Source organism: Leptosomus discolor, chromosome 12 (genome assembly GCF_034619465.1).
Source record: "Leptosomus discolor isolate bLepDis1 chromosome 12, bLepDis1.hap2, whole genome shotgun sequence".
Classification (NCBI taxonomy): domain Eukaryota; kingdom Metazoa; phylum Chordata; class Aves; order Leptosomiformes; family Leptosomidae; genus Leptosomus; species Leptosomus discolor.
The window spans coordinates 7,813,975-7,958,153 of record NC_141402.1 but is presented as its reverse complement, the minus strand read 5'-3'; the positions used below and the strand labels follow the sequence as shown (position 1 = coordinate 7,958,153).

Below are 144,179 nucleotides of genomic sequence, written 5' to 3'. Positions count from 1 at the left end.
TAGAAAAAAGAGGGTAGCAAGATCACTTGTCTACTGTTGCTTAAACAAGGTTTGTGTTTGAAAATAATGGTGCTCAAAAATGAAGTTCCTGCCTGAAGTCTTAACTGTACTTCACCCTCGAGGCAGAACTCTCGATTATTTCAGTATGACCAGGATTTCAGTGCTTGTGTTCATCTCTGCAAAGGCACAAATAAAAGTCTTTAAATGTAGGGACCTCAGCTCATGAAACTTAGCATTGATAAGTACTGCACTATTTTTCACAGAGCTGTGAAAAATCAAGAAAATAGGAAGTTAACTGGCAAGGGAACATACATCCCAGTGCCAAACCATATGTATACCCCAGAGAACTAGATCTATCTACTATGTATTTATAAAAGAATAATTGTTACGCTATTCCTGGGGAATACAATTCTTAATACTGGCAATATAAATATGTTGGGTTATGTGAGGAAGTGGCGGGGGGAGGAGTTTGCTGCTACTCTGTGGCCAGCCAGCTGTATTGGATGGTTTTAAAAGCAGCTGGTATCACCAGAACTTAAAAAACAAAAACAAAGCAAACAAAAAAAGCTCTGTGAAAAATGTTTCCTGTATGGCACGTGTTACTATGCTGTCTTTGTACAATTTTAACAATCTACTTAAAATAATTACTTTTCAGATGCTAAGAATCCCTCATTTAAAAACTTACTAGCTAGCAAGTTTCACTGCATTTGGGCTGAGGTCATACATGTTAAATAAATCTCTTGACAAAGCACCTGCCAAAGGATTGAGCATGCTATAGGATACAAGCAGTTCCAGGAGCTGAAGAGTGATGGAAGCATCATTTTCCCCTTCTTGTGAGTACCTCCAGGATTCTTCTCTGTCCCTTAAAGACTGCTTAAACAGCAGGGATCATGTTTGTGTGGTGCAAGTGGATGGGCCAAACAAAACGGTACTGAAAACGTCATCATCGGTATCTGCCACAGCACAGGCAGTAGCTTAGAACTCCTTTACAAGCTATTGACTTAATGAAGTTTCTAGGAACTTGAAAATATTTTGAGACCTCTGTTACTTTAACAAATTTTGGCTAAATTTGGCCAGCAGTGGTTATAGGATGCTAGACCAATGAACAACCAGCTTAATCAAAAAGTTTTATTTCCCAGAGGATGGTAGTGCTAAAAGGCAGTAAGCAACTTGTTCTTGCCCAATCTGGGTTCAAAGCAGTCGTTGCTATGAAACGGATTCATGCAGATTTAAGAGAAACATAACTTCTGTTGCAGACAAATGAAACATTTGACACTTGTGGCCTAGAAATTCTGAGAAAATAAAACTGAAAAATGATGAGTTACAGATGCTAGTAAGACTTCTGAGGTTGCAGATAACTGGATGGAAGACTGTAACCATGCTAAGCTACAAGAGAATATTTCAGAACTTGAGTTTTTGGGTAATAAAATAGTAATTCAAGAAGATGAAAGGAGATATGTTAAAATGTCTTGTTAGAGAGCCACTAATGGTGCAAAGGACTGTAAGTGGACAAAGGACATCAAATCATGAAGTGGTTTTTGAAACACCTAAATACTCCTGTTATCTTGGGATCAAGCTTAAATGCTGAAGTTAAAGAATTTTTTCACAACTTTTCTTACTGTGTTGATTTTGGGGGCAAAGAATATCTTAAGTGTAGAATAATAGACTTCCTAATGCAAGCTCAAGCTGATATGGCACAAAGGGGGTGCCCAGCCTCTTATTCCCTTATGTTATAGGGACTGTGCTATGTTGCAATCAGCTCATCTTTGCCCACTTCTCCTAAAGCCATCCTCATGTTTCTGTGCATCACTCCCCTGTGCAGTGTGCTTTCCAAGTCAGATCATCAAATCCTTATTTTCCTTTGTCTGATCTGTTTTTGCCTTGCTGCTCTTATTAGCCTTTATCAAAAGGAAGTTAATTTAGTATCATTGTTTGCTCCATTCTCTTAAAGCAGCCCTAATATGTCCCCTTCAAACTTATTATCTAATAATTTTACATACATTTTGGTGCTGGTTTTTTTGATTTCTCACCCTCAGCTCTCTTGGACTTGTCTTTTTGGATAGGGTTTGGCTTATATTTAAAAACTTTACAGCACCTGGCATAACAGAACTCTTAGGATCTGTGCATATAATTGTAATATAAATAAATAATCTGGATTGGCTAAAGGGCTGGAGTAAAATCTATGTCATTTTCAGAGCTGAGAGCTCTGAAACATGCATGTAATTCTCCTGCAGGTACCTGAATATAGCGTGGTAGATGTTTTGGATTTCTTTTGCCTCTTTGTGCTCCGTTTCTAGCTACATTCTCTCATGAGATACAAGCAACTTCTGTGGACTTCGATGGGAATTATTCATACTCTGCAAGTGGAGAGCAGAGCCCATGACTGGACTGAAGCCAATGTTCTTTAAAAGTTCACATGCCTTGTATTGGTTCTCTAATTTAGACTCCTTCTGGCCAAACTCAGATACGGTGGGGGGTGGTTAGGGAATGAAAAATAGTAGCAGCTGTTTCAGTGAAAAAATTCGATAACATGATGTAAACTATTACATCTGTTCTTCCTACTTGCCCATTTTAATCAGAAATGAGTAAGTAGAGCCTTATATGCAGTGAACTTGAAGAATGCTAATGGGATGTCTGCATCGTGTTGTACTCAGAGTACTTATGCCAGAATAGGAAAGCCTTTTATTCTGTAATTCTCTGAGGCAAGAAAGAGCCTTTCTGAAGAGTTACTTTAAATTTAAACTCTCATTCTAATGTTAGACAGCCTGTTGGATCTCTGAGTTAAAAATTGCTTCAGCTTTAGTTACAAGAGCCAGATGTAACATTGACCTTAAATGGTAAAAGCTCCCAAGAGTGAAAGAGAGGCTGGCCTGAGGGGAAAAAGAGGAATAACTGAAGTTTTAGGTAAGTAATCTCTATAACTGAGAATAAGCTCTTTTTCAGCTGTGAAACAGAAGGGAACGATATTTCCTCCTTAAAGGTACAGTACCTTGTTGTTATGATACTCAGTAGTTGGTTCTTTCCACGTCTTCCCCCCCTACCCCCTTCAAATTCTACCTCTTCAGATTCTAGCTGCTTAAAAAGTGGGTGTAAAGAAACATAGTTCTTACGTACTTTTTGGGAATATACAGGAATGAAAAAGAAAAAGCTGTGTTAATTGTACTGAGACTTGATTAATAAAGGTACGTAGTCAGTAATTCAAGGCAACCTAATTCACAGATACTGTTATCTGTATTGTGCTAACCATTAGGGAGTCTGTTAGCAGCAATACATGTTATAGGGAAACAGATATTTAACAGATTTCTTTTTTCTTTTTTTCTAATTGTATGGTTTCTTCCCACATGCTTGCTTTTAACAGAGCCGGAGTTGTTAATTTTGATGGATTACCTACTTGTGTTTGGAACTTATCTTTTAAAAAGGCATTTCCAGAGCCATTTCTTTATACAGTCTGTGTTTGGTTTTAATCCTATTAGATGTAAATTAATAACATTAATTTGTGTCTAATTGGAATGCTGTACAGAAAAAAAACAAACCAAACACCTTCAAATGTTAGAGCATGTTTGCTTTAGTATGAAAAATCACAACATTTATGTTTCCTGGTATTTCGGGCTTCAGTTTTAGGTATTCAGGACTGGAGTGTATTTTATTTTCTTGGCAAATTAAAACGCCTTTTTTTTTTTTTTTTTTGGGTCTTACTAATGTGTATGTTAAGCTCTTTTGTTCAGACAGCAGTACGTAAACAACATGAAAGAATGAGGTCAGTACAAGGAAATGATAGCTGAAATTAAAGACTCAGGTTTCTGTTGCTAATTCATATTAGTAACAACTTGTGTGAGTTACACGATTTTTGAAATCTTATATAGCATGGTTTCATCTGGTGAAAGATTCTCTGCAATGAGCAGCAAATTTCCATCATTGCAGAGTGATTAGACAGTAGTTTTTAGGTTATGCTATGCAAAGATTGGGTGAATTTAGAGTTCTGATCATGTTCCTGAAAGTGCTAACAGTTACTGCATTTATATTTGGAATGGTAGGTGTTGTGTATACTTTAACGGAAGTTCACTTCATCCAGCTTCAAGAGAATGTGATAAATGAATCTGACTTGTTAAAACATTTCAGATCCGGTTGCAAAAGTTGTAATTAATTTTCCTTTTATTTTGCTCTGGACTATGATTAGTGAATAGCATAGTACTCTCAGGTTAATATCCTTCATGTTTTAAATCAACAATTATATCCCAAATCAGTTACACCGAACTTGAAGCCTAATAATCTAACAATACAACCCATACAACTCTAAGTTTATTAGAACTAACAGCAGAAATTAAGAAACAAGTCAATGTAATAGATGCTGAATATTAGAGAGTCAATGCTCTTCTAATATTTTCTAGCCTGCAGAGCCCTCAGTCTGATTTGCTGGTCTAGCATATGCTAGTTACTTTACTTGTAATGGTTTATGTGCTCCTTCAACTTCTGCAAGGATGTGCAACTTCAGATGGTATTTAGAAGGTGTTTAAATTTAATAAGTTACTTTTAACTTTGTGGATGGACTGGAATAGCTAATGTGTGTCTAACTTCTCCATGTCCGAACTAAGTATTTTTAATATGATACCTGTAGCATTTCAGCAACTGTTGCTCCCATTCCATGCAATCCTTTTATTTTGTGACTTAGAATGCATAATATAGTGCTTATGTGTAACCTTAGCTTCGGTAACAACGTTATGATGACAATAAGTGTAATTTAAGACAAAAAGTACAGGTTGCTCATTTGTATGTAGTGAAAACATCAGCACTATGATAAAGTATCAGGAATTATCTATGTATTTAGCTTCTATAAATCCATCTGCTTTAGATTCCTCTGGATTAAGCTCTAAATTGGCTGCAAACATGAAACCTGTACACCTCCCTACCTCCGATCTTTTTATATGTTTGAGTGGGTTTTAATAACTATAGTCCTGTTTATCTGGGACAAAAGCAGTGGAGGTCAAGTATTATCTAGCAGCCAGATTTATAGTTCCAATCTTTAGCATCAGTTTCTTCCATCGTTCTTTGGATCAGTCTACTTTCTGAAAACTTTTAATGATAGTATAGAGTCAAATCACTTTTTGAAAAGCTGGGTACAACAGAGTATGGCAACTAAGGTATAAGGAGTTGGTACTGAGAAGAGACAGATTTGAAAGCTTCTCATTTCAAAGGTCATATGTTTATGTTCCTTACATGTCATGGAATTCTCTTGCCTCATCTATTTGCTGTTCTTAAAGAAGTGTATAAGTCCAGGAAAAAGAAGCATCAAATGGCTTGTGAGTGGAAGGAGGAAGAAAATCCTTGCTGCTTCAAGGTTTGTGGGCTATTTAAAGATCTGGGGGATTTGTGGGCAGAGAAAGATCTCCTTTCTGTCCTAACTTGCAGCCTGTAAACTAAGCAGAAGAATTTCCTTGTGATGTGTTCTCCACTTGTATTTCCTTTGAAAAGTGGGTCAAAGAGATGTTTTGGATCTCAGTATCACTGACAGAAAGGAAATCTGAGTGGGTGATGGATATTTGTAAGCTTATAAACTAGTGACTGAAGATATGAATTACTGCTTTTGTACACGTATAGTCATATGTTATGGAGAACTATGACTGTGACTGTTATGGTAGCACTTTGAAATAATAACTCAGTTTCTCTCCCTGGAAAGTAGGTCCTAAGAATTCTGGAAAGGAGAGAGGGTTTTGATACTTAGGGTAAGTGGACTTGTAGCCTCAGGTCTTGTTGGAGAGCTTGGACTCTAACAGCATCCCCAAATTTAATCCTTTTCAGCAGGTAGATGTAATAGGGGGGCTTTTTTCCTTTATTTTTCTTTACTTTTGTTTATTTCAATGTGTCTATCATGAATTTTACAATCTTAAAATTAATTTGTGAAACTCGATTTTACTTAAGAATTACCAAATGTATAAGGTATCTGAAAGATTTAAACAACAAAACCAACAACAATGACCACCCCACCCCCCACAACTAATAGCTGAAATCAAGAATACCTCACCGTCTGCTAGACCTTATACCTGCCCTTAAAATATACAAACCCCAAAGTCTTTAGGTATCACAAGTCATCAGGGACCTGTAATATTGTAGATGTGATCACCTGTGGGTTTGGACAAGTAAGGCCTGTAGAATATGATTTTTTTTTTTTTTTTTTTAATGCTAACATGGATTGCTTGGAAGGGAGAAGATGAGAGAGGCAGGGAGGGAATTATGCAAACTTGGCAGCTAATGCACGTCAAGTGTGTATGTAAACCTGAAAGTTTCTTTCCCCAACTAACGCTAAAGCATATTCTGTCATGTTCTGTCATGATTCAAAGTTATACTTTAGAATCACCGTGTTGTCCCCTAATTTATGTGCAAATGAACTTATCTTGGTGATTGTCCAAACAGAGCCACTATCTCATGACTATAAAATGGGTCACTGGGCTAGTTACTGCAATTTCTGCAAAAAGAAAAGGAGTTGAAAAGTTGGTATAACAACCCGGGGGGTGGGGGGGGGTGGGGGAAGCATTTTATGTAGGAGTTGCACACCTTTTTCTTAAGGTTGTAAGATTTTCATCCTGGAAATGGATACAGGGTAGAAATTCTGTGCTGCTGGGTCAAGTACACCAGTTGCTTTGGGCTAGGAGCTTGTCTTCAGAGTAAAATTATTGCTGTTTATCTAATTCTGCAGAATGTTTTGTAACGCTGAAGTTATACATGGGGAATTTGGCTCTGAGCCTTTGCTTTTGAAATCATCAGCAAAGTTTCCATTGACTTCAGTGGTGCCAGATCAGGCTCTTGGTGAATACCACAAAGGTAAAGGCTCTGTCAGTTAGCAGGAAGTTAAACTCTGAAATCTAGGAGAATTTGTGTAGGAGCAATGGGTCTCTTTCCACCCATCTTATTTTAGACTTAGAGGGATGCACTAACAAATGATAGTATCCATAGAATGAGATCTGGTTTTAAAATTTTGGAAAAGAGAAATCCACTATTTAATTTTCAAATGTTCCTCCAGTTTCTCTGAAATGTCTCTGAAAAGGCCTTTTTAGAAGGGAGTGTATTTGTGCAGGTAGTAGAATATAATAAAGTGTGATATGTTGATAAACACTTCCTGTTAAAACTTACAAAGTTGTCCTGAACTATGCTCTAGCTGCTGAATGGAAAAACTAAAAATAAGGTGCCTAACCATAAGTTGAAGGAGAGCTTGTGGAGAGAAAGGGAAATAATTTAACAATGTATAAAAATGCACACATGCTTCACCATTTCAGCCACTGAATTTCACGTATGTTTCTTTTTGAATACTTAGTGTGACTGAGCTCTGGGCTCATGAACAGAGCCCAATACGATTAGGGGCCTAGTCACAATGGAGGGTGGAGTTTGCCCCAGGAGGAGGTGCTAAGTCAAGTTGATGTTCTGCACATCATCTCAGACTGGAAAAAGTCTTGGAAGCAAATCTAAATATTGTGCTTAGTTCCCGATTCAAGTATAGTTGTGCCTATCATCCTGACTTCCCTGAGGGCTTTGCAGTTAAACTTATATTTGATAGGTATAATTATTGTGAGCGTTGCTCTAAAAGCTGGTTTTAGTAAATGCAATAGTCAGTGGAGCAGACTAGAAAACCAAGCAAATGTGTCAGAATTCCCAGTTATCTTACACAGTTAAAGCAAGATTCGGAGACTTGAAAACTGCTCTGTGTTTACTCAGAGTTAAGTGAAAGTATTTGTGAGGGACAGGGAGAAAGAATTTGTGGGGTATATTTACCTCAACATGTAAAACTCAATTTTTATCAGTGTGTTGAACTTTTGGGACCTGTTTGAAATCTCTACTGCATAAAACACAGAATTAAAATGTCCTTTCCAAAACTCATATTTTGTGTCCTAATGGAATAGACTTACTGGAATATTAACAACCTTGTACCCTTACAAAAAGCTCTTGACATTTCCTGTTGGATTCGGTTTTTTAAGTCTTTCATTTCCTGTTTGATAGATTTTTAGATGGTTTTTGTGGGTAAAATGGTGAACATCAACCATCCCACTCTATACAAAGCTGACATATAAGCATAACAGAAAGGTGAATAATACCTAAAGATCCATCAGGAAATCTATCCTGTTGCTGCTTGGTATTTCCACGTCTAGGAATGTGTTCAGAAATTACATTAAACACCAAGTGGTGTTTTTCACTGGTGACCTGTAGAAATGATACAGAACTTAAAGGACACAAAGAAAAGCAGCCTTTCTTATTATGAAAATGATGAATTGTATTTCCTTAAACCACATAGCAGGTCAAACTCTCACTTCTTGTAAATCACTGTTGCCACATGTGGAATGTGCGGAGCTTTGCCCGTGTGTGTGAACTAAGATTCTGTCTTGGTGGATTTTGATCGTTCCAAAGAATCTGAGTTTCTTAATATGAAGACATTTTGCTCTTTTCCGTTGCTTAACGGTAAAGACCAGAGTTGATGCAAAGGTTTTCCCTTCAGAGAAGGACCTTGTAAATTTCTTGCAATCTTTTTACAAAATGGACACAAATCTACAAAGTCTTTTGCCTAATCTTGTTCTCAGGTAGTAGTTAGTGTTATGCTTTCTCAGAACAAAATCCTTTAAACTCACAATATGCCTTACACTTATCTGTTTGCTTGTATGATTTAGAGGTTGTGGAGTTGGGAGGCTTTTTCTTTCTTTTGAAGGTGGGTACTGTACAATCATCTTGTGTACTTATCTTCTGAGCGTCTGCTTAGAAATAAAACAACATGCCATTTTGACATCCAACACAGCTATAAAAAGACTGCTGCTATGTTTAAATGCCTACACTCAGTTGCTATAGCAATAAAAATATCAGAAACCATGTACGAATTGCCATAGTGCATTATCAGCCCTTTCTGGGACAGAGATTGTGGGACTATGACAAAGATGTTTGGTATATTAAAGAGCAGAGTTGCCACATAGTTCCGGGTGCCCTGTCCTGTTATCTGTGAGCAAAATGTGGCCTAACTGTTTAAATCCCAAAGTGTCTGTGTCAAAAGGAACAGCTGGATCCTTACTTAGCTCAGTTGCTTCTTCATGACTTGTGTGATGGAGTTCAATACTTTGAGCAACTCCCCATTTCTCTGCAGGAGAAGTTGCTGAAGAAGTTGACCTTTCTCTAAATTCCTCCAGTCCCATGATATCAAGTGTGAAAATCGGCATACAGAGTGCGTCAGACTGTAGGTTTCCTCTTTGTAACACGACAATAGTCAGTCTGAAATGCCCTTGCTCCTGAGACAGCTATGGGAACCCTGCTATCAAAAAGAGAAGAAATGAAATAGTAGCTAATGGAATCCTTAGCATCTCTCTGGGGCTCAAAGCCTTGAACATTCAGTTGCTTCTTGAAGAAAGCAGGAAATTCAGCTTCCTTCATAAAACACAGCAAATAAAGAAAGGCATGTTATTTTGGTAACTGTCAGTTCAGTTATGGAATTGAATTGTTACTTCAGGCATTTCTATGTCTTGCTTCTCAGCAGAAGAGCGAATAAGTTAGGTGAAAAGACTTGGAAAAATTGGAACCTTTTTTGAAAGCAATATAATTGTTCTGTTCTCTTCATTCCCAATTGCTTGAAGAATCCTCAAGGTTCAAATGAGATTGGCTTGAACTGCATAACAGTGTGCTGTTCAGTTTGAATATCTTAATCGATCACAGTCACGTAATTATTTCAAGCATTTTCCTTAACTTTTTGCTTTGAGGTCCAAGTTGAGAGGTCTGGCATCAAGAATCTATCATTGGTAGAAATACATATTTTTAATTTTTGTTTCAGTTGTTAGATAGTGATGCTCCTGTTCAAGGGTCATTATGCTGGTAAACATATAGATGAAGTGATTCCTAGAGACACTATGGTACTCCATAGTTTGAGGTCGCACCTAAATCCTCTAATGCTTCTAAGTACATTTGGGCTACTTTATTTTTTAAAAAGTCTGAATAAACTACTGCCATCTACATGGCACTTAATTTTTCTCAGAGTTGCAACATTACATAGATAGTAGCGACCCTCTCATTTCTACTACAGAATAGCTTCTCTTTGCAACCTCATTACAATATTTTTCTGTAATGAATTTTGAGCATCTTTGTGCTTTATTTTTATTATTTCAATTTTGTTTTTAACTGTTGAGAAATTTGACATTTTGTAGGTTTATAGCTGCACAAACTTCCATGAGTGTGGAAGCGTGTCTTTTTCAACATCTGTGTGGATTCTTTGTTTACTTTCCTTCTCAGCTCTTCTACATGGGGTACTGGACAACCACCTTCCAAATGGTTTATTCCTAACCAAAAATGTCAACAGGACTGATTGTGGGTTTGGCTTGGGTTTGGTTTTTTTAACAGATGTCATAGAGGAGTCCAAATGTTAGATCCATCAATAGTTATTGATAGCTATTTATTAAATTTTTCTTAGAATTCCAATATTTACCTTTTACATCAAACTTGGGAGACGCTTCTGTGGTTACACATAGTGTGCCTGTAAAATTAGCACATTCATGCTTCATTTACAATATTGTAACTTTTACTGTTGACGATACGCGATTATATGAATAACCTAATTGGGGAGAGGGAGAAGACAACGGAAGGAGGAGATGTGTGAAACTTCTAAACTGTAGCTTTTATGTTTCATGAAGCTGTCAAATACTTGAAGCACAGAAACCTGATTTTCGTTAGAACTGTGTCCTATACGTATAGCATCTTCACTGCAATTGTTATGACAACAGTTTATATTTCAAAGCTATTCTGTATAGTCTCTGTTTTGGTTAGTGTACCTCTGAACTTGCATCTGCCATGGAAATGCAAACTGCCTGATATCTGCCATTCCCTGGGTCAGCTTTGGTTGAAACTGATCACCAGCTCCAAAAGCTACTGCAGAGCAGGTGGGAAGAGGGAGAATTGAGCAGACAACATGGCTACATAAGCTTTCTTCCAAGGAAAAAAATCATTATATGGCTATTGGTTTGAGTCACATTTCTCGTTATATATTGTCCACTAGCCTTCTTTAAGTGTTAGCTATTTATTTATTCTTTCCAAATTCTATTTTTGGTCTTGTTTTCCTTGGAATAAAAATTATGCTGTATATTCTGGTTGTCAGCCAACTATCCTTCCCCTCTTCTTCCCTGCCCTCCCTTTGCTCCCTCCCAGTAGCCTTTGAACTTGTCCAACTAGTTGAATTTGTCAGGAGATGGATCTCAAAAGTACTACATTCCTACAAGTGAAAATCAGTGACATGGTCAGAGAGACACAGCTTAGTGCTGCTGAGGAGGAAAGGCTCCACTGTGAGCTGAAATTACCATTCATTCTGTTTGATCTACCAGCTGGCAACCTGGCATGTGTGAAGCTTAAAACTAGGCACAGCAAATGCTGTGTATTGTCTCTCCAGACTGGCAGGAGACTAGGAGAAAGTGAGCTTGTTATGAGGGAGATAAGATAAAAAATCATCAAAATAAAATACATGAAGAACAGGTTTTGTTAGCTCAGCTGCTTAGAAACAACAACTTTTTTCTTAATGTAGAGAGACATAGCTTACTAAACTGTCTGTGCACTGGTATTTTCACTTTATTTTGGAAAACTTTTGCAAATGAGTGTGAAACAGATCATGATAGCTACATGCTAATAATTCCCCTGTGATTTCACACTAATTTCTAATAGCTGGTGGCAGTCCATATGTTCATCTTTCCAAAGCCATGCAGAGCACTGTTAGATTGTAAAACAGACCCTCATCTATTTTGCAGATTTCTCCATCAAGGCAGCAATGCCTAAAGAGAAAGGTCTGAGGTTTCTGCAGTTATTTGGAACAGGCAATAGACTACTCAATCTGCTCTTCAGACATGTCAGTCAGACTCATGGGAATGTTGTTAGTGGACAGGTTCTTCCCATGGTGAATACATGTCAGCCATCTGGGGAGAGGCATTCTAACTAAACTTTCTTTATGCAACAGATGTTTTGAAGCTCAGCTAGGGAGAATAAAGTAATAACCAGAGACAGTGGCCCTCATCTGCTTTCTGGTCATTTGAAGAAGGCAGCTGAGGCTCAAGAAACTCTTCCCTGAAAATTTCCTTGCATTTGAAGTGGTTTCTCCACTAATGGTTTCCCTTTGTGTGTATATATGAGGTCAGCATGCAAGCTGTAAGGTTGACAAACCTCCAGGAGTTCCACATCACAGACACTGCTCACTTGTACCTGCTCCTTTAGCTACCCTTTTAATCAGCTGTCATAGATTTAGGGGTTTTTTGAAAATGCACAGCAAAAAAAGTACTGGACTCTTTCTCTGAAGACTAAGTATGCAAATATTGGTTTTATGGACCAGATCATGTGTAATTTTTAAAATGTATTTTTTCCCCTCTTGATTTCATAGGTTTTAAATAACACTGGGAAACCAACAACACTAAACAGATGCTTACAAAACCAAAGAAAGATGGTTATCCTGTTAAAGAACTACCCCTCTGGGTTCCTTCAGCTCACTTCAGAAATTTCAAGAGGACCTTTTTGTTAAAGTTAACTTCAGTAAAAATGGCAGAATAAGATCTCATTTGTTCTTAAGCAAACTGACTACATACTTTATTTCTGTTAGCCGCTGATTAGCTATTCTGTGATTATTTGAAAGAATTTAACCTGTGGTAATATCCTGTTTTCTTTCTTTGCTTGATCATCTGTTTGGGAAGATTTTTGTGTTTTGCTTAAACAAAAAAAAACCCTTTTCTATCTAGATAACATTAAATTTGTTTCTTTTTATATTTAGAACAGGAAGCTTCTTCCTACAGCATTCCAACCATCAGCCTGCTGAATTTTCACTATCCTTTCTTCACCTGTGCTTCAGGACACCATGACAGTTCCAGACCTTGAATTCCTCTGATAGGTAATATCTAGCTTTTTGGTTGCATTTTAAATTTTACTTCTGTTACCTGAAACAGTTGGGCTAATTTCTCATTTGTGGGTCTCATCCAGTGAAGTTAATAGGAGTCTTGTGTGTGTGTGTCACACACAAGAGGTCAGCTACTTGTTAGTCTGACAATTTTTTTAATTAGTTACGTCTTTTTTGAGGTTGATTACCATGTATGTTGACCACTGGCTAGTTTTTAAAATAAGTGCTACTTCATAAACCAATTTTAATGAAATTGTTCATAAAAAATCATATAAAAGTTATAAATGAGAAGATATGGAATACTAAGAAAATGTTTTTGTGACACCAATTTCTGTGTTCTTACACTCTTCTATTGAGGACAACAGTGTTAGCTTACTGTCTGTGAAAATGTTAATCCTTTGCCATCCAGATCAGAAACTGAAGTTAATGAACTAGAAAATAAAAATTGTTGGATTGACTAACTAATATCCAAAAGCTATATTTTTGTCCATGACTATCAAAAGTAATTCCCACCTAGTTCAATGCCTCCACCTAGATGTACATTCAGGGATGGAACTTGCGTCATGAAACTCACTATCTAACTGTGCATTCTTGCTAACTGGAAGTGCGTGATGGTTTGGGTATGTGACAAAAGTGAGATTAGTTCAGAAGTGCAGAAGACCAGACAGCTAATATTAGATAACATGATGAGGCTTACTATAGCGAGTTGAATAATTAGGTCCTGTCCTGGAGCAGTATTACACAGTACCAACATCTGATAAACAGTTCAGGTGAAGAGGTAAGGTACAGCGGCCAGTTTCAATTAAGTATGTTTCACAGTGGTAAATCTTAGCTATAATAGCAAGTGTTTCCTTGAAAAAGCTAAACAATTACATTGCTAGTATTTTTAATGTTCTAAGGTTCTTAAATAGACCTTTTGAAAAACAAACAAAACCCAAAAACCCCTCAGCTTTCCCAAAATATTTGCAGGATATAGTGAAAGGTGTGCTGTTATATAGTGAAAATATGCAGTGAAGAACCAGATCTCGACTAGTTCAGATCTGAACTGATGCATCCCTCTCTTAATCACATGGTTCTAGTATTTTCTGCTGCATTTGTGCTATAAAATAATTATTTAAATTGGTGAAATTTCAATGTTGCGCTCAGTTATAAAGATTGAGTAATATAGCGATGTAAAGCATATTCAGCATGTTTTCACTGTGCAGACCTCCCTAAGGAATATTAACCCATCATAGTAAGGGTCTCAGCTGTGTAGCTTTGTGAAAGCCAATTGAGCAAATAACTTCTGCATGCCTTTGCAGAGTAAATTGACTAGAAAAGTTATGTGACTTACTAATGCCTGATTTTTGGGTTGGTATAGTTGCAGAAATACAAATGAAGACAAGAGTATGAACCTGATGAGTAAACTAAATAAAATTCCTTTACCCCACTCTGCTGCAAAAAGAAGAAAATGTAAATTTTGGTACTAAAAGCACTGATATTGTGTAATTGGTTACTCTGTCATTGCATATTCATGAAGCTGTGCAGTACCATGTTCAGTTAAGGTATTGGTCATAATTAAAACAAGCTATGTGATTGAAATTTGCTTTTGCTTCAACTTAGTTCAAAAGTATGTTTAACATGCATTTAGATTTGAAGTGTTTTTTCTTTTCTGTGTATGATTGAAAAGCATGGTGCCATTCATTCAGGTTGGCAAATGAATTGTTATGGAAAGTATTGTAGTTGCCCTGTTTGTTTATATTCTAGATTCTGTTGTTTCTTCAGAAAATAATTTCTGAGTTAACTGGATAATGAGAATTTTGGAAAAAAATCGTAGCTGGCTCTGACTTTAATTTAAATATTTCCTTTAACAAAAACACAAAAAGTAGCATGTTCAGTTAGTAACTTTATCCACTTTGTTCTGTAAAAATATACTGGGTTTTTTTTTGTTCAAGAGGGTTAAAAACAAAACACTTGGAGAGAACACTTAGAAAATGAATTTGTGAGTTGCCATTAAGTGCGATGGAAATCAAAATAAACATTGTTCTCACTAAGAGACATTAACAACAACAAAGTTTGTTGGAAAAAATCTTTACATGCCTTAGAAACATGTTCAACACAATTTGACGTTATTTTATTTACACAGATCAATCAGTATCATTGGTATTTATTTATCTTTAGATAGATTTAATTATTTTTTTTGCATAGATGTAGACATATATATTGTTTGTTAAGCTAGCTTGGCGAGTGTTACTTGTTCGTAGTTGTTACGCATTATAAAGAAGAAATAAAGGAAGGATGTGAAAAAAGATTTGTGGAACATACATTAAATGTTTATAGAAAATCTAGTAACTCTCGTTTTATCTTTCTTATTTCTTTCAATTTGTGAGGCAAAACTATAGGGAAGATGGTTTCCTGATGACTGCAGCCAGGTATTTGGACAGAAGAGCAGACTAATAAAGAGAATTAAGGTTTAAATTCTGAAGAATTTCGTTACTTAGCCAGTAAAATTAAGAATTAAGACAAAGATAGAAGCTACCTCTCCTTAGCCCACTATTCCTTCCCCTGACCCGAGCAATTTATTTGGACAGTTGGACAGTAATCTGAAGTCAGTTACTTCAGGAAAAGGGGTTATATTAAAAAATGTTAATTATAGCCTAATGAAGTTAACCTCCCTGGGCTTCCCCTGTAGTCACTGAGAAGAGAGAGGTTCCTCAAAAGTGCAATGGAGAGAGCCTGAATTAAGTTCCTGATTTTAGGGCAGGAACATAAGTTGATTTAAAAACAAACAAAAAACTGAAACAACCAACCAAACAGAAAAGTTAGGGAGACAAATGGCCTTAGCCTAAAGTGAGTCTCCATGAAATGTCCCCTTTATACATATTCTCATGCCTCTCAATCTGTTGAAGGCACGTGGTATTATAATAAGTCTTTTATTGAAGGTGATGTACAGAATGGAATAGGTCTAAGCTCTTTTTCTTCTCGTGCTCCTTCACCTACGGAGAACATAAAATTTGGTGTTACTGGTTTTAGTAGAAACATTTGAAAGAAATCTTAGATCAGTATTTAGCAACTGTATTCAGCCATATCCAAACTGATGAATCTTTGAATGAAAACACCATTTCTCAGTTGACAAGTAAAACCAAATATCTGCATTGTCTGTAAGGGAAAAAAAAAATCACTTAGCATATCAAGTTTTGCTTTCTTTATATCAACTCTAATAACTATAATAGTAAAACAAGCGTTTACTTTAGTTGAATTGAGTTGATAGAAATACAAGTAAACTGGAGAAAATTTCATAATGGGTGCCAAAACACAGTTTCTAAGGCAAACCTTTGAATGTGAGAGCTTCAAGGGGAGGAGGAATATTAAGATGAGAATTTAACTTTTGGATGTTGCAAAAACTGTTTGTCTTCTGAAAAGTTCTCTAATGCTTTTTTTTAAGTGCCAAAGCAAAAAAAGTTACAAACTCCTCTTCTTTTTCCTTGAAGAAATTGTCATCGTAGTCATAGAATGAACACGTTAGATTTTGCTCCTATTTTGCAGCAGATGTGTGTGGATATATTTTGTTCAAATAGAGGTCTCAATCCCAATGACTTTTAATTGGAAGAAAATATACCATTTTAAATGCTTGATACTAAAGCATTGTGTTTGTATCACAGAACCTTTGAATTTGGAATATGTATGTGATAAAGATGATGACTAACATTTCATAACAATTCCTCCCTGGGCCAAAGACAAGACCTGGAATAAAATCTTTTAAATAAGAAAAGGCATACCTGTAAAACTGACTGTGGAAATAATCACAGAAGGTAGACTGAAATTACATGTATTTCCCTCATAATAAATTTGTTGCTTTAATGATGTATAAAAACTTTTGTAGTTTAAGTAAATCAAATTATTAAGACAGTTTCTCTTTACGGGCAAAACTCTAATGGAAGCAAGTAACTTTTAATATATTAGTGACATAAGGCTATTTTCTACATTAATTTGCAACTTCTATTTTGAGAATGCATGTGCAAAAAAGATCAACAAGCCCAGTCTTAGGTGATTTATCAGGAGTGCTACAGTTTTGTGGGACAGATTCTCACTACTGAGAAATTTATGTTTTGTGTGCCATAAAGGTATCTTTATATGTATCTTTTATATAATTCAATCTGTGTTTGACCCACCTCAGTTGAAGAGGCAGGGAACTGGAAGAGCATATTCCTGTCCAAACCAGTTCTGCATGAATACTAACTGTTACTCTGCTTTTTCTCTCCTCTTCCACGATAAATTTTAAAACCTTTATCCACTAGGATTGAAAAGATTTGTTTGGTTACTTTCTCAAAATAAAGCTCTACTTAGTTTCATGAGCTGTTTCAGGTGTAGCTACCAGTATGCACTGTGATATGTAGCTGAAGATGATGTTCTGCAAGATATGAAGGGCCACACATTGTGATAGAAGCCAAGTATATGGTAAAAGTATGGAAAATTGTATAATTTTCTAGAAAGCATGATGTTTCATGTAATATTATTAGGTTGAAAAGAAGGCAGTATTGCAGCTGCTTACTAGTCTGTTATCAAGAGACGACATTTTTCTTCCGAAATTTTCATACTGGCCATATCCTGAGTAGTTAAGCAAAGTTCTTGTTATGTCAGTGGGTAAGAATTTTGGGTTTTTTATTTTAGAAATTATTAATTACTTTAAGTCCCTTAATGTACAGTTACAGTTCTTATATTAAGAGATAATCTGCATCTCACACCCCAAAAGACAGATGCTTGCGGCTTTCTGAGTAACAGTCTTCTGGGTGACAGTAATCATAGAATAGATATTTAGAGACCGTGAATGAAGCAGCATGAAAATAACAGTTGTTTCCTACTTGGTATCATCTTCCATTCCTTGTCTGTACTTCTAGGATTTCATGTTAGTAAGCTTTCCTTGCTTAGTCCTGTCCTTGCAGGCCTTACAACAGAGAGACAAGATGTGGCCCCCTAAGATTAAAGGCATAATTTTTAACTTAGTGTTGCAGCAGTCCAGCACAGAGAAAACCTGAAAGTTTAGAGGCAAACAAAATGTACAGTCTGTCTCTTCAAAGCCTTTCTGTAGTGAGTGGAAGCTTTGATTGTGCTTTTAATTACTGGAAAATAAAGTAGGTTGCTTGCAAAGTTTGGTAGACAAGAATTAAATATAGTTTGTCTGCTTTGATCTTGTGCAGGGACTGTTATTTGTCTATGTATAGTTAGCCTGTGATGTAGAATCTAACAATAGCACATGAAAAATTACAATGATATATATTATCTCTTCATTGTTAAAGCAATCCCATTGTGAATTTCTCTTATAGATTCAGCTTAGTAGGTATACAAGGGAAACGTTACTTACAGTGTGAAATAACTTTCAAAGTTGTAAAATCATGTGGCTGATATAGTATTTCTAATTTTTCTTTCAAAATTTGAATACCTCAGGTAGGAAGGCCATTCATTGTATCTGAGACCAGTCTTTTTTTTTTACATTTTCTTGCCTACTGAGACCTGTTTTTTATATTGACTGAACTAGAAAGAAATATTAATTAGAGAAAGAGAAGAGATACTTCCAGCCTTGATCTCAGAAAGTTTGATTTATTCCTTTGCACTCTACTGGTATAGATTCTGTGGGAGAAAAACAGTGGGGGTTGCAGGAGCGTCTTAAATCATTCCCTCAGTTTGTACTTCTGATTTGAGAAGAGATTATTTTCATGTTTTTTCTGACTCAGCCACATGTGAGACATTGGGATCAGGCGTGTAGGCAGCACTGTGCAACTGAATATATGTGATAGGTAAGGAGATGGCAAAGGAAGAAACTTGTAGGCTGAGATAATAATAAGAAAAAAACCCAGAGAATGGCAATAATCCTTTGTAGTCAAGGGATGTGTAAACTGTCATGCCAGTCTCAGTTTCTTGATCTGGGGAAAGAAGATTCTATACTGGTTTGCACCTTTGTCTTCTATTGAATAGTATTGTAGTCAAACAGAGTTTTCTTCATACAGCTATAAAATTGGGAATGTCATTTAGCATGTGTGTAAGCAAATGTGTATACGTAAGACAGCAAAGTTTGAAAAGTGCTAGCTCACTGTCTTCTGTGAAATCCAGTACTTCTTGTATCATGAGTCTTAAAGAAGAAAATAATTTCAGTGGCCTGCCACCCAAGCAGCCTCTTAAGAACATCTGAAGTTTGTTCATATGCAAGAATCTAAAATGTGACAAAGCAGGGAGATGCCAGACATTCTTCAGATTGAGGTATGTTTACTTCTTCAAGAAGGCTACTTAGGAATCCAGCACAGCACCGTCCTGTGGCAGCAGAATCTTAGCCCTGGCTGAGGTCTTAGCATGTACTGTCTTGTATTGACCAGAAGAATGTAAAAAAAAAGAAAAGTCTTTTTCTCTTGTTACTTTCTTTTCTCTGTTGTTCTATCCATCCCTTACTTCAGCATTGCTAATTGCTCATAATGGGCATAAAGGTAATCTTCCATTGTTCACTTTCTAAAAATCAGTTTTTTTCAGAAACTGAATGTGGTTCCGCCAGTGAACATTAGAACTGCATATCCAGGTCATGCAAACCATTCACCTAATCCGACATGAAGATCATCTTTATGTTACGCCAAAATCAGGAACATTCTTTAACCCTCCCTCACTGTTTTCAACCATCTGGTTGGTGAGGGATTTCCAGATCCAGAGGCTGTATAACTATCACTGTACCTCTCCTTTGAATGAGTCTAATCACTTTTTGAACTCACTTATATGCTGGAATTCTTTTACAACGTCTTGTGACAACTAATTCAATTATTTAATTATACAGTGTTGTGAAGGAGCTTCTTTTGTACTTAAACTGTATTGCCTAATAGCTGCTTTTGGCATCCTCATCATTGTGTACTGTGAGGAACTGTGAGCAAATAATTAATAGGCCATCCTCTCCAGTCTGTTCATGATTTTTTAAAAATTTCTGGCCAGTTTCTATACAAAAGTGTCCCTTTTTCAAGTTGAGTTACTCTAAGCTTTTCTACGTGGAATCCATTTGCAGTTTTCTGGCCATTCTTTCTTCTATGTACCCTTTGTATTTATGTTGTGTTGGGGCTTTTTTTGAGATGTGACTAGAACTGTTTTGAAGATTTGGGCATAATTGCTCATAATCTACATTGTTCTCAATTCTTTCCTACTAATTCTTAACGTTTTTGCCTTCTTGGCTGCTGCTGAATGCTATTTTCAGAGAACTATCCGAAATTACTCAGATCTTTTTCCTGACTGGTAAAATGTAATGATGGGCTCTGATTTAGGTAAGTATATTTTGTGGTTATTTTTCCCCATGTTTGTTGATTTGCATTTTTCAGCCATGTGTTTCACCTGCCATTTTATCATTCAGGTGCTCTGTATGCCATAAGCTTCCTTGGCTGGCTTTGCATCCGATTATCCCATCTCATCTTTAGTCATCTGTATGCACCCTCTTTTCGAGATTCTGCATAACTATGTTGAACACCACAGTCCCTCTGCAGCAGAAAGTCAAACCTGTAACTCCTACCCTTTATTTTCTTCCTTAACTTACAAGAGGTCTTTCCCTTTTGTCCTATGAGAGCAGTTTCCTTCAGATGTTTCATGGAGAACTCTGTATTTTCAAAGTGAGGTTTTGACATATTCCCTGTATTAAAATGCTTGTTGACTTCTTTGAAGAAATTTAATGAAGTAGCAAAGTTTGAAATGCCGTAAAGCCCTATGTTAATTTATCATTCTCATACCTGCTTCTATTTAGTAATAAAATATTAAATTAATTTCTTATGTAGGACAGTTATTATCTTAAAGTTAGGAACTAGGATGAAAGCCTTAAGTGATAATAAAATTATAAAGTAATCAGTCCTCAAATTTATTTTGGCAGACTAGCAAAGCACCTCATGGGCAACATGGAAATATTGAAGGAGGTGTTTGGAAACAATTCATTGCTTAGGCTATTTGCCTTTATCTCAGTCTCTTTGAGGTTTTTTTATTTGCCCTCCACTGCCTCAGGTAGTTAGTGTGCAGCTTTTTCTCTCTGCATTTGCCAGAATGTTGTTCAGAGGCATTCTAAAACCCCAAAACTTTGATTAATAATAAAACTTTTGAAGCATTGGTTATTTCAGCATTTCTTCTCTTTTTGATTACTCTTATCTGTGTAGTTCTATGGTATTGTTAAAATTACAATTACTTGCTATATCTTCTTTTAAGACACATTTTCTAAATATTTTACCTGGGATTGCATTTTTTATTTCATAATGTGTTAGAGTCATTGAATCTTTTTTCAATCCATAACTTTCTACAAATGTTTTAAATTTCAAAATAAAGTAGCCACATTCCATTATTTTAATATAACTTGGTTTAGTTTATTCAATTTAAGGAAAGAATATAAAATGGTAAGACAATAAATCTTAATCTATACAGACTATATACTTGTATACAAATTATTTATACATAGGCCAATACAGAATACTATTTTGTCTGATTTTTATATATAAAGTTATAAAATGAACATAATTAGATAATATCACTATTTCTTAAGACAATAATAACTAGCAATATTGAATTCTAACCTAGCTGGTAAAGCACTATGAAACAGGGCTAAGAAAGATGAGTTCTGGTAGATTTAGGTCAGTATCAAGATGTGAATGCTGCTTGTCCCCCGCATTGTCACCTTGCTCTTCTGCCAGAAATTATTAATCTTTTAGCCGCTACAGTGGAATAGGATATGTCATACAAACTCAGTCGTTAGCAGCTTGAGCTAAACTGCTGGTTGGAAACTGAGTTGCCTGAAAGGCAAGTATGCATCTTATTCACTTGTGCTTACTGCAGAGATGGTGCACTCTGAGAGACATAGAGAACAACTGGAGTAGGATCTTACTTGCTATTGCAAATCTTGACACATGATACGTCCTGTTTCTCTCTTAAAGTCTCTTCTATGAGTAACCCTGCTCCTTTTAACCCCCTCCTCATCTCCTACATTTTTCATTTTAGGTTTTGAGGCCAAAATTTTAAAACCTACATAGAATGTAAACCCCAAAGTCTGTAATTCTCATTCCCTGAGAACATAATTCTCTGATTTAAGCTCATGCCTTTGCTAGGGGCTCCCTGTGCACAACACTGATAAAACCATAATAAAAGAATGTGGGTTTTTTTAGATGTTGATGAGATGAGATTGTGCATAAAGCTAGTACATTGTTTTTGGATCAACTCCTGGATATAATCAGTGATGGAATGGTGTTGGCTAAGTAATTTTATCAGGGACAAATTTGACATGAGGAACATTTTGCTACATTTGGCTTGTGCTATTCTAGAAGAGCAGAGTTGTTGTTTGCCTCAAAGCTTTGTTCTGAGCTGTCTAATTACCCAGAAAAATGCAGCTTTTTGGTACAGTACATGCCAGTCAATCCATAAAAATTCCTTTCCTGTTCTGATAGCTTTGATCTTTATTATTAACTTTCCCAGTTCTGGGTTTTGGAGAACAATTGTTGAAAACTGCAAAAATAAGGTTAGCAAACCATAAAGACTTAGAGTTTTGTATTTGGTAGTTTCTAAAGAAAATAATGCAAGCAGGCAGATGCAAGCCAATGAGGATAGTTTCCAAATTAGAGTGCAACTTGTAAAGCTCCTGAATCTAGAACTTTAGTCAGTAACCAGAATGGGCCTCACTTTCTTCCATATGAATACCCGTAAATCCTGCTGAGAAGGATTTAAAAGTAAGAGAATTACATACTTAATTCACTTAAATCTGGTTTTAGGAGCTTAGCTTTGGTGTTGCACATTTGAAAATGCTGACTTCAGTGTAGTCCTTGTTCAGTATATATCTGTTTCCTCAAAGCGAGGAAACAGCAGTAGATGGTTAACTTATTTGGGTCCCCAGTGTTAGTATCTTGAAGGTCAAGCAGTATAGAATGATTGAGCTGCTATTGGAGTGGATGGTCTAAGAGAGCTCTTTACTTTAGATATAGTGGAAAGGCAGCTCTGCAATTATTTGTGTGTGTGTGTGTGTACTAGCAATAATCTCTGGTCCTTCATTTTGGATTCCAGTGAAGCCTAAGAGTAGAGCTTTGAGAACACAGGAAATGGGAACTCGCTTTTCTTTTCTCACAAACAACTGCTTTCATTTTCTGACCATGCCTTCTGCAAATCAGCAAATATCTTCTTTCTGATATGATAAAGCATTATGCTTCCTTCTTTTTCAACATACTAAAATAAGGAGCTCAGCTTTATTTTTCTTGAATCTACCTCCTCTGCATGTCAAATAAGGATAAAACAAGGGCAAATTATTTCTCCTGTAATTTTGGCTGCAGGTGCTAGACTACAGTCACTGGGAAGTCTCATTCTGGTAAACTTTCTGTTCCTTGATCGGGCCACATATAGTTAGGGCCAAGTAGCTGATTTTGGCATCTAAGAGCAGGACAGAATCATGACACAACTCCTCAAGCCAGAGATACAGCCAGAGATTGCTTGAGAGAGGTTTGCAAGTACTACCTGAGATTGTCTCCCTACTGAGATACTGTTATTTTCAAACTAGGGACAGTAGGCAGAGCCTTACTTTTAAGTAATCATTTGAAATATCTGTGCAGTTAGTTAGTTTTAATGGTAGTATGATGCACTGCTCTATTAAAAGTTTCACTTGGAACTCAGCTGTCCTCAATCATTTTATTTCAAGTACTTGCTTGCGTTGGGAGTTTGGAACATGCACCAACTCAGATCTGAAAACTGAACAAAACATGGAAAGCCCTAATGCGGGCTGCTTGCAAAAGGGTTCATCTCACAACACTCACCAAATGTTGTTTATGATTGAGATTTAAATCAGTGCTGTGACTGCATTATTAAATACCCTTCTAAAGAAAGCAAATTAATATTTTGTTGTATAGGATACAAGAACAGCTGTGTCATGAACAGGCCTAATGGAACTTTTTCTGTGCTAACATATTATTTCTGCATGAAGTGTGGCATTTGGAGCATTTATTTTACCTCAGTCTTAATTACTATATCATCCTGTCTGATATAATACCTAGGCAGCCCTCAAATTATTAAATACTCTGTTGGTTTCACCTTGAAAAGCATAACTATCTCAATTAGCACAATTAGCAAAAGAGGAAACACAACTCTGACGAATTTGTAGCTGTTTCAGCTAATATATGTACCTCATTGGAGAGTCATCCAATCCATCGCTTACTTGGCCAGTAAAATGCACATTGAATTTCTTTGCTAAATTCAATGGTGGTCTTTCTGTCTCTACATACTGTGTGTCTTGATTTTTAAATCTCAGTTAAAAAAAAAAAAATCTTCGAACTAATGAAAGTCTGTTTTTAGATAGTACATAAGTTGAACTGTCCAGTAATTATGTTGCCTCTTCCCATCACATCTTTTAAAAATTAAATTTAAATTAAAATCAAATCAGTTAAGGAATGCTTACTCTGAGAACTTCATAGTGTGAAAATAATACTGCACGTCTACATCTGTGAGGGTAATTAAACATTGGATCAGATCTACCAGAAATTCTGCAATTTCTGTCCTTGGAAGTTTTCAAGTCCCAACTGGACAAAGTCCAAAGCAACTTAGTCTAGTTGCTTTGGTGCTGACCCAACTTCAAGGAGGAGGTTGATCCAAATGACCTTCCAGCCTGAAGAATTCCTTGATCCTTCAGTCTGGCCATCATACAGTAATATATAAGTTAACCATAGTCAAATAAGTAGTCAGCAGTCAAAGTCCACACAATGGCTGATTGTTTGTGTAAGTTGATACTATAGTTATTCCTTTCCTGTTATACAGCAATATTTTAAAAAAACCTCAGTGGAACTGGATTCATAATTCTTCTCATAAAGAGGAAGTGAGACACATTCATGCTCTTTTGGGTGTGTGGATTTTTGCAATGCAAAAACGTGTACATGTGTCACTAAAGTAAGCAAATAAGAATCTGATTTTGCCCAGCAAGCTTAAAATGAGAATAAAATACTTGTTTTGTTGCTTTGCCATTTATCTATGCAACATAGAGAGCTGAGTATAATCTCCCTGCTTGAAAGACCACAATTGCATTTTAGGATACCAAAGCAAGCTATTTATTGTTCGTTTGTTCAACAAAGTGTGCCCTCTGGGGTAATCCCTTTGTAATTGGGAAAGAAAGAATTTTGTTTTACTTCTTCATTTGGAAAATTTTTTGCTTGACTAAGAACAATACTCCTGGGTCACTAAGCAATAGTCTTCTGCCCTAATTGCCTTCAACTTATTTATGTTTCTAAATTAGGCCTTTGGTAGTAATTTTTTCCAAATTATATAAAGTTGATATCCAGCTGTCCTGGAAACAGAATAGTTTATAGAATGTTTATATGTTAAAATTCCATTTGAAAATATAACTTCATGTAACAACCTTAAGGTTTTTCTTAAACAAGAATGAATCGGCACCAAAGGAAACAAATATTTTTTTCTGCCCTGATCTTATCTGTCTCCCCTCCCCACAAGCAAATTTGTTCTCTTTTTACAATAACTAAGAATATAGTCAAGTGGCAATTTGAGTAATATCATCCCAAGCTCCCAACCCTGCCTACATCATAGACAAAAATAAATTGTGTAACTAGAATGTGATGTATAATACATGCTGTCCAGACAGTAGAAACATATCTAGGTTTCTCCAAATCTGTGAGAAGGAGTAGAAGAAAAAGAAACCTAAATGACTCTGTGTTACTGAGTACATGATGATCATCTAGACAAAAGCATGTTTGGTGGTAATATAATCTCCTGGTGTTCTTAATACTGCTATCATTAGCAATTTTTGTTGGGTAATTACTAATGCACAGGTCCTGCATCTGAAGAGTCTTTCAGGACCACAGATCAAAGTCTGACACTGCCTCCTAAACAAATTTGCAGGTTTCCTTTCAAATAGTACCTTGTTTAGGAGGAGGATGAGTGTGACATTTTTTACTTGCATATAACTTTCAACTTTTTTGTATTTGCTCCTATTTTAAGGTCACTGCCTTTATGTTGTAAGACAATAGATTTTTCTCCAGATACTTCCTAGCTGTAGATGCCTTTTGAACTAACCTCCTGAATGACTCTTAATGTATTGTTCACCCACTCTTATCTTCACACTTTCTTATATGCTGTTCCTTATGCTTAGAAATCCTTATTCTCCATGCCAAATATCCACCTACTCCACGTTCACATTCTTCCTTTAAACTGCATTTCCTTAAAGTCTGTCAAAAATAATCTGCAAGTGAAGAAACATACCAACTTTGCCTTGAGATCCGACAGTCTTCTGATCATCAGATTTCCTACTGCAGGCTGAATTCTTTAACTTGTGCATAATACTGAACAAATCAGGACCTAATTTTTCCTTAATGTGATATATACTATCTTTTTCACTAAATACATGTATGTTTTTTTTAAAGTACCCCAAAGTTCAGCCCAGCAGGTTTCCTAGAGCCATCTGGCTGAGCTCTGCTGCTTGTTGTCTTGTTCGTGTCATTCTAGCTGAAGCCCACTGATGGAAAAAAAATGAGGTCAGTAGGAAGTAAGATGAGGTAAAATTTTTGTATCAGAACTTACAGAAACGTCTATCTATGAATTGTAGAGTGGTGGGGATTTTTTGCATTGTGGGGGTGGGGGTTTTTTGATTGGGGGGTGGGGTTTTTTTAACTCAAAACGAGAGAAAGAATTGTTGAAATGATAAAAGTAAATTTGTTTAGGAATGATTAGTTGACATTTAAAATGCAGAGACATATCTAAAAACTTCTGGATGATAAGATCTGTTAGGCAGTTATGACTATTTCATGACCTAGTCTGGCATCTGGCATGCTTGTGCACTTTGTTCTTTATGTATAGCAAAGGTTTGCGATGTAGCTTTTGAAGACAATTTCCTGTGAGGTAGAGGATCCACCATAATTAAAACTTTAACTGGTTTACTGTTGGAAATTTTATCTGAGGATTTGAGCATAATTCTCAATTTTATTGTAGTAAGCTTAGTGAAATGTGTAGGTGGCTTTCACTGTTATGTTTTGAAAGACTGAACATATGGCTTCATAATCACTTTAATTTCTTTTACTTTCTAAAGAAGCTTCCATGCTTTTGGCTAAGAAATATGCACAAGTGTTGGAGAGCAATAAAAGAACAAAACAGACTGTGTAGATGGCCCACAAGACAAAAAAAAAAAAAAAAGAGGAGAGAGATATATGCATTGATTTCTCTTTTGCTACAGAGTCCTTGGACGTATTAGTTCTCTACTCTGGAGATAATGTCTTAAAAGTGACCCTGGAAACAGCTGCCAGTTAAATTAATGTAACTGTAGTTCGTGCTGGATGCAAGCCATTGAATGAGAGGGAACAGATCGGTAAAAGCTTTCAGGTCTGGAATCCTTGAGGAAGTGCCACCTCCCTTTGGTTCGCCTGCCACAGCTGTCTTGTTGTCTCCAGCATGGGATGTGAGCAGTGCCGGGTTCTTGCAATGGTATGGCTGGGGAGAAGCCTCTGCTCTAAGAACCTTGCCAATCTAGCCTTTCCCATAACTCCCTTTGGCTCCTTTCCATACAAGAGCTGGGTCCAGTATGTTAGGCACATTACATTACTGGAGTTTTGTCTTGAGCCAATTCATTCAAAGAAAACCCCAGAATGAATAAAAACTACAAATGAGCAAGAATAAATTTTTGTGTACTTGTGTATATGCTTGTTAAAACCATTTGCTTCCACGTGGAGGTAATACTACTTATAACCTCATTTCCTTAAATTCGTTTTAGTGCTAAATAAAAACAAAAAGTGAAAACAAATACTTTGCATCCAAACCAGAGTAATTTATAAAAGTTTGATTCATGCAGTATTAACTCCTAATTGCCCCTAAAAAGAGAAGGGGAATCAGGAAATTTTCGGGCTGCCTAAAATACATTTACCTTAAAAGAGAAACCTTTTTTTTTTTTTAACCTGGGTCTAATGGTCTAAAAAGTTAATGAAATACTGCTTCTCAGTATTTCTAAAATATGTACATTCTTCAGATCTTTGCTGATTGTCTGCAGGATAAAATTCAGCCTAGAATTCTTGCAAAAAAAAGATTGTAAGTCAGTCCTCAGATTGCTTTGCTGCAAGAGAAGTAAACCAAAAAACACTGACTGATAACAAAAAAAAAAAATTAATTGTAACTGTTGCTAAAACAAATGAAGCTGGTTTGATAGTATTTCATGGCAAAAAATGCTGTTTTCAGATACAGTTGTGATCTTAAATTTTTATTTAACTATGTTAAAATAAATTGTGAGTGGAATCAGGTCCGGTTGATTTTTCTCTTCGTGTATCAGGGAAAAGTCTAAAGCTCGGACCAGAGAGGATCCTATTGGAGTTATATATCTATTTGCTGGGAAGCAAACATTATCCTTTAAACTCTGTGGGAGTGAGTTAGCAGATTTCTTTAAAATCTGATATAAAATTTTATATACATGACCAAACGCCTTGTTGTAGGTGTTGGTCTTGTTGGTAATGGACCTCTTGCACCCAAACTTTTTGTTTTTCAATCTCAGCAGAGTGTCATAAGAGAGTCTAGCCGTTACTAGGTTTATTCTCCTGAGTGCTCCTGATCAGGTCAGGTTGGACATGCATCAAAAGAACATTTCACTTTCTGCCTGACGTAACTTTTCTGTTCTCTTATTCAAGCAGATTATTGAAAACCCATCAAGTTTTATATGTGCCTGAGCTATGAGGAAAACAGGGAGCAGAAAAGGAGATTCTTTCCAGTCATGCTGCTCTGTAAAGCAAGTCCTAGCTTATAGTCCTGAGGAAGATTGTACCCACTGAGTTAGAGACAGAAGAATTTTAGAAGCTGGGGGATGTTTGCTGTGTTCTTCTTAGGCTTTTGTTAGTTTCTTGCTTTAAAATAATTTTCTGACAGAATTATTCACATCTCTTGTCTCTGAGGTTGCGACCTGGAACTGTTCTGATTGTCAAGAAGTATTTAAGTCACTCAGGAATTAGTATCAATGCTCAGGAATTAATCTCAATATTTCTCAGAAGTATTGAATTCACGTAATAGTTGTATATGCTTTGCATGCCCCAGTGGTATTGTTCTGTATCTTATAAACAGAAAGACCATTTTTTCTTCCAGATTTTATCTTGTGCAGTTGTATGGATATTAATGTGGGTAGAATTCAGATCATTACAGTTATCACAGGGGTGCCTTGTATTAGTCCTGGGGCTATGACTGTGTTTTGGTAAATTGCAGTATCTTAGTATCTTGTAAACTGAGGTATTTAATATAAGAAACACCTCTATTGTCATAAAAATTAGATGCAGCAGAAAACAGTCAATTTTCTTCTGTGTTGCAGACAATAAAGAAAGTGTCTTCCAATTTTCACGTAGTATCTCTTGTCACATAGGGTAAGAATGTAAATGAGTCAGCTTTAGTTGTGGTTTTAGTTGTTTTCTTTTCCAGTGGATGTTTCTATTCAAAAATGTTGAAGTCCTAGTGCAAAATATTAAAGTTTTCTATTAAGAGATTCTGGATCTGGTTTTATAGGTTTGGGGTTTTTTGTTGTTGTTTTAAAATTTTTGAGATAGCTAATGTATGCCAACAAACTTTTGTTTGTATGTCTTAAATAATATAACCATGCTTTGTGTTTGAAAACTTATTCTGTGGCACAAACATAAGAAAAACACCCTGTTTTGCTCATATTTGGTTTGAATGAAATAAGTTTAGTGGTTTTTAAATACTTCAAAGCTGCAAAATCTAATTCAAAATGCTACATTAATTCCATGTATTTTTACAGCTATACAAAAAGAGTGCAAAAAGATACCTTTCTAATGTGGTAATGTGTTACAACCACTTTGCAGGACAACAAAGAAAAAAAGTTACAAAAAGCAGCTCAGAAATGTGCAGTTCAGCTGTGCTCATGTGTATGCAAGTCCCATTGTTGACAATTGAGAGTTTGCTTGACTTGGCTGCAGGCCGTATGAGGTCAAGAAATACTAATAATGCTGTTTATTTCTGCTTCTTTTATATATCCTTGTTGTGATGTGACAGAGCATTTGAGCTCAACTGCCAAGGTATCGGTGAAGATGGAGTAAAGCACCTTTATCTTTCACTAGCAGTACTCAGCTGTGACTGAGACAGGGTAAGTTAACTGATTAGACTTAACTTTCTCTACTATGGTAAAATGAGTTGCAGAGAGAACACAGTGAAAGCCAAGGACCTCTAAATACTTTTCCCTTTTATGGAATAGAGCTCTCAGATCACCATTTCCTGGAGATTGTACTCTAAGCCTACACAGTGGTAAAAGAAAGCTCTCTGCATTCACTGATCTATATCTGACTACAAATTTGAGCTCAGGGGATAATTTTTTTTTCCTAACTATTTTAAGCAGTAAGTTTATAATAACAGACCAAAATGTTAACAAGCACTCCATCCTTTATTCTTTCTCTCTTTCTTCTTACTTTTTGTCTTTACATTGTCTCATCTTAGTGTGGCAATAAGCAGAATCTGGTGAATAGGATAGGTAATTTTTTTTTAACTAATTTTGTAGGTGCAAAAGACTTGTGCAGACTAAGATTGTAGATCCTCGCCCACATCACTGTTCTTGTGACATGTGAGTTAATCTCTACAAGTATTTAATTTTAAAAGGTAATTTTTAAGATCTTGCAGTTTCTAAAAGACAGAAGTTTGAGGAGGATCATTTAGTCTGATAAAACACTACAATAATCTTATGACATCCTTTGATAGGATAGAGGTGGGCCGGACAGAGTTTGACCAATGCCCAACAAAAGAAATGACAGAATCTTGAAATAATCTTAGTGACTAGGATGCTAAACATGTGCATATGGACCTTGACTGTTTCGGTATCTTGAGGGACAACAATTACAGTTGATTCAGTTGGTATCTCACTGTATTGCATGTATTGTTAACATATCGTTTCCTTCTTTGACTGAAACATGTTTATGCTTGTGTAAAGGAGATAAAGCTGGCAAGGCTAAAAGCAGCATGATTCCAAAGGCTGTTCAGCTAGCAGATGAGCCGGATTTAGAACCAGGATAGTCATGCTCCCTGTACTTTGGCTCAGGGTTCAGTAAGGCTGTAAGCTGGTTTTGTAGATAGAAGTGTGAATTTCTGTAGGTTCCAAGGCTGTACACCTCCCTAATGCTGACAAAGAAAAAATGTACCTTCCAGGGAAATAGATTTTCCAAGGACACTTCTTTCTTTTCTTCCTACATTTGTGAGATGCAGGTAAGCTCCTCTAATTCTTGTTAGAGTGGTCTCATGAAAGCCCCCTTTTTCTGTATGTTTTGACTCTCACATTTACTGGGGCTATTTTCATTGCTCAGTCAAACAGGCATAAGGTCACTTCAGCAGTTATGGAAGAATAACATTTGTTCACTGGTATCTTAAGGTTCCATCACTTCCAAACCTTCACATTTCCTACTAGTATCAGAAGACAGTAATTTATACAGAAAATGCCAGAAATCCTTGTGCAGCATGGAGCAAGAAGGTGGCTCCATTGGTTCTACCCATTTGCACTTACAAGACGTGATGTTTGTGCTGATTAAGCATCATAAAGTCTTTAAATGATCTAGACTACTGATTTTAAGAACACTGCACAGGTTAAAAATAAGCTTTTAGACTGAAAACAAAAAAATCATTCTGGAGTTCGAAATCATGTAACTTGTGAATTGAACTATGTGCTTATATATTTTGTTGAATACCAGTAAGTGGTAGGCCCTTTGGTACCTTGGAGGACTGGAGCAGTGCAGTCACGGTGTGCAAAGACTGCATTTGTTTTAAGAAGCCTCAGAATATGAATAATTATGTGTAAGCTTTCACTGCTCTAACAGAGTCCTCAGCACTGGGGTTTTCTGGAGAGATGTTAGGAAAAAATGGAAAGTCAGAAGAAGAAATTTTCCTACTGATCACAACCACAAAGATTTGGAGCTTTTTCCTATTTGTAAGATAGCTCTGTAAGGAAGTCAGAGTAAGGTTCTAGTTGTGTCAGAGACGGATTGAGCTTAGTCCACTCCAAATCTGGGAGATTTTAAAGTGGTGTAAATTCACCTTTCTACCCTCCGTTCTCCCTTGGCTGTACTTTCTGTGCTGCATCTCTAAGACAACACAGCTCGGGATTTGTCCCTTTCTATTCTTAGACAAGCCTGCTGTTGGGTATTTTTTTTAGTTTTTTTGCTTTTTAAATCTGAAAAATGAACTGAAACTTGATGTACTTAATAGCTCTTTCTCGTTTCAATATGACTTGCATTACTTTAAGTTTAGCATGTACTAGGAACTCAGCTAAGACTAGGAATAAACCACTTTGATGCAATAGCTTATACAACTCCACGTAGGACTGCAAATACTCCTTGGCCATGACTTTAAACATTCCTGATTTTTCAAGCCCAGCATTCTGTTGAGTTGAGCCTATCAGAAATATAATAAATTCATAAGGCAAACACTAAGAGGGATTAGATAAACAGGGAAATTTATATCTTCTCTTTTTTGTTTTTGTTTGAATTTGAGTTCTTGCAAACTCAGAAATTGTGTAGGATGCCAGGATTTTGTTACAGAGACGAAAAGCATGTCTATGTCACTTTTTTAGTTATCTTGCTTCTGTCTTGTCTTCATATGTTGGTAATAGTTGGTGACTGTTGTTTGAAACAAAAATACTTAACTGTTGAAACATACAGATATTTAACGCTACTACTATTTGCCTAATCTCTGTGGGTTTATTAAAATATATGTAATCATAAGTGTCCATTTTCCATCATATTAGGTACTTCAAAGGTATTTTACCTCAATAAATATACTTAAATCTTTTTTTCTTAATTCATAGAAAGCTTCCTTTACTCTTATTTGAAGTCAGAAGTGGGTAAAATGATACAAACACGAGCTGCTTGTTGCAGTACAGCTAGAAATTCACTCATAACAGGTTCAAAATGTCTACAAAACCTTGAAAATGTCTACAAAAGCTGTTGCTATAGCATATACTGCTTGAAAAAAAATTATGCTCACTGTTTGAAAACAAGTCTTTATCTTGGTCTTCAAAATGATGTCATATAGGCTGTATCTTTTCCACAGTCTTTATCAAAGAACTTCCATGAAATAATTATTTCTTCTGAACACACTAATACTTGTGTAGAGATCATTTTTACCATCTATTAGTTGTGCACTAAATTTCATGTGAGGTGGCCTTGTATTCCTCTTCCAGTAAAAGAGAAAATTAACTTTCCAATAGAATGTGAAATAAATCTAATAAAAGCTCGAGTCTTAGCTACTTCTGTAGTCCAAAGTTTTCACACATTCTGTAGGTTTTACAACACAGAAATTTTCTGTGAAAGTCGAGGTGAGGAACTTGTCACTACTGAGGCTGCTTCAGTATTTCCTGTGAATGGTTTTGTCTCTTTTTCTTTTTTTTTTTTTTTTTAAATCAACACAAATATTTTGACAACTTTAATTGTCAGTGTCAGTGTCAATAAACCTATATGTTCCTGAGTACGTTTCTTTGCCCTTCCCTGAAATGGAAGGGAAAACTGTAGAAGGGTAAATCTTACGATGCTGCTAAGTGCCTTGAACTTTAATTCATTTTCCTATCTCAACCTCTTTGTTCCACCTATCTTGGTTTCCAGAAGAGTAAAAGAATTGAGATGAGCTTAGTAATTCAGGTTTGGGAGGAGATAACGTGTTTTGAAGGTTGAACCTATGCTTGTTGGCTATACTTACCTCCTTGGCACACTATTGAAGTTGTTACACTACTGTTTAGGTATATAGCTCCATTCTATACAGAGTTGCGAATTAACTGTAAAGGGAATATCGTTAGCTTTCACTAGTCTAGGCAGAAACTGGATACCAGATTTTCTCTGACAATTGCATTGTCTGTCATCTGTAGGCACCACCAAGGAGTAGAATGATTTGTTCATGAGGACTGTTCCTTAACTAGCCGGTAGGTGTCAGAGTGAGTCTTGTAATACATAAACTATAGCTGTAAGGATTAGTACTTAACATTTTTCATCTTCGGACTACTGCATAGGTTTTAATGCGAATAATATCCTTGTGAACGCAGTAGCTCCTGTTGATAGTAGTATCAACAATTTTCTCAGCTAATAGGCAGTGATTTTTTTTTTTTTTCCCACTTAGGCATTACTGCTATTTTGCTTCAAAAGTGTCTTGCACAGTGTTGTATTGTGCAGATGTACACCAAGTGTTTGCACAATTCACCTAGGCCTTGCTCTTGCTCAAAGGAAGGATGCCACCATCTGGCTTTCAAGTTTTACTTCTTTCTTTCAGATCTGAGATCACGTTCTCTAGCGTTAGGATTTTGTTAGTTACTAAAAGACATACGACGGATATCCAGGATGCTGGTTCCTTCTTAGAGGATTTTTAGAGAGGGTAGTTTGGTCACAGCCAAAACATTCATAGTAATGAGGGAAAAAAAAAAAAAAAAGTATAAAATGGAGGGAAGAGATGGAAATAGCAACAAGAATGGAAGTTGTCCATTTTGAATGCATTTACTAAGTTATACTTGACCTTCAAAGCTTTAGTTAATAAAACACAAAATAGCATTTTTAATTTTAAACCTTAATACTGTTTGTTATTGTAAAGTGATCTCAGAGCGTAGAGTTTTAAACACATTTGATTTGTATTTTTGGCATCTAACACAGCCTGCAGATCACAAGGCCTCTCAGCGCTTATGCCTTTGGGCTAACTTGAATCAGATTTTCTCAGCACTGCATGGTCCTGTTAGTCTGCACTGCAGTTCCACGTGCTTCACGCTGTCCACCATGCCAACCTTACCTGAAGACAAGGGACAATCAAAAGAGGCACAACACAACACTTCTCCTCCAGCCAAAGTAAGCACACTTACAAAGGTCTTTTCTGACACTTGTTGGAAACATGAGGCTGAAACCTGTTTGCGTATATTTAGCAGTTCATAAAACAAAATCTAATCATTGCTATGAATTAGTGTGTTTTGATTAACTGATGAAGCTATGAATAATCTTTCAGCTGATATTCTTAGAAGTCTTCAAATATTTTATAGATTAAGGAGTGAGAACTGAGGTTGCTCAAGCGCTTGTTTATCAGTTTGATCTACAGGCTTATATGTCTGTCTGTTCTGAACCATTTGCATCAAAGCTGTCCAAAAATGTCCTTTGTGACGTTATTACAGAAAAATTTAACCTTTAAGAAATTAATTTAGGCTTGTACTTGACAGTAGTCTTGAAACATCTTGTGTTGCCTTTGCAGATATAGAAGATGCTATGCGATTCATGTGTGTGTGAAAGATGGAAATCTGTCTTTTTGTTTGTAGTCTTTCTCAGTGCTTTATTTGCCACAGCAGTAGCTGAACATACACCGGAACTATACACAGACCAGATGGGTGCTCCCCAGACATATTCATCATTTTGCCACTCAAATTTGTGGCGTCTCCGTGTTTTTACATGTTTCATTTGCAGGTAAATTTTAAAAAATCAGTAAGAGATGACACTTCTCCCTTTTGAATAATTTATACCGCTGCTGAAAAGTAATTTTATGTTCTAATAAAATTGGGGTGTTATTTTTTTTAATTGTTAGCTTAGCTGAAGTAAAGAACCTTACTGTGATTACAAAATCCCAGGTTATCCAAATCATCCTGCTTTATGCAAACTGGTGTAAGGAAAGAGAAGATTTACGATTTGGCACATCCTCAGTTAAAAATGTATCACTGTCATTTGATTTGAGGACACTGTATTCTGCACTTTAGGTGAAAACATCCGCTACTTTAAAATTATTGGAAAATATTGTCAGCAGTGAGCCCTACACTGATTTGTCATGCATTCCATCTAAATTACACACTACACTGAGTGTTAGTTTCCTGGCTAAAGATAAACACCGCAGATGGATGCAAGTTCATCAGACTACTAGCTGAGAACATATATTAGGTCAAGAAGATTTTATTTTTGTTTTTGACTCACCCATGTGAAGAGTAATTTAGTACAAAACACTTGCTGGATAAAACATCCCCAAGGACAAAAAAAATATGAAAAACTAGCAGACATCGATGAATCTAATCCTGAGTGTGCTTGTCAAATGGGAGAAATGAGGAACTCCAACCACCTAATCTAAAAAAAAATTAAAAAAAATTTTTTTTTTAATACATGATACAGGCCTTTTAGTGGTAAGTCTTAAATGAACTATGATAATGTGATAGTTCATGAATCAGTTAACTGTGCAAAATGCTTCAATTTAGATAAATGATTACTTTTAGGCACAAACAGTGGAAGGATTTTAACCAACACACGTGAGCCTCCTTAAGTTAGACAACTAGCCAATGTGGAGAGAATTTGATCTTGTATGAACACCTGTTGAACATATGATCTTGTATGAACATACTTGTTATCACTCTTGGGTCTTGCTGCAGTCCCAAGCCCTACAGTATGACTATGTAATAAGGAAAATAGTTTATCGTTGTGGTATAAGGACTTGTAGGCAAGGAGAGGGCATGAGAAGGAACTAAGAACTGGTGGACTTGTTTTCTGCTATTGAATAAAACTTTCAAAGCCTGGAATCTCATCTTATCTAAAGTGCTGTCTGGTATCTACCAATTTCCTCATTCTGTTTCAGGAGATGCTTCCCTACCTTTTCCCCGCGTGCACAAATGCACACTCATTCACAAAACAGTTCTGAAAAAAAGAAAATGAACCTTACCTCACATATGTAGTTTTTTGATTACTTCAAGTATCTTTTACATGATGGGAAGACCTGGGTTATATTTCTCAAATTCATTTTCAGAAAACAAATATGATTTTCCATTTCAGTATTTCTTACAGCAGCCTGTGTTCACCATTCTGACTAACTCTAAACAACATTCATCAAAGTATTCATTAGCTCTGTGTTCCTGAGCGAAGTAGATGTAAAATTCCCATTAACATGGGTATGAGGGCAGCTAGCCTCTTGTTTGAAATGCTGTCTGAATTAAGAGTATGTAGTTGAACTCTTAGTTTGTGTGCTGTCTTGTTACAGTAAGTATTGAACATTTTAGAAGTGTTTTATACAGAATAATTTCTTCCACCATAAATCATAGAACTTCGTGTTCAGATGTCATTTCTAGTGATTTCCATATTTTAATTTAATTAGATTTATTTCATGTAGAATAATATAATATTATAATATGCTTTCACTGATACCCTTAAAAACTGATTTCAGGTTTTTAGTATTAAAAATGTAATTTCTGTATGTGTAATGCGTACCTGCAGCAAAGAAAATTAGATCCTTACAAGTTATGTTAAAATTCATAGTGGCCTATAAATCTTCCTACGCTTTCAGGGTTGGTTGTGAGCTGCCATCTTTCCCTCTTTTTAAATCAACAGTCCGTATTTGTATTTCCAGCTTTCTGCTCTCTTTGTATTCTGAACACTATTTTGTTGGCTCTTCTGACTGCTGAAGAAAAGTCTGTCTCAGCTATTCATAATATTTCTCGTATGCTGACTATGTCATCATTCAAGCTTCTGCATTTCTTATTTAATTATTCCTATTTAAATTTGCATTGTACTTTTATCAAATCGCATGTTATGTTTTGTTCTGAAGATGTCCCATGTTTGCCTTGTTTTGCTGTCTGTTTCAATTAGATGCAGTTGCAATGGATTTTCATTACCTTACTTGCTAAAATGTAAGCTCAGCACTTCACCTGAACATCTACAATTAAGCTTATTTAAAACCCCACCTCACTCAAACGACTGCTGCCTGAGATGCATAACTTTTCTGAGGCCTTTCATGTAAGTGTCTGTTTCAGGCCAAATTTGCTCTGAAATTCAGTCTGGACCTTTGATTTCTAAGAATACGGCCAGGTGGCAGAGGGTATTTTTTCCCAATGCTTTAAAGAATTCAGGTGGTATACGGTAAAGCTTTATCATCTAACTGTCCTGGCAGGGTAGCTCTTTTAGCAGAGACATTTCCCCCCATCACCCTTCCATTACTATTCAAATCCATCCAAATTTGGCTGGATTATAAAACTTCTAAAAACACCTTTTCCATATGTTTAGCGAAGGCTTGGTAGAGCTCAACAGCCAGAATGTCTGCAGATCCTACACATCCTGAGTATCCCTGAGCCTCTTGGATCTCCTGTTATGGACCAAATTATATGTGCCATCCTCTCAGCCCTGCACAAGACTCGATGGCACATGATCATCCTTGTAGAGCATGTGGATCAGTTCTCACCTGAGCCATAGAGGTGGAGTCAGGTTTACTCCACATTTTTATGGGAGGAGGGCTTGGGACAAAAAGGAAGCAAAGACTTGGTAGCAGGCAGTCACTGGTAGTAGGAGATAAGGCAGCTGTTGGGAATAGCCGAAGAGCAGACTTGTCTGGAAGCTAACACAGAAAGGGCAGTTACAGGCAGGCAACGGGAGTGTGATGGAAAACTTCTGTGTCATCTTTGTGTGGATGTACAACTGTGAGACAGCTTAAGCTTCCTGTTAAAGCTTCTCTTCCAAGATCTGCGTATAGCAGCCTGAGTACTCTGAAAAGTATAAAAATTTCTTTTGATTCAAGCCAGCTGGCCCTGTAAAGAGCTTCATGCTCTAGCTCTTCCTGCTCCTCTCCTATCCAAATGTACAATAGGAGGCTGTTTTTTCACCTGAATAGAATAGTTTTCACCCATAGAGAAGTTGAACTGCTATAGCTGCTGACCAAGATTAATGTATTCTACCTGACCTGAACTAGCCTTGATCACAGTCTTTTTTTCTTTTTTTCTTTTTAATGAGCTGTCTTTAGAGTCCTAAAATGCATTTGAGTGGCTTTAAGGCTGATGTTATGTCATTCAAAAGCTTTTGCTCTTTGGCAGTCATGAGATCAGTATAAGCAATGTGCATGTGTACTCAGCTGCTTTGCCTTACAAGCAGGGCAGTCACCTGAATTTTTGTCATTGACTGTTAGACAAAAAACATTGTCACTGGGTAACACTTTCAAGAATACTGCAAAAAATTGCTTTCAAGCTATTATCATACAATGTCAGTTATGCACTTGAATCACATAATACATCATGCTTTTTACATTTTAACATTGCAAATATTACAAGGATATTTTTCTTAAACTTAAATCTTCATATTACTTTCTTGGCATGTTTCCCATCCTGCTCTCCTGTGACTGACAATGTGAACTTGCCAAGGAACATCATATGGGAGTGATGAGCATAGCAGTGTGGAGTTGCAGGGAAAGTATTTGTTTTAGGCAAAAAAAATGCTATTTACAACAGAATTAAGAATCCTGAATCAGATATCCAAACCAAAGCATATTTTATTAATTTTGAGAGGAAGAAGGTTTATGCTATATTCTTTAATATTGTATTATTTTCAAAAATGCTTCTAGAGTTCTTTGAATTTCAAGAAGAATAAAATGCAGCACTGGGAGAGATGTTGAAAGGAGTCCTATTGTATCTGATAGATATTAGCAGTCAAGTAACTTAGCTTTCTGGATGTATGTAATTCAGGTCAATTTATGCTTTTGGGTACTTGTTTATTGTAACAAAGCTTAAGACTATGCTAATTTCTCCCCATGACAATAGATGACTGATATAATTATTAATTTATGGCCTTTGTTTCAAATAATTGAAATTATATAATTTTCTCTGTTCTGAAATGTTGAATTGTTCAACTGCGAGCTATTACATGCTTCATTCTGTAAATGCCTAAATTTGTGCTTTTATAACAGCTTTTTATTACATACCTATTTAATTAATATTACTAAAATAATTGTTATTGTGTCAATCTCTAGTAGGTGAACATTCTTAAAAGGAGTAAGCAAAATTGACAGCAAATACCATTTCAGTAAAAGCAAAATTATGTTTATAATGGTTGAATGTAATTGGCTTTGTGCCATGGATAGCAAACATGCTCTTTTAGAAAATTCAGAATCATCACTTCCTAGAGAAGTGATTGATGTCCCAAGCCTGTCAGTGTTTAAGAGGCATTTGAACAATGCCCTCGATAACATGCTTTAACTTTTGGTCAGCCCTGAATTGGTCAAGCCGTTGGACTAGATGATTGTTGTAGGTCACTTCCAACTGAAAATATTCTGTTGTATTATCTAATCTAATGCCAACTGAAGTAAAAAATTCTTATAAAACTGTGGGATGTAGTTTCAAGGAAAAATTTAAACTCCAAAAAGCTAAATAAAATACTTGTACATACCAGTGCCTAGCAGAAGCAATTAGGATTTGAGAATTTACAAATTATTCTTTAAATTTTACAAGTTGATTGATGGCAGTCTCCTGCAGCTTTTGGGAAGATTTCCCTGTATCTATAAATACACTGCTATGATATGTTCTACTTTTCTCATGATTGTACTCTGAAATAAAAATTGTGACTTACAACAGCTGTCTACGCTTCCCCCCTCTGCATAATTTTGTGAATCACTTTTTTCAACTTCTTGACTGACTGTAAACACCAGATTGCTTACATAGCCTTTCAGCAACAGAGAGGTTGGGTTTTGGGTTGCTTTTGTTGGTTTGTTTTTTGTTTGGTTTGGTTTTTTGTGAATATGAATGTAGTACCTGCGGTAGAAGTAATAATTTTTTAACTATGTATGAGAAATCCACAGTTCTTCATTCCAACTTGATGCGTCTCCATTTGGAATATCTCACAGGAAACAGATTCCTTCTCTTCGGCTGATTGGCATCATTGTGGTAGAAGGTGTGGGATTAAGTTCTTGAGACAAGTTCTCATGTTTTTTAAGAAGGCAAGCATACATTGATATTCAGTGCCGGTTTCTTTTGTTACTTAAAAATTATATTGTATCTTATTAAATATGAAAGCATATATTTTTAATATATAACTGCAAATTAATGGGAGGGAAAATCAAGTACAACTAACAAGATAACCTTATAATTATTTTCTTGTTATATGGATAGCATGTGTACACTTAATAGTGCATTTATTAAAGCTTTCATTGAACACTAGTACTGTTTGGAGGTTTTGTGCGCCTAGTTGAGCCCTGTTATACACAGCAGCTTTTCGCTCTTGCACTCAGCTCATAAGTTCACTAAGTGTTGTATGTGTACTTCAGTAGAGGAATGGTTTGCTGTGTGAAAAAAAAACAGTTTGTCTACCATTTTAAAGCTTTCTTATTAGTTCCATGCTTATTAAATTTAACTCGTGTGCATTAAAGATTTGTGAAGAAAACAGATATGCCAGGTCTCCACCATCTCTTTTAGCAAGTATAGGCCTCTAATTTACATTTGTTTTATCAAATAAGAGCTAATTTTCATTTAGTTCAGTCATATTCTCTCTTAGCTAAATTGAGCAATACATGTTAATTTCCACATAGAGCGTCAATATTCAGTGTTTTGAATTTCTGTTTAACTACATTTTTATATTTGTCACAAACTATTCAGGACACTACTATTGAAGGGACAACATGCAGTACACCTTCTATTGTTCTTCCAGAGAATGCTGTTTCACCAGATGTAGAAATTGATAAAAATCTGGTTAACAGGTACTGTATTATACATTATCAATCTATACATAAACTGTACAGTAATTCCAGGAGCTATGTTTCTAAAATACTGCTTTGAAATTTATATTGTATTAAAATATTATTGCTGTATCTTTGTTTGTAATTTGATCATATTGTCTTTGCCTTTTGACGATTTTTCGGGTGTTGAGAATGCAGAGGGGACAGGAATATAATTGATACTAAGAGAGTAGAGTGTCATATAATACTGAGACGGCTAACCTGACTCAGTATACTTCAAATTTGCATGAACTTTCTTATCTTTCAGAGTAGCATAACTTGAAACTAAAACAAGTATTTAAATTAAAGTTTTCCATAATTTGGACTAAAAGCTGTAACATCCTTTTGCTAGCAAATAAGATATGGCCTGGTGAGGAAAAAATTACTTGGTCAAATCCTTTTGTAGACATATAGTGGGGGGTGTGTATGTGTGTGTGTGTGTGTGTGCGCGCTACAATCCTACACCTGCTATAAGGAGGACTGACAGTTGGATTCCTCATGTTCTGTGCATGGCAATCTGCAATACTGTCCTTCTGTTCAAATTTTAACCTTTACTTAGACCCAGTCAGTGAGCAACTGAGACCAAAAAAAAGTACAATTGGGCGTTTTTATGTTTCCTGAAGTATTCCCTCCGCGTTCTTCTGGGAAATTTCTTGATTGAGTAGCTGAATCCCTAATTCTAGTTTAATATTTATATATGTACACCAGTAGTGCTGCCTTTAATCGTATAAATTTTCCACTGAACCAGTAAGAACTTTGTAGACTGATGTAGAGTTAGGAAATTAATCCTTGTAAGACTTAAATTACTGAAGTGTGTTTTAATGAAGAACGAAGGTTTTCTGCAAAAGTTGGACTTGTGATGTGTGACATTTTGTATAATAAGGCTTATTTGTGAGGGTAGAAAACTTCCGAAGTAGGCTTATGATCTTAAAATACTATGCAATTTTTATGAATACCTTTTGCAAGTTTTTTGTTTTTTGTTTTTTTTTTTTTATACTTAGTGTTGTATAATTTTATGAACTGGTGAAAATGCTGCTTATCTTCTTTTTGACAGGTTTAGCATATTACATATGTATTTCAGAATAAATCTACCTTCCCGTCTTTTGCATATCAGCTTATTATAGACTTAAAACACACTTAAGGTGATGCTGGTGAAGCTACCGTTACTGTACATTGTTTCTTTCCTTACAAAAATTGTTGGCAGTCTGGCTAACTTTGTTTCATAAGACAATATTCTGAGATATGAGAATATCATGGTATTATTAACCAGCGTCTTTAAAATTTTCTGCTAAAGCCAATTAAGTTATGCTCAGTTCTTTTAAAGTCCTGAGATGAAAGCATTGGAAATTTAAGTTACTGGACTTTTTTTCTATCTAAAAAAACAGATGCAACAAATGTAGGCTTCATTTCCAGCTCTCTTCTTTCCCTTCCTCCCAGTGTAGCTGCAAAAGAAACTTCTGTAGCACCTGGAAATTGGGGTAGGACCCCATTTCTGGTCTTATGAAATAAAACAGGTATCAGTTGAAAATTCAAGTAGATAATGTTCTTAAGCTAAACAGTTGGGCAACTTAAATGTCTAGCTTGAAAACCATAGCACAATGAGTTTTGAAGCAGATGTTTGGGCCCATTCAGGTAGAAAGGACAAGAATACCGCCTTGAGATTAAGCATATGTGAAAGCACGCTGTTGAATGGAAATAATAATCCTGTTTGAAGTTGAAAAATTCAATTCAATTTTGAGTTGAATTAAGGTTATTTTCAGTCCTGTAATAAAGTGTACTACTTCTTGACCTGCAATTTTTAATTTATTGACCTGCCATTGGACTTAAGAAATGGGAAAAAAAATAATCAGAAAGTATTGATCATAAATCTATGCTATAATTTGCTTGTAATTTTGAAGTGTACTTCTTCCAATTTTAAGATTATTTAAGAGTCAGAATTGCAATGCAGCCCTTTAAAAGCAGCATTATTTGCTGGATCAGCATTTAATTTTCTGCAGTCATTTTAGACTTTTACCTGGTTTTCAATCTAGAAAGTTCCTGTATTGCTATAGAGGAGTGCCAGTGTGGGAGTCTAAGGAATTATTTAAGTCATAAAACTTAGTTTAGGAAGCACTAACAATTTAAAAAGCCTATTTTTTTTTTTCAGTGTACAGTATTTACATGAGTTTTAAGTCATGATAATGAACTAAAGAAACGTAGTTTTTCTGAGAAATAAGAAGTTCACAGTGTATGAGGTTATCAGCAAAGATCAGAACTGCTTTGTGAGAGCAATTTCTGTAATTTTCTTTATGCAGTCTTCCTCCATTTTCCAGTTCTTTGGAGATGAGAGGAATTGCAATAAAACATTTTTGTCTTCGCTTTTTTTTAATCAAAGAAAAGTTCTCTCTTTTTAATGTTAAATTTTTATAGAGAAGCAGAACTTTTTTTTTTTGGTGGCATACTCCCATAATTTTTCTTTGTTCATTTTTCTCTCTAGGCCTCGTAGTCCTCATAGGAGACATTCAAACCGTGCCACTAGGAATCCATCAAGTACATTGACTTCTGTTGGTAAGAAGTCGTCATTCATTTAAGCCAAGGTGTTTTCTCAGAAAGTGCGACATGCAATAAAGACCTAAATATAGAGTCTGACTGTATTGACTACAGCGGTTTTGCTGTGCGTACTGTCTGTAATGCATGCACAGCGAGTGCTGCTAGCATGTCGAATTGTGGTCATGAGTATATGAGTGTAAGTGGGCTGCATGCAGACAGATACAGGGAAATATGCGTTTTGTTAGCTTCATAAAGTTGCTAGATTAGTGTATTAGTGTAACATTTTTAGGAGACTGGAGATACACATACATAAAATTCTTGTTGTATGCAAAATACTGTTCAGTAACATTTTGTTACTTTCAAACAGCTGGAATTTTTTTAGCAAGGAGCTTAACAGACACTCAAGTTTGACTATCATACCAGATTAATCTTTAAACAAAAAAATACTATCTAGGGGAAGATTTTATTAATTTCTTCACTTTCTAATGAGTCTCTTACTATGTAATTAGTTCTATTAGTTTTCCAGTAGCTATCTGTGGAGTAGATTGTTATTCAAAGGGACTAATGGTGTGGATTCAGATTTGTGAGTACTACAAACAGATAAATGCTCATCCTGTTAAGTCAGTGTCAAAGCACCCATTGGTTCTTAGGCTTGGTATGTTTGCATTTGGATTGTTACTTGTCTCCATTTATGTATTTCCTGTAAAGTCAAAGTTGAACAGAGTTGATAGAATGTTTATGCTATCGCATGTAAAGGATGAGGGAATAAGCATATGAGACCTCCTACCAATATTGGGGGTGAAAGGGGGGAATCAGAAATTTCCATGAAGTCATGGACTGGTGTGATCATTGCATAGCTAAAACCAACCAACCACACAAACAAACACAAACAAACAAACAAACCCCCACAACCTGTTTTTGTGACAGACTTAAAACCAAGCTTATCAGGTGAGTATCCCAAGACTCCCAGAGGCTTTTAAGGGGAAGCATCCTTTCTACTATCACTAAGTAACCTAGTTCTTGAGCATCTTGAAACAGACACATCTGCATCTTTTTTTTTTTTTTTTTACTAAAGCACCAACAAACATCAGAGCCCTGCTACCTCTCTGATACTCAAAATATTCTGAATAAAAATTCTGTTTTATCAACTCATTGCTTTTAGCAATTGAGATTCTATTAAGGACGCTGATTAATAAGCCCTCTTTACATGTTTTTATTAAGAAACTCAGATGTGTGGAGTTGTTCTTGATCAATATATTGAATTTAGGCATTGGGGGTCATGAGTTTTCCAATAGTGAAGGGGTTCCTGTCAGTCTCAGCAAATATTTCTTATAAGAAGCACTGATCTGCTGATGATAGCAAGTCATGCATTCCTAGGGTTGAAAAATGGCTGCAGCTTAGACTCCTTTCCCTAAATTATAGGTATGTTTCTACTTTCTTCTGTAGAGGAAGTATTGCATGAAGAAAAAAATTGGTACCTCTGAAAGTAATCCAAACTCTCTCTGCTATTAACAGTGTATATACCTTATTTTTTCTTTCTGGTGGTCAAAACAGAGAGGCCAGAACCCTTTCGAGCCAAATTTTATGTATTATTACACATTTAATTTCCCTTTTTGTGAATTTATGAGGGTTAGTTTGCTGGAATTAATTTTATATTTGTGACATGACAAAGATACAATAATAATTTTATACACCTGGGATCCTGGGCTAGTTTCACAAAGAGAGGACTGGAGATTTTTTAATTTAGCAGAACATCCTTAACATTGCCTTTTTATTAGTAAGATAATAAAATATTTTATGTAAGTAGTATTTCCACTAGTTATCTTCTCAACCATGCAGAGACAAAGTGCTAACTATTCATATCAAAACCAGCCAGAATTAATTGTTACTAGTTTCTGATTCTGAGGCTTTTATAGCTGAGTGCTCAGTTGCATCAATATGCCTATAAAAATGTAGCTGAGAGAAAGCCCACTGATAGATTATTAGGAGGTTTCAAAGAGTTGTGACTTCTCATGCATTTGCTCCAGTTTTGTGACTGATCCTTTAAATCCCTGAGTAAAATGTGGGTTTTGACTGCTTGCATTCAAAGGGAAACTTCCTTTATATGTCTTATAAAAACTAAGATGGAGATAAGGTCCATGTAAATCAGGTAGCTCAGATCCACTTAAGGGAACTTGGAACACTTAAAATCTATCCTTCTTGCCAGCAGTTAATTTTAGAGGTAGCTGAACTTGTGGAAACTAAATAAATTTAGGGAACTATAAGTATAGAAATCAGACTTATACAAAAGAATGATTATCCCTCCATATTCAGAGATGCAGCAGCAAGAGCTGCTCCTCCCCTTGGCTCCTGGCCTCCCTGCCAAATCTGATATCCAAATTAGGACTTTACTATCTGGATGGGTGGACAACTGGAAAGGTAAAATATTGGTTGGATAGTTTGGCTCTGAGGATAGCGACTGATTGGTTGGTCATACGCTTCCTAGATGTTAGCGAAAGGAGAGGGTTCTCTGAAAGAAACCTTTCCAGATGTCATTCTACTGAAGACAGAGCTTTACTTCAAGCCTGCTTTCTGTTCCAGCTGCTGTGGCTGGCCTTTGGATGTGTCTTGAACCCACTCAAGAAAATGAGTTGTGCTTTCCATCTTTATCAGTGACCTGGAGGAGGATGGAGTGCACTTTCATCAAATTAGCAGATGAAATCAAACTGGGAGAGATTAATATATGCTTGAGGGTAGTGCTGCAGTTCAGAGAGACCTAGACAGGCTGGAGGAATGAGCCAGCAGGAACCATTCAGTAGACAAATTCAGAGTCCTACATCTGGGAAGGAATAACCCCTTGCTGTAGGTACAGGCTGGGAATTGGCTGGCTGGAAAGCTGCTCTGCTGAAAAAGGCCTAGAGGCCTTGGTAGACAGGAAGTTGAACATGAACTAGAAGTGCATCCTTGCAGCAAAGAGGGCTAACAGTGTCGCAGACTGTACGAGTAGAGCCTTAGCTGGTAGATCAAGGGAAGTGTTCATTCCCTTTTACTTAGCACTCATTAGGCTGCATCTAGAAAACTGCATCCAGTTTTGGGAACTCCAATAAAAGAAGGGTGTTGATAAATGGGAGCGAGTCCAATGGAGGGCCACAAAGATGGTCCAGGGGCTGAAACACTTTCCCTGCGAGGGAAGGCTGAAGAAGCTGACCTAATTTAGCCTGGTGCTTTAGTGGAAACCTAATACATCCTTTCAGTACCAATGAGAACCTTATAAAGAAACGGATCCAGGCCTGTGGCAGGAGGATGAGAGGCCATGGATGTGATTTGAAACATGCGAAGCTCTAAGTGGGCATGAAGAACTTTTCACTCACTATAGAGTCATGCATTAGAACAATCTGCCCAGAGAGCTTTTGCATCTCCACCCTTAGAAGATTTTCAAGACCAGATTGTCTTGAAAGACCAACAACCCAGTTAGATTCCCCCCACTTACTTTGCTTTGAACAGGTGGGACTAGATGACCTCCAATAGTCACACAACACAGTCACTTAATTACTTATCTAGTTAGTTCGCAGTAACAAATTTTCTCATAGTTACCTGAGAATAAATGTCTGACTTGCAGTCTGTTGATGCTAGTGTGTGCCAGTGGCCTTGTACAGATTGAGCAGACTCTTGGCAATTTGTTTATCTGTTCTTGCAGATCCAACAAGCTTACTAGTCTGTGGAGCTTATTAACCCATGAAAAACTTGCACACGCTACCTTGTCAGCATATGTTTCCTTTCTTTGGCCTGTTGTTTTCACCTAACTGTTTCTCCATGCAAGCCTAGGTGCTTATAGAAGCCATTCATGCCAACTCACACAGAAGGGGGGTTTCTGACAACAGGCTGCATTCTTAGCTTCATCATAGCCTGGAGAATTGTAAAAATTAGTGCTCAGTTAAGTGTTTTCAACCAAATTGGAATCTTTCTTGGATTAATGGGTTCTTTCTAAAACTAGTTAAAAATTGTTTAGAAAACAGTGCATTAATCTAAAGGTCTAAGTGTAAGGCAGTGGCTTTCAGTTTCTGGTTCATGCATTCTCCTGGGTCACATGTCTAACATATTAACATAAGTGGGCATGAGGAAAAGCAATCTCTTAACATGCCTTCTTTAACCATTGGATATTCTAATGGGATTTGCAATTCCTTTGAAAAATTCTGCAGGTCCACCACATGGTAGAGATTGATTTTCTTTTTGAAATAGCTTTATAATTCTCATGCTTTAGCTATTCAACACAACTGCCTGCAGCTTTGCCAGATGCAGCTTTACTGTTGCTTCTGCATTTGTAAGGGAAAAACTCTTCTGTCTGCATGGAATAAAATCTTTATACTTCCAAACTCTGAACTTTATTTTATAGATTATTTGATGGAATCACCTGTATGTTAAAACTGGTGTGCGTAAATCTTTGCCAGGTGAGTTTGTGAGACTTTAGCCTTGAAAAAACTGGACATACAAAATCCGTGGAAAAACCTAGTCTACCGCAGAAATGCCATGACTTCTAGTTGAGACAGATCTAATGCCACTTTTACTGGTAAATTAGAAAAACTTTATTTGGAACACAGCCAGAAAAGCTAGTTTCACATATTGGAAATTTTTTTATCATAGTAACTTAATCTTAGTGGGTTATTTGTGTTTTTGAAGACTTGCTCTAAACATAAGAATATAGCAACATTAGAAATGAGGACACATTAACGTTTGTTAAATGCCAGTTCAAAGCTAAATTTATAGATATGTTTTGTACTTGTTACTCTGAAATGTCACAACATACCTGGAAATATGAGGTACAGCTCTAATTCTGATATTTTCTACCCAGACAACAGTGGTCATGTGATTGATCTGGTAAATGATCAGCTACCAGATGTCAAAATATCAGAGGAAGACAAAAAGAAAAACCTTGAATTACTAGAAGAAGCAAAGAAAGTGAGCGAGAGGTTTCTAATGCGCAGAGGCAGAAAATCAAGAAGCAGCCTTCCAGAGTCACCCACAGGTAGGTGCAGATTCTGAAAAAGATTTTATATTCTACTTCAAAGATCTGCAAAGGCACAAACAGGCATCTACTGTAATGCATACATTGCTCGTGTGTACATACTCTTCATTAATTTGAAGGTCAGAATCCCTCTGCCCCTCCTCACAATTCCACATAAAACAGAAATGACCAATCTCTATATTCATATGTAACAGTGGAAGATGCTGTTAAGTGCCTGAGTGACACACTGCAAACACTGTAACAGGAAAGCGTGAGGTATTTCTACTGAAATCTAAAAAATGGTCACAAATTTCTATTTGTGAAGATTTTCTTCCTGAAGTTTCTATTGTACAAAAAATTGACAGTTTAATGGTAAGATTCATACTGCTGAGAAAACATTCCCCCCAGACATAATTACACAGACTTTTATTCTGAATATAGCTGTAAATGAAGCTAAATGGACCAGATCCTCCTTTAAACACAGCAGGATAAAATGTTTTGTTCCACAATATCAGTTGAAATTATTTTTTCCCCTTGTATGAAGTGTTTTAAAACTAGGCCAAAATGCCATTTTATCATGAAGTAGGACTTCCATTTAGCTTTGAAATGCCAATTCAAAACAAAGTTCAGTCTTAAAATTGGCTTGACACTTTCTGGAGGAAAAAACCCCATGCTTTTCAAAATTAAATTATAATTTTTTTTTTTTTTTCTAAATTCCTTGTGAATCTTTCTCTTATGTCTACTTCTCTGCAGTGCTTACAGTATCAGAAAACTGAGAATAAGGATTCTCTATATCAACAGAATTGTGTTGGCTTATGGCAGGCATACAAGAGAAAACCTACTCTAAGTTCCTAATTGCCAAGTACAATTTGGCAATTAATATTATTTGTCAGATTCTGGAAAAACACGTGACTGATGACTATGAGATGTTTTAATCTTATCTGAATTTTTAAAATTCAGAAGCTACAAGCCTAGACAGTAAAATTACCTCTTTTCTGGTTTTGTCTTTGTTTTAATGAAGCAGTTTCCCCTACACTTAGTCCTAAAGTTTCACCAGTAGCTTCTCGGAGCAACTCACTCTCCCAGTTCCATCAGGTAAAATGATCTATGCAGCCTCAAACTTTAACTTATAAAAGCTCGCAAAAAATGTATTTTTTAATATTTCTTGAAAAGTCAAAAATCTGTAGATTCAAGCATCTCCTCCTGAATATGACAAAGCTCATGAATGTCTACTATATATTTTAACATACATATTTTTTTCCCATTATATTTTCATTCCTGTGGTGCTGCAACATTACATGTTCTACTTTTTTTATCCAATAATATTCTGTTTTAAAAATGGAGTTTTGAGAAGCTTTAATGATCTTTCCCCTACTGTGTTTTAGATACTTTTTTTCCCCTTTTAAATAGTATTTTCCACATTTAAATTTTGTCATTAATGTGTTAAGTGGAACTGTGCACGTATATGTTTGCTCATGCTGTAGTAAAAAATATTTTGAGCAAATCAAGATATGCCCTAATTACGTGTGTGTCTTTGCAGGGTCTGATGCATGCACAACCCCTAGTGTTGAGTCAGTACCTCCAGGGCAGGTAAGAAATAGCTGAATAGTCTGCACAGCAACCTGGTTATTACAGTACTACGTTATACTATGCTGTCCTGTTAGTCTCTGTGGAAAATTGGATGTTTTGAATACCGTTTCATACACCAAGATCAGATTATTGATATGCTTTTTCTGCAGAGTGAGGGACTAATGTTTACTCTGAAGACAAAAAATCCATGAGGTAACAAGCTCTGAAGGATCATAGAGATCTGTTAAGTGTAGAAAATGGAAAAAGATCAAATATAATCCTAATCTATGGAAAAAACTAATCCCTAAAATTAACTTCATAAATCAATGTGACAAGCAGTGTAAAAATTAAGAGATTCGATATCCATCCATTAATGTCTATAATGTTTGCAGCAAAACCTTGTGATGCAACTTTTTTCTTCCTTTTTTGCTAGAATAACAGGACTGTGAAAGAGGATGACAGGCAAACTGCAGAGGTAAGTGTTTCACATTAAGTGTTGAACCAAATCTGCCTGTTTGTCTTAGCACACATGTGACTTATTTATGTGACTTAAAAGGCTAAAAGACTGTTCACTGAGTAAAAAGAAAGATGATACTTCTCTAAGAAATTGTGACGCACATGCAAATGTAGTGGAGGGCAATGGCTTTACAGCTAGCCTTTACATCCCATGCACCCTGCTCTAGCTGAATTAAAATCAGTATACTGAATACCTTTATAAGTAAAAATACTATGGCCACTTTGGTGTATGCCGGTGTTTTAGAGAGACATCCTCTTCCCCACCCTTTGGTTCAGTGGAAGAGGTTACTGTACCTTGTGTTCCACACCACCGAAGGGGTGTTACTGCTCCACATAACTATTGGTGGAGCAGCTTATATGAATGCTTCCTAATTTGTTTTAGGTAATACCAGATGGCCTTTGAAAGATCTTGCTGAGAATGGATTAGGCAATGCTTACAAAAACCACTATAGCAGCAGAATTTTGGAGCAGTAACTATAAAGGAGTAACAACATATCTAAGGCAGAGCCCACAGTTAGACAGTATGTTGGTCGCCTTAAGTTGCTGACACAGGTGCCCTTAGACAAAATACAGATTCTGTACCAAAGTAATCAAGCTATAAGCAAACATTCTTTTGCCAGTTCTGCTGCAGAGATTGCAGCTAAATTATAATCTATGGTACTGCATACAAAGAAAGAAGAGAGAAATGACAATATGTCCTTTAACTTAGTGTACAAGCCCATGATTTTTCCCCTTGGGAGGTGAGGAACTAGTGGAAAACAATCAAAGGAAAGTAACAGTGCTATAAGATACAGGGGTACTCAGACAAGCCTTGCATTAAGGTGATGAGAAACTTGGTTATATGAGGATTGCTATAATGGACTCTGGAATAAGAGAAAATTATCTCAAAAGTACAGAGAAGAGATTCCCCATTCAGTGGTCTTTCAAGTGCCTTTTAAAAAATATTTCTCTTGTCAACAGCACATGTTTAAAAGCAAATGTCACTGAAAACAAAATAGCTTTTTACAGTGAAAATCTGTCCTTGGGCAGGGGAAAAGAAATCTGCGCTTATTTCTTTATTTTATGTGTGTCCCTCTACTTTCAGAATGCTGCAAAAGGATTAATTGATCGAAGGCAGAATGATCAAAGAAAGATTTCTCAGGGAAGGTTAGTTCCTCGTTCAGCTGGTTCTGAAAACTCCAAAGAGAAGCTCTCAGAACAAAAAGAAAACTTTGATCCACGTAAACATATGGATACTTTACCTAAATGCTCCCCTTCAGGTGGTGATGGTGGCAGAATGTCTCTTAACACTTGCATGAACGTTTGTGAAAATGAACTTGGAAAATCATTCCTTAAGAAACCAAAAGAAAATGATGTTCCTTTAAGAACACATCTACCAGGAATAGGAAATATAGACTCAAAGCTAAAAATTCCTGTTCCAGAAATAAGAGACCATAAAGTTTCATGTAAACCAGAATTTAAACTGTGTGGACTGCGTCCTCCTCTACTACGGGCTGTATCATGGGACAGCTTGGAGCCTGGGCAGAAAGACAAAACACCTTTAAAATTACCATCCGAGGAAGATAAAAGCTTTTTTGTTGGTAATAAATCCAGCAACCAATTAAAAGCATTCAAAGACCTTCAAATCCAAGTTCAACCAGTTCGAATGCAGAAATTGACAAAGCTCAGAGAGGTGAGTCCTAGTCATCGGTTGTGTCCTGTTTTAAAGTTATTTTCATATCTTACTAAACTTTCAACTTGCTCGGCATTATCTTTATCGTTGCAAGAAATATATAGTAATGGGAAACAGTTTCAGCAAAATCCATACAGAATTCTATTGTGGTTTTCCTTTGTAACTTTATATTGTAACTTGTAACTAAATTCCATGGAGTTATTCTATTTCTTAGTTCTCTTCAAATATGCATCAACTGCACTGTGATATCTTCAACATGCACATATGCATGTGCATATGCTCTTGCATACACAGGTGTTGGCCCCTAGAAAAAATTAAAATACTTGTGTCAAGAAAGTACTAATTGCTTTCATTGTTTCAGAAAGGTGAGTCTAAATCACAATATATCTCATTTTCGCATCATTTACATGACCTATAAAAAGGAAGCACTTGATTAACAATCATGTCATTTGTAAAATGCAGTTGGGACTGAAGTGATCTGTTTTGATTTCTAAAGAGAATTCTAGATCTGAAGAATCTTTCCTTCCTCAGGATGTAACACCATTCTCTTTAAAATGGTCTTTTACTTCCTTTGTTTCCCTATGATATGCCTTTTCTGCTCCTTTGGAATTGTCCTCAGATCCAGAGGCTCTCACATTATATTGACTAATTGACTGATTTCTGTATGAGTGGGCTGAGACCTGCATACAAACAGAAATCTTTAACTGAAGTTTAGAGATGGTTACTATACTCTTGTTTAAGGGCTTATAAGCCTCTGTGTATTGTATATTATTTGTAAACTTTCTTTGTATTTAAAAATCACTTTTACCTTGTTCAGCTTAGCATTTTTGAGTCCTGTATTGGTTGGCATTCTCCCTTTTAAGGGCAATAGGCCTGTCATTCAAGAATACCAGCCTTTGCAATAACATTATATTTACAAGATCTCAGAGGACAGGAAATTGTTTTGGTGTGATTTTTTTTGTCTACTGGATATTCTCAGAAAATGTTTCAATGTGCCCAGAGTTTTAAAATTGTGTCTTTCCGAGAGCAAGAGCAGGTAGAGGATGGCCAGATTTACAGTTCCTAATTCTAACATCATGCAAATGTGTCAGCTCCTTGAAGGATAGACTTGGACTGCAAAATTTATAATATAATCTGTTGTTAAATAATTGTCTAAATGTTCGGTAAGAATTAAGAATTAAACTGTAAGAATTAACCAGTGTGTTAAAAAAGTAGAGATGTCATGAAATAATACACCACCATTATAAAGGACCTACCATGTATGTATAGCAAGGGGGAAAAAAAACCCAAAACAGTAGTAGTTACTTTCCTTAATAATCTAGTATTTTATTTGATCTCCAGTTAAGATGAGCACAGGGCTGACGGGTGAGGACCTCAAATTCTATACTTCGGTTAATTCATTCCCATTATATTGCTTGGGAATGGCAGCTTAGTTATTCATCTTTTCCTGTTTATATAACACAAATTATTCTTAGCATGTATATACTGGAAGTTTTTATTATAGAGACACTTGAGCCATATAATTTTGAAAGTCCCAGAAGTTGTTAAGTAATCAGAAAATTATTGCCATATGATATATAATTCCAGTTAGGGGAGATTTGAACTCTATCTCCAGTAGGAATTGTCTACTTATAAACAAAAGCAGGAGTTTGTGAATTTTAAACATATTTGAGAATATGAAAGTAGAAAATGAGGAGCTGATAGAAGGAGAAATAAGATAATGAGGTTGAATCCTTCAGAGTACATTCTTCCCTATCTGTAAGGAATAGAGGCAGAGTACAGTAACAATGAAGTATTAACTTGCAGCTGTAGCATACCAAGGTTCAGTATGAATAAATTCTACTGAATAAGTCAAAGGTGCAAAGTCTCATGTATCTGATTTTCCAGATTTTCTCTCCTTTCTGGGGTACTTAATTATTACTATAGCTATATCCAAAATTGCTTTTTTGCTCTCGTTTACCAAAACTCAATTTTTCTACTTGAGTAAGGGGCACATGTGACAAATCTCTGTTTGCATGACCAGGAATTTTTCTAAATAATGTGTGTATGAAATTTGAAATATATAACACTTAAGTGTGTATGTGTGAATGTACAGCTATCCATGCAATGTAGCATCTGACTATAACTTAATATTAATATCTCCATTATGTTTATTAACTAAAGTAAATGTTATATTTAGTGTTCACGTGGCAGGGATATTTTAAGTGAGATTTCTACTTAAGTTACTTGGAATGTTACTGTTTTTTCTTAACAGGAGCATATTTTGATGAGAAATCAAAATTTAGTTGGACTTAAGCTTCCTGAACTTAGTGAAGCAGCTGAACAGGAAAAAGGTGCAGTATCATAAAAGCTGGAAGGAGTGTGTGTTTTATACATTGATTTTTATAATTGATTGACTAATATGGAGGGGGAAAAAAAAGGTCTTTTTCTTCAATTGCAATAGTAGTTGTAATGAAGCAGTCATAGAGGAGGGTGGTAAATGATGAATGAGACACCAATAGTGGAAGTACCTGAATTTCCTGATGATCTGAGCCAAGAAGATACTGTAGGTATTATTACAACCAAATGAGAAGATGCGTACCTGAAACAGAGTCTAGCTCATAATAATGGAGGAATGTCTCAAGTTTCAGTGACTTTCTGAAGAAAATTTTAGCAGTGACAGATTGAATGGATGTGACCTCTGCAAGATGTTGTGGCCATGAGGGTGAATTTGATCCCTGAAAGTATAAATAAGGGATGGAATGCTTTATTCCTGATTTTTTATTTTAGTATATGTGTGGCAAATGTTGAAATGGCATGTTCGCTTCTGGTCCACAGCTCTACGTCAATGTGGGTAGGTAAGAGTAAGGCCAGAGAAGAGACATAAATGTGATTGAAGGTTTGGAAAAATATGCCTTGCAATAAGTGGTGGTGGTGGTGGGGGGGGGGGTTAGTTCAATTTCTATGGTTTTTAATAAGGAAAAGGCTTGAAACTCTACATAAATGAGGAAATAGAAATCTGCCACCAAACGTTATTTCCAATCTAACACAAGCAAATGAGATTTGATGCCTGTAGGCTGCATCTAAAAAGTTTCAGAATAGAAATAAAGATATAATTCTGAAGACAATTCAACAACTGGAAGAACTAAATAGCAGTAGTGCTGAGTGACCAACTGAAAATATTTAAACAAAAACTGTGTATTTGTTTGGGCATAGTTAAGTCAGAACTTGTTCAGAGTATTTTTAAGGCCGCATTAACTGAGGTGCAGATGATTAATATGAAAGGAGCTGAAACTGATTGTCCAAGATTTGATCCAAAGGCAAATTCCATTTTTCCTAATACTGTTCGTTTTGCTAATTCATAGATTTGCTTCAGGACTGATTCATAAGGCCTTAAGGTTTCTGTTTCACAGGGAAATGGCTGATACTACATTTCATGTTATCTCTGGAAACAGACTCATTTGAATGAAACAAGATGAAAAGAGACTTCTTAGCCTCTCTCTGTATTTAGTGATTAGATCTTTGGATTCTTAGATACGGTAATATTATTCCTGTCACTCTGCTAATACATAGTTTCCCAGAAATTACTCGGCAGGTTCTGTTGGAAAGTATAAAGCAGTTGCCATTTTACCAGCCTGTTAGCTAATTTTGGCAGATTTGAAACTTTTGCTGAAAAGATAAGCATTATTTTATCCAGCTTTTCAACCAAGATCTCATGAGCATCGCAAGCTTTTTAAAGTCTAGTAACTTACCTAAATGATGGCCAGAACATTAAGGGTCAACTCCTAGTCCTCAGTGGGGGGAAAACAAGTGAGGGGTCAAATCCTTAGTTCATTTGTTAGGGAGTCTTACTTCCTTACATTGTCATAAAAGCCACCTTGTACTTTTTAACTGGAGTGGTAATTTTGCTTAAACAATAGAAAATAGCCAGATACTTCATTGTTACTGTTATGACTCAAATATACTGACTCCATCATGTTTTGCTATCAATGTGAAGTTGTTGTGATCATCAGAGTAAACACAACTTTCCACCCCACAGAAGTTTAGGTAAGTGGGATGTATTAGATCTGGAGACATTGTGGTGTCAGGCTGGCTTTTTATGGGGACACACATGACTCTTCTCGAGTAAATACTGGAATTTTTAACTATAAAGGAGATGCACAGAACTAAAATGTAGCTAGAAAGAATCTCCTGTTCTTTTCTGTCTTTCACCTTAATGCTCTCCACATTTACAAAATTTGAGCTTTTTCACACTATCTGTTTTGCAAGTCTAAGAATCTTTCTGTTACACCTAATGAACAGGAGAGCTGTGCAAGGATATCTTCCCAAGTCTGAGATTCAGACTGGGGAATGTGAGTCCTATAGGAGAGTCCTTCATTAAATTCTGGCAAGATAGAAGGAGATAAGGAGATTATTATATATGAAAATAAATAAAATTAAAATTAAAAAGTTGTTACATGAATTAAAAAAAAAAGTTTGAGCCATATCTTGGTCCTTATGAAAATGACAAATAGAGAATGCAATTATAACCTTTATGTCCTATTTCAATGAAAATGCAGTGCAAACAAGTTCATGTTGTAGATTCATCACCATAAATGGTGCACAAAATCTGTAGACTAGACTTCATCTTGGCAGGTGGCATTTAAAGCCTTAGAAAAAGACAGTACTCTATTACAAAATCTAAGCTAAAATATTCCAGAAATGATGTAACTGTACTGGTGAAGCACATGCAAAATGTTAGGTTAGATGTTTCAGTAATGAATTTGGTTTCAGTTTGAATTCTAGGAAACATACTAATATAATACATATTTTTCAGTGCATTAGAGACTGTCAGAGTGCATAGTACTTCAGTCTTTCTACATAAAGAATGACAATTGTACTGATTATTTTTGTTGCCATGGCTCGAAAGGAAGACGGGATCTTTAGCAGTAAAGGAGAGATGAGTGATGTATTATCATATGCAATAGAGGAGGTAACATTCTGCACGAAGGGATGGACCTTTTCTTGTTGTTCACTTTTGCTCCCAGTAGAGTTGGGGTGAAAGCCTCATGGACTTCAAAAAGGACACAGTTAGGCTAAAAGGTCCTCTGAGATGCTGGTTATTAATAGCTAATGCATGACTTCTTAAATAACATAAAGGTTTTTTGTCTGAAAATGTCTTTAGGCCTTTCACCACTCCCTTCCCCCACTGAAGAGGAAGAGACAAAGAATAGCTCTGATGTCATGCCCAGCATTCCTGATGTATTGCTGCGAAAACTACGAGTGCACAAATCGCTTCCGGGAAGGTAAAAGCCCATTAGAAATAGAAAGAGATCGTCCAGGGGAAAGCACGCTAACGGTTTCCAGTGAACTCCATTTCTGGAGTTCCATTCATATGGGATCCACATAAGTAGAGAAGTTGCTGCATCTTAAAATGTGCAACATAGATTTTTCTGAAAAATTTTGTGGATTGCACCAACTTCCAGTAACTGGCCAACTTTTAAAATTAGTTTGTTAAGTTCTACATAAAATGTCTGGAACCTAACTTGCATGCTACAAGTACGTTTTTATACAGATTTTTCCATAAGTCTGTCCACTCCTGGTTTTCAGGATTGCTGCTGCAGATATAAACTCATGTTGAAAATGTTATTATTTCTTTTCCTCAGGAAAATAATGAGGCCAGATAATGCTTTACAATGGTAAAATTTGCCCATGTAAGAATTCTACAGTTTTTGTGCAGGTGGTGACTTTTTAAGGAAATGATTTGCAAACATAGTTGAAGGAATTCCTCACGAATTCCCTCATCTTGAGCTGTGCAAGCAGGTGCTTAACACAGATTGCTTTAACACCTGCGATGGCTCAGGATGTTCTCCTTTCCCTCTTATGCAATCTGAAACAGTAAGTCTGCATGTATTAGATATATGGTGCTACCCTACACAAGAGATCATTTGAAACTAGAGCTATTGTTGCATAATGCAATGTAACCATAGCAAGGGAATCCTCTGGTCCACACTCTTCTGAGGTACAGTCATAATAGACTATACCTGCCATGTGTTTGTCCAGACATTTAGAAATACCAATTTTCATTCTGATTTAAGCTTACCACTATCCAAACTTAACATTTTCTTGACAGAATTTAAGTGGAAATTTCCTTTTTTTTGGGAAAGGTTTATGTTTAAAATGGTACAGAAGTTCATAAGTTCAGAAAATATTTTGCCCTGGCCCAAGAAATACAGGGAAGAAAACTCAAATTAAGCATTTATTACCACATGCCTTGCATACCTTGCACCACTGATAATTTAAGAGACTAAGCATATTTTATTTTGCACTAAAATAAACCTAAGCTTCTTCCATATTTCTGCATAAGCTTTTTCTTTGAGAGAAATAAAACCATAACAAATGCTTATTAGACATTAAACCAATTCTAAGCCAAAGCTATTCCTAAATTCACCCATGTGTTTTTGTACTATAAATACCAAAGGCCTTTAATCATTTGAAGCAGTCCGTAAGTCTTCTCTGTGCTGACGAAATAAATATTTAACATTTGTTGTGAAGGAACTGTTATATGCGACATTTTATATAAATGAATCCATGTGGTGAAGAAATTCTAAGAGGCCATTGCTTGATTGTAATCAAATACTGAAAAGAAAAGTCATTTCGTAGCTAAGTACAAAATAGGTAAATGCTGAACTGGCTTTGAGGATCAGATAATATACAGTTTTTTTCAGGTAGTATTCTTTATTCAGTTGGCTTAATCTGGTGAATAAATATACACATAACTTTTCATTCTTACAATAAATTTCTCAGAACGTTCCCAGCCAAAGGAAAGACATGAATATTATCAGTCTGTGTTGTCTTATATAACACATATAGATGCTTGAACTTCCTTCTGGAAGGACTACCCCTTCTAGTAGGCTTCATCCTAGAATAAGAGAAAGTAATATGAATACTAATACTGTAGGCACAAAGTGGTTTTCTAACACAGGGGTCATACTGGCCCCCCTTCTACTAGTCACTACTCTAAGTATCATTATTATTCTACCCAACGAGAAAAATCTGCTGCTTAGTGTCAGATGCATTGATTTCTGTATTTGGCATTAAAGGTGAAATTAATATTACAGTAATATTTGAATTTTCTGAAAGTATCATGTCTGCACGGTGCATGATAGGTATGTCATCTGCAACTGCTATCACAGGCATCCACTAGAACTTGTATATACGGCTCCTATAATTTCTTTCAGGTGTTTCTCGTTGCTATTCACTTGCATAAAACTGAATTGTGCTCTCGTGTTTTGGAACAATTGCTGGGAATAAATTCAAACACATGGGATGACTGTCTTTAAGTGAGATCTTGCAATATCATGTTGTTTATCTCATTTCTTTTAATAGTATTCTATGAGTCAGTAATCATTCTTATGGTGGAAAAACTCAAACATATATTTTGTCAGTGTCAGAATTGTGGTTAGCTAACTTATAACAAAGTTAGCAGCTAAACCAGGATAGTTCAGTATACAGTGAGCTGGGTTTTGAATTCTGCCCATCTGTGGTCATCATCATCAGGTTTCATCTGTTAACGGAAGGAAAAGGTGTAAAGTTAATAATCCGAAGTAAAGCCTATTAAGCCAGTCACAACTCCAAAAGGGTAACTTCTGTCTTGCTCTTGTACTCACCATTTATCGTAACGTAGAGCAGATAGCAGTATTTGCAGTTGCCAGAAACTTCAGTGTGTTTTTGCCAATACTCAGGTGATACTGTGCTGTTGCTTTTAAAAAAAAAAACAAAACAAAAACAAAAACAAGCACACCCAAAAAAGTGGGATTTAGCCATAACAAGTACAATTGAATTAATTAAATACTATAAAATATTTAAGGGGAAAATGTCTTTTGTTGTTCTTTTCAATTAAATATTACAATAGCTTTGTAAACTAAATGTGAATTTTTTGCTTTTATTTCTAGCTCCCCGCCACTTACTGAAAAAGAAGTTGAGGTCAGTATGTTCTTAAAGTTATTATTTTGGACATATGCCTCAATTTTAAGTGGTTACCGTAAGTCTAAGAGTGGTTATTAGAAGAAGCTAATGGGATTTTTTTTCCCAAAACATATTTATCAGAAAAAAAACATACTGAGCTCAATCAAAACAACAATTTCATTAAATATGTGCAATTATAGCAGGCAATATAAACTGTAAAAGAACCTTAGAGTAGGAATAAACAAAACACTCGTTTGTGAATCCTTTGTATTAAAATATGCGTTCGTTCTGGAAATTATTATAATATGCTTAAAGCAGTAAAAAATTAGAGATTAAATGAGACCAGAAACTAAGTGAGTTATAAATTGCATTTTTTGTATTGGCCAATAGGAGCTTTGGGGCAGTTTTTGATGGCATCTTGCAGTTAGTTTACATAATTTTTACTTTTTCATTTGAAGCCAATAAGTTTTGGGGTTTTTTTTTTTTTTGGTAGCTTGCTCTTTAGCTTGCTGGCTTTGTTTCTTCTTTTTTGGGGGTTTTTTTTGTTTGTTTTTTTTCACATACCAGTCAAGAAAAGGATCTTTATTTACACAACTCCAGTCTGATGGAACTGTTGGTGCCTTGCGCTTTGCAAAGTGTTATTCCTAACAAATAATGCATCTGGTAAAGAAAGAAACAATCTTTAAAAGCAGGGTGCAAGAGAACAAAAATGTTAGCGCTTAGTCTTTTGCTGGCTTCAGTTGTAGGTGTTTATCCCTTAGGTACAACAGTCCTAGTGGTGAGCTCATCCCTGGACTTCCTCTACACAGACTATCTGTTTAAAAACCTTGGGGACCCTTGGAGGAAGTCCAGCTAGACAACAGATCCATTGTGATTCTGATACTTCTGGTAGGCTACTTCCTTCATTGTGTCTCTGCTGTACTGATCTCCCAAAAACACATTCAGGAAAAGAGACAGCAACACATGTATTCACATTTTAGAGGAAGTAAAGAGAAGCAACAATCTCATTTAAAAAAATATTTTCAATTCTATCTTTCAATACTTATTTAATTACAAAAGTTTGTTAAACACATTCCTTATTCATAAGTTGTTACTGGAAATTACGTTACTGTGACACTTACTTAAGAATGCCTTTTTTTATCCAAACAGAATGTATTTGTACAACTTTCTTTGGCCTTTAGAAATGATAGTTATACCTTGGAATCTAGAATTAACCAAGCAGAGAGAGAGAGAAATCTTACTGAAGAGAATGCCGAGAAGGAACTGGACAACTTTAAAGCAGCCATTACGGTAAGAAAACAACAATTCCGTTTCTGAACTATAGTATACATGAAAGTACACACACATTTAAAATATGTGTGGCTATGTTTGCTTGTAACTATTGTAAATTCATCCCCAAAACTTCATTACTGCTTCTGAAGCTCCTTACCATAAGCTGCCTACAACTCTACACAAGAGAGCCTTTTCTGCCAGCATGGACCACCATTGCTGGAAATGCGTAGAGGGTGTTGCCTGATGTCTAGCAGATTTCAGGAATACTGTGAATTTGCTGTTCAGTTCTTGGAATAAGCCTGCGATAAAGCTAAGAGCATTCAGAACTGCAGTTTGAGTACTGATCCATGCTCTCCTGGGCAAGACCTTTTTTAGGTTTGAGGTTTCCAGTTAGGTGAGATACTGAAATGATCTCAAGGCCGAGTCCTGAGATTTGTGACTTGAAAGACCTCTTGACTGCAGATAATAGAAGGCGGTATAGGAAAGGAAACAGTGGGGATTGCTTAAGGAATACATGCAATCTCAGGATCAGGTTATGGGCCTGAATACACTTTCATTCCAGCTGTCCATGATGTTCTTTTATCAGCAGTAGTTTTCAGTCCTTCTTGCCAGATTTCTCTGGATTTTCTAACTGAAATGACAAATAGGTTTGAGACCCTTCAACATATGTGCTGCACACGTTGTTGTGCGAAAAACAAAGGGATGCTTAGATACCATGCTGCTAAATTAAATACCTTTAGACCCAATTTGCATATTACAAGAAGGTGCTGCTATACTTTTAGGAAATAGCAGAACATACGATTCTCCCATTTACTTTATTAAGAACATCATCAGGTAAGAAAGGATACAATTAAAAAAAGATTGTCATGTTTACATATTTTCATCTGGAATTACAAATCTGCATTTCCAGATTAATTGTTACTGAAAAAAAAATTTTGAATGTTTTGCTACTCTGCCCTCTGTTCTCTGTTTAAAGAGCAAGCAGAAACAACCTATTAAATCTCAGGGGTTTATTTATTATGATATTTTGAATACATACACTTTTTCACAACTAGTGTATAAATGCTCTTAAAACTGAAAAAAATTAGTCTGTTAGATTTGACATGTATTTTCTGTTAAGAATCCCTAATTAGGCACCCAGGACCATGTTGCCCTCATGGAACAGATGTGATTAGCTTCTTCCTCCTTTATGCAGTTCACGTGCTACAGTCTGGCTTTTACAAGCTTTTTTTATGTGATTTATAACAAAGTGGAGACTGCCATTCATAAGAAAACTTTTGTTCTATATAATGGAATAAACTAACAAGCAATTAAATAAAGTCATGGCTTCTGTATGAGCTGTATCATATTAGACCTAGACTTGTTCTAATCTCAGTGGGAAGTTATTGTCATTTCTGTAGGACCGTCACATGTTATATGACTCAATGACATTTTTAGCAGTGCTTATGATTTTTTTTTTAATCAGTCTCGTGATAATTTGATGTTTTATTCAAAAACCCAACTTTAAGAGAAAGCTGGTTTACATGAATTTCGGATTAGTTTGAGAGTTACAGCTGCCAGGAAAAACCTGAAAATTTGAAATTCTGTGCATGTTTTTCTCAGATTCCCTTATGCCTTCTTGGGTCTTGCAGTCAAATTTCAGCTGCAATTGATTATCACACTAGCTTCAGTGATAAATAAGCTTAATAATTTTTTCTTGTTGCAATGTTTGTCGCTGCACCAGATTCATCAGTCTCTTGACTGTGTTTCTACACCTAAGGTTTGCACTGCAAATGCAATTTCTCAAACAACTTTACTCAAAAAGTTACTGCACATCACTCCCTTCTTTTGAAGGTGGGGAGAAAAAGAGGAGGAGGAGAATTTACTCTTTTCGCATGTCATCTCAACACGTTGACTTATTCTTGCAGTAGTACAAGTGACAGGTTGCAGAGCGCTAGGGCACAATGCAGCTGGTCAGATGGAGAATTGTGTGACACAATTAATCACTGTGGCAACACAGTGATTAATTACTTAAGACAGCCTTAATGTCAATGTGACATGCTTTGATGCTTTTCAGTATTAATCTCACCTATCAAAGTGATGATATTAATCCAGTGCATAGTGTGTATTAATTGACAAAAAATAGTTAAGAAATTTCAATTGCCATTTGTTTTATAGGCCATATGATTTTTTGTTACTCTTTTACATTTGGAATTCTTGAGACTATAATGTCTTACTTTCCAAATAAATGAAGTACCTTAGAACTGAAAGAACATAAACGGCCTTCTTAACACCTTGTGCCCAGCAAATTAAAATGTTCTTTGTGTTTCAGCAATCGCTTGTAAGTACTAGTTCAAATAAACTTGGCATTTGAAAAGTTCACAGGTAGTGAGGCATGATTCCTCATTAATTTCAAAAGGAAAAGTATTGCAAATATGCTTATCCCTCTAACTCCTGCCTGAAAGATGTGTCTTCAGTATGCAGTGAAGCATCATTCTGAAACAGAGCAGCAGCACTCTCTAGGCTATCTATGGTGGTAGTGATGGCACTTCTCTGGGAATAATTTGTCCGTATGCCGTTTTGCCTTCTGCCTAGACATCTCTACTCCACTTCTGTGGCTCAGGCTACTTGATCTGAACTAGAAGTGGCAAGACATGATGATAAAGCTTATGTATTTTCACTTCAGTCTTCAGCTCACTTATGGCATCACTATGAACACAGAGAAGCTTACCAGAAGCTATTGGAGGATATTGCTGTTCTACGGCGTTTAGCTGCTAGACTATCTAGTCGTGCGGAGATGGTTGGAGCAGTTCGCCAGGTAAGGCATCCTAGTGTCTGACATGTATCCTGGCTGCACACGTTCACTCTTTCTCTCTTTTCAGCCATAGCTGGAGATTATTAGCTCTTTGATTTTTATTTGCCATTTTGACAGATCAAAGACCTTTATCGTAGTGTCAGATAAAACAGCATTTCAGTCTGGAAATAGAATTCAAACAGAAGATGATTACCTGTGAAGCTATTCAACATCTGTACAATAGGAGTATATGTATTATTCAGAACTATAGCTGCATCACCAAACTTATTTAAAATCAATGCAGCATGAATAAGAAAACTTTTCTGGCTTAAAAAGCTTATCTAGTTCAGTCACTTGCCTTTGGTAATAGCTTAGTCAGGCAACTATGAAGAGTATAAGAACAGAGCAAGTATAAATGAGAACACAACGATACCATCCCAGATTCAAGACTGTTTCCTCTGCCCACTAAGGTAACTAGGCAGAGGCCAGTGACTAAGACCTTCAAGGGTTTAAAAACAAGTGTACGTATACCACATAACCGATAAGATAGGCACACAGTCAGACTATATAAATATATGACAAAATAAATTACTATATTCTGTGGATATATATGAATGTATGTGCATTTGTATTCTAATTAGCTTAGGAATTTTCAGTCATGGAGGTACCAACATTTTTGTAAGAACAACTATTCCAGATTTAGCCCTGACAAGGAGCATACACATAGAGGCAAATGATTTGTTTGAGAAGTGTAGAGGTTACCTGTGTATTCCCCTCTTTTCTTTCTTAGGAGAAGCGTATGTCAAAGGCCACAGAAGTAATGATGCAGTATGTGGAAAATCTGAAAAGAACGTATGAAAAGGATCATGCTGAACTAATGGAGTTCAAGAAACTTGCCAATCAGAATTCTAGCAGAAGCTATGGTGCATCTGGTAAAAAAACCAAAACACATTAAATTTAAGGGTTTGTCTTGCCTCTATACAGAGAAGCATTGCTGTTATTAACGATAAAAGTGAAGTATTGTGAAACTGTTAATGAAGTTCTGATCTACAGGAGTAGATTTCAAAAAGTTCTAGACGATTTAAATATTTCATCTAAGCCATACTTAATGCTATAGTACAATAATTTAAAATCACTATCACCTATCAAATTCTGATGAGGTCAATGACATTTTCATTGGCCTCTTGCACATATGCGTAGCTTTCACAGGTTTAATTTAACAACCTCTTAAATGACAGATAATGGCAAGATTTCATTAATAAAAACTTTTCTTTTTGCAATCGTTTCTTTCCCAGTTTTCTGTAAACTTAAATATGAGTATTTTCTTTTGCAAAAAGTTGTATATGTGGGCAAATAGTGGACTTTTTGCATAAAGTAAAGAAAGTAATGGTTCAATTTTTGCAATTATTTAAAATTTCTTCTCCAGGTGTAATTGAGACCAGAACTGTATGACAGATAAATATGCAGTCACTATAGACCTTGTATAAATAGACTACATCTGAGTTTGAAATGCAAGCAAGGTCTCTATTAATATTATTTATAGATACTCATATAGTCTAAGACTGTTCTTTATCTACTGTTTTTATGCAGAAGATGGAGTACCTCGTTCATCTAGATCCATGTCTCTTACTGTTGGAAAGGTATTTCTGCAATACAAAGAAAATGAAGTGAATATTTGATGTAGTCAAACCTTGTCTACATATACTTACTTTTACAGGCTATGTTCAAAATATGGTGCTGGTAAATTCTTAATATTGTTCATGTAACTTAGTGCAAGTGCTTTGTAATTTTGGATCCATGATTAAGTATGACTGTGCAATAATGATAATGCTTGTTGTGAAGCTATAAAAAAATAAAGGGACTTATTTATTTAAGAATAATTGTATTCCAGGCCACATACCTGTGCTCCAGAGAACTGTTTAGGTCCTGCTTTATTCTAGTTCCTGAGTGAGGAAGCTGAACACTGGATCAAAACTTACTATATGATTCAGGATTCCATGATCACACCATTTTCGTTATCTTAAGAATTATATCATGTTCAAAGTACCTTAGATGTAAACAGTTATTTTCAAGTAGGGCTCACTTTTCAGTTGACATCAAAGGTATCTTGTTTGGTTTGACAAAGCATTCAGAGTGAGAGATTATCTCAGCTTGTTTTGGCTTAACCGGTTAATAACTTTAACATGGCCAGTGTTTCATTTCTGCAAAACTTCCAAGTGTTGGAGACCGAATTTATTTCAAAACTTCCTAAAACAACCAGTGATTTGAGAGCAAAGTCTCAATGTGACCATTATGAAATTTGGTAGTCAGAGGCATTATATTCAGTCTGCTATTTCTTTTAATATTTTTATTTGCTTAGGTTGTATTTCTTCAGGTTTAGTTTATTTCTGCCACCTCCAGGTGCTGGATAGAAAGAATTAGAGCACAGAGCATGCTGAGGGCAAGACTGGATTTCATAACAAGAACCAGATAGGTTGAAACAGAGGTCCCAAAAAAAGATTAAATTTAACAAGGACATATACAAGTCCAAATAATAAGGTGGGGGGGACACACATGACACGTGACCCAAAACACTAGAATGGACTGCCTAAAATGGCTGCAAACTCCTCAGTATAGTTTTTCAGAAGCATGTTAGATAAAACTTTGTCATTAACGAATAGGTATAGTTGGTTTTGTCTAGAACCAGGATCATGGAGTAGGTGACCCCTCCTATATATTTACTAAATCTGTAGTTTACTCCTTTCCTGTAAAGTTATCTAGGGCAGAATCTTAGAAGTGCTTGGATATGCACTAAGATGAAGCTGTTAGATGCTATAAGTGCTTGGATTTTTTACTCAGTTGGAAGCGTAGATTTTACTAGGTGTCCATTATAGGATGAAACATTTGGCTGCTTACCTCATGATAGCAAAAATTTACATGATCTGTACTTAAGCTAGAATATATTGTGTAACAGCTAGCATGTCTTTATCATATAAAGAATTTCCATGGTCTTTGGGAAATGTAAGAAATGTTGATAGATATCTAACAACTCAAGGGTGGGGGAGAAGTCTGTTCTTTTGTGGAGAGAGCAAATGTTATTGTTTCTGTAAATTATAATTTGTAGGTTTAGAAATAATTAATATATCTTAGTGGGTACAGTATGTTATAATGGGTACATAGCAAGTGAAGTGTTTCATGTGTAGCTTCATTATTTTCTGGTCATTGTGATACTGGCACTTTTCCCAGTATTATTATACATCTGGTTTAACCAAAGATAATAGCCTCTGATAAGAAATGACAATATCAACTCAGATATCTGTTGTGTGACTTACACTATTAGGCTTTCTGTGTGGAGGGAAGAGAGTAGCATCCCTGTACAACACCTGATTTTACACTAAGCACTTGCAATACCAGACAGTGCTAGAGGAATTTTTGGGGAAAACCACAGCCCTAACAGCTATCTATCTTAATTTTGCTCCCAACTCTCCTTTACCCGAAGGAACATTAACCTATATCTTTGCCACGCATATTAACTTGTAGAATTGTTCTTCAGTCTATCTTGTTGCGTGATAGAAAAAAAAAAAGAATGTTGTTTCTCACAGAATATGCCTCGAAGGAGAGTCAGTGTTGCTGTTGTTCCTAAATTTAACTCCTTAAACATTCCTGGTCAGTCGCCAACAGCTTCGCCTATGCCTTCAATGCCATCTCTGGTAAGTTAAAACCACATCTTAAAGATATTACTTTTTGTTTAAATCACTTTTGCATAGGGCCAAGCCATAGTTACTAAAAAATGTAAGCCCCTTCATTGGTTTAACTTGTTTTGACTCCGTCCTAACGAAGGGGATGGACAAAGGTAACTTCTGTTATGTAAGGGACATATGCCTTCAGAATCTGCCTTCATAAATGATCACTTTGAACACAGAGCTGAATACGGCTAGCTGGTGATTGAGAGACATTAGACATTAGTTGAGGCAATTTGCCTTTTAATCTGTGGTAATATAGTGGAAAAAAGTAGTAAAAATAGTAAAAATTGTCCACTGTAGGAGAGAAATTTTCACTAGAAACCATAGAAGATGATTGGACTGCTTCTCTTCATTGCCAAAAAGTCCACTAAACAGAAAAAAGTTATTAATATAATGTATTAGAAATGTACGTGGTGCAGATTTAGAGGTCCTGTGATGATCTGGGATTAGTGGAGCTATCAGCCTCTGCCTTGACTTTTTGTTTACAAAATTTTAATAAATTAATTCAGAATCTAATCTGAACCTAATAAATCTATATAAATGCTTCAGAGGAAATCTGCAAGGCATACCAGTTGTTCAGAGATGAGGTATGATGGCACATAACCTGAAAATTATGCAGTTTTCTGTTAAATACGTAGGGTTATTTAAATGAGAGGGTTTGCTGAGAAGCTAAATCCATTTTAGTTTTAAGAAAATGCTATGTGAAATTTAGTTACTATGTACTCTGAGTCAGTTTTTTCAGGAACTAAGTGTTTGTTAACCATGATTTATTATGATTTATTTTTGTTTAAAATTTTCCATTGAAAATTCAGCTAACAAATTAATGTTCCTAGGATAATACGGAGAGAAGCAATAGAGGGATATATGAAGAAGAAAGACTTTTCTTGGAAAAAATAAGCAGGGTAGAAGGGAATGCTGCAGAAAATTCTTCATAGTGTGCAAGTCCATTGTTTACTGTGGTTAGTGGGAGTAACTTGGAAGCTCCATTTTAAGATACCTTGCTCGCGGGAATGGGAAGAAAACCTAAGCAGCACATTGACTTTGTCATTTTACTGAAGACTCGTTTAAAATTAATTAATGGATGTAACAGTTACGCTGTTTTTCACTTACAGTCTGAATCGTCTAGTAATGGAAGGAGCAATCTAACATCTACTCCTGTTCTGCCAGCACTTTTAGAAAAGTGAGTTTTGTCTAGGTCATTTTATTACCTATTAAATGCTAGTATGAAATGAAAATTCTATATTCTCTATCTTTCCTACCAGAAGTTATACCACAGCATAAGGTATTGAAATCAGTGACACAATACTGGCTTAGGCTGATTCATGATCTAGTAACTGTATTTTACTATGTCACCAATATATTGTCCTTCCTATGTTCAAAGATTTTACATGTAGTATCTGAGGACTAAATTGAGCCTGCTATGATCATTAGAACTCATCGTAAAAATGCAGCAGAAGACTATACATTTACACATTTGTATAGGCCTGCCTTCAGAACTTGACAAAACTAAGAGTATTAAATGTAATGCAAGTGGCCTATTTTTTAATATATTTCCTGGAACAAGCTAGTGCTGCATATAAAGTGGGCCACGCACAACCCTGGGCATGAATGTTTCTTGACTATCCCAGTAATAGAAGTTTGTTTTCCGCCCTTGCCTTTTGAACATGTGGCCAGCTGGTAAGAATCATATTTTGAAATACTATGATATCCAGTGTCATGTAGGGTTTAAAATTTATATGAATATACATATGTATATGAAATTCAAAAGTATAATTTATATAGTATTAGATCATCAAAATTTTGGAGAAGTCTAAACAATTATTGAATTGAGTAGCAATTCTTTTTTTAGCATAAAATGAATTGAATATTCAGGTTCAATGCTAAACTAAAGCATTAGGTTTGAGATTTTGGTTTCAACAATATGAGATTTTAGTTATAACAGCCAGAGAAGTTTGCATTCTAAAACGAAAAAATAGAAATACGAAAGAGAATGTTTGGGGTTTTTAGCCTGGTAACAAGCAAATACCTCAATATCCATCTCTTTCTAGTAGCTATAAATTGCAAAAATATTTTTCGTTAAAACTTTGCCCTTTTGACTCTGTATTAATTACTGTTAGTGTAGTTGTAGCGTACTGTAGTGTTGTTACTTGTTTTTCCATAATAGTTCCATAAGTCATTCCACACATTTAAATACTACTACTTTTGGAGCAGAATAATAGTTATATGAACAAGAAAAGCAAAGAATGGCTTTGCTGGAAAGCATGTGCATCTACACATTTCTGGAAAGAACTAAGTTGTTCTGGTTGAAATTCATGTAGACATGTAATTTAATTTTATACAAGTTATTGAAAAGCAAAGACCCTGCAGTAATAGAATACAAAGGTGGGCAATATAGTAACCTGTGAGACTGGGATGAGAAGGCATATTCAAGCTGTTCTACAAGGCCTTTGTAAACAATTACCATTATGGATACAGGTACTGTTGCATTTTCAAACCCCTGTGTGTATATACTTTATACGTATGTATAATCAGCCTAAAAAGCAAAAATAAAAAATTGCCAGGCACTTTTCCAAGTATTTATCTCTTTCAGGAAATATTGCACATTCTAAGGAAATTGCTTGCTGATGTTTCAGAAGTAAAACTTACTAAAACATCACATTGTTGTAACTACTAGTTTGATCATTCAGACCGTTTACAATATCACAATAAAATATCTGCAATACTCATTTAAATTAAATTTGTTAGGATGCTTTAAACATGCAAATTAAAAGCTTTAAAATATGTAGATCTCACATTAGTACAGAAGATTGAATTTCACATATTTTAGATTAGTGCTGAGGCAGGACAACATTTTTCTTCCATCTGTCTTTGTTTTATCCCTGTGCTTTACTAAGAATGAAAATATGCAACAATTGGGAAAACAAAAACGGTGAACTATGGCACTAGTTGTTACAGTTCAACAGAACTCTGCAAGATTTAGACCATCTTTTGAAACCGTACAGAAATTCTGAAGAAAATAAAACAAAAAAAAAAAGCCTTATCAGTATTTCTTACTGGATCTTAAGAAAACAAATCATGTTATCAAGTAACAGAAGTAAAACTTGAAATTCAAGTTTAAGCATAAGTATGTATGCATGGACTAGTTGCTATAGTAGTTTAAAGTTCAGCAGAGTTTTGTGTATTTAAACCCTTCAAGCTTATACTCCAAGTGAAAATAATGTCTACTGTTAATATGACTTCTTGAGAGAAAATCCATTGCCCACAGATGGTGTCAATCAGGAAGAATTATTCTGCCATTCATTTTAGTGCTGGAAAAATAAGGCCTACAAAAAGGGTTAGATTGTAGAAGTTGAAATGTTGAGCTTATTAAACCTTGCCTTTGATAGACTTGCTCTGAATCACTTAAACTTAACAGACTTAAATAAATAAGGATAGGTGAGCACTACAGAAAGAGAGCAATATACAATGGCTTATCTTTATGCTAAATGCTCAAAGCTTTTACTTAAGAAAAGATTTAGCGACAAAAGCTATGTCCATGTTGGTTTCTTTTTAATTTGTGCATATAAAGTCAGCACCTAAAAGGCAAATAGGAAAAATGTTTTGTTAAATTAGTATTTGGTATTATTTCTATTATTTTCCTCTGATGTAGCAGGCTACGATTTCTAAGATGACTTTTAGAAAGTTGAGGGAAATGTTTTTAAGAATAGCAAATGCCATGGGTAAGCCAGGAAACAAATGCTCTTTTCTTTTTTAAAGAAGAAACAAAATGCATGTTGTAATACCTTAGAAACCTTAATTACTATCTTTACATAGTTAATTACTGTTCTTAAATTACAACATTTTGAAACTAAAATTTTGCTTAGTGTTGGATTTTTTTTTTCTTTCGAAAGACATTTTATTTCTGCTGTGACTCCTGATTTTTCTTCTTTAATATGCAAAATTGAGTGTGATCGTTCTTGTTCAGCAATATGCTCTAAGTACAATATGTTTCAGTGCTATTACTTTCTATTTGTCTGTTGTTTTTGTCTTGGCAGTGGGAAGACTAATGGAGAGCCTGACTGTGAAACTTCTACTTCTGTGCTGACACAGAGTGGGTTGGAAGAGATCAATCCTGAAACCAAAGCCAAGATAGAAGAGGAAGCATATAACAAAGGGTGGGAATACTTTATGTGAACTAAATCTGTAGATATGTGCTACCAGAGGAGGACATATGTTTTTATAATATAATTTTAAATGCTAAATGAGTGACATAATTGGTATAAGCTCCTAGAAGATGATCATAATTGAAGCAATGTGGGAAACAATGCAAATGATCTTCACTCATTGTATTTGCATTGTAGCTGTTCACTTTCATCCTTTATTAATGTTAGCCAAACTGTGGGAGAGCAGTTATATCAGAGATTCTGAGCTGGGTGCATATTCTTACGTCAATAGCATTCAGCTTCAAGATAGGATAATCCAAAACAACTTTCTAAAATATTTATTCTGAAAAATGTACATGGAAATAAGCATCAACTCTTGCAGTAAATTCCTGTTGTTTATGTCACAAAGTGCTTTACACAGCATGTTTTGGGTCAATTAACAGCTTTGGGATCTGGTTTTGAACATCAAGCAAAGAACTTTGAACTATGTGAAGAGTGAGACAAAAATTTTGATCCTCTACTGCAGAATCCAACAAGCCATCTATCTTTAGCATTGATTTGCATTTATTATCCAGGAAAAAAAAAATCTAGAGCGTGTTCAAAATAATTGAAAAATAATTGAGAAATACTTACCAAGTCCTTTACAAGAGACAAAAGTTATGCTCTGTTGAGGACTACAACCTCTTTTTCTTTTTCAAGGTCAGTTTGGTAACAGAGCAAATATAATCCTCTATTAAGGAAGGGTGGTGGGCTATGTGCCCTACCAATGGTCTTTAGCTAATTTTTACACTTGTCCAAGTGCTGCAACACTGCTACGTGTGTTTTATTCCATGTAACAAAACATAAAGCTAATTTTTCATTACATAAGAACAGGCTTATACAGGGTGCTAGACTAATAAAAATGTTTTGGGTGTTAAAGCTATCAGGAAGGCTTGAAGAAAACCAAAGAACTTCAGGAACTGAAGGAAGAAGATGAAGAGACACCAAAAGAAAGTAATGATGAACATGAAGAAAGTGAAAGTGAAGAAGAGATAAAAAACCTGAAAAGCAGGTGAGACAGTGGTGTCGTGTCCATACAAGAGGAGCCACTTTTTTCTATTTGTGGTACCCAATGAAGTGTTTTATGCTATTATCTTGACATGTTTTATTCCAGCCTAAGGAAGCATATTTGAAATTGTTATTTTCACAGAAAGGCATAATCCAAGATAACACAGTCGCAAAATGCCAAACTTTCTGTCTTTGTATTTGAACTAAAATTGTATGTTGACATCAAGATGCTTCATCTTGCTGGGGTTTCGTTTTGGTTTGAGGTAAAAAATATTCCACAAAAGTTCTTTAGATGCCAGAGTATATCTCTCCGTATGCATGCATTGGCTCATGAAAGTTGTAATTCAGGAATCTGATGCCCGTATTTGTGCCATATGTCATCCCCAAAAGATCTTCACAGGTGAGTCTTTCAGTACATCTACAAGGTGAATGCAGGTTAAGACAAGCTCCTCAGCCATGTTGAACTTGCTCTGACTTGGACAGGCAGGTGTTTACTCCCTCTGGAAGCTGTGTAGATGCAGCCGAACAGAACTGTGCTGGAGTTCCTGCCTTTCAGCAGTGTGACATGCTTATTGCATTCATCTGTACCCAGTGCTCTTTCTCTGTACTCAGGACTTTTGACTCATCTGCTTATTGTCTTACCTGAAGCGCTTGATGCCTAACTGGAAAACTTTTCTGAAATTTTCAGCTTTTCTTAGAGTTAATTATTGAGTGTTCTCAGTGGTTCGACCACTCAATTCAATATACATGCAATTTCCTGCATTTTAAAAGCAAAGAGACTTTTGCGTTAGAGAGGAATTGAGTGCTGGCCAAAGCAAGTAATATGTCTTATACCAAACTAAGGTAGGGATCTTTACCTGATCCAGAAGAATTAATTTCCATACCATAGCCATTATGGCTATAAACATATGTTAAGATTTCAACCGCTGTCAGAAGCGCAGCCATCTTGCTAGTCATGAAACTCCTAGGAAGAAATGTTTACAACATATTCTAATGTTTAGTTTAGTTGACCAAGCTACGAACAGTGCAGAATTTTACATCATATTGAGCTCTGAGATTTGCCAGTTGACAGGTGGGAGAAATAGAAGTCAAGTTTAGAGTCTTCAGCTGTCTTGCAAATATCACCCATATCTGAGTATACAGCTGCTCTTAAAAGAACTTGCCAGTCTGATTCTTCTTTGACAAGGTGTTTGTATTTGGAAGAAAAATGGTGCACCATACATCTATGAAACTTCTGAAACTGAAAAGCTTAAGATAATAAATTTGCATATGATTATTATGTAACAGTTTTCTTTTAATTTTACAGCAGACTTGAAGTCCTCATTAATTATTTACATATACTGTACCCCAAACTGTGTAAACACTGGAATGTGGTATGGCTTGTAGCGGCTGCGATAATCATTTTCGCTGTGGTGTTGGGAATCTACCATTCATACAACTCCTGTGATGAAAAATCGGAGGGACCTGAAGGGAAGGCCAGCTGTTCTGCTGCCCATCAGTATTCCTGGTGGAACTCAGGATTCCAACATGAGCAACGCACTGAACAATAAAGGAGCAACCATGAGTTTATGGTACCTGAGCAAATATGCATATTAGAACACCATAGTTAAAGGCAGTGCTTAGTCATCCTTACGGCTGTCAAATGTGATCTGTTACACAAGTGAGTTACTCCACACCTTCAGGTTTGGGGATACATTGTGAACATACTTTGCCAAAATGACAATCTGATAAATAATCCTGTCTGTCCTCCTATTGTAAAAGAATGATACAAATAAATTAATATTGAATCATGATAAGGTCGTGGCGCTAATCAGCAACCAGCAAGACATTTAAAAGAATGATTTGCACAGGACATGGACATGTCAGCTATGATTTTTAAGAAAATCATGAAACCTGTGTTTGCAGTTAGTGCTTTACTTTGCATTTCCTGAATTTATTGGTGATCGTTGAAGTACTAATGGCATTTAAGTCCTTTGGGTTTTAAGAGTCTAATTAATTTCCTTATTCATGATTATTGGGTAGAAATAGAAGGTCTTCTATGGAAGGCTACAATTATATTATCAGACCAAATGCCTTGACTATAAAGTAATTTTATAAGAGGAATTATCTGTGTGGTTATTTAAATAGAATACTGAGTACATACATAAATGTGTTTTATGATACACTTAAAGAACGGGACCACCACTTTTTTTTTTTTTAAATGGGATACACACCAAAACCTACAATGAGGTCTGGGTGGCACAGTTGATATCGTCAAATAAATCTGGGAACTTCTGATACATCAAAGGGACATGTTTTGCAACTGATTTGTGTATTCCACTCAGAGTCAATACTGGTTACAGCAAAAGGTAGTTGCTGTCTGGAAGATTAGATGTGTTGTGCAAGCCCAAAATGCAGCAGTCTTGGACATGGGAAGCAATCTTCAATTCTTCATTCAAAAAAGAAAAAAGTCTTCACACGTCTGTATACAGGTGATCACACTAAGCAGACTGCCCTGCTTGCTAACACTGAGAATAGATATCCTTTGAGATCTGCACTACGAACACAGTTCTGCCTACAGCCAAAACCCTAACAGTGCCTAGATGAATCAGGACATGAAAGCAATGAGGACTTTAAAGAGGTCACTGCATTTTTTTAGTAGTTCATTTTCAGAATCTGATGCCAAGTACATAACTGTTCTGATATACTTTCAAAGCTAAACTATCAGGTTGTGATAGAATAATCTTTTGCCCAGAGTTTTCAACAGTTCTGCCTCTTTGGGAGTTGTGAGATCTTACACAAGAATGTGAAAGCCTGAAATTTGTAGACAAGCAATTTCAAAATGGTGAAGCAGTTATCTGCAATATACCACGCCACCTAGAGCTGAGACCAAAATGCATGTCACTTAAGGTATACCCTATGTACCTGCTGAACATTACTTCTAATTGAAGATTAACTATGTTTGTCTTTCCATAACTAGATGCTTGAATCTAACCACAATATCAAAATCAGTGTGACACTTGATTGCACTTGTGTCTTGCATTCTTCCAGCATTTTGTGACTGATTAACAGCTCTGTTCACTAGCTGAAGGATAAGTATGTTATGAAGTACTGTCATTTCAGTTCAGATGCAATTGGCATCGTCCTGTTTTCTTTTGGTATAAACACTGAACCTCAAGCTAACTAAGAAAACAGGTTTCTAACTCAGTCAGAAATTTAATTCATGTGTCTGGCACTAGTAACAAATATCCTGCTGGTGCATTTTATTTGTTACATCTTCAGCTACGTGTTTCTTAAGAGACATTTATATGGAGAAAGAAAAGAAAAATTTAAAAAAAAAAAAAAAAGGCAGACCACTATCACTTTTCGTGGCGGGCTGGGAGTCTATAAGCAGTTGGGAGGTTTGTTTTTTGTTTTAAGGTATATTATGTTGAGGAAAGTGTGCTTAAGGAAGTTCAAAAAGGATAATGGGAAAGTGTCATTTGGTCTAAAATTGTAATTGGTAAAGAATAAGACAGAAGAAGGTTTCTTGCAAATTACTTGTATCTGGTTCAGTTAGAATATCTGACTATGAAGAACTACTGTGACATTTCTAGTACTTTCAGTATTTGAAGAAATTTGTCAGTTGCTTTTTGAATATTTCTTTATTAAAATAAGCTTTTTCAGCTTAATATTCTTTACAAATAGCATTGATAACTTAATAAGGAAATAAAAATTGAAGGTAAATAGTCCTGAAGATTCAGAATCCTCTATGCCAAAAATTATAGCACAATTTGATTATGTGATTGTGGAAATGTTGGGCTGCACTGAGGAAAAATAATTGACAGTGCCTATAATTGACTTAATTTGCTCTTATTTACATTTGCACTGATATGGGTCCAACACCTTATTTTAAGTACATGTAGAAAGTTATTGATATCAATAGAACTCTTGAACTGCTTAATGTCAAGCATGTGCTAAGTTGGGTTTTTTTAGTCAGTGGGTGAACGAGGTCTCTTAAAATTCAGCACACTGGCTTTTTGTGGGCTTAGTGGACAAGGATGAATTTCCCTGAGTAGTTGTACTGATTTGAACTGAACTACTTGCATGTTTAAGGCAAATATAATTTGGACACAAAGTTATTAATTGTTGTGGGGAATGGACTGAAAGAGGCAAGAAATTTTCATAGGGATGAAAAGATAAAGTTTATTTTTTAAAAAATGTTGTTATAACTACTTCCAGCAAACTGTCCACTAAAAACAATGACTAATGATACATTAAATATTTTTGCTTATTTTTTCAGTTACTTAATGAAGACACCTGTGTTTAATAGGAAACTAGATTGAGCTCAAAAACTATTCTAAATGTAATTTTATCTGTTGGATATTAGTTCGCTTTATCTGGTAAAAAAAACCCTCTTCTATTTTCAAAGATCACATCAGATAACAAGAGATAGATCTACTGTTTATGCTGTTAACACTGAAATAGTTTTCTTGAGGTGCAATATTTATTTGTCTGCTTTAAAAAGACACGTTTATTGTTTTTTCCCGCACAGCACAGATGTTTCTAGTAAAAGGAATTTTAAAAGGGCACTATTTTTGTGTATCATATTTAAATTTGTAATATTGTAAGATTTTGCACAAGTGTGCTGGTATTGTACTGTATGGTATCACATACTTGAGTTTTGAAATAAAACTATGGTTTCAAAGTCCTCAGTGTTGCCACCTTAAAGGTTTTTTGAATGCGCTCTGTCTACATATTAATGACTATGTTCTGTGAGATACATGCTGCCTTGTCTGTACTGCACAATGTAGTGCCATGCTACACATATCAAAGATCTTGTTCTTAGTCTTTCAGTTCTTCAGGAAAATGATGTAGAAGAAGCAAGCAAATGCCTGTTTCAATAGCGAAAGTGTAAGCAGGGTCATCCCTGTCATACCCTAGAAACAAGATGAGAGAGGAAACTGAAATATCCTGGAGAGAGTTTAACTTCTGCTTCAGAGGGAGGCTGCCTGTCACTGAGGAGGTTGAACACGGAAAGCCACAAGGGGAATCTGTAACAAAAGGAGACTGAGTGAAAGGTTAGGATTCTTTATTTGCTTTGTGTTCTTGTAGTCTTGGGAGGTCTGGGAAGCTGGGCTTTGTGGAGAGATGAACTGCCAGACCAGTGGGAAGGAGATGATGCTTAGTTTCCCCAAAGAACAGAAATATCACTTCTGAATCTCTGATGGTTTGTGTCGGGGAGAAAAAATCCGGGACAGTGATGACCTTGAAAGGAATTACTGCTACCAGGAAAACCCCTGATATTTCTATATTCCACATAAACTTTTTTTAACTTGTTTCCTTTCCTGTTGTTCAGGCTTCAAGGTTCCTTTAGAAATTATTGTAGAACATGGTTAAGTCTGTTCTCTCATATCAAAAGTTTTCTGTTTAGCAATCCTCATCAGCATTTTAAAACATGCTAGCATAAGATGCTGGGCATCTTCCTTACAGGTTACTATAAGCATTTAGGTCAAATGCTAATCAAATATTCAGTAGAACACTGCTCTTTCTCATGACACAAGTTATGATGAATACCCACAAACAGATTGAAGTTACGGTTCAGGTAAGTGGTCTTCCACACAGTTTTGGAACAGCTGAAATAAAAGGAAGAAACTGACAAAAAAAGTTTATTTCAGTCTTGCTTCATCATTCTAAAATTCTGTTCTCCCTTACCTAATCTGCACTTTGCTCTTAAAAAACCATGTGAAAGACTTTGTATTTTTGTTTGGTTTTACAAAGCTAAAAATCCTACTAAACATCAATAGCATGGACAGAGTTTGACTAAAGGAACTTTGCCACAGTGAGGATAGTAGGCACAAAGTGTTAAAACTTGGAAGGACAATTAGTATGCAATTTCAAGATGTCAGAAACCCAGGGTTTTTATTAGTTTTCATGGTAGGAAATATTAGCGGTTCAAGGTAAGCATGGAGATGTAAGATTTTGTTTCATGTTCTCAGTGGTTTACAGCCACAGTCTACTAGTCCATGAAAGATACAGAATAACAATTATTTTCTGCTCCTACATGGTAAATACAAGTGAATCCACTTAGAACTTGCTTCAGTGAGAGGAAGTCTGATTACAGTGTTTCAGGTTGCCATCACTTTGTAGAGGCAGGTTAAGTACAACACAATAAAGCAGTGAAAAGAAATTGGAGCAAAAAATTTGTCTGAAGATCTCAAAGAGCTTTACCAACGTTCAATTCCAAATCACAGCACAAACACAACCCAATTTTCACTTCTTTATTGCTAATGGAGACATCATTTTGTTAACCCACAGCGTTCTCACTCGGCCCTGTAGATACCCATAGTATCTACATGTAGTATACACATAACCATATTAGGTGCTGCTGTAGGACATTGGGCCTGTGCCCAGATAAAAGTTAATACTATCTTAATATATTGAGAGGGAACTTTCTACAATACAAAGGACAGTTTAAAGAGGTAGCTAGTGTTACACTTGTGTTTACAGGACCTTGAAAACAGCCTGGGGATGTAGGACGTCTAAAAGTTTACTGAACCATGAACTGAACACGATGTAACAAAATCATCCTGTCGCAAAAAAAGGCTCATAGCATTCTGAACTGTATAAGCAGTTCAGGTGAAGTAATTTGTTAGTCAGTACTTGGCATTGGCAAGGCCTCAGCTAGAGAGAAAGAGTGGGCAAGCTGGCGTTTCTTAGCTGAAAAAGAAGTGGGAGCAGAGGCATAACTCTTTAAATACATCAGATTGTTGCAAAATGTAAGGGAATAAACTCTGTCAATTTCCAACATGGAAAGAAGCGATAGGTTTACACCACGGTACAGGTAAATCAGTTTAGACTAGGGAATACCTTTTAACAGTAGAGGACAGTGAAGCACTGGAATAGAGCGTTTGAGGAAACATTAGGAATTTGTCACTGGAAATCTTTAACAGGTTAGACAAACATCTGTCAGGAATAACATAAATACAACTGATCTTGCTGACAGTAAAGGGAACTAGCTGATCTCTTGAACTCCATTCCTGCTCTGTTTATTGGAATCTCTGAAAAAAAATTGGTTTCTTTGCTAAGACTTCCTGAAGGTTTTCTGAGTTACAGTCACGAGGATCATCGGTGTTTTGAATCAGTCTCTTGGAATCACTGTTTGTTGGAACTTCACAAAAGGCAACAGTGAAAGGACTGACTCCCACTCCTGTCCTTACAGTATCAAGATGAATCCCATTTACAGTAGCATATCTCCAAATCTGTTCAAAACTAGCTATCATTATCTCTGTGTTATGGTAACTATTTTTGCATTGGAACTCTAAGGCAAAAGAAGGTAAAAGTAGTACACCAAGGCAAATAAGGTAGTGGGGAACGGATGACCTTCTAATTCAGAAAGAAAAATCCTGCCTGGCATGCTGTGATACAGTGGAGAATTCATTTTATTTACCAGATGAATAGACAACAAAAGTAATGAGCTGTTAATCAGTAAACTAAAATATAGCAGAAGAAAAATTTATTTCAAAGTGTTTACTGACTTAGCAGTCTAACAGTCTTATCTCCCTTCCTCAGCTGTGTTTTCTGAGTCAGCAGTAGTTAAATTTTCCAGCAAGCCCTACATGAAAGAAAGTGTAAAGGGTGATTAGGGATTTCCAGGCAGTGACCTCACCTTCCAGCAGGACAGTCAACACATTTGCCCTGACATTCTTTCTATGAAGCAGTGCAGTGACAGCTGAAGTTGCTTTCAAGAAGTCATCTCAAAGGTGGTCCTGACAATATCGAATACCTTAACTTTTCTTAGCACAGGGAACAAATCACCTTGAATTTCTTAATTTTCCAAGTTGGTGAAAATGGCAACTTATTTTGGAGTTACCTCAGCAGTGTTTTTCACCTGGGTTATGACATTCATGGCTCAAAATTACTTTATATCAGGTATGTAAAGTTCCACTTTTAAAAAGTCTCCTATTTGAACAGTAAAGTACTTGAAAAAAGTAGATACATTTGCAAACAGAAATGGGGGGAAGGGAGCATGCATATATGTGTTTTCAACATAGGAAACCACACAGGTTTGTGAATACAGTGCAATGAAAACTACTCTAGCATACAGGGGAACTTTCATTGTTAGTCTAATTTAGTTACTGTCTAAAAGCTGTAGCTTTATTGTTTAAATTCTACAGATCTTCTTGTTTTAAAGATTTGGTCTTGCATTTAGGATTAAGTTCAGATCTATTGAAATGTGATTTTATTTTGTATTATTTAAAATACCACAGCAAACAGTTTTGTACAATCCTCAGAGAGCAAAACATGCGTGAAACCAGTTCTTTGTGTCTATGATAAAATGCTATCTTTAATTCAAAGTGGTTTGTTCTGATTTGGCAATATCCTGACACTGTCTTGATTTGTAACATTGAAGGAAATGTGTGGCAGAGATTTCACAGTTCATCTCCAGGGCAGTGATGCTTGCCTCCAGTTAATACAGTGCAAAAGTTCTGATTTTGTATAAACTATCTGTTTGAAAAAAATTTAACATAGGAAATTGTCATCATCACCTTTATCACACAGTTCTTAGATAACCCTCCTCCTTCAAATATTATAGGAGCCTCTTTTTTTTTAATCAGGGTCATATAATACCCCTTTCTTCTATATGTTGATGAAATTTGGATGTCTTCTCCTTCAAATTCCTTAATCAACTTGATGCAATCTATTCTAATTGCAGTAGCTACTAGGATATCTACAGACCATCAGATGTTTCACTGTAGTTTGCAAGGAGTAAAAGCTTGTTCTACCTGTGTAAAAGAATATACACCATCGTTGCAGACAATTGATTTACTTATCTACTGAAAGTCTTCTGAAGGAAACCTGGACTGAGTGAATTAGGTGCTCAAGTCCTATTGAAATTCCACAGGATTGGAATACGTAACAGCAGTAGTCTCCTCCAGCAATCTCAGCCTCTGAATATTTTTCACTGGGGAAATGGAGCGCTTGAGTCTTAAGTCTATTCCTTCCAGCTGTTAAGACCCCCCTTATTTCCCCCTCCAGGCCTCCCTTGGCATACCTACTCATGCAACCTCTGCTTCTTGGTCCAAGAGCCCCAGTTAAACTCAGAGCTGATCACCAGCTGTGTCTTGAAGCTGTGTTGTAGCATGCCCTGTCCCCTCCTGTAGTGACTTACTGGGCTTCATGGATGGACTTGGGACTTAGGTTGTAGGTAGCCTTGCATCAAGGATGGACTTCAGGCATGTGTTATAGGTAGCACCATCTTTTGCTATTCCCAAATGGACTTTCTGGATGAATCCTGCATCTGACTCCTTGTCTTGCTCTTTCTGGAGCTACCAGTGAGACCTGCCACTGTCACCACTGTGGTCCTGTTCAGGTGCTGTGGGACTGTGCCCTGCTCAGTGAGGGCACTGTCCTGCCTGTGCTGTGGTCACCCTTGGCTCCTGGCTCCTCTTTCCTTGTGGAACAGTCTCATTCTTGCTGCTCCCTGACATCAGCAGCCAAAGGAAACTCTAATAAATCAGAGTGAAGGCTTGGCACAGGGCAAAGAAATAGAAACAACAGCTTCCCCAAAAAAGCAAGAAGAAAACTAATGCACAGTAAAGCAAATACCCATAGCTTACCAAAACTAAACAATCTTCTTCCTGCCCCATGATAACTTTGTCTTCCTGTGAGATTCTTCTGTGTAGGGTCTTTCTCAGTAAAAGTTTTTTTCACACAAGACCCGAATACTGAGGAGAAAGTCCCGTTATTAGTAGGTTAACTAAATAGAACAAACCTTAAAATACAGCTATGTGCAGCTTGTAGACCAAAAAGGATAATATGTTTCTAAAGGATTAGTCTGTCACCTCTATTAATTCAGTCATCTTTAACACTGAGTTCAGAGGTGATTTAAGAAGTGATGAAAAGACTTGAAGAGGCTACTGTTCTCTTTTTGAACTTCTTCCTCATACTGTAAAACCATCTGGAATTTAGATTGAAGCTGATAACTTTTCCAAAATATTTCTTTTCCTTCATCATTTTGTTTTAAAAGGCTTAGCACATTCTAAGGTACAACTTTGGTCCATGTCCTACAGTCATTTTTATCATCACTTAAGACTTAATTTTCTGATACTGAATTTTTTATTATGCTATGCATCTATCATGCAATTCTCGTGTAAAAATATTTGTCCTAAATATTGTAACAGTTTGCAAGTATCTAGGCAACTTTCTAAGGTTTCAGGAGACTCCATTCAGTCAGCTGCTCAGCATTTTTTGAAATTTGTAAAGTTGGTCATCAAGAAACTTTCATTCTCAACATTACATTTATTAAAAGTTATATTAGCTCAAATCTAAGGATAGGAAAATAATTGACAAAGTAAGCAACAAGAGTAACAGTGAAGTCTGAGCGTAAAAAGTAGTAAGGGGAGAGAAGAGTTAGCCATAAATCCTAGAGAAGGAGTGGTCTTGAAAACCAAGAAAGAGGAATTGTGGGGTGTGCCTCAGCAGCTGAGACAGGGAGTGATTCAGGAAACCAGAAACAATTCTCAAGAGGACCGTGAGAGTTCCCTGTTAGCAAAAGGGAATCAAGAAACCTTAACACTGGGATACCTAGAATAGAATAGACTATTTCAGTCAGAAGGGACCTACAACAATCATTTAGTCCAATTGCCTGACCATTTCAGGGCTGACCAAAAGTTAAAGCATGGCATTAAGGTCATTGGCCAAATGCCTCTTAAACACTGACAGGCTTGGGGCGTCAACCACCTCTCTAGGAAGCCTGTTTCAGTGTTTGACCTCTCTGACACAGAAGTATTTTTGCAAAAATTAAGACGTACAAGAGGATATTCATGAAGACAGGTTTGCTGAAAGGAAGAAACATGGAAGTGTGAATTTTCACACTGGGACTACTTGGATAGACTTGAGGTCCTTGACACATACACACACATCTTCACTGAGCAACAGGGCTTCCCTGCGTTCTCATGCAATATGTTTGGGCTTGTCTGATGTTTAAGTCAGGCCTGGATGCAGCCATGATTTGGCTACGGGGACTGCCCATCTGCTCAGTGGCTCACCTGCCACGTGAATGGGTCTATACCATACCAGGAAGGGTTGATGGGAGGCCACAGCCTCCATCACTGCTGAGATAAATCCACCTGATTCAATGATTGCTCTACCAAACATTTAAGTCCAACTGACCTAATGTAAGGACAGCAGAGGTGCATCTTTTACAAGAGTCCATTTCCAACTCCACCACACCCAGTAGGAGCAGGAATGAAAAGCCTGCCTTTCTTGTAGCACTCCACACAAGCTGTCATCTTTTCATCCTCTTCTCATCACGGGAGTGGCTTGGCTGCTAGTTCTATCTTTTCATTCAAAAAATTCAATTTAACCTCTGTTGCTAAGTCATGTGGTGGATCTGCAGGCATCACTTCATCCTGCCTTGAGAGTTTGTGGATTGCCTGTATTCTGATGCATAGATTTTATGAAGTATTCATTAGTGTATGTACCTGGTGAGCACACAGTCTGAAAAGCATATTGAGCTAGGAAGTAACACCTGTGGCTGTTGGTTATCTGAAATGTTTCCAATTAAATGTTGAAATGTTTAATTTAACTTGTGAATTACTGTATGTAACTCAAAAACAAAAAAAATCTTTTTTCCAGTATATGCTTCTGGTGAAATATGGAGGCAAAAGAGTAATATCCTTTCTCCTTGTCTGTGTCAAATCCTTAATTCTGTCATATGTCCTTAACGCAGACTAAGAAAGTAGGGCAGGTGTAATCAGGCCTAAGCTATGCATTTCCTGGTGCAGGTGTCATGAATAGTGTGCCAGCTGTGGCTATCTAAAAAAGCTGGATGAACTGCCTATGGAGACAGAATGGAGAAAAGTGACATAAATTTGCCTCATCTATCCCCTCTTTCCCTGCTGCCTGCCAAGCACTCAATAAATTGAACACTTGACAGTGGCTGGGGGGTAGAAGCATCATGCAAAGCTAGGGAAAAAAAAAAGTTTAGGAGGAACAGGGAACATAAGAAATGATAAAATCTTTATAGGCATATTTTCTCATTGTTATATTAATTCTATGAAAAATTACGTAAAATCGCTTTAATATAATTCATATTGATAAAAGTAGTGCACCAACAGAATCAGTGAGACTATTAGTTTTATCATGTTAATTTAAAAAAAAAAAAAAAACCAAACAAAAAACTGTCTGATTACTCTTCCCATTTTGCATGAATAAATATGATAAATAAGAATGTCATTAGTAAGAAACTGACTCCGGGTAATGACTCAAAGGCCAACTCTATATGTATTTAGTCTAATAACAGCGGAACCTCTTGAAATTCTAGATTATTGTGTTAAGAAAACATGTTCTATTTTTGAAGTATGTCTTTTTTGCTAGAAATTTTATACTATCCTCAAGCTAGAAACCTTTGACAACGTTCAATTCAGTTGAAGGTGATCTTAAACACTTCACAAGGGATAAATGTTAATATTCAAATTCTCATCTTCAATATTTATATCTAAATTACAGGTTCCATTCTTCCACCTTGCAGGATCACAGGTGTAGGAATTTATCTTGAGGAGAAAGTGAATTTCTCAGAAGCAAGTAATGCATGTAATCAACTGAATCTACAATTGGCAAGTAAAGACCAAGTTGAAAAGGCTTTGAAACATGGCTTTGAAACATGCAGGTATGACACCAGTTCATGTCTCATTACCTTTAGCTAATGCCTTTACACACATCTGAGGCTGGTGATAAATCTAATATTAAAAGGACTGATGCTTTTTGTTGTAGCTATGGATGGGTGAACGACGGAGTGGTTGTTGTTCCTCGGATTACATCCAATGAGAAATGTGGTAGGGGCAAAGTTGGACTAGTGCAATGGCATGCTGATCTCTTTAAAACATTTAATGTTTACTGCTTCAATTCCTCAGGTATGTAAGCATGACAACTACATTTTTTTTGTGTTTTGGTTTAGTTTTCATTATTTTCTTTAATACCTGAATGAAGAAATCATAACAAGTGAGTGAGTTCTTATAATTTGTTGGCCCCTTCCCCTCCAATCTTAGATGTTGTGAAGCTGTACTTTGCTCTGTAGGGGAAAAAATCTTCAAAGAAATACAAAAGGTCAATTCAGTTTTCAGAATTAATATTTTGGTGCTGACATGAAAGCTCTTGAAGAGTTGCTTTTACCATTCTGTAATGTTGACACAATGCTCTTAATATGTTTTGATTATTTAGGCATGTTAATTTAAAAGTCAGTGAATCAAATCTTTAAGGTGTCTGGTGAGTATTTTCTTGCAAAAAGACCAAGAACGTGATACTTCAGGAAAAGTTGAATGGTTTTTAATTAAAAGGAAATGTATCCATTAAACTAAATTAAAATATAAGCTAGGACAGCTGAGAGACCATAAAATTAACTAGATTCCAAATCAGTAAAATCGAACAGCTTCCTTTAAAGTGCATCATCCTATGTGTGAAAAGACCTGTCCTTCCTCTCATTCTTGACTGTCTTATTTCCAGATTGAAAATTCAGAAGAAGAACTTGGGCCTTGATATAAGTTAGATCTTCTCAGCACAATAGATCAGTATTGTTTCTTAATGACTTCTGTGGTATTAACAAAAATAAGTGTTTAACCATATCTATGGATATTACATAACAACTGTCCCAATTAGTAGATCATATACAGGATCACTAAGTTATTTCTAATCAGTTCCTAGACCTTGCCAATGAGTTTTAGATAACAAGAGCAAAAGATTATGTACAAAATCCTGAAACTTTTCAGGAAAGGTGTGTGAACAAAGTTTGGAAAGTGCAGGAGAAAGATGGATATGCAAGATGTGTCCATGCAAATGTATAAAGACCTTAAGACCATGTCTGCTGACTGTGAACATTGGAGCTTACAAAGAGAATGAGGATACAGCTGTCAGGAAGAAGGCCATGCCTCCACCAGTGGGACTTTGCTCATGATCCTGGGCCATTTTAGTGAAGGAGGGTAGGTAACATAAGTAGTTGGCTTACAAAGTATCTGACTGCTGATAAGAAAGCGCTGCAGAGAAAAAGCACCATTAAAAATTGACTTACTACCTAACCTGTAAAGTTGAAAATTACATGATTTGACTAACTTAGTTTTTCTCTACAGTCCATAGCTTTTGTTGACAAATGCACAGGTGAGTTAGTACTGTGGCAACATCCTCTAAAAGAAGCTGCTCCTATTGCTACTGTTATTTCTTCTGTTCCTGTGCAACATGGTGTTTCAGTGCATGAAATATGTGTTGCTCTGCGTCAGAAATGTTGGGTAGGTTGGGTAATGCTAAGCAGGTAGCAAGTAATTCCAAATTACTTGCTTTGTTTAGCTTTAAATAAAAAAAATAAAATAAATTAAAAAAAAAAAACAAACCAACAACCTGTTACAGTATCTGAAGAAAGTTAAGCTTGCTGAATGGTTAGAAAATAACAATGTATGTTTAATATTGGGATGATTCTGCATTTCTCTTTTGCCTATTCTAGGCATTTCTTACCCAAAATATTTGGCAGAAGCTCATTCTGTCAGTTTTATTTGTGCCAAAGAAATGCCAAAATTGCTTAAAAACTGTGGTGGAAAAAGTAAAAAGCCCTTGCCATTTAGCTTTTTATTCTGTGAATGTAAATGCATCATCAGACTTCCCATGGGGATTCATTTGGGGAACAGTACATACGTCGTTTCCCTGGTTTTTATGTTGTAATCTGCTTGTTACCTTAGTGAATTTGTTATAGCTTTGCAGAATATAGAACTTCATTAGAAAAGAAGAATTTTCAAATTTTCACATAAGCCTGATTCAGAACTCAGCTTTTCCATTTACATGTAGACATCCACTTGCATCCACGTTTTTGTATAGACAACATTCACATCATTTGAATGACTTAATTTCTGAGTGTGCCTTGAGTTTGTTTCTTTCTAGCCCCGTTAGAATCATGTCACTTTTTGTCTCACACTAGTGCCTGGTTTACCTGAACGTTTTACAAGCTACTTTTGTTTCCAGGAAATCAAAGTAGTGTGCCAAGTATCAACAGTGCGTGCATATGTTTTGAACGTATACATAATATAATAGAAATATTTTTGAATCTGGGTTCTACAGTTAAGTCTCCTGCTCTGCAGGAGGTCATATTATTGTTTTTTATATGCATTATTATTCTAAGTACATTTCAGGAGGAATGTTGTCCTTGCTATGCAATTATAAAATAAGTATCTGTGGTGGGTTGACCCTGGCTGGATGCCAGGTGCCCACCAAAGCTGCTCTATCACTCTCCCTCCTCAGCTAGATAGGGTAGAGAAAATATAACGACAGGTTCATGGGTTGATATAAGGATAGGGAGATCACTCAGCAATTACTGTCATGGGCAAAACAGACTCAACTTGGGGAAAATGTAGTTTACCACAAATCAAATCAGAGAAGAATAATGAGAAATAAAACCAAATCGTAAAACATCTTCTCCCCACCCCTCGCTTCTTCCCAGGCTTAACTTTATTCCTGATTTCTCTACCTCCTCCCCCCAAGTGGCGCAGGGGGACAGGGAATGGAGCTTGTGGTCAGTTCATCACACGTTGTCTCTGCCGCTCCTTCCTCCTCTGGGGGAGGACTCCTCACACTCTTCCCCTGCTCCAGTGTGGTGTCCTCCGTGACTTCTCTGACATGAGTACTTCCCACTGGGAAGGGCTACCATTCTTCATTAACTGCTCCAGTGTGGGTCCCCCATGGGGTCACAAGTCCTGCCAGCAAACCTGCTCCAGCACAGGTTCCTTTCTCCATGGGGTCACAGGTCCTGTCAGGAGCCTGTTCCAGCATGAGCTTCCCACAGGGTCACAGCCTCCTTTGGGCATCTACCTGCTCCAACATGGGGTCCTCCTTGGGCTGCAGATGGATATCTGCTCCACCATGTACCTACATGGGCTGGAGGGGGACAGCCTGCCTCACCATGGTCTTCAACACGGGCTGCAGGGGCATCTCTGCTCCGGTGCCTGGAGTACCTCCTCCCCCGCCTTCTTCACTGACCTTGGTGTCTGCAGAGTTGTTTCTCTCACACATTCTCACTCCTCTCTCCCACTGCAATTGCTTCTGCGCAGTAACCTTTTTCCCTTTCTTAAATACCTTATCACAGAGGCACTACCACCATCACTGAAGGGCTCAGCCTTGCCTAGCGGTGGGTCCATCTTGGAGCTGGCTGGTATTGGCTGCGTCAGACATAGGGGAAACTTCTAGCAGCTTCTCACAGAAGCCACCCCTATAACCCCCCCCACTACCAAAACCTTGCCACGCAAACCCATTACAGCACCACAATTGCTTAAGAAGTGTTTAACTAGGTCAGTAACAATAGAAGGTACGTAATCTGGGTTATAGCCACATGTTTGAAATAAGCATGCCTGATTTGGGTAAGGCTTTTGTGAATAAACAAATAATAATTCCCAGAAGGGAATGACTGAGGAACAATTTCAATAAATGTGTGTGTACAGTAAGTACAAAACTAACATGCAACACAATTCATGTATTTCCTTTCCCTGCTGCAGATGTTCAGATTAATTCATGTAAACCAGATCCAACTACAACGAAACTACCTTCATCAAGTGCACCAACGGACTTAACTGCATATTCAGGCTCTGATTTGACTGAGAACATCACAGCAGTACCCAGTGTGACTGAGTCACAACAATCCCTGAAAAAGAGAAAATTTCGCGTAATATGTGTAACTGAAACTGTATTACCAACAGAGGGGATTACTACAAAAATACCAGAGGAATACTTACCAAGTGACTCTCCTAACTACACTTCCCATGCTGCCTTTAAGAATGATGCTGTTATCTTTGGAGGTAAAGGCCATATATGGTATATTAATCAGAAGAGCTAGTTACATAGATGTTAGTAGTAAAACTGTTAACTGCTATTTTTGTTTGCTACTCCAGCATCCCTTTTGATATAGCTGAGCCTGGAGGCAGAATAGGAGTGTTACAGATTTGCGAAAGCAAAACTTATAAGGCAGAGGATTTTAAAATAATTTTAAACTCGAACTAAGATCTTATTTTATAATTTTTGATAAAGTTTTAATATAAAATGGTGGAAGTTCATTCTGGTTAATGTGATTTGGGGTAAATATACTTATGAGAAAGTCTTGGCAAACACCATGTGCTCAGGGTAATGGAAAACTCAGCAGGCTCCTAAAAACCAAAGAAGCCAAGAAAGTTTAAGGAGAATTGTTGTTCTTCAAACAGTGAGGTGTTCTCAAGCTATGAGGTGTGAATAACTAATCCTCATACACAGCAATTGATAAAGAGACTAAATATGAGGCATTCTAGGTGTAAGGATAGTGAATTACAAAAATGTGTTCTCTAGGCAAGTTGTAAAGACTGAGCAGATTAGACAAACATCTGTCAGGGATTGCCTAAATACCTGTTCTAGTCTCTCTTGAAAAAATGAGCAGGAGTAACTAACCTCTTGAGATTCTTAATACCTCTATTCTTGAGTTGATGTGTATGCACCTCTTACGCTAGTCTGTTTTTAGCAGAATCTGGATTTATGCTCATGAGCCTTTAGAAAGTTGGAATTAAGTACATACAAAAACTCTATGCTTACCTCACTTTTATCTCTAGGTATCCCCACTGCACTTCTTGTACTGGCAGTCATCTTCTTCATTATTTCAGTTGTTCTAGCAGTCTGCTATATTAAAAAGTAAGTTTTTTCTTTTTTATTTTTCTCTTGGACTGAGTTAACTATTAAAGTACAACCAGTGAATATTTTAAATTATAGCTAAAGAGCAGAGAAGCAATGATAATGACATAACAGTGCAGCACAGAGAACAAATTCTTAAGCACCGCTGTTATGCAGATAAAGTTTGCTGTTGCCATTAGCCCCTTTCGAAAAGGAACAAAATACAAACATTGCCTATTTTTGATTAGTCAGTCGTGCCTAGTGTGAAACACTTCCAAGTGTGCCAAAATAGCAACACTGAAGTGTGCATCTGTTGGTATATAAGCCTGTTTACGCAGTTTTAGTCTTGTTTCTATGTCAGACTCAAGGTAAAAGTTTTCATTCTTGGACTATGATTGTGTTCAGAAAAAAATAGTTGAGCTCATTTGTCATGTGTAAAGACCTTCAACACAGTGCATCATTAAATTGTATCACACAGTTGTGTGCATTTCTAACATCCTGGCCCAGATAGCTTTATCATTAAGCACCATGAATCCTGAATATACATTGTCTGTTTTTAAAAAAAACCTAAAATATTTCTTCTAAAAGCACACTGCTTGAAAAAGCACAGCGATCTAGCATGCCACTGTTCTCTGGGAGACTTTTGCTTGAATATGGCAAAGGAAGTTAATTCTAGGTTCTTTTCACTCCATTTCTTGAGTGGTACTACTGAACTACGTCAGTGTTTCTGCTTTACTATCCTTTTTTCTATTTAAAGGTACAAGAAAACCTTCCCATTTTCAAACAAGAATCAGCAAAAAGAAATGGTCGAAACTACAGCTCTCAAAGAGGCCAAGTCAAATGACAAAACACCTGAGAAGGAAACAAATAATGGAAAAAAGGTAGAAGAGTGTAAAACCAAGCCTGAGGCCACAGTAAAATGTCTGGAAGCAGAAGTTTAAGGGGAAGAATGTACACTGCTTCATAGAAGTAGAAAACGAAGCACACAGAACTTAGCAATGCTTTTAAACATGGGTGACTGTAAATACTCATGAGTGAATATTTTCTCTGTCTTAACATGTGAAAACTTGGTTTTTTAATAATTACATCTTTAGCTACAAATGCTCTTGCAGAAGAACATGGTATCTTATTTACTTGAAATTAAAAAAAAATCCATATTACAGCTCATTTTTCATCTTTAATAAAGAAGTAATCAGGACTATGCTTTTAACAACATGCAATGTATTAACTATTTGTGCAGAATTCAGATCAATATATAATGAAAAGGGGTTTTTTATATGGGTGGAGGATGTCTGCTAACTTAATGTCTAAAACAAGATTATGATACTGTAGCTCTTCCTCATGTAGATAAGCTTATTTCCGTTAAGTAGTTACATACTGATTTTAAAAAGTCTGTTTACAAACGCAAGAAATAAGTCTGTTTTCAAGTGAGTACAAAACCAAAGGATCAACCCACTGTCATTCAAATATTTGAGGAAGGGTACAAAGATGCTGATGTTTTTATATATATATATACAGCAATTAATAACTTTCTTAGATATCTTCATCATATCATAATTTGTAGTTTTATTTATTAAAACGTGTATCATTCTTCTGCATTAGCTATTTGACAGGGAAAAAAACCACATTGAACTGTATATTTAAGATATTTTGTGTATCTTCAAGTGTGGCTTTCATGATAAAGAACTTGAGTGGTATGGGACATTTACAGTGCTTCATAAAATATAAAGTATGGTAGATACGTTTGTGTGGACAACTTATTCTCATGAAATTGTCTCACAATAAAAAGACCTCATATAACCTTACTGTTACAGAAGTAATTAGTTGCTATAAAAGAACACCACTAGCAATTTATCAAATATTTTCTTGAATAAATGGTTTGAGTACCTTATTTTTGTATGTGAAGGAGGTTATTATAGTAAAGGAAGTTTCTTTTTAGATCAAGCAGTTTGAAAAACATAGTCTTAAATAAAACAGCAGTAGAACTGCTCACCTATATTGTTTTCTACAGTGTAGGATTCTGGGTTATGAACTTCCGTATTTTTGATTCACAGAAATTTAAAAATTGCCTAGTGGTTATATATTCCACTAGACAGTGAGACAGTGTTTTGCTACTAGCATACTTAGAGATTTCCTGTGTTGTTTTTTTGTTTTCTCTCTCTCTTTTCTTTTTTTTTTTTTTTTTTTGATAGCTCAGAATTACTTCATGGCTCAGAGAGTCTGGACTGTGTTGATAGGCAGTCTACCACTGCCATTAAAGCTACATTGCTGCAGAAAGACTGATTCAGTACAGCTCTAAAAACTGCTCATTTCAGCTGTCCATCAACAGAATTTCAGAATAATGTGCAACAGAGGAAAGCACTAGATACAGCCTTCCTACTCAGTTAAGTAATGCCTCTCTTTGCAAAACACTGCAGTAATGCGATCCATCTTTCCCGGCACCCGGAATGAAAGCACTCTATGCCGTGTCAGCAATGAGAGTAGGCAGCGGAAATAAGGCCATCGGGAAGGGACAGAGCCAATACTTGCCATGACGTTGTCAGAATAGCAAAGGGGCTTAAGGACACAGGCAGTGCTAGTGGATTCCAGGTAATTGTGGACTTTCTTGTGACATATTACAATTTCCCTTCCGCCTCTCTTTTCCATGTTTTAGACACTAGAAATTACCTATTTCTCTATTCTTTTTGTCAGCACCACGAGATAATTATCACTTCTCTTACTCTCCTACTACTATTGCCCCTACTCCACAGGTATGAACTTCCTTTTCTCACAGATTGTCTCATTCACACCTAAAGAAATTTGGAAAATTGTTCTCTGGCTCCACTCTGGCTGGAAGTTTGTTGCTCCTGTTTTAGACCTAAATGAGTGGGTTTTTCCCCTGAAGTGTTTGCTTTCTAAAAAACCTATACTAGCTGAGAGAGTATGCTATAAACATCGTTTTATTTATCATGTACCTTAAAAACTTGGATAGCTTCATCCTGACCTTCACACTGACACCTGTCCAATGCATGTAGTTTGATCTGTCCCTTCTCTCCATTACACAATTTATGCCAACACTACAAAAGCTAAAATAAACCTGTTACACTGTTCTGTATGCAATAAGTAATACAGTAAGTACTAATCCACAAGTACTGTATTTGATATTGTCTGTATATGATGAGTACTCCTCAGTCACATTTGAACAAGAAAGTACAAAATGTTCTTGCTTATTGTTTAATTGCAAGGGATGTACCACTACAAAGCAAACAGGAAGTATTTATTTAAGTTCTAGACAGAAAGTGGCCCTTAACTGGTGGTAGCAGAAACTTAAGATACATTCTTCATTATGTTTCTGACTTTTCTCAAGTGTCATGCCTTTTTTTTTTTTTTTTTACGAGACATTCTCAACAGCTATGAAGTTCCTTCATGTCTCAGAAAGTGCATTATGCTCAAGTATCTTGAACAAATAATTCATTCCACCTGGCAAGAGATCCCAGTTGGTATCAGTCATTTGACAGTGACACTGCTCAATTCCCACACTGAGGCTACAGATGTTTGCTGACCTTAGGCAAAAGGGGTGGTTGGCCTGCAGGAAATACAGCAAGGTTCCCAGTCCAGCCCAGTCCCTGTCTGGAATACAGGGGTGCCTTGATCGTGGGAAGTACATGTGTCTATGTGTGAACAGAAGCAGGCAGGAAGGGGAAGTACTACTCCTTTTCTCCTACTTAAATTTAAAAAACAAAACAACAAAACACACACAAAATTCAAAAATTAAACCTTCACGCGTCAGGATGCAGATGCCCTAGAGGATGTTCTAGGACTTCTGTTCCTAAAGGGCTTGTTATCATTTATGAGTGTTGGTGTTTTTTGTAAAAAGGACCTTTGCACCCACATCCTATGTCCTCCACGCCGACCAGGGTGCTCGCTGCCGCCCGCCCCGGCTGTCACGGCAGGGTGGGGGGTGTTCTGCACCGGCAGCTGCCGGCCTGTGATGACCCCGCCAAGGCAGGCGCTCGGGCTCCGTTAAACCGCTCCTCATTGGCGCCAAGGGCAGAGGGACCAGTGCCGGCAGGCCTAGTTCCGCCAGGCGCCGGGAACCCTGAGCTGCGCCGCACCAAACGGGCATCTGCCCGGGGTGCAGCAAGGCCCGCCTGCGGAAAGTCACCCCATTTTGGTCATTCAAGCTACTACAGGATTTTTCTTAAAACAACTCCGGCCATTTCCGCTGCAGAACAGAAGGGACGGTCCGGCGGGGCCTGCTCCGCCCGACAGTAACGCAATCGCCCACTTCCCCGTGTGCAACGGGGCCCGGCCCGGGTCACTACGGGGGGGGGGGGCGGCCCGGTCTCGGTGGCGCTGCGGGGGCTCTGCGGGGCGGGCCCGGCGTCCGCCGTGTCCCGGCAACAGCGCGAGCTGCTGCGCGCTGGCGTCACCGAGGCGCGCCGGGAGCCACCACCGCCCTTGCGCCTGCGCCGCTCGGCGACAGCCGTGCCGCGCGGGGGAGCGGCCTGCCTCCGGTCCCTGTCGGGCGGCGGCGAGCAGGATGCCGGGGCGCTGGGGTGAGGCGGCTGGCGGGGCCCTCCGTCCGCGGCCCCTCGCGGGCTGGCGCGCGGCTCGCCGTCACGGGGCCCTGTGGGGGGCGCAGGGCCCGGGCCACGGGAAGCCGTCGGGTGCGGGCGCCCTGAGCAAAGCCCGGCCGCCCTCCGAGCCGAGCCAGGCCTGGCTGCCGCGTCCGTCGGGGCGGGCAGGGTCGAGCGGCAGTTACCCGCAGGCACGGCGGCCAAACGGTGGGGGGCGGGGGGAGCGGAACGCGCCCCGCCCCACCGGGCGGTGTGGGCGTGACGCAGCTGGGCTGGTGCGTGCGGCCTGCCCCGCGCCCGGCCGTCGGGCGGGACTGAAGGGCCGAGCGGGAGCGCCGCTGCCGCCGGGGGGGTTCGGGGCCTGGTGGGCGGGAGGGCTGGTGCTCCTGGTCTGGCTGCGCGTGGCTTCGCGAGTTTCTGGTCTCGGCCAGCACGTGTAACGGCAGTGCTCCTGCGGACACTTCTGCGGGGTTGCGCTGCCCAGCCCTCTCTGCGGTGCGGGCTTACAGCGCAAGTCCTGCGGGCTCACACGCGGCACTTCGCTTCCTTGGGAGAGCTGCGTTTTAGCTAGAGGGAACAGGCAAAAGCTGGAAGATGGGGGATTGGCTGTATTTAAGGGGTGGAGGGTTGCACTGATGAGAGGTGATGCTTGGAGTGTGTCTTCTGGGCATGTGCTCACCAAATGTAAGATCCAGGAAGCAGAAGAGGAGATGACTGGGGGGGTAATTTGGAAGGAGAACAGTGACTTGAGTGGGAACATCCAAGAACTGAAATTGGTCAAAATTAAAGCATTAAATTGGAAGTTGATTCTCTTGTGTGAAATACCAGAGCAGTTTGTAGAATGCTCAGATGTGAACTCGCTTTATGTGTGCCATGTGTTTCTTACACCGTGGCAAGATCTTGACAGCTGTGGACCATGTTCCTGGGCAGTTTTATGCCCAAATGCAGCTATATGTACATGCAGGATGAAGTTCTGTTTTCCTGTGATGTCTTTCATAAGGTGTTTGAAATGCACCTGGTATCAGATATTCCATGTTTAAGTTAAGATTGATGTTCTGCAGTTAAGCTTGCCATTGCAGACCTCTGTCTGTAGAAGTCATGAAAGGGTTTGAAACTACTGGTTTGCACTACAAGCAGTGAACGCTGTACAGAGAATTAATTAGCATGCCTCTGCTATTTCAAGACAAAGAGCAAAGAGGGATTTTGGGGGAATGTCAAGTGAGAAGGATCAAGGGTAGGAAATGGATAAAGACTCCGAATCAGAAAGCATTGGGTAGATCCTTATGCAGACTTTTGGGGAAAAGGACATGAGTCTAAAGGAAGGGTGAAGTAAGTTGAAGTTGGAGAGGTTTGGGCAAGTCAGTTCTGTAATGTGTCCTAAAGTTGAGTGCTTTGTGCAGATAGGGAGATTTCTAAATTGGTTTATACTGATGTGGATTCCTTGGTTTACCAGTTTAAGAATGCTGTGAGAGTTCTTTTGATCTGCTAATGTCAGTCTGATGTAAGAAAGCTAATTCCTAATGTAATGTCTGTGTATAGACATACATTGATATGCTTATTTGTAGACATTCTGACTTTCACATGCACAAATATTTAGGAAAAACAAATATCGTCATAAATTACCATTGTCATCTTGAGATTTTCTTTTCCATTCCATTGGATGTATTTATATATGTGTTGGAGTTGCTGAAAAATCTGCCTGTAAAATTATCTCTATTTAATGTAAGTATTGCTGTAAGCAAAATAATACGATCTTTATAAGTTGTTAATGCCACATTCCAGTCTCTTCTAAGCATTATGATTAGTTTCTGATTTGACTGTTCAAGTTGTGTTACTATAGAATAATTAAACTGGTTAGTGGGTAGCTAAACTCTTGCACTAAAAGAAAATGAGGGAGTAGCTGTTCATAAAATACACAAATGTAACTCTAAAATATTTTTAGCAGAGGCTCTACAAGTGAATGAGAACTTCTTTCTACGGAACTGAGGTGAAGAACTTCACCATGGGTCAACAAATTTCAAACCACACACAAACTGTAATTAACAAGTTGCCAGAAAAAGTAGCAAAGCATGCCTCTTTGGTTCAAGAAAGTGGTTTCCTAACGTATGAAGAGTTTCTGGGAAGAGTAGCTGAACTTAATGATGTGTAAGCCTTACTTTGTTTCCTTCTTTTTTTCATGTTTTACAGAGACCTTGTATGCAATATATTCTCCTGTGCTGGCTAAGCCAGAACTGGCCATCTGGTTTTGAAATGTTTCCTTCAGTTCTTAAAAGTTTCTGTAATGGTTGTAATCACACTTCAAAACCGAAGCCGTTTCTCCTTGTTAAATTCACTTTTCTCCAATACTCTCCTTCCAGCAAGTGTTGCTGCTCTCTTAGAAGTTCACAAGAGGCAGACGTTTAGCAGTATGTCTTTGTTAGTGTCACCTGTCTCCCTTACTCTCTCCCCCCTCTGCCAGCCCCCTAGAGATGCAATACTGCTGCCTCTCTGCCCATCACGTGTGGTAGGAAGTAGTGATACGAGCCCTATAGACTCGTTGGAAGGTAGTACCTGAGACAGAGCTGTTTGTGACCATCTCTCCCACCTCTGTGGACATGCAGTGCTGTTGCTCATTAAAGATGAGGTGTGCCTTACTGTCTGAAACCAGTGACCAAGATAATCCCAAACAAGAGTCTGCATAAGTATGATTTTTCATAGCCTGCCTTTCGTTTGATTGATATATTGACGGTAAAATGAATAAACAAGCGGAGTTGTCGTTTTTGCCCGATATTTATGGTATAAAATGATATGAAGTGGAAACATACACGCTGAAAAGGGGGTTTGTAGTGTGTTGCTTTTGGTAGTGTTTGATGTGTAACATTGTATTCAGTTTAGAAATTGTCTTGTACAGTGTCATGCTTTTATGAATGACCTTCAAGAACAGATAGCTGTCTTCCGGGTAGATACATAAATAGATTTTGAAGAACATCACTTTATGTTTTGCCTGAGAATCTAAGCATATCTCAGAATAATTAACCCAAAAATATCATTGTTATTCACGGGGTTTTTATTTCTTTACAGTGATTACTTCAGCCTGAATGTAACATTGCTTGTTCTGATTTCTAGGGAATAGACCTTTGTGTCTGCGTTCCAGTAAAAAAAAACCCAAAGACAAAAACCCCAAAAGTCTCAGCATCACATGAAGCTTTCACCTGACTGCTTCATTATTAATATGTATACTAACAAAAATACACCTCATCTGCATGTATTGGTATTTGCATGCTTTTTTTACATACATGGTAAGGAAATAACCTTTTTAGATTGGACCAAAAGATTGTATAATTACTGTAACAAACAATGAAAGTAATATATAAATTAAAAATGTCTGTAAAGGACACTTGCTTGCTGATGCTGGATCAAAAGACTTGCACATCATTTTCTGAAATCTACTGTGCAATTTAAAGTGAAATGGACTCTGTATTTTATATTCCATGACAGGCGAAGAAGGTCATTACTCTAATTTCATGTGTCTGGGCAGTATCGATAAAATCTCTTTAAGGCTAAAGAATACACAGGTGAACAATAAATAATACCACAATGGCTGAGGCTGCTGATCTTTACACATCTAGCACATGACATAAAACTGATGTTTCTTTATTTCAGTACTGCAAAGCTGGCCTCTGGACAAGACAAACATCTATTATTTGAAGTGCAGCCTGGTTCTGATTCTTCTGCTTTCTGGAAGGTGGTCGTTCGGATAATATGTACTAAAGTAAGATTGTTGAAAATTTTAATTTGGTGGGGGGTTTGTGCACAGATATTTGAGGAGTGTCACTTCTACTGGTAAAATCCAGCACGTGCTACCTGTATTTTGAGTATATATTTATATACTAGTGATGTATTCAAAGATACTGTTTAAGATAAATTAAGTCTAAAGTCTAAGTTTCTGCAAAAAGCAGGTTAACAAAAACCATTTTCATAACTAAGTTTAAAGAGTGATATCTTCCAATGGAGTGCTTGCAGCCCATTAGTTACAAATTCCAATGATTTGTGAGGTCAAGTCATGGTAATCAAATAGTACAACAGTGGGAACTGTATAGTTTGAAGGTAGTAGAAGTTAGTCAGCAATTGCAGGCATTATTAGTTGAGCTAGTGTAACTGTATATATTCTGATTCCGTAGAAAACCAATCTAAAAGTTAAATTTTCAGCTTAGTTTGAAGACCATGACAAAACTTACTGTTTGTGCTTTCTAACGAGGAGATTTTTCCCCTCTGTATCCTGTGAAGTAACATCCTTAAATGGTCTTGAATTCACTGAGCAATCTTAACGTGCAGTTTCAACCAAGCCAACTCTCAAACTTTGAAACTAAAAGTTTGTTATTTTCTGTTTGCTCTTAGTTTTTATTAAGGCAGCCATCATTGTAGGCTATTTTAAGTTTAAATATAAAATGACCAATTATTCTGTTCTAAGTTTAGCCCAGTGTTTTAGGCATTAGGTTCCTACTCACAACTTAATCCATTTGAGTAGTGATGGTAATTGTCTTGCCTTAAATATGTAGTCCTAACTGTGGTATTCCTCATGATGAAACAGCTGTGTTTGCAGGTCTTAACTCTTATTGAAGCAGACTGCAGTTTGCTAACATAGTGATGGACACTTGGGAAGGTGGCTGCTGCCATGAGAATTGCAGTGCACTGAAAGAATTTTGAGCAATGTCAAGTAAAAGTCTGATATGTAATTATAAACAATTCTTGTATCTTAAGATAAATAAAACAAGTGGCATCGTGGAAGCTTCCAGAATCTTGAACTTGTATCAGTTCATTCAACTTTATAAAGACATCACCAGTCAAGCAGCAGGAGTTCTTGCACAGAGTGATACTTCTGAAGAAGCTGCTGAGAGTTTGATGTCTGTGTCATCTTGTCAGGCCAGCTTGTGGATGGGAAGGTATTTTGATACACTCTAGCTTCTGACTGCAGTTACAACATAAATATTTTGGAAGTTGTGTGTAAAACCTGAACTACAAACACCTAATGATCAAAGCTGCACGCTCTTGGCAGATGCAGACTTTGTTATCATCACGAATGTGAATAGCACACCTTCTCTTCTGCCAAGAGAGCTGTGGTGTACTTGGGTGAAATTCTGTTGCTGCTACCATACCTTAGCTTCAGAACAATCATTTTAATGATCAGTTCTAATATAAACAGGGTATATGTTGAATCTCCTGAATAAGGAAGCAGGAGGAAATGGGATCAGCTGCAGCTACAAATCTAGGGATTTTGACAGTGTTTGTTTAAACAGATTTTGTTATTGTTCCACTTAAACTTTCTCTTCCTCTTTTACATTTTGGCATGTGAAAGTTCCCATCTGTTGCCACTAGAAACTCATCAATTAGAGTAACAATTTACCTAGTAAGACTGGAAAAATGCGAACTGTCTCACACATGTTGACATCCTGCTTTGTTAACTAGAGGAAAAGCAAAAGACTGAGGTCAACACCTGCAATAACTTCAGTTCAAGCGGAGTTTAACAGCAAGAAGCTTATCAACCTTTCCCTATGTGGAAGTGTTGCTACCAGTCTTTCCTTACTTTTAGCTTTCTGAATTAGTTCAGAGTTCTAACTCAGTTTTAAGTGAGTTAGGGATAGGTTTTACAAGAAAAAGTAGTAAATGGTATAGTTCTCTGTATCAACCAGTGAAGAGCTGGTAGTCAGGGATTTTAACAAAACAAGCTACTGAGCTAGTTAATTGTCTTTAGAGCGTCACACTCCAGCTGTTAGAATGAGAAAGACGTCGGCTACCTTGTCATTCTACAGGTAGAGCCCACTGGTTTTTCTAAGCCAGTGGATTGCAGAATGTGCTCTTTTCATTTAATTTCCTGTTTCTTTTGTTTGGGAACAAATAATTTTAAATGATTGGCTGTTCTGAGTGCTTAAAATTCTAGAATTAGGTAGCAAATTGTGGACATGATTGGGAAAGCATATTTTCCTGCTCTTTCTCAAAAGATATATGGTTATACTGGAACACAAGTATATCTGGAAATGGCCCTTTACTTCAAACAAACCAACCCCAGATGCTCACGCAAAACAACTTCATATATTGCTAAAGTCAATGAGTAGATACAAGGTTTCCTAGGTGAGTTTCGTTTTCAGTTTTCAGACTTGGAGATCGAGGGAGAGGAGCATCCTTCGTGCTTGTAAACTTCATTGCTTGAGGTAGTATTAGTGACAAATACCACCATCAACAAAAGAGTATACTTTTCTAATATGCAGGTAATATGCTGGCATTCAGTGAGCTTGAATCTTTTCAAAGTTTTTCAAGTCATTAAGGAAAACACAGGCTGAAGCACCTTCAATTATGTTACACCAAGGAAATCTTCTGTTTGTTTTTCCGTTATATCCTCCCATTTGCCTAAATTCTTGTCACCTTTAGACACTTTTCAGCTCTGCAAGAGCTAGCCATCACTGTCCAAAAATAGTAAATATTATCTGTTTCATTCTTCTTATTATCTTAACTGCTTCCACTGGAATAATACCCCATTTCTCTAGAACATCCACTTCCTGTTTGGAGCATTCCAAAATATCCATAACTGTTTTATGCTTTCTGATAATGAAGAGACAAGCATTTCCTTAGTTTTTCACTCTTGTATTTTACCTTTTCTTCAGAAACTTAGTCCTATGGCTAAGTCTAGGTTCCAGAAACTTTATAAATAGGGCATCCATTTTAAGTATAAATGCTTGTATATACACCAGAAAATCTCAAAAATTGAAGTGTTATCAAAGATTAGTGCTCAGAGTTGCATGGGGGAGGGAAATGAAAGGGAGTAGGTCCGAAGAACACAGTGAGATAATTAAAAGATAGTTCTTTTGGAAACTGTTGTCCTCACTGTATGCAAATCACCATCTGTAATTCTAAAAAAAAAATCTCCTGGCATTCTAAAGCAATTTGTCAAAAAGCAAGTTGAAAAGGAAACCCCAAGGACCTACTGAAGAATAAAACAAAAGCATGTTAATTGCCGTCCTTTAGCTGGCTACTCTGTACAGTTAAAAAGTTACTCTGTATTTGACAAGCTCCCAACTAAGCAAAAGCAGTCTGGTGCATGGTCAGTAAGGCGGACTGTCTCTCCTGAAATGCCATCCTTTCTAGAATGCTCCCTGTGTGCCCCAAGTCACAGAAGGGATTCCCAAATCAGGAGTTTTGGAAAACCTAAGAATTGCAGAACACTTACGTGGCTGTCTTGGAAGTGGGCTATGACTATAAAATTAGGGAAATTTACGTGACTTTAGGTCAGTGAAAGCTGAGGATTCTCTGTGCCTTTTCGCGCTTGAGAAATGTCGATATGCAAATACTTGAGGTATCACTGTTAGGAACTTTAGATACAGATATCGATTATTTGGGGGAAAAAATGAAGACAGATAAAATAAAAATGTCTGTCCCAGGGAGTGCAACAGTTACAGGTTCTCACACTTCCTTATTGATAGGAAAAAGGATTTGCATAACTCTTTGGAACACCAAAAGCACCACATGACACACAAAATAAATGCATATTCTGACTTGGTTTAGTTCATTTACTGCTGTTTGTTGGTAGCTTGAGGGTGTGTCTGCTGACATAGGCTGGGTTGATGTAACTAATCCATTCACAGAATTACTAACTAGTGTAGTTACTAGGTCATAAATATAAAACTTATTAATTATCTGGGAGAAAATACTGTCTTCTCTTCTGCAGGGTTAAACAGTTGACAGATGAAGAGGAATGTTGCATCTGCATGGATGGGCGTGCTGATTTAATCTTACCATGTGCTCACAGTTTCTGCCAGAAATGCATTGATAAATGGTAATACATGTTAAGGGATATTCATTATTTTATAGTATATACTGGTTATCTGTATATATATATAGTATATACTGGTTATGTTTCAGTTTGGTCAGACAGATTCCTTAGTTCCCATATAATTTAATGTCTGAAGATACTTGCAAGCTAATGTACATACGGTCAGTAACAAGCTTGAGTAAAATCAGACTGTGGCAGAAGGAAAGGATTTCAGAATTTGCAGATGAAGAATTTCGTTTTGGAAAAAGAGATGTGAAAGTGCTTTTCAGAATTTGTTTTGGAATTTCTTATCTCTCTATTCTTGTAAGAGATAACGTTATTGTATTCTTGCTTGAAAATTAGAGAAGACGGTATATGCTCATGCTGGCATGTTATGCTTCACAAAATCTCACTAAAAGCTTTTTAAGGGAAACAGCAATTGTTTGTAAGACTATGCAAATATGAAGGTAAGTTTGACTGTCTTATCACTTATGTGGGAAATAATAATCAGAGGGATTTTTTTCCCATATATTGTGCTTTCACTTGAAATAAATAGCATACCATTTACTAATTTAAATGTATTGGACTTTTCCAGGAAAAGATTTCTTCTCAATAGCAACACTTTCAAATTTAGTATAACATCGTATCTTACAATATATAGCTTTATAGTAAACTGAACAGCTTTTCAGCTTCTGCCTCTGACTGATACACCAGTTGTTGGAAAACTCCGAGAGAAAAATTGCTTTATGGAGGAGCGTAGCTCTTCTCTGACCATGCAGAAGACCTACAAGGATTAGGCAGGTGTTCTGTCAGTCTAGCATTAGGTGATACAGATAGACATAGTTGCAGGCTTTTTTTGAGTAGTTAATACAAATGTTTTTATGTTTAAGTCACATAATTTGTGCATTAGAATTTGTTTAGTGCCTTTTTCAAAGGCTTATCAAGGAAGTTACTCTTAGAACACCATGCTCTCACAAGGAAAAAAGTAGAAATTGCTGGATCTCGGAGTGTAACCAGTCAGCTCCCTTTTCTGGGAAAGCAGAACTGTGCTGGAGAGCAGATTATATTCTACTGTGGCTGATGAATCTGCTGAACTCTAAACTAAGTTCAGGTTATACCATTCTTTTTTTGGTGTTCAGTTTTTAAGGTTCCTCTTTTCTTAACTTGGGCATATAACAGAGGCTCCCAGCTCAGAGGCAGAGTTGTTTAGGACCCCTGAGTTAGTCGGTGGAGGGGGATGCAACCCTGAGGGTCCAGTTCTAAATCCAGTCAGGCTGAGTGACCCGGGAAAAGGCTTCCTTTTTATGTAGGAAGCTTATGGCATATGGTTTCTGAAGTACCTCAGCTGACTATCTAAAGATAGGAAGAATGAATTTAGACCGTGGATTTCCATTTAAACTTTCTAGATAGGTAGCTAGATGCATTCTGTTTAACCTGATCAGCCTTGATTATGAGGAAATTGACTCCAAATCTGTCACTCAAAGGATATAGCTATATTCAGAAGTGTTGGCCAGTCTTCCTCACAAAGAAGAAGTTTTAAACAAACAAAAAAATAAATAGGTGGTCAAATCCAGTCAACCTGATCATTCTTGAAGTTCTCAATGGGTTGGGTTTTTTTTTAGTTTGGGGGCTCTTTTGGCTTTTTGTTTGGCCAGGAAGAGACCATCAACCAAAACCACTCGTTTCTCTGACTTCCTAACAGGAGTGATCGTCACAGAAGCTGTCCGGTCTGCCGTCGGCAGGTGACTGGGGCAAGCGATTCTTGGGTGGTCTCAGATGCACCTACAGAAGATGATGTTGCGACTTACATACTGAACATGGTAGATGAGGCGGGCCAGCCTCACAGACCCTGATATTGGCCAACAAGCTGATAATAGCAGAAGCACTTGAAGCTTTTGTTTTCACGAACATCTGTTTTTACCTCTTGTTCTTCCAGTCTGTCTTTTATTTCTCTTCTTGGCTGCTGGGAATCTACACTGCTCTTCTAAAACATAGGGTATATGAGCCAGTGTATGTGTGTGCAGTCTTCATTATTAATCTGTACTTTCAGTAAACTCTTAATCACTAACAAAGTTTAAAAACTTTTGATAATTAACAGTTTGACTACTAGATGAATCAGTTTATAACGGCACAACTACAACTGCTAACTGCTGTTTGAACATCACAATATACTGCTACAGAAGATGAACCATGCCAGATGGCTTGGCCTCACAGTTCTTATCCTTAAAAACACTCCCTTTTAGGTTCATCACAAATGTGAATAAAGATCATGAGTTAGCACTATTGGTTATTAATTTGAAACTTTACTACTGAAACTTCAAGATGTCCCACTGCCTGTTCTTCAATAGCCAGTTATTGCTGCTTTTAGTGTTTACAGATACTGATTTCAATCTGATCTGTTATGAGTTTTAGTATTAATTATTTTAAATCTGTTTTGGAGAGTGTAGGCAGCTCTGTAAATGTACTTGTGCACTTCCATTTATTCTTCTAAAAAGGTTATCTCTTAGAATACTTTTTAAAAATGTGATATTTAGCATAGTCTTGTTAGCTTGGAAATATTAGACAGTTTGATACACACTCCTAAAAAAAATTAATCAGTTTCTTTATAGTTCTTCGATCAAGAACAGCCAAAATTATTTTAAAACATTAGGCATATCTGATGAGAGTGACTATTTGAATTAGCAGTTAAGGTGTAGTTTAGTCTGATGCTGTGGTTTCATCTGCTTTTCTTGAGTTTTTGAAGTGATGAAATCAGTTATAAAGTGTACTGAGAGTTACAAGGTGATAATCTAAGTAAGGGTGCTGTGCGTTGCATCTCCAAGTGCAATATGCTTTTATGTAGCAGAAAGAAACTTCTACTTTAATAATAACGTTGCTTTCAGTGAGATGTGCATGTGACAACTTGGGAAAAGGGATATCACAACTGGAGTGCAACAGTGTATTTCTGTGTCTAGCGAAGTAAAATCTTTAAAGAGCTGAGCCTGGACAGCCGAAACTAAATTGTTAGCATTCAGGAGACCCATCTTGAGTCTCTTTTGCATAAATAGTGTTATGGAAATCAACTGCTATTGTAAAGAACTAATTAATTATTTTTTTAATACATATACAAATACTGCTCTCTTAACTTGAGGCTATTGAGTGAGAAAACTGGAGTGTAGCGTTTGAAGGAATATCAGTGTAAGTCTTGCTTACTGTAAGGCTGCATTTTTAATTACCATTCTTGTTAACATTCGGTGCTGCCGTAAGGTTAAGGCCTTTTGTCACAGACAGGTCCTGAGCTAAAAGGCATGTGCACATGTAGATATGAACATTTGGGTTGTTTTTCTTAATTAGCTACGAAATAATTTAATTACATTGGAGACCAAATCTTGGGTATCTCTTTATTATACTTCTGTTGGTTAAGGAACATGCATAGCATATGGCACCCATTTGAGCTTGGCTTACGGTACATTTGTCAAACTTACCTTAGACATTCAGACAGATAAGCAACGTACTCTTGTGTGTATCATCTGAAAGCCAGTGTGGCTTAGTGTGTACCTTTGTGTCTATTGAAAAATCCATTAATGAATGTGTATAGCTTAGAACTAATATTTTCCTTTTGTTAATCCTTTGATATCAGTGAGGTATTCTTCAGAAAATGTTTGGACTGGTTGGTTGCATAAAGGCAGTTATTTGGGCTGAAGATTGTTGATGGTCAGGGATTTTCCACTAAATATTTGCAATATTCCTAATCACACACCAGTCTGGGTTTTGCGTTTTGAGCTTGCATTAGTCCATATTCAGAACTTTAAAATAACCTTTGAATTTTTTAAACTTTTTATATCACTGGAACAGAAAGAGCGTCTAAATTAAAGCTTCGAGCTAACTTTATTTTTCAGGTATTTCAAGAATTATACTTCTGAACTGAGATTTTATAAGTTGACTTTGTGCTGAGAACATACATGAACTTCTTAAAATGTAATTTTGTAATGATGCAAACAGGTTGTTAATTGTAGCATAATGACACTTGCTATTATAATATAAATAATGCAAAAATTATTTAAATAGCGAAAAAGTAAACTTTGTATTCTGTACAGCTTTTTTTAAATTAAGTTGCTGTAATTCACACTGCTGTCATGTAGGTACTGTAACGTGTGCCTTGTAAAATATGTGTACTGTATGTTACATGGGATAGTAGGTACATTAACACTGAAAAACTAGTAATTTGGTACTGGCTGGTATTACCTAGTCTGAAGTGCTACATTTAGCGAAATTTAGTTTTGGAAAAGGAAGAGGAATCACAGGGACGTGGCGATGGGTTCCGAAAGCTAGACCTTGAGAATGTGAATTACTACAAATGGCTGTTGGCAGGGGGCATTAGAACAAACTAAACTTTCTTGTGTTAAGTGCAGATTTCTTACAGGTTTAATGTGAAATTGTAATTTAAACATTGTAGATTGTATTAATAGCTAAGGACATTCCATTATATTAAGCTTTGTGTATGAATTGTGCAATAAAGTTACTTTGGAAGAAATGACAAAGTTCTTTTAAGCTTAAGGAATCTCTTGGCTTTAATACCACAAAAGTCTGAAAACTGAATTTTAATCTAAATACAATTCCTTCGTACAGGTGGTGCAGTTAAAAGTACACCATTATGAGTCAGATGTGTCTTAAACTTTGAAGTGTGATATTAACAAGATACCTTAAATGCAGCTCTGCAAAAAAGACTCACTCTAATTCTTCTGGTTTTCTTTTGTCAAAACAAATCAAATTCTGCAGAAGTGGGAAAAAATAAACAATTGCTTCTTAAGAGGACAGTATTGAGAAGCAGGTTTCTTTGGGGAAGGACTTTTTTTTTTTTTTTCTTTTCGGAGAAGTGTGACTTTTTCTCCAAGTTCTTCTATTGTGTTTCTGATAGTATTTTAAAGCTTAAGAATGCTAAGGTTTGGAGTATTCTTTAACTGACGTATATAATTAATCTGTTTCCTCTGTCTAGTTACTTGGTTTGTCTTTCGAAGCCAAGTGAGAAATGGGAACTTGTTAACAGATCAGGAAATTAAAATGGAAAACTTACCAGTTGACAGACACACCAGGAGGTAGCTGCAGTTGAGGAGGTAACAAATGTTTACATTTACTACGTTTCAGGGCGTCCTGGTTTGGCTGGGCAGGCCATCAGCAGTTTGGAGTCAGCCAGGGCAGCTGACCCCAGTTAGCTACAGGTGCAGCCCACACCGTAATGTCATGGTCATTGTAAAGGGGGAAGGTTTGCTGAGGAGGGGAGATCCTGTGGGGTTCCTGCTCTGGCTTCTCTCAGCTCCTGAGGCCTGTGATGACCAGACTCTCTAGGCTGAGTATAACTGTGTGTATTTGTTTGCTGTTTCATTAAGTATGTTCTTGCTTCAACCTTTGGATGTCCTCTCCAGTTCCCCTTTTCAGCTGGGGAGGGGTCATCAGGTGATAGAGTAACTGCTGTAGCTTAGCCCCTGGTCCAGGCTAAACACAGACACATGTTTAGATGCCATATTAAGGTAATGTGCATGTGTCTTTTTAGTGAGAAATGGCATATTTAATATATATCTCTTGTGTAAAGAGAGTTCTGTAAGTAATGATAAAGGTTTTGTAATCCATACTCATTTCTGTTCTAGAAACACAAGGCAGCCAGTGAGATCTCTGCTATAGGTTTGAACTGAACTGTTAAATTTGACCTCTGTGTAGATGTATGTGCTAAACGCATTATTTTTAGAAGGAACATCCTGGCTATGGTTTGGTTCTTTGTGCTTTGTGTCCTGCTGAATCCTGGAACAGTAGGCTCCTTGGGGAGCCTTAAAGATGCTTGAAATAAGTGGGAGCTGTATGGTAACCTGTCTGGCCTTAACTCTTAGTACTGCATATACGTAATTCTTTAATTTTGTAGCCACTAAATACACATGCTCTGTAATGGAAGAGATTATATTGTGACTAATATTACAATAATTAATTATTTTCTTTGTTTTTCTGTTGTTAAAGCATTCTTGAAGGTAGCTTACCATAAGGTTTTAGCCTCACCTGTTTTAAGTGGGCAAATAGAATTCTGCTTTCCTATAAATGTCTTAAAAATTAGTAATTTTAAAACTGAATTTTTTTAAATTGTAATTTCTTCAGATGTTTGATTCTAAGGCCTAGAATTTATTGTAAGGGAACATACTCTAAAGACTGAACATTCTTTTCCTGTTGCTACGTGTACCTGAAATTAGGCTGAATGGGACAGCATTCTTTTCCAGTAACCACAGTGTAGTCTCACCTGATAGCTTGTTTTGCTGTGAACTAGCCATGTTCCAATGACTGCTATGTCTGTCAGGGGTCTGACAACACATTCTACATTTGAATCTAAGCTGCAAAATGTTAATTGGCAGATGAGTGGTTACCTCACTAAAGCTATCAAGGTAAAATATTAAAACACTGGGCATGTGTAGGCCTGAAATTAAAAAAACTTAGCAGTTTTGTGAACTTGGATGGAACTCTGCTCAGTGTGAGTCTGGTGGAATGAAGAATAGTATCCAACAGGTAATGAAATGACCACTTTTCTTTGGTTCAAAGTGTTATTTAAAAATACAAGCTGTTTTTATGAATTAAGCTTAAATTAGTCAGAAAACTGCCTTTCTGGAATTTCACTATATGTGGAACACGGTAGGGTTTTGATACCAAAGTCTGTGCTTCCATGCTAATGTGGTTCCAATCCACTTTAATAGACTTTCCAAAAAAATATCTTGTGTGCGAGATGGTACCTGTTAGTCATGGCTAATGATTAATGAATTAGCAGCATTGGTGCCTCACTATTATAGATAGTATTCTCTATGCTGCTTAACATTGTGTTCCTCCCCCACACCTCTCAAAGCACAGTTACAGATGAGTCTGTCCTTTTGTGCTTCATGAGTGCTGCTTGTGTACAGAAATAAAGGGTTTGCATACAGAAATAGACACGTGTTAATCTTCGTCTAAAATCTTTATTACACTTCCCACTGAAGAAAGTAATTTGTGTTAAACTTTTCCTCAAAAGTCACCTTGACTGTAGCAGAATGTCTGTGTTGATACTATTTCAATTTGTCACTTGTTGTGTTCCTTTTGTCAGATAAAGCCGTTTGGTGTACTGCTCAAATTGTTTCAAGTGTGAGTGCCAGAACTGCTTTCCTGCTCCCAAATTCAGGTGTTTAATACCAAGGTGAGGCTCCAGGATCAGGAAGAGGTGCTGCATGCCCTACCCTGATGGCCAGTTTGGATGAGCAGGGAACCAGGGTAGCCCTGCCATACAATTTTACTTCAGGACTTAATGCCAGGTCTTCTGTTGGCAGAAATCTGTCAGCACAAACAGTTGGTTCTTGTTAACACTGAAGTGCTTTAAGTCAGCTAAACTTTTAGCTCCTTCTAAATAATCCTTATTATCTTCTCTGTGTCCACTGTTTTTTTTGGGTTTTTTTTCAGTCTTTGTGCAGTGGTAGTCCTTAATTTTGGTTTAGTCTTCTGTACTGCTAACAGTGTCATTGCATAGGTTTGTACTTGTACTTAAACATGGAGATCATGAGCAGTTGTAATTTTATTGATAGGTATACACACGCAAAATCCCTAACCTAAGAGTGTTTTATTATTTATTTGTGTAATGTTTAATGCTTCCAGAAGAGGCAAAAGATAAACATCATTTAACCCAGGCACAGAAAGAAAAAGCAGTTTTTACAGACATCCATCCCCCTACCCACCTTTTTCAGACTTAGATTTTAACTAGGCAGACAGAACAGAAAGGTTCAGCCACAAGTACAGAAGAACAGTGATATGAGAAGGTAAGATAAGATAGCTCTGGCTGGGGTGAGAAAAAACACTCTTATCCAGTGGCTGAGCAAATGCCTTAAGTTTGCTAAAGTAACATAATAGAATAGCATCGCTAGAAATTGTTCAGAGAGGTATGTTGTAAACATCAAATAAGTATAATTACCTATTTTAGGTTGAAGTGTAAAATGTTCTGAGCTAACAAATTTAAGGAAGTCTTCAATAATGTTTGAGTCTTAACACCAATGAAATTATGAGAAAACAGAATATTCCCCCATTCTAAGTCAACACCCACCCCAGTCACTGCCTACAATTATGTTCTAGTCCCTTTCTGTTTGAGTAAAACATAAGCCTTGGTCTAACCAGGATTGATCTCAGCACTGGGCAGGGGCAGGAACCAGCAACTGCCCTGCCTTGCATTTGACTAAACATGTACAACCACAGTAATTCAGCTTCCACAGTGGATCTGCCCTCCTAAGACTGCAAGGTCGTTATAAACAGCCATACCTGAGAACAAAGGTGCAGCTTTAAAAAAAGAAAAGAAGCTGAAGTTTAAGAACTGAACTTGAGAATCAGTAACTTCTGTCTAATTAAAAGATAACCAAAAGAGATGTAGTAGTGGAAGCTTGAAAAGGGTGTCTGTTTGTTTCCCTAAATGTAATACTATTATCTCAATTTATCCTTAAAAGCAGCACAGAATGAAGCACAGAAAGCAGAACTTGTGGTCATGCCACTTGTGTGTTATTGTTGTTACTGCCAAAATCCCAATACTCAAATTCAGTTTGGGGTTTTCTTTTTAGTAAGAGCTAAGGTCATATTGGAACCTAATGTGTTTGAGGTAAGGAAAGAAGAAAAGGTATCAACACACAGATTTGGTATAATACTAAGAAAACGAAGAAATCAAAGTGACAACAAAAGCAGGACTAATAGCAATCTTCAGGTGAAATGACCCAAGTAAAGCAATGTTTATCAGATGAAAATACAATTTAAATTCTTCAAATCAAGCGTGTTGCTTATTTAGCCTGGATGCAGATGCTTTTCTCAGGTGAATTGTGTTATGTTGATAATTCATTAGTAAGTTGTACTAACGAAAACAAGATATGTCTGCATTTTATGCAACTAAAATGCTTGAACCACTGCTTTCAGCCTTCATCCTAAGAAAATTACACTTGCCCATCCTGATAATGCGTTATATGAGCTGCTAAAGTTTCTAACAGTGAGGCCACTAGGCATTGTTGACTAAGAACTTTGGACAATTTTATTATCATACAGTTGAGCTGTGTAGCATGGTTTCACACAATCTTTAGCTGCACAAGGAATATAACACTTGGCGCTAGTTGAACACCAGATGTTAGGCTGGGTCACTGCAGAGCTGAAGTCAAGTCTCCCACCACCTGCCTGCAACCCTATTTTGGATTAAGAACATCTGCAGTCGCTACAGCTCCCTATGCATGACACTGGCTAGCAGTAGTGTTGACAGGATGGCCCAGGCAGCCCTACTTCCAAGCCACTTCCTAAGGGTCTTTACGTGGAATAGGGCTCTTACAGGGCTGCACAGCTGTGACAGGGAATTCCTCTTCACTTTACTTTGGTGCCACTTCCCTGCAATCACCATTCAGGACCGCAGGTACATTTAAAAAGTGTCCTGGTAGGTATGCTTTGAACTGCCACAGCCTGAAGAGAGAGTGTTATGTCTTCCATGCATATATACATTTATGCTGTTAGTGCATTGTTCAGTACTGGTGATGTCACCACCACTACTTCTGGCTGCATTTGCAAAGAGCGAGACCCGATCAGCTCTTGAAGTATGTAGGTGCCCAAGCCCCAGGAGAACGGCCTGGCCTAGGAAATACAAGTGGCACAAGACATCTCATGTGGTAAAACATGCAAGGTTCTAGGTCTAGTGAGGCTTGATGGGCTAGTATTCATTATTTGCTGTTTATGCATCAATTTTGAATTACTGTTCCAAGATGCCCAGCCTCCCCCTGTATTCTCTTAGATACCCAGGTGTGTGACTGCAGGCTCAAGATGCTCGCTTTGGGACTACAGGCCTTCATTATAAGTAGTGCAATGCTGGACTTAACAGACATCAACATCCTCTGCTGCCCTTAGCCTCGAGTCTTGTTTGGTGTGAAACTCCGTGCAGCTCCTACCATACATAGATGCTGTCATGTTATTACCTTTAATGCTTTCTGAAGGAGTAGTACTGTATCTTAAGGATAATCAAATAGAAAAAAGATTAAAAGTGATAAATATTCCAGTAGCTGTATTTCACTAGCCACTTTGTCGTAAATAAACAGCTTAATGTAACATGATTTGAAATGACTTATTTCAAGTGGGCTAGCTCAATGGACAGTTTGACTTCTTAGTCAACTCTGACTAAAATACAAACTAACACAAATGTGTAAAAAGATGTCAGAAGTAGGACCAGAACCCAGGTCTGGAGTTTCTACCACTGATTCATAAAAACACTTCCTTTGTTCAAGTAAAAAGTTTCTCTTTACATGCAACCAAAATTATCTGCATAAATGTCCAGGTAATTTAAACTGGCATATCCACATATTCCCATTACAAAGCAATAAAAAAGTGTTCTCAACTTTCAAGGCAAAGTTTTCATGATATAGACTCATTATTACAATGTACAATAGTGATGATTTTGACACTGTTTTCTACTTACTAGATTAAAAAGCATTAATCTGCTGTTCTTCACAGACATCCTACATTACAACAGGAAGTCATTAGTCATTGGACAAGACTACCCAATTTTGGTTTTTCATGTTTTCCAGTGTAACTGCTGAAACATTAAGATAAAAACTGTCTCTGAACACCTTCCAGAATGAAAGGGTAGCCTCGAAATTATGCACCCCATACAAACTGCTAACAAATAAAGGGTTAAACTTAGAAGTGCTGAATGCCCTGATTGCTACTGAGACTAGCAGGACAAAACCAGGTGCAGGTTTGCTGTCAGCAGCTGCAATCCTAAGGTGCATACCACAGATGCACTACGAATATTTTCTGTTGTTTTCCAAGCTACAATACAGTGCACAGATGAGACAGTATGAAACAAGTATTACATGATTCTGAGTTTGCATCTAATATTTACAGCAATCTTACAAAGCTTAATGTTTGTAGAAACTGAAATTTTTGCAATGAGAACAATGCAGTAAAAGGTAATGGCAAACGCTGTTTACCTTCCCTAGATACTCTGTTTTTCTCTGTACTGTTCAGTTATGTCTTGGTAGCATCAAAGACAGATGATTCAGTGTTAAGTAGCATCTTGTCCTGCTTAGGAGTGAAATGTTCTGGTTTCTTTGAGCTTCTAACTACTTCGACAGAGTAGAAATCTCTTCTGTTCGCATAGCATCAGACAGGAAACTAAGTTCATTGCACAGTGTCTCGTACCTGAAGGCCATCCGGATCTGCGCAACATTCGTCTTTCGAATGTCATTTCCCTCAGGCCCTTCTTTACAGTAATTCACCCCTAAGAATTTCTGTTTTTCCTGTGAACAGGATTAAACGTAAAAAGGAAGAAGTCAGTTCAACTGCTTTGATTTATTGTGTAGCTGACTATTTGTTAGTTGAATAACCCCAGTGCAAATGAAAAGAGCAGGTTCAACCAGCTGGAAAGTTTTACGTATGTAAGTACTCAGCAGTGCACTCAATCTGCCTTGCTAAACCCTTTGTGCTAGTATTCAGTCTTCACCGCTACATCTTTCAGGTGAGAGGTCAAAAAGAGGCGTAGGTTACTTAAGTGTTCCACAAGAGGAAAATTAGTAATTGTCACTAGATAATATTGGAAGAAACAAGAGAAGATACTCAAAGCCCCTTCACATACCAGCTCCTTGAGAGGCATGTTTAAAAGTGACATGGAAGAGAGGATGCTCTAAAATAAGTCCCCGAGAAAGCTATGGATGTATAGAATTCTAAAGCCAAAAGGGAATCTAATCTATCTAAACCACAGTATTTTCTGTAGTACTCCCTTCTAAGCAAAAACATGTCTTGCATATGACAGGCGGTTGGTTTTTACTCAACGCAAGACACGATGTATAAAATTATTGGCAAAGGGATATCACCCAAATAATTAAAGGTTTGGGACTGGAGGCAGAACTGAATATAAACAGGCACCTGGTCTCTCTGTATGTTCTAGGAATTCCAAAACAAAGCTAATGAGGAAAAATGTCACATCAATACTGTTTTTAATGTAAGACTGCATAGCAGATAGTTTGTGACTATTTCTGGAAAACGGGATAGGGATGTGCACAAATACATCACATAAGCAGCTACTATTCCATTTTCAGACTACTGACTTCTCAGTTCCTACTTCCCTAATACTCATGAAAGATTTTCTTCAGCCATATTTACCTTGTCTGACAGGCCACTCTGTAGTACGCTGTTTCTTGCTATTTCACACAAGTCACAGGTACTCAGTTTCCAGACCTGGGCTGCAATAGCGTATTCTTCCATGAGAGCTTCCTGTGTCACCAGAACATGTTTAATATTAATTTATATGTAAATAAAATGTAAATTGAGATATGTACTCATTACTAATTAAGGAATTTATACATGCTCTTTAGATAGCTGTGAAAAATTAGAGGTTTAAGACTTTAACACCACAATTACTAACGAACAGAATTGTTTATTTCAGGTTTCTCAAGGGCGACTGTTAGACTGAGATAACTGGATGGATAGCCAGTGCCTATTGTTTAAGAAATTGCAGCCTGCAGTCCAGATCCTTAGTGGCATTTATTAGGCCATTTAAAATGAGATCCCAGGGTGTACAAAGACCTTGGAGGATGTAGTCGTACATCTTTAACGACCACATACATAGACAGGTAGCAGGGCAATTTCTCACTTCTGACCTTCTGCACAAGGCTGGGTCTGACTCTATGGGCTGTCACAGCTGAGGATCTTCCGCACTACGTGTAACTCAGCTGGTGCTGTGTTACAGCCGTGCAGAAAGCCCCCCCAGAAGCTCTCTGTCTTTTCTAGCAGAGACATGTCATGGGTCAGAAGCAAGCCTGGGTGAAGCACACCAGAGCTCAGCTTGGCCTCAGAACACAGACAGCTGAGCAATGTACAGGCCACTCTAAGGCACAGCGTGACTCAAGTCAGTGCCAACCACAAAATTGGGGCATCAAAACCAGTGACTGGGCATTTCTGTCCTGCCAGGCCACCCAAGGGCAAGAATCGGGCTTGGTTCACTGAGCAAACAGCTCATACATCATCTTCAGAGATTCCACATCGTGGTTTTGTAATGTACTTCCCCAGATTTGTTAGTAAGGAAACTGGACTTTCCTGGCACTCTAGAGGATTGTTTATGAAGGCTCAAACCTCCCTTCAGCCTCATCCTTCATTCTATACTTCAACAGCCAACACTGGAGAGGCAAGAGTACAAAAGAAACATAATTAGGAAATCAGACATTTCCCTCCAAAACCTAACAGTGAGTCGTAGACTGAGAATGAGGAAGAATAATGAATGAAGTGACTGAAAGACATGAAACTTTATATCCTAAGCAATGATATAAAATCGCTTTCAGGTCATTCTGGGCCTGTGTGGTACTGTTGCCAAACTCAAAGACAAGTGCTTTTTGCAATTCTTACCTTTGTATAATGAAATTGCATAGGATCATCTGTGGAGAGAGAGACTTTAAGTCCCTTATGTAGGAATTCCCGAAGTGGATTTTTTGAGTACTCCAGGAATAGGCTGTTGTTACTAAGTGGAGACATAGCAATGGGTATTTGTGCAAGATAATAAAGATACTGGAGGACAGGACTCTGCAAAAACAAAACACAACCAGAATTTAATGGTACTATGGGATAATGAAAAAAAGAAGCATTTCCCTTGGATAAAATGGAAACAGCATTACAGAGGGAAGACTATGACCAAAAAAAATTTAGGTTGACACTAAACTCTGACTTCAGACTTTTAAATATTTTCTAAAGAATTCTTGATCTTTATAAAAATATTTTTTGTTCTTCAACATATGTCATCATCTTTTTAAAAATATGGTGATTAATATTACTGTAGATTAGCAAGTATATATGACTATTAAGGGCACTGCATTTGATTCTAAGCACATACCATCCCCCAAAACCACATAACAGATGTGCAAGAACCACTAAGCAATTTGTTATTTTCAAAACTGCAGTCCCATAGGTAAGTTTTAGGAGCAGAAGTTTTAATTTATTAGAAGTCATGTGTTGCTGTTGCATGTAATATAAATAATCTGTCGTCACCTCATCTTTATTGCTATTTTTGGCTTAACAGACCTGTGAACCTAACAAGTGCCTTTGTTACTATTATCTGCTATGCCAGGATACCGTACCAGGCTAAGCAGGAGGAAGTGAAGAGGAGAATGCTTTGGTCACAGACAGCCTTAGTACTACTCTGTCTGGGTCTAATTTTAGGAGTTACTGGTTCTAAGCATAACATCAGACATGATTTTAGGCAAATTGTTCTTGGCTATATTGAGAAATAGAGAGAATTTTCCAGTGTTAAGCAGAAAATCCAACTTACAAGGGAACTCTCAAAATTACAATAAACTCAGTACAAGTCTGCCACCCACTGACCAAGTATTTTAATTACAAAATAGCGGCCTGGGGATGAGTTGTGTGATGGTTTTTATTAACTGATACACCAGGAATGATAATGTTTGTCCTGTCATAACAATCAAGTTGTATATAAAATATTTCTGCGTTATACAGCTATGTTAGATTTCTTGATCAAGTGATCCCAGTTACTGTAGATATAAATAATCAAAGCCTTCATGAACTTCTGAATGAACCTTGAAGTACAGGGATGTCAGTCAGGGAAAATGCCCTTTGTCCCTGTACAGAAGAAACTGGAGCTTTCCTGAATTCTTCTGGGACCTAAACCAGGGAGTAGTAACAAGTCTAAGCAGGTTTTTTCCATGTGATTTTAGCTCTGCTTGGAGGAACCAAAACAGGTGCCACCACGTCCTTGGCATATCTGAACAGCTGATCTTCCATATAAAGACATAGCTTTAAAATATTGACTTAGGAAAAGCTGTATTTTTGTAGCTTAAATAAGAAACAGGAAGTTCATCTGAGTTTGTTTATGTCTGATCAGAGTGAAGAGTTACTTGTGCCTTGTTAAGAAAATTAATTTTGGGCTGCCCAGCTAAAATCAGTTTGGTGACTGCTGTTTGAAGCAGTGACTGATGTCTAGGAGATAGCGATTGGTTTAGGTGAGCAGCCAAGCAATACCTTCTTCAAGAGCAATCCGTGGGAAATGTTGTCTGCTGTCAGAAAGGCTGATACAAGGTGTGTGATAGACCCAGCTTCTCCACAGTGAGGTCGAAACAGAAAAGTGCACATGCCTCTTTCCCTGAGGAGATTAAAAGCAAGTTCCACTAACAGAAAATTCACTGTTCTTCATCTATTTTGTATATAATTATCATAAATATGGGAATTTAAAAAAAAATTAAGTTACACATTCTCATACAGTTTGATGTGACATCTAATCAGGCCTACCTGTGAGCTGCTGTCAAATGGGGCAGGTCCCTCTGCCCAAGCCCCTTCCACCACCTGACATATTTGTGTCTTCCTTCTTGGCTTCCCCAGTTACATCTCATTTAGCAATTGTTTAGCTACTGGGTGAGCAGTTATTGAACTGATTTCAGTTGAGGGAAATGGCAGATGGAAATCTAAGTGAATTATGCAACCTGTGGCCATATAATTCCTAGATTCGAAATGAGGGAAGAAGTGGAAGCCCATTGCCAAGAGTTAGCTAACACTACCTAGTGTGGTGACAACCAGCCGTCTCACCAGGTTAAATGTCGCATAAAACCACTCTCTCAGTAGTACAGAGATGATCTAGGAGTGTTAGTTATTACACTAGACTTCACACTATAATTTCTAGAACTATTTTATTTTTATCATCTATATTAAAAGTATGCTGGGTTTTAGGTTACAACAGACCCTGTTATTCAGTGCAGACAAAATTTCCCCTAAGTATTTGGAAGTGTTCAAAGCAAAGAATTCCAACAAAGACTGCTAGAGTATAAGGCAGTTCTAGGATGGATGTTTAGTAACATTTCTCCTGAAAATGGATGTGAGGATGTAATCTATCCTTTCCAACTTTGCTAATACCACCAAAAGTATAAAAGAGTCTTGTAACGGACTGGCTGTGGTGCCTCAAAATCTCAGCGTGTTTAACAGGGTGAATGGTTTTTCTGACTCATTGATGAATCGTGTCATTATCTCACCTAGCTGTAAAGAATATTTAATGATTATCTACAGAGATTTTCAAACAGTAGTTGAAATGATCTTGAGGTAAAAAAAGAAATGCACAAGTTCTGGCAGAATCTCTGTCTCTGGAAAAGAAAAAAACAAAGTAGACTACAGAGAATGTAAAGGAAGTCAGGAGAAAGAGATGACTTGGATATCTGCTGTACTGTCCTTTCCATTACAGAACTAAAACTAACAACTAGGCCTGTTTGTTACGGGTACAAGGTAATTTAAGGTGCATGTTTTTATTATGAGTTTTGATTATATAGGGTGGTAGGGAAAGAAATGCTTGAGGTAGCAGCAGGAGAGAAGAAATAACATTTTGAATGTTGACTTGAATAAGACCTGTTAAAATGACAAATCTGTGCACCTCCTATAAGAAAATCCCAAAACATTTTATAAATAATAATGAACCAAATCCTTGCAAGGTAAGTGACGACACCGTAATGTCAACGGATAACCTCACTGTGCCTCAATTTGAGTCAGTTGTGCAGATCACTTGGTGAGTCAGCCACAAAGTCAGGAACATAACCTCAAGTTGAATTTCAGGCTTTACCGAGCCTGATGCCAAAATCTGCTTTTACAGTCATGATCTCACATTCAGTATCACACCTCCCTGCGTTCCTTGCCTAGACGTTGGTCTTAAAAGGAGTAAAACTGAATGAGTCAACAAGCATGCTAAAGTAAGTTAGCTAGGTGTGCAGTTTGTAATTATGTCGTCCTTTGCCTATCTTTGATAACAGCAGCAGCCCTTAAACCAGTATTTCACAACACAACTTTGTATCTCTTAAATTACCAGGGGATAGCAAGCTATCAAGAGGGACATTAGATTTGGAAATCCACTGTGAATCCAAGCAAAGGTCAACAAGTCAATTTTGTGGGGTTTCTTCGTCTGTTTTGATATATTCAGGTTTAAGGAATTCACAAAATAAAAACAGGCACAAATGTCAAACCAAGATACTAATCTGATGCCTTTACAATTTCTGAATATTTCATTTGAATTCACTTTGCGTTTTAACATTTTCAGAATAACTCATGTACTCCTCTTGGACTCTTTAAAATAATTCAAGACAACCTTTGCTTCAAAAGATATGTGATCTTTGGCAGGGGGGTTGCCTAGATGATCTCCTGAGGTCCCTTCCAACCCCTAACATTCTGTGATTCTGTGATCTAGACACTGACTTAGATTGAGCCCAAGATTATTGATTTTTCACTCTGGAAGCTTGTAAAAGAGAAAAATTAATTATTACTTGCCTCCTAAGGTTGTTTAGCAACATGATGTTCACATACATATAATACAAATAATAGCTATATGGGGGATTCTTCTCACTGGTCCAGAGGTCAGGGTTAAGGCTCTTGTCAGAGAACATATGGCCGCTGTGTTTAGATTCGTCATCAACACTGTCAAAGCCAGTCACCTGGTGGGAGAACAGACTCATAGAAATCAGCATTTTCAAGAGGCAAACTTCAACACTACTCGCTTCAAGACTTGCTTGTACAAAGCATCAGTCCTCTTTCTTCATTTCCCTCCTCATGCTAGCAGTCCTGCTGCTCTGCCCTCCCACCACACCATGCAGACAGCAGGAATAACATGTTTTCTTGAAGGAAGGTCACCCATTTTCTTTCTTCTGAGACAAATAGGAGACCCAGGTGCACAAAAGCCTTCACACTCCTGTGCAGGGCACAGGCCTGTAAGACTCCCTGAGATCCAGATTATAAATCCTTTAAACTCATCTTTGTTATTTGAAAAGCATCTGAAGGCCAGAGGCTCCCAGGAAACCTCAGAGTACTGATTTGGGGCATACTCAGAAATGTCTCTTAACCACGTCCCAGCAGCTCCACCCCCACCTCTCTCCTGAGTCCCATCAGGATCTACACCATGCCTCCTTTCACTTGCCTCCTTTTTGGAGGCCAGTCCCAGAGACAAGCTCAAAGTACGTACCCTGGATTACAATGCTACCTCTGCACAAGAGCATGTGAATGTTTTTTAGTCATGCTTTATAGAGAGGATTACTGAGAGGACAAATAAATAGTTGTTGAGCTGTTTCAGAAGAAATAAATGGCAACTATTTGACAACACAATCTTACCAGGCTTTTATTAAATTGTATGTCAGGGCTTTAAAACAGTAATACAAGTAATCTATGGAGGAGGAAGCTTTTTTAGTATCTGGCAAGAGCTGTGGACAAACAAAATTTATGAATAGGAGAGGATCAATTTCATGTGAGACAAACTCCAAACATACTTACGTATTTGAGGAAAAGGTGCAATTCTCTGTGGTCTTTGGGATTGATTGTTGCTTCAAACAAAGGTACAAAGATGTTCTCCAACATTTTCCCAAAACTAGGCAGAATATTTTTTGACCTAAATATGTCACTGAAGGGGAAAAATACATACAGTTGTGACCATTCTTTAATCAGCTTTTATTTTTCCTCTGCTTTCATATCTTTCATTATTTATTTATATTCTACAGCTTCAGTTCTACCAGGATTCAGAAATTCAAAGTTTGTCAGGGCAGGGATTGGCTCTGCTCTGTTTCCTGCACTGCCTGGTGCTCTGCTTCATCCAGGCTCCGCTGAAGCTCTGAAAATAGACACAGTATGCAGGGATAGATGCTGTCCCAAGACCAGTGACACTTTCCTTTACAGCAATCCCAGTACTAATAGGGAAGATAAGGAATTACCTCTCTTGAAAGATTCTGTTTTCTGAAGTTGTAACAACTACAAATGAAAGTAGAGTGTTCTGTTTTAGTGAGCCCCTCAGAAAAGAGGGACAGTACTTCAGTGTGTCATTAAGTGCATGACTTAATGAAGTGTTGCCTCCGCTATGTACATAAGAAATTAGAGAGAAACTTTCTCCCTAATGAGAAACACACTCTGGGGGATATATGCGACCATGACAGCTCTTTCTCTACTCGTATTCCAACTATGCGATTTCAAAACATGAAGCTCAGCTATTAAGGCTGACAAAATTATCGTGGGAGACTGTATTACAATATACAGTATTAGAAACAAAGAATGATTTAATAAAGTCCCAAGGGCTGCTTAAAAACTAAGGAAAACTAATACAGATTTAAGCCTGCAAATCAGCAAAATCTGGATTGTTTCTAAGTTCACTGTCCTTGAGGAAGTTTGATGAGAACAGTTTTACAGAGCATTTTCTGCTCCTTTATGGAATTCAAGAGTTGATTTATTTTCATTACTAAATTGTATTTTAACTTGACTTTTAATGCAGCTTAATTTCACCCAGTTGTAATTTTTGGGTTTAGTATCCTCAGACTTACAGATAATTCACAGTAGTTTTGAATAGCTTCCTAAAGAGTAGATTCAAACCCCATCTCCTGTCTTCCACCCCGAGACTGTGAGGAAAACTGCAGTAATGGTCAAGAATAAGTTTCCCAGGCTTTTGATTATAAATAGAACTATGGGACAGCTCATAAACCATCTAAAAAATATCAGAAATTAAACCAAATCATTGGTATGATTTCAACTATTAAAATTACCAAAACCCTCTGATTACTTACTAGATTCTGGGAACCTGAATGATCCAGCGCATATTAGGGGAATACACTTTATGCTTGATGAACCATTTTGCCAAGTTCAGCCATTCATCTGGAGACCGTCCATAAATGGATAAGCGGGGTTCTGTATACTGGTACTTACTTTCTTCTAGTTCACGGGCTACTTCCTGTTAAGTAATAAATGTATTTGCTTTAATATGGACACTGAAGATAACTTACAGCTAGTAGTATATTTATCACTGTATTTTCCTCAGATCAGACATAACTCTATTGTCACCCTTTAAAGATAAAGGGAATCTTTTGTCTATTAATCCATTATTTTATTTTAGGCATCTAAATATTCTACTAGCAAGCCACCTCAGATATCATTTGAGTAAAACTAACTGTAACACCTAGATTTAGAGGGCAATATTCTTGTTCAGTTATTACTAACACCTTTGTAAGACGTATTTAAAATTGGTAAATCAGAATTATACTATTTAAACTGTAGTAAATGACTACATAAAATACGCAGACCAATGGAGAACCTGACCCAGAATCCATAGTAGTAAGCAATTTTAAGGCTATTTAGACAAGTACTTCCATACATTTAAGAGCTGACATCTAATTAATGAAAACTAATAATTCTTTTGTTGTAAGAAATTAATTTAAAGTCTGTGCGTGCATGTGCAGATACAGTTTACGCAGATGCGCTTCCCTAGCTCCTCCTTCCATTGCAGCTATCACTAGCCAACCACATCCTAACGAAATGTTACGCCACTGAATTGACCCTTGGCTGCTCTCCATGAGTTTGAAACTGCACACAACTCTGCTTTGAACTCAGCACAGATTCTGTGTATGAGCTGCTAACTCCTAACACTATTTAGAAAACAGTAGTGGCTGACTTGGCAGAGGTCTTTCTCTGATAAATTGCTAGAGCAAGCCCAATACTTGGAATCACTTAACCATCGTGTTAGCCCTAGACACAATTATGACATCACAAATCTTTTACAAACCTTCATTTCTGTACAGCTGGAAAAGCTTGAAACTTATTTACCTTGACCATACGAGCAAAATATTCACCACCAATGTAGTTCTCAGTTTTCAAATACAAGTCCCTCAGCTCACTGGCACCAACTGGATTGTACTTGGAATTGAATTTGTCAAATCGATGAAATGTTTGACGACCCTGGAGGAGGAAAAAACCCAAATAACCATGGTTTTAAGCACAAACAATAGTTTATAAACTAAATTGCCTAGCAATAAAACGCACAGAAAAGAAAAATGCAACGCTAACTTACTTCGAACATGCAAAGTAATGCGTAAGTTCAAATCCTGATTGAGTAAGTTATCATGCAAAAACTGTAGAAAACAGAATTTTACACTTAGGAAACTTAGCTTTTTCTCATATATCTTGTCATTTTAATAGACTTACCGCATGGACATCTAAAGAGTCTACAGTGAGGTCATAAGGGTCCATGTGAAGGCTTTCGAAGACTTGCTTTAAAGTCATCTTCTTGCCTTTTTTCTCTGCAACAATCCTGTCAGGCTCCGTTTGATATGTGTGCTTAATAAACCTCAGTAAGTGCTTCTGGTTCATGCAAGCAGCAGCATGGATATGAGTATCGACCTGAAATCAAAAGGTTATTCATGCTCATCATCCATAGACAAACTTCAATTAGCAAACTATCTATGTCAGTGACAATGCCTAAAGCCTTCTAAAATATTCCTTAAGTTACAAATGGATTAGTGGCTAAGCAAGTCAAAATGTTTCAGAACCCTGAGATTTTGGTTTTGATGGAATTATTCAATAAGCAGAACTATAAATAAAATAGTCCTCAATTAACAATTTCCTATTTAAATGAGAAAATTCTCAACAAGTTAAGATACATTTTAAGTGCCAATCACAGAACCTGGGTTCAGATTAAATTTGATACTTCCTTAAAGGACACTGATCCTTTAGTATATTTTCATTTCATCCATGAATTGATGACATCTTTCTAATTATAGACTGCAGTTGTAACCATCCTCTCTGACTGAAAGGACCTGGAATTCTCAGCCATTTCCAAAAGCATAGTTCAGTTTTGTATTTCAACCACATGAAACATCTTAGGTCACTAGAACTGCAAAATGTACATGAGAGATTTTGTCACTATTTTTTCCAAGTTAATTATAATACAGCAACTCATAATGCTGACAGGTTTTTCACTTTCTTAAGATCTCTTCACAACTAAGGAAGTGCAAGTTTCACAGAAGGGCTGAGCATATTCCTTCAGTTGTTTGTTGAAGTCACATTTTAAACAAAAACTGACAAGAACCAAAGGCTTTCCACAGGCATGCTTTTCTTTTGCTCAAAAGCTTGCACTGCTATTTGAGCAGCCTGTATTAGAACACAATCCAAAGAAACAAATGATGAGTTTTGGGGGTTTCTTTGTTGATCTAAGTTCTCCCTTCAGTACGTGCAATTCCTTAGGTGCCTCCAGCAGGTATGTAAAACAAATCCATTGCAGTTCCTTGCAGTCAAGGGTTTATTATCTTAACTATGCTGAATAGAAGAAAACCAGGTATATTCCCCAACTTCTTGTTTGAAAAGGCAGGTAATACTAATTGCAGTTCCTAAGGACCAAGTACCTGAAAGGGAAGAATAGGCCTTAGCTAGGATAATGGCCTGAAGGAATCTAATAGCACAGCAATATCCAGTGTGTGCAGCAGCAGAGCTGCTGCTCCAGGGTCCGTTTGCTTTGAATTTCCTTGAGAAATTCTGATTGAACAACAAAACAGCCTCATGCATGTCCTAGGCAAGACAATGAAATTACTCTACCAACAAATTCCTATCAATTTAAAACCAAACCAAACCACTGTTCTGATTAGATTTCACAGTTAACACATAATGATCCAAACGGCCCTGGGGACAGCTTGACAGACTGAAATTGCCTTCAAGTCCAGACCACCAAATCCTAGCAGAAGCAGTCTCAGCTCGCCCAGAAGCCGGCTGCTAAGCTTTCTGTTTTCCTCCAGCCCAGGCCCTACCTGGACATAGATGGCCATGAGCACAGGGATGTGGTCAGAAGCCATTTCCAACTTTCAGTATTCTAACATCTGCCTTCTGCACCAACTGCCTCATCCTGCAGACAAGACTTACAAGACTAACTGGCAGAATGGTTCTGCAGAGCGAGGAGGAAGCCAGATAGTCAGTTCGTAATACAAGTTTCCAGATGATACATAATAGGGACAGGATGGTTCAGATAATAAGTCTAAAAAAGCACCACAACATACTGTACTATATATTGGTAGGAGATGGTTTGGAATCATTGTAAGTAACACTTTACCATGAAGTCTTATGTGAAACTATAGTGGAAAGGGCTGCTCTAACTCCTCATACAGAGTAAGAGAGGGGCTTCAAAGCAGAAACAAAGAATAATCTTGCTTCTGCACAACACTGGTCATGCAGTTGTCAGAATGCACCCAGTTTTGCTGTTTTGCAGTTTAAAAAAAAAAAAAAAACACAAATACAGACACCATTCCCAAGAAATGTCACAAAAGGAACTAGGAGCTGGAAAACCCATGCTGCCACGTGACTGTAAAAATGAAACTTACTTGGCTTTCAAGATGCAATTTGAGAGTTAATTTGATAAACTGTATACAGGTATTTGTGCATCCAAAAGAGACCATGAGGCAGAGAGGGGGCTTTTCAGTCACACAGGCAATGATGTAACAAGATCCAAAGGCTGGATATTGACATTAAATACAGTTTCCTAAAGACACTTACTGCACTGGAACAGTTCGAACTCACTGTACTGTGCTTTTTAAAATGCAAGTAACTAGCATTCCCAGGGACACGCTCCCAACAAGAGCCTTGTAGCCTGTGCGCAGGAAGTCACACTAGAAGGAATTCTCAGATAAACCAGCTACAAGGAGTCCCTGAACCTGCATTTCTGCAAGGACTCTCATCCAGGACTCCTCTGTCTGGGAAACTGCAAACATGGACATGCACAATGTGAGACCAACGCGTTCCCCTTTGCGGAGTGACTATGTCTGCAGCTTTCAGACTCCAACAATGGAAGCATTTGACATCCTGAGGTGTTTTTAAGGATCAGCAGGAAACAGATCACAAAGCACCTGAGAACATAACAGCTATTCTCCTGTAATGTAAACCTCAGCTTATGCTATGACATAAAAGTCCACAGAAATGCTACTGGTTTACTTGGCACAGGTAGTCATTTAATTTGCAGTTTATACATACAGAAGTTGTTGCAGCCTTCTGAGGGTAAATCTGTCTCCATGTGAATGTTAATAGCATAACTAAAGACCAGGATAAAACTGAATCCTAAACGTTAACATTTAGTTGTTAATCACTGCCTGATTCAAATATGCTAGACACTTTAAACCTAAATGAAAAAAGCAAGAAACATATTATTGTCTCAAAGTACACAACATGAAGAACATTACTAATACACTGTAAACAATGCTGCGTCTCAAATAGTAAAACCAGCTCTGCTTAACATATGATTACACTCCTCAGAGTACTTGTATAGCCATTTGAACCAAGTGCATTATGTATATGCTTACTCAGGTTAATAAATGTCTTCTGTTTTAGAAATAAATATTGTTTACTATAAACTCCCCCTGGACCAGTGAAATACTACAAACTGCTAGGACAACTTATATGGAAGAGTGACATAACAGTTAATGGATGCCCTATAAGCTCTAAACATTCAGGAAAAGCAAGTCATCAGCATAGAATACCAGGTGTGGGGAAACTGAGTAAGTGTATTTTATTGAACTTCAGAATGCACTAGTTCCAGTGGTTGCTTAGCTACTGGAATTAATGAGTCTGGGGGGGTGGTGTCAAAACAAAACATTTCCTCTTTATTTCAATCAAGATGAATTCACAACTGTTAGGAGGGCAAGGACTGAAAGCAAAGAGACATTTTGTTTCCTTTGTTCGCTTGTATGCAAGGATCACATGACACAGTAGTAACTGCATTTCTTTTAAAGTCCTACTTCCCTTTGAGAAATAATTCTCTCAGGTGTGCCTCTGCAATTCAGTAAGCTCCTGTGAACTCTTGTCCAGTCCCTACAAGCCTGTCACACATACCTCAGTTAACCATGTCGGGGTTATTCTCCGAGAACCAAGATTTTCCCTATTTTTTTTTCCTCCTCCCTCTCTCTAAATATATTTATTTCCCAACAGTAAAAAGACTTTCCTGGAGTCTCATGCTTTTTCCAGAGAATAGGTGGCAGTTTGGCTACCTTTTTTAACCACCCAGTATATTTTGACCTTTAGGTAAGCAGCAACTTCAGTAACAACAAAATTCTTATAAAGTATCAATCACACAGCTTTTTCTTCATTGTTTTTTAGAAGCAATGCAACTTTTTGGAAGGTTTCAATGACTTCAGCTTTGACCTACCCTAGCACATAATTAATTAGTGTATTTTCTTTTGGGCATTTTCACAATTCAAATCCTATCTAAATGAAGCATCTAAACACCAAATCCTTAGACAGAGCTTATATGGTCTAATTTGGTTAGGGATTTTTTTATTACTATTAGTTTTATTTCAAATGTTATCATGCTAAGAAATGGTTACTAATTTCATTATAATTTAATAAAAAAGGCATCTACTAAAAGAATTTGAATGTTGAATTCATATCAGGGTGACAAATGGCCCCTTTGCCTCCACCCTCCCCTCTAAAAAGACAAGACCCGTCCCATTTTCAGCTGTTATTATCTTATTCTTCATACAATACATGAAGTAAGCTGAGGCTTTTCTGGGCCATGACAAGACCCTAACATGAGGTCTAGTTGCTTCTACTTGCAAACATTCTCCTTGCATTTCCAAATTTGTTACAATGCCACTCCAGCCTAATTTCACCTTAGTGGGAAAAAACCTGGGCTGCACGCCCTCAGTAAATTTCCTGTTACAGTTCTTATTCTCCCCTCCGCCTAGGAGGAAAACTTTTACTCAAGGTCACGTTAATCTTCACTGTAAAGAAGAAACACAATGACTAACAGAAACCTATCTTGGAACATGTAATGCGCCTTCAGTGAACTCACCTTTTTAACAAATGAAAACAATTGTTAACACAAAGGTTTCCTTAATTCTTTTAATTCCATCATCTCATTCAAGCAATGGTGGACATCAGCTTTCTTGCAATTAAAGGATGGTAGAATTCCCTTCACTCAGCAGTTCTCCTTGTAATGAAGCCAGCCTGCCTTCCTCTGCACCTTCTCAGTTCAAGCTAGCCCTTTCCTTTCCTTATTGACCTGACCACCCATGCCATTCCGGCTGCAGGCTTTGTGGATGAAATGCTCGTACTTCTCGGTCGAGGGGGTTGCATCTTTGTACAACTTGCAGCTTGAAAAGGTTCCCAAATCACATCTCACCAGCATCAACTTCCCTAAACCACTCTGTCTCCCTCCTCTTCCTGCATTGCTTCTCCTTCCTTCCACTGGCTCTCAAATCTCCACAAAACATCCATCTCAGATCTATTTTATGGATGCTTATCTGTGCATATCAGAAACAATGTTGTACTGAATTAGGCATATGCTCTAGATTCAAAGTAATGAGTGATAAATACAGCAAAAACAAATGCCAAGGGCAGCCCTTTTAATGATACTGAACTTTTCCAGTGCATAGATTAGTAGTATCCACAGCTGCAAACTACCTGATTTTCTAAACACATGCACTTTAACTCGTAAATACTTCTATGCCAATTTCTATGGGCTTCATTAACTTGACACTGAATTCTCTGCAGCCTTTCCTTCCCTGATGGATTGAAGGGAAATCATTCTACATCCCACTGCTAGATAAGATTCCTTGCTCACCAATGTATTGGTGCTGCTTTAGCTTTTCGGCTAGGATGCAGCAGCTTTATACAACAAGCTCGATGCTTTCCTTGCAGCTCTCTAATAGGCATGAAAGACCGAAGACAAAATACTTTGCCCTAGGGCAGTGCAGTAATGCTCCTGTCAGCCAAAATAGTCCCTAGAGCTGGGCAAAGTCCCTCAGGAGCTTGTCTAATTCATACTTAGGCCATCCAGAGCAACCCAGAAACCAGGAGAGACAGGAGATGCAAGCACCTGCGTATCCAGCTTCTTGTTTGGCTGTACTCATTGCAAAACGCACAAAATCAAGTCCTATAATGTTTGTATTCACACAAATACAAATATACACTGCTGCGAAGAGAAACAGATTTCTTTTTCAGTTCTTCCAATTACTAAAAAAAAGAACAGAGGAAAAGCTGTCTTTATGGTATCTACAGAATTTTTACATTATCACGATTGATGGCTTTCCACCTAATCATTATTTTGTGCTCACTTGCAAGACTGAGGGTGGACACAAAAATTTAACCTCAGGATCTCTGCGAGATAGGAGGGGAGAAGTAGTATGCACAGTGCTTTGAAAGCACAAAATACAGCTTTACTGCCAGTTAACAGTGGTAAGGCACCACTACATGTAATGCTAAAAGAGGTGCACAAAGGCATTCCTGTCCTTTGAATCTGATGCTAACCCATAAGTCTTCCCGTTCGCTGTCACTTTTGGTTTATACGATGAAACTGAATTTCATCACCAAAGTCAATAAGTAGCTACCAGGGGGAAAAAAAAAAAAAAAAGAAAAAGAAAAAAGCAACCTCAGAATGAATCAAAGTTCAGGGAAGTTAAGGTATAGATTCATTGTTCACTCACAAAGCTTTTAATCATACATTTAAAAAGCATATATCTGTTAATTTCATTCAATATTTTGTGAGATCTATAGAATTTAGAAGTATTTAAACTCACTCCCTTTCTTAAAAGTAACAAGTGGTATTTCAACCCTGTGGTCACAACAAAAGATAGAATTTACTTCCTTTTTGTCTAACCAATACTTTTAAAAAAATCTGTTCCACCCATCTAGACCAAATGGTACGTCACAGCAGCACCCAGCTATTGCAACATGGGGTTCAGCAGGGCTAGGTAAGCCACTCTAGAAACTGCCTTCTTCCACACACAGTTACCCTGGCCCCAGCAAAGCGCTGCTGCTACCCGAGGCTCGGTGGCTGAGCTAGCGAGCCTGTAGGCAGAAGAACACGATGTGTAAAAGTCACTGCGCGGGTTTGGTTTGCTGACACACTGAAGTAACAGCTAAAGAGAGAACGCATATGAAAGGAGCTTATGCTGTCATTTTTCACCTTTAGAAAACTATACCAAAGCTATTTGCAGTGAAAGACACCTGCCAATGCAGTACACAGATATACATCACAAAGGTAGCAAATCCATGTGAGGTTAAAAAATATCTTGGCTTCACCTTTAAAAAAAAAAAAAAAAAGGAAACAACCTCCCCCCTAGAAAGAACAATAGAGACAAACCAAAGTTCCTCATAAAAGAACAGCTTCAAGACCAAGAAAGCACAGTAAATGCCTCCTGCAATTAGCAACATTTTTATTAAAAGTAAAATAATATTCAGGTGTAGGTCCTTTACTTTGAAGGTTTTTTCAGCTAAAAAACTGAACAATCAGCTCTGAATTATCTGAGGCTGTTGGGCACAGTGATCTATGGGAAGCCCAGCTCAAAAAACCCTCACGTACTTGCTTTGGAGGCAAGACACTGTATTACACAAAGGCTAAAACTCAGTTCCAAGTTAGTGTGCTGCAGAGTTAAACTCTTATTACTTGATTTCATCCTTAATGCAGGCAACCCGGGAGTTATGTGGGGAATCTGTGTTGACTGCACTTTGCAATGCATCAGCTGGAGAACGTGGGAGAGCCGTGCTGATGGCAGACTCAAGAGTCTTCTCTAAAGTTAGCATTCTCCTACACAGACAGTTGTCCACCTCCTGTGGGGAGCCAAGTGGAGCCAAGCACACTGTCTTACCACCCGTGGATTCTTGTCTAGAGAAATATTTGTCTGGTTATCAAAGGACAATTTTCCAGTTCCAGCTTGATCAGTGCAAAACGTATCTTTTGTTGCATCCTGGTTAAGTCCAATACATAAGACACAGGCATACATTTCCCTTATTGAATAGGAGCCTTATCTTGGGATTTATTAAATAGATGAGCTCACTCCTATTAAATCAGGAAAAAAAAAGGGGGGGGGAAGGGGGCAGGGAGAAGGAGAAAACAAAACCCCAGTAACCCTTGATTTGTCATGCCAGCAAATAATGCTGGCCAGCTTTCTGCTGTACCTTTCTAAATGCAGTAATACATGTTCACTGTATTGCCACTACATTCATAACTGGTTTGCTTTTGGCATTTTCCATCAATTATTGTAGCTTTTTTATATAAGCAAACAGATTGTACCAGGATCTCCAAACTAGTGTCTGAGGGATATATTGGACAACTTCACTAATAGCTCTCGTTTCTTGCTTTCCTTATAAGCAATACACACTGTTTAGGATTGACTAACAGAGGCATCCTGAAAATACAGGCCCTAGAAGTGTCTGTTTCCTATTACAAGTTTTACTGCTGATACTGTTCTTAAGGAGGCAGCACTTTGGGGAAGTTACAGATCCAAACATTACTTGGATTAGTAAGACATAGGGAAAACAAGATTATTTGGGGGCTTACAGGAACTCTATCTACAATGCAGTTTACTTTCCATAAAAAGTGCTTCATAAAAATACTGCTTTGTAAGCTTGCTTCACAAAAACACTACTTTAAGCAAGATTAACTCTGTGCAGCAAGAATTTTTAAAGCAATAACTAGCAGTAGGAATGATCTCTGCCAGCAAAGAGCAAGCTTGTCCCTGCTGTCTTGAATTTGGGTATTGCCAGAGGGGAAGTGATGCACACTTTGCGCTTTTGAATATGAATCCATTTGTAGATTGGCTTATTTAATAGTAGATAAGTAGAAAATAATTAAGACATACCCAGGGACACTGAACATTCATTTTTAAATCAAAAGCTGAATTTAGCAAGTACAATCCTGTTAATTACAGCTTCTCAGTAATCAAGTTGATTGCCTTGGCAGTTACCCAATCCACACCTCTGTCCTTCACACCTCTCGGTCACCATGTATTTTATTAATAATGTCTCTGACAGCTAATGAAGTGTTTTATCTGAATGTGGCATGGAGCAAATACCTTCCCAGGGTTATGCAAGAAAACTGTCAAGTTAGGAGTTGAGTCTCTGCCACTTGAGTCCTGCTTGAGTGAATTAGCTAATAGATCCTTCCATCCATACGCTTAAGAGACAAAAGTGTGAAATTCATCAGAATTTACCTAACAACACATCTGCTTCTAGCCTTGTGATAGACAGGGGTACATTGATCAAACACTTTTGTTTAGCAAATTTTGTATTTGACAGTTTATTACCACAACAGTAGCAAGCGTTCAGTAGCCAGCACGCTGGACACTATAGGGAAAAAACAAAAGGACTTTTTGATGTACTAGCGCCAACCAAAACATAACAAGAAGGATTAAAGTATTGATCTAAACCCTGAAATTACAAAGTAAGGACTACCTCTTCCAGTTGCATAGAGAAATGCAAAATGGACCTGAAGTGGTTAAAAACACCAGCAACAATTACTGGTTTGTGAAGAAACCTCACCTATCAAACTGAAGCATTATCTCTCCAGTAACTTCCTCTTAACTTCAGGAAAGGGAAGCAAACGAAGCTGTCTAACACTGCTGCTTCCATGCTTTGAAGAGAATGCTGCTCCCTTGGGTGTGAATATGTCAGGAAATGAAATCAGCTCCTTGATTCCCCTACCTGTCTCTTAATTACATCCCAGTGTATCTCAGAGGCAGCTAAGAATATAACTCAAATAACAGTCTTTTTACTTAATATTTCACAGACATTCTTTACCAGATACTGATGGGAACATGAGCCCTCAGTTCAGTTTCTATGGGTGGTCTTTTTTCTTTCGACATGTATTTAAACACCTGTCTTCAATAGGAAGTGAAATTTTTGTCCAAAATCTATACAGCTGTTCCTACTACAGTCTAGTATGACTTACCTACATGAAAGCAGGAAAATACACTTGACTGTCTTTAAGTGAATTAGTTACAATTAATTAAACCTCCATGTGGATATTTTTATTCATAATCCAAGTGAGCTTCATTTGATTAATTCTGTTTCACTCCTTTAAAGCAATACAATTAAGCCCCTTTGATTCTGAATAAGTAAACAGATGAGTTTAGCATAATCCATTTAACCGACTTACATTCAAGTTAATTTTCCTGGACTGTTCCCATGTAGGAAAATTCTAATATTCTTAAAATAATGTAATTCAATTGAGTAGTATGCATATACCACTTCATGCATGTCATCTACACCTCACACAAGAAAAGCAAAATAGCTGGAACTCCTACTAAAAACAATGTCATGCCATTAATCCTTTTCATACCTACCTTTCTCACATTATAAAAGTCTCGATGGGGATTACTCTTTAGTTCTTTAAATTCCGACATTTCATTTAACATCTCATGTAAACTAAATTTAGATTCTAAAAAGTTAAGCCTCCGATGACAATATGTTTTTCTGCAAAAGAAAACACAAAAATAAAACTATTTGACAGTAAAAAAAAAAAAAAATTATGAAGACCAAGACACATCCATTCTTCAAATATGTAAGTCAATATTCAATGTGATTTCAGACCAAAGTTATTAGTGAAACCTCAAACAGAACTCTACGTAACCATGTTACGTCCTTTACATTGTCCAAGTATTGTTATCACTGTACCTGTGCATAAACTGCAGTTCTTTTGGTAATGATGACCAGAGGAAGCATAAAACTTATAATAGAATGTGAGTCAATCACTACTACTCTAAAACTATACCTCCAATAGAGCAGATTGCCTCATATATCACCGAAACAACCTGTAATCCAGACTTACTTCCTATGGAAATATTTTTTTTTTAATTTCCCCAAAGTTTATTTGCTTTTTCAATGTGAACAGAAGAAGCCAAGAAAAGATCCAATACACTTTCATTTTTTATGCCTTAAAAAACACATATATCATGTAGAAATACTTTTTTTCCAAAATAATTTCTCATGCTTTTTTGTTCCTGCTTGCCCACTCTTCTGTCTTCACTTTCCTCTTCTGTTATGTTTCTCATTCTATTTTTAAGCAATGACATGGTTTTCCTCTTTACCATCTGTCAATTCTTATTGAATCTACAATATTTTTGTAGCACTATTAATGTAATAGCCTTCTTTTTTCTGCTTTATTGTCAACAATCTCTCCTCAATGGGACACAAATCCCATTACGGATTTGGAAGTCTGATTCACACACAGTCTCACTGTATCTGATACTGATCAAGACCCATTTGCCCGCTGCAGGAAGTCTTTGTTGGGTTATACTATTATTCAAGAGACCGGAACACTGAGGAGTAGGGGTGAGATATCACCAGTTTAAGAACAGCAAAGATTAAAGAACACTGGGGGTTTGTTCTCCCAGCAGCCCCATATGTGACAGACATAAATGGCAGGAAAGTACTTGCTGCAAACAAGGAAACAATGTATGAAGAACTTATGCATCAGGATTACTGAAAAGACTTCTTCCTTTTTGATTGTGTGTATTTATCAAGGAGTGTGAATCAGTCTGCAAGAACTTAATCTGAAGAAGTGAAGGGAGCAGATGATTGCTCCTAGAGTCACAAAGGTGCTGAGTGTTCTAACATCCTACCAAGGGCCGCCTTATTTATGGCTTCCTGATAAAGACTGTTAACAAAAGCTGCAAAAAGAAGGGTCTTCAGTATGATTTTTGTTTCATGTTTTTCCTCCTTGTCCTTTAATCTCTTAATATCTATCTCCTAGAGTATAACATGCTGAAATTGGAAATGCATTTACCCATTGCATACTGTAAACAAGTAACGTCAGGCTAGCTTTGATTTGGAGCAGGAGTGTTGATAATGCTGGTGGAAGCATAGACTTTTGCTCTTGAAAAAGTGCTTAGGGAATGGGACAGAGCTCTGTTCAGCCCATCTGCTTTGCCACTATCAATGTGCAAGGCAGACAGATTATGCTGCAGGTGTCAGGCACAGACTCAAAAAGGAAATAATGCATCAGGTGTGACTAACTTGTCACATTGTAAGTGATGATCTCTCAAAGGCAGAAGAACCAGGAATGCAGTGCTGGCAGGCAAGGCAAATAGTTCACAAGAACAGTTCAGGTTCCTGCTTTGTTCCCTCCTAAGCTGGATTCTTTCACTTTCCTGGTGTTGAGGCCGTGACAAACATTGATGTTTCCAGTCCTCAGCTGGGAAGTAAACTTAAAAACTGGATGCGCATGTTTTCCTTACACACTGGGCAAGGTCATTGCTTTGTCATGAATGTGTTGGTGACTGTACTAGAGTAGTTGTATTTCTGGGTTTTAGAGATTTCCCTGGAGTTTGATGGTTCTGGGAAATTTCAGACCTATTTTGATTGTGCATGCATGGATCAGTTTTGCAGCACATGAGCAATTCATTCACATCTCGAACAAATCAGACTGAATATTTATGTTCCTGAGCCGTTTTGCATGCTCTATATATGCAGGTTTCTCTTCATGCAGCAAGAGTAAGACATGAAGGAATTCCAGACAACTGTTCTAAAACCTCAAATTCACCATATTACAAAACAAAATAAAAAAGATGAGGTTCAAGTTTCAGTTCCCATGCCTCAAGAAGTTTGGGTCAGATTTGATTTGAATGGGAACATCTGGGCATTTTCTTTCTTTTCTGTTAACTCCTTCTCATTTTACCATGGTTGATGCAAAGAAACTAAAGAAATGAAATATAGCCGTATGCGTGGGGTTTTTTTCCTTTTAAGTCTTTCTGTGATGTATTAATGCTTGAGAAGGGCAAAACAAAACATTATTGTAGAATGAGTATACCGAGAAGTTAAATATCACAAAAGTGAGAAGTATTAAACTAAAGGTAACCAGCAGCCTGAAGGGTCAGAAAAGAAAGAAACATACGTTGGACCATCTGCAATTAGAGCAAGAACGTGGCTCAGGTCAAGGGTATAGGTCTCCAGGTCAGGATATGGCAGACTCCGAGGCTCATTGAGTTCCATCATTTCTTTGTTATCATAAACAAAGGGAATGCCACCTTTTATCTTGATAACATAATCCAAATTGTCCGGAGCATCATCAAGACTGTAAGGATCTTCATTTTCTTCTGGGGGTGAATGGAAATCTGTAAATAAATTTACATTATATTTAGAAGAAATAACTTAGGCAAAATAATTGCAAAAATTACTTTCTGCTTCTATAATGCTTCATTTCTAACAGATCTTAATACTTTCATTAAAATCACATTTTCAGTTACTATAGAAGATCTGTTGTTACAACACAGCTTTATTCTGACAGGTTTTAATTGCGGTTCCTCTCTAAGCTAAGCGCCTGGCTTAATTAAAATATTAAACATTATTAGAGTTCTCTGAACCAACTTATAAACAGATTTAATACTATTCTTTATTAAATGATGGCTATTCCAAAATACCTTTCCTGTCTTGAATATGCAGTATACTGTCCTCTTCACACTCTTTCTCTATAACAAATGCTTGAAAACATGTTAATTCACCCACTTTCAACAACTGAGCAAGAGAGTAATTGATTTAAAATGTCAATTTATAGCTGAGAATACGTTGCAACAATATGGACACACTACAGTGGCGCATCTGTACAGACCAAAGGTTGCTCCTCAAAGACTAATCCAAAAAAACAGCAGTGCAAACAGTTTTAATACACAAGCAAAGCTTTCAAGACACAACCCACGTAAGTGACAAAAATCATTTGTGCCATATATAGTGAGGAGTGTGCTCAACTAATAAGTCTTGTTGAGAGATCAGAGTTTATTAACCCAGGCAGAATGCCCAACAAATATGACTATATACAGCTTCCAGTCTTGACCTGGTAAGTGTACCATGCCTGTGAAATTACTGACTCGGGGCTTGCTAACTGGCATGTCTGCATTGTACTTCAATTTACAGTGTAGATGAGCTCATAATCCCTTTTATTTCAGCACACCAAGATCAGGAGGAATTACTTTTCACTTTAAACCATATCCATAAATCTTTTTCCTGGAGGAACCCAAGTGCACTATTTACCATCCCATTTGCTGCAAAAAAAAAGAATCAATGAGCGTCTAGTACGTTTTTTTTGCTTTTGACAGCTTCAAAGTTTCAGATTATCACAGGATTTATAACTTAGGTCCCTCAGTGATTCTCCACCACTTACTAAGAGAATAAATTACAGAAGCAAAGACACTCAAAAGAGACCATCACAAAAATCCAACTTACCTTTACTACAGCAGTGCATGGATTTAACTCTATATTTTAAAAAGAACAACAAGGATATTCACCTGGATACACTTCATCTTCAACCTTCCATTTTTCATCTTGCATGCTACACAAATACTGAGATGTTGTTCTTGGGAAGCGATGGTAGGCAAGACGTGAATATTTTTCTCGAATGAGAAGAGCTTTCACCAGGCTCTTGGCTGCTTGTTCATAATCATCAACTGTAACCTGAAATGAAAGCCTGGATAAATACTGACAAAAATAAAATAGCAGTTCTAGCAACAAACCAAATCCATGCCAGTAACAAGGAGACTGAACTTGTATATGCCGTGACCATAAGGATCTTATCCAAGGTCTCAGGAAGCCAGTGACAGAAGCAGAGTCCAAATACAATGTGCAAAACACAAACAATTTTTTCCTCCTACTGTATCGCATCCATTTATTTAATGCCCGATTATTTTTTTTATGATAAAAAGTATAAAACAACCTGACCTTGACTTTAACTGTTTTAAAAATCGATGTGTTCACAAAGCAATTTACAGTTTGTTGTAGAGAGCCATAATATACTTGTATTTCACACTTTATATACATTAGCTGCTCGTGGTTTGGGATTTTTTTCCCCCTAGACACAGAAGGGGGGAAAAAAATGGTTTCTTACCCCTGCACAGTAGTCCCCACTAATTGAAACTCTCTGAAACTCTGGTACATCATATGGCACTTGGACTGGCAGAAAAGCACTTGGAAGAACTGGCGTTGCTGGAGACAGAACAGGATTGGCCGACGGTGCTTTCCATTCCTGGGACGGAATTTGTAATGACAAAGACTGGGATCGAATCATCTTGAAACTTTTCTTCCTACAAATTCATGGTATAAAGCAGAAAATAAGCCATGGTATAAAACATTAAATACACTGGAAAACTGATAACAAGACAGACATCGCCCCCTAAGAAGTTTTACAACTTAAATCTCTCATACCACCGGAAAAATGTTGGTCACAAAATATTGGTGCTTTTAGCTTTTTTTCTATTGACATTTCACATGATACATGCTACACACAACTTGCACCTACCCTCCACATGAATACAATATGCCACAATTTATTTACAACCACTGTAAGATGCCCTAAGTTTTGTTTTGTTTCACTTGTTACAAATTTCGTTTCAGCAAGTGACTGTACAGAAGAAAAACGCGATCACTGTCCTTATTTTCATAGGAGGTGATTCTTAGACACTGGTAGCATCAGAATTCATGAAGTATCACACAGAAACAAATGAATGTTACATACGCTAAGTTGTTGCAAGGTATCATGCTATTACACACACTTTTAATTCTTCCCAAAACATGCAGGATTTAAAAACCTGTCTAGTTGTCAGACAAGACTATGCATCAAAATTTCATATATAGTCATTCAGTTAAACTTGTAAGAAAAAGAATAAGCACATGGTTATTATTCCTCAGGCAGTGTTTGGTGAGACTTGAGCAAAAGGCTTATGTTGGTTATCCGAATAGTAACATAGCGTGGCTTTGATACGCAAGTCCATTTCTCCACTCAGGGCACTAAATGGCTAACCCCCATAAATTTAAAAACTTTTGCATGTTCTCAGCAAAACTGATAAATGTGTGCCTTGGACAAACCAGCTAAAAAAGAATGCTGTATTTTTCAGTGAAGTAACTGTAATACCTCAAGTGAAGTTTTGGAATGTCTCTAAAGATTTAATTAATTTTCCTTACTCAGTTTAAATGTACTTTAAATGTTCATATAATAAATAAATATGCTGTTACAAACTACCTGTGATATCACTTTCTTTTGCACTGTGAAAATACTCTCTCATTTTATAAACCAGATGCCAAAACCTTAAAATGTTAGTAAGAACCACTAACAAACAAAAAAAGGAATACTGGAATATTCTCTGGAAGCTGTGTATTACTTCTGTGACATTCTGAAGAACAAGAATATGCAGTGCTGGTACAATTAATACCCTGTGGCCAAATTCCATCCTCTCTTAATGACTTGTAGCTACCTTTGAAATCAGTATGAAATTCTTTAAAGGCAGTGTTGGATCAACTGCAACTGAAAACAAGTTTTACTCGTGTAACTGTCCTTCAAGTACACTTCAGTCCTGTAGGACTGGGATGGATACTTGTTCTGTTCCCACATGTAAACAACATACACATAATATCCCACTTCCCACAGTTAAACTTGTCCAAAACTTGAGGTACAGTTTGACAGAACATATTTCTATAAGACAATTTCCCAAATTAAAAGTGAAACTCATTAGTTCAGGAGGAAAGATACACCAAATAGTTGTTTGAATGAAAACATCTAGTTTTCCCTTCTATACTTGTTTATGTCTATGAACATACCAACTGGGAACACAATTGCACAATTTAAAACCAAAAGTCTCAGCCTGTGTCATCAGTGTGTCATATCTTAACTAAATTGACTTGTCTCCCTTCTGTTCCAGAAACATGATACCATGCATTGCCCAACTGATTGTCTGCAGCTAAGCGGATACATGTGTTTAGCTATCACTTTCAAAGGCTTCCTTGTTTGCCTGTTTTTTGAAGAGTCTGTACACACCCATTTGCTGTCAGACTGCTGCTGGGCTCACATGACTCTAGGAAATGGTCTAGCCAGTCCACTGAAGTTAAGATACTGGAACAACCTAACATCAAGGTAAGGCTACCTCTCTCACAGAAGAAAATCATAAACCAAATCAAGTTTGGCTTCATTAGATTCATGGGTAAGCCAAAGGTGGACTGTACTGTTTCTTTGTTGTGTTTTGGTGGGGTTTTTTTGAGATAACTCAAAATGTGTGCTTTTATGGCTGACAGTGGTTAGATTTTACCTTTGCGAGTTAAGGAAACCTACGAATAACCTCATTATGCCAATACCACTTTTCACCTTCTCCCTTGATGTTAAATACCAAGTCTTTGCTTTCATCTATTTTTATAGAGACTAAAAGAAATATCACACCACTGTCATTTTCTCTGTGTTAAAACCTTCCATTTCTCTGAATGAATCTAGAATAAAGAGGGGGGAAAACTGTTTCTTTTTCTGACTCTTTTTACATTAAAGAGTCTTAGAGTTGCTCAGGGTCACTTATACCCAGCTATGCTGTTTGTTCAACTTGCACAAGCAATATCTATGGTATTGCTGGAAATGCAGCCAAGAAAACCTCACCAATCCAAGCTCCCTAGGGCCCATCCCCACACCTTATGCGTAGCAGAGAAGAACATCACACAGGTGCCCTTGGTACCTTTCTCCAGAAGTAATAAGAGGCAGAATGTAATCTGCCAGATATTTCAGTATTAACTCAAACTCATTTAAAAAACCAAGAAACTACTGAACAAACCTTTTAGCTGTTTCCACAGACTGTTGTTCTGCCAATTCTTTCTGCAGTTCCCTTTCCTTGGCCTCTTTCTGCCCAATAGGGCAGTCTTCAGGCACAGTGAATAGTGACAAGGCATCTTTGCTGTCTTCTTCTCGGAGAACTTTAGCAAATACCTTCTCTGCCAGAAGTCGCACGTGCTCATCAACCTCAGAGATGTTCAGCTTTGGAAACTGCCTGGGCATCTCGGCTAATAAGGAAGACAGTTGACAAAGTTACAACTGCAGGAAGAATAAATATATGTGAGAGACTGGGGTTTTTTTGTGGTATGCCTATCAAAATGAAGAACTTTGAGCAAAAGCAGAATATAACAGCTACACAGAATTTAAACTAGCATGCAGTACACGAGAACCACAGGTATCCACTGAGCATCTTTACTCGGGGAGCTATGCCAATTTGTGAATCGGGAACTTCTTGGTATACTCATGAAAACTCCTAAGATACATATGTACAGGTTTGCCAGTAGATTCCACTCACTCACATAATCAGATAGACTGTTATTTGCAATATAGCGTATCCTTAGCTGTAGGTACTTGCACTGAACTTGGAAATCCCATTCACCCCGTTGCCTGCCTTCTTCCCTGCTCAGTGACTTCAAACCAATGTGAGAGCCACAAGCAAGTTGGAAGAGAAAGCTGCACATTTCTACCTCACTCCATCCTTTCCACAAATAAGAAAGTCACGGAGCTGCTGTGAAGTAAAATGGTTACACAACTGGAGCAAATATGGTCTAGTTAACCCAGAGACTTCTTTTTTTCCCTTCGTTTTCAGTAGTTCATATCCTGCTTTTGAACTGTATGTGGGAAGCAGATAGGATATGGACTTTAGCTTCTATTTGGCATTCAAATATTTTTCTGAAAAATATGTTTTATATTTTAAATTTTTATTTAAGTAGCCTTTCATCACAAAATATTTCCATTTTGTTATAGCAGCACTACTGAAAATACCATCTTTAGTATTTGTTCTGTAGTTTCATGGCTTTATTTATATTTCATTCTCATACAATCCAAAATGTCAATTTTGATACATCTGGTAGCATTGTGGATGCGAAAAAAAAAAACAGTGCTTGTAAGCTACTGACCAGCATTATTTATTATGTACTATAAAGCCTTTTGAATGCCTTCAGTATGATGGAGTTTGTAACAAATAAGATTAAATTCTTACTACATAAGTTAAAAATAGCAATGAACATATCACAACAAATGGATTCAAGCACTGCCAGAATGTGAAGTCCGGGTCCAAAACTGGCATTTCAGAATCCTTTTTGGTTACAAAAATGCAAACATAACTTATAAGGTGGTATTCATTCAAATAACAATGTATGCTGAAAGTCAGCATGGAGCATGGCAGTTTTTAATCATTCCAGGCATAAGTTATCAGGGCCCCCATTACAGTATTTCTGTAGGCATGCTGCAAGTTTCACATGTTGATACGTGATCCTTTTGATATGTGATCCTGTTGTTTTCAGCCTAAAAGATTCTAATTAATGTCCACCTGTTTTCACAGTTGCTTTGAGAACACTTTTGCTTTTATTCTAAAAGAAAATATAGTATCAAAAGGTGACAAAACATATATTGGACTATCATAACATGGCAATTTAGTGATCAATTACATTATTCTGCATTCTTATTTTGTAAGAACCAATTCACAGTCCAGTGGAAAAATGTGACTGTTTTTAAAGAACTGTGGATCTGACTCTATGCAGTTTTTCTGTCTGGAGAGTATTTGTTTTGCAATTGGTATTGAGTCCTCATAAAATCAAGTATAACTACATAATATAAAAATACATACATGTTTAGCTGAATGATCTGATGACAATGCAATACGATGTCTTAGAAGCATCCAAACTTAGATTTGGTTTCTCAATTTCAAACCTCAATGAAGTCATGGGAGTCTTTCCACTGACCTCAATGAGCAGAGTTGTCAGCAACAGTAACTGCCACACATACAGTCGCCAGCAACAAGGGCCTTTTGGGCCACTCCAGCCAGGCAAGAGCTGTCTTTATAGTTACTCAACTACAGTAAGAGTGCTAGCAATAATAGGAAAGTGTGGAATAATAATGTTTCTTCTGCAGCTAAATCAGCAATTAAAATGTTTTCAGTACTAGCTGACTAGGACAGGGGAAATCAATTGGTTGTATGTTTATCATTGACTGAGCATTTTCCTAGTATAAATGAACTTTTTCTTAGAGAATTGTGATGAGAAACAGAAATGGGGTAGGAAATACATTGCACGAAAACTGTACTGTATTTTAAATCATTACAATAAGATAGCAAAGGATCAGAATGTATAGATACAAGTACAAACCTCTACTGAGAGCAAAGATTTTTTTCTTTCTTACAGAACCTGATCTCACATTCTCCACTCCAGCACACAAGAGACTAAGTCACAAAATACTTTGAAAGGTAGGTTCGCCCACATCACTGCTAGCTTATGTCACCAAAATGAGTTTAATAAACCTAAAATAGTTGTGAGGGACTTCGTGCAATACTCATGCAAGCTATGCCATCCTGAGCAGGAAGAGGGATGAGGATCTTGTATCCAGTGTTCTTCTGTAGAAGTGCTGTCCTTTACCCAAGGTGAATGACTGGTCGAGCAACAACTAGACATCTTAATGGGATGGGGCACGAATACCATCCAGCAACCAGCAAACGCTCTTAAACA

The 144,179-nt window shown here is 37.2% G+C and overlaps 4 protein-coding genes across 4 annotated transcripts; 3 read left to right on the top strand and 1 right to left on the bottom strand.

Moving 5' to 3' along the window:
• Positions 1 to 34,581: 34,581 nt before the first annotated feature.
• IRAG1 (inositol 1,4,5-triphosphate receptor associated 1) lies at positions 34,582 to 74,983 on the top strand. The gene is given in 21 exon segments (XM_009952320.2): positions 34,582 to 34,650; positions 41,166 to 41,266; positions 43,761 to 43,831; positions 48,642 to 48,815; positions 49,816 to 49,869; positions 49,872 to 49,889; positions 50,335 to 50,384; positions 50,797 to 50,838; positions 51,964 to 52,551; positions 54,806 to 54,884; positions 57,695 to 57,815; positions 60,465 to 60,495; positions 61,627 to 61,767; positions 64,415 to 64,546; positions 65,313 to 65,454; positions 66,113 to 66,162; positions 68,104 to 68,211; positions 69,357 to 69,424; positions 72,279 to 72,398; positions 73,306 to 73,437; positions 74,740 to 74,983. Coding segments are annotated over 21 exon segments (2,535 nt in total).
• A 6,083-nt stretch (positions 74,984 to 81,066) lies between these two features.
• On the top strand, positions 81,067 to 92,595 carry LYVE1 (lymphatic vessel endothelial hyaluronan receptor 1). Its single transcript, XM_009952321.2, has 6 exons — positions 81,067 to 81,323; positions 85,905 to 86,064; positions 86,169 to 86,308; positions 89,921 to 90,220; positions 90,998 to 91,076; positions 91,813 to 92,595. The coding sequence occupies exons 1-6, from the start codon at positions 81,242 to 81,244 to the stop codon at positions 91,994 to 91,996; spliced, it is 945 nt and encodes a 314-aa protein (XP_009950623.1). The 5' UTR covers positions 81,067 to 81,241; the 3' UTR covers positions 91,997 to 92,595.
• A 4,702-nt stretch (positions 92,596 to 97,297) lies between these two features.
• Positions 97,298 to 107,927, top strand: RNF141 (ring finger protein 141). Its single transcript, XM_009958847.2, has 6 exons — positions 97,298 to 97,336; positions 97,560 to 97,759; positions 99,257 to 99,365; positions 100,355 to 100,536; positions 103,314 to 103,421; positions 105,100 to 107,927. Exons 2-6 carry the CDS (start codon positions 97,575 to 97,577, stop codon positions 105,248 to 105,250), a joined length of 735 nt encoding a protein of 244 aa, XP_009957149.1. The 5' UTR covers positions 97,298 to 97,336; positions 97,560 to 97,574; the 3' UTR covers positions 105,251 to 107,927.
• A 3,001-nt stretch (positions 107,928 to 110,928) lies between these two features.
• AMPD3 (adenosine monophosphate deaminase 3) lies at positions 110,929 to 141,704 on the bottom strand. The gene is made up of 14 exons (XM_086471995.1): positions 141,479 to 141,704; positions 138,781 to 138,976; positions 138,185 to 138,350; positions 136,798 to 137,017; positions 134,249 to 134,378; positions 124,356 to 124,550; positions 123,978 to 124,109; positions 122,945 to 123,108; positions 121,671 to 121,797; positions 120,678 to 120,841; positions 118,401 to 118,521; positions 116,775 to 116,948; positions 115,536 to 115,646; positions 110,929 to 114,673 (listed from the first exon to the last, which is right to left on the bottom strand). Exons 1-14 carry the CDS (start codon positions 141,697 to 141,699, stop codon positions 114,497 to 114,499), a joined length of 2,298 nt encoding a protein of 765 aa, XP_086328121.1. The 5' UTR covers positions 141,700 to 141,704; the 3' UTR covers positions 110,929 to 114,496.
• Between the last annotated feature and the right edge of the window lie 2,475 nt (positions 141,705 to 144,179).

Bases quoted from the DNA above. Each gene is read 5' to 3' on its own strand.
- LYVE1 (XM_009952321.2), top strand. From the start codon at position 81,242: ATGGCAACTTATTTTGGAGTTACCTCAGCAGTGTTTTTCACCTGGGTT. The intron at 86,065-86,168 runs GTATGACACCAG...TTTTTGTTGTAG, and splicing joins CATGGCTTTGAAACATGCAG to CTATGGATGGGTGAACGACG. The intron at 90,221-90,997 runs GTAAAGGCCATA...TTTTATCTCTAG, and splicing joins TGATGCTGTTATCTTTGGAG to GTATCCCCACTGCACTTCTT.
- RNF141 (XM_009958847.2), top strand. From the start codon at position 97,575: ATGAGAACTTCTTTCTACGGAACTGAGGTGAAGAACTTCACCATGGGT. The intron at 99,366-100,354 runs GTAAGATTGTTG...TTGTATCTTAAG, and splicing joins TTCGGATAATATGTACTAAA to ATAAATAAAACAAGTGGCAT. The intron at 103,422-105,099 runs GTAATACATGTT...ACTTCCTAACAG, and splicing joins CAGAAATGCATTGATAAATG to GAGTGATCGTCACAGAAGCT.
- AMPD3 (XM_086471995.1), bottom strand. From the start codon at position 141,699: ATGCCCAGGCAGTTTCCAAAGCTGAACATCTCTGAGGTTGATGAGCAC. The intron at 124,551-134,248 runs GTAGGTATGAAA...TTTTGATTTCAG, and splicing joins ACTTTTATAATGTGAGAAAG to GTCGATACTCATATCCATGC. The intron at 116,949-118,400 runs GTATTGCTTGGC...TTGTTTTTGCAG, and splicing joins ACGGATTGCTCTTGAAGAAG to AGTCCTGTCCTCCAGTATCT.